The 144,179-nt window shown below is 42.9% G+C and overlaps 2 protein-coding genes, 1 long non-coding RNA gene and 3 other non-coding genes across 6 annotated transcripts in view; 1 reads left to right on the top strand and 5 right to left on the bottom strand.

The window, feature by feature from the left end:
• LOC148543045 (uncharacterized) overlaps positions 1 to 6,162 on the bottom strand; it is a 14,275-nt gene extending 8,113 nt beyond the window's left edge. The window contains exon 1 of the long non-coding RNA XR_015870297.1: positions 5,687 to 6,162. This is a non-coding gene — a long non-coding RNA (uncharacterized LOC148543045). The remainder of the gene's footprint in view (positions 1 to 5,686) is intronic.
• Positions 6,163 to 47,320: 41,158 nt separating this feature from the next.
• RPS12 (ribosomal protein S12) lies at positions 47,321 to 52,580 on the bottom strand. The gene is made up of 6 exons (XM_088451562.1): positions 52,525 to 52,580; positions 52,335 to 52,382; positions 50,309 to 50,425; positions 48,716 to 48,818; positions 48,161 to 48,262; positions 47,321 to 47,410 (listed from the first exon to the last, which is right to left on the bottom strand). The coding sequence occupies exons 2-6, from the start codon at positions 52,346 to 52,348 to the stop codon at positions 47,348 to 47,350; spliced, it is 399 nt and encodes a 132-aa protein (XP_088307688.1). The 5' UTR covers positions 52,349 to 52,382; positions 52,525 to 52,580; the 3' UTR covers positions 47,321 to 47,347.
• LOC148543044 (small nucleolar RNA SNORD100) lies at positions 48,332 to 48,417 on the bottom strand. The gene has a single exon (XR_015872893.1). It is a non-coding gene; the product is annotated as a small nucleolar RNA SNORD100 (small nucleolar RNA).
• On the bottom strand, positions 48,893 to 48,963 carry LOC148543043 (small nucleolar RNA SNORD101). The gene has a single exon (XR_015872881.1). It is a non-coding gene; the product is annotated as a small nucleolar RNA SNORD101 (small nucleolar RNA).
• LOC148543042 (small nucleolar RNA SNORD101) lies at positions 50,505 to 50,575 on the bottom strand. The gene has a single exon (XR_015872887.1). It is a non-coding gene; the product is annotated as a small nucleolar RNA SNORD101 (small nucleolar RNA).
• A 4,840-nt stretch (positions 52,581 to 57,420) lies between the features above and the next one.
• On the top strand, positions 57,421 to 126,500 carry SLC18B1 (solute carrier family 18 member B1). Its single transcript, XM_088451556.1, has 14 exons — positions 57,421 to 57,459; positions 59,496 to 59,674; positions 61,762 to 61,857; positions 63,078 to 63,151; positions 69,333 to 69,480; positions 69,743 to 69,899; positions 85,117 to 85,253; positions 87,365 to 87,466; positions 91,640 to 91,731; positions 100,377 to 100,472; positions 108,343 to 108,417; positions 113,221 to 113,314; positions 113,424 to 113,476; positions 124,996 to 126,500. The coding sequence occupies exons 2-14, from the start codon at positions 59,501 to 59,503 to the stop codon at positions 125,057 to 125,059; spliced, it is 1,362 nt and encodes a 453-aa protein (XP_088307682.1). The 5' UTR covers positions 57,421 to 57,459; positions 59,496 to 59,500; the 3' UTR covers positions 125,060 to 126,500.
• Positions 126,501 to 144,179: the final 17,679 nt, after the last annotated feature.

Here is a 144,179-nt window from a genome sequence, read left to right as displayed (position 1 = left end):
CCTCTTGAGCAAAAGTGGATAGCTCACTAGTTCATTTAAATTATGGGTCTAGAGGTCTTGTGATATTTAGTGTCCTTTATAAAATTACTTTGTGAGGCATTGAACCAGTCTGGCTAATTGTTAAAGTTAGTAGCTTAACATTTTAAATTTATATATTTCATAAACCATTGAAATTTGTTTATTTAACTACTTGTAGCAACAGTGATTTCCATTTATATGCCTACTGATCAGCGATAAAAAGGAGTATCATATTGGAAGTATTTGGTTGATAAATAAAATCTAGTCCCTTACAATAAAAGATACATCTTTGTAATCAAGAAATCAACAAATGGTGTTGAGTGTCACCCTTCATACCTAAGCAGCATGTTCTGGACAAAGGTACAACCTAATTAGCATCTGCACAAGACAGTGCGCCAGCAGATGGGGGACTGCGTTATAGCCCGTTCAGGGAAAAATACTATATCCCACAAGTGAAACATAGTACAATTCTTGGGAGACATTCCGAATTGCTCCATCTTCTTTTGTCTTCCTGCAAACAGATTCATGTTCATTTATTTACTTTTTAGTTTATAAGAAAATTATTTGCCTAAAACTATCTTTGAATGTAATTTTTATTATTTTTTTTTATATACTTTCAGCATTGTAAGTATCTTTCTCATATTAAACTTAATTTATTAAGATTGGTCTCTGTGATTCTTAGAACAGCAATACAAAATACAGTAGCACCTGTGAAAAACTATTACATTGATCATGAGCAACCACTATTTTGCATTGCTGCTCTGAGAGGCATGGATGAGAACAGCATTATGAGGGTGTGCTGGTGCTGGTTCCTGTAGTGCTAGGTCTCTGGTGTACCCTCAGGCGAGTTGGCTCTCAACTTAAATATATCTATGTATGTGCTGTTATGCAGGGGTGTATCTACCCATTGGCCAGGATGGCACTCGCCAGGGGCGCCGGCCAACGGGGGGCGCCATCTGGGGTGCCTCCCGTGGCCAGGGTTTGAATCAAGACAGGGCCGCTAGGACTGCAGTCCCAGGTACGCCCCTGGGACAGCAGCGATGAGGCGCACATGACTTCATGCGAGCCTTGTTAAAAATTTAAAAAAAAGCTTTATTTATTCTATGTACCAGGCAGCCGCCGGCAAGCGATCTAGGAGCTTCCTAGATGTCAAGGTCTGGGCAACCGCTATCGCATACCGGCGGCTGCCTGGTAGGTACATAGAATAAATAAAGGCTCGCGTGGTGTCATGACGTCAGGTGCGCCTCATCGCTGCTGCTGCACTGAGGACCCGCCGAGTCACATGCTGAAGTTGGTAAGTATTTGTGGGCTGCTGGGGGCCGGTGGCTGGATGGTGGGGGCCAGGGACTGGAGCCGGGGGCTGGATGCGTGGTGACAGGGACTGGAGCAGGGGGGATAGGGACTGGAGCCCCACATTACAGGCAGGTTAATGGCTGGGGAGACAGGAGGGGGGTGACTGGGGAGACAGAAGTGGGATGGTGGGGTTGGGGAGAGAGAAGAGGGATGGCTGGGGAGACAGGAGGGGGTTGTTGGGGCTGGGGAGACAGGATGGGGATGTTGGGGAGACAAAAAGGGGGCAGCCTGAAGAAACAGAATGGGGTGCTGGCTGATAAAACATGGGGGTTGGTTGGGGATACAGAAGGAGGATTGGCTGTAGAGACGTTATAAGTACAGAGTAATTATTCAGAAAATATGGGGGGAGGGGCGCCAGTCCATTACTTTGCCAGGGGCACTCGGACCCCTAGATACACCCCTGCTGTTATGTGGCACAGCAGTATGCAAGTATATGACCCAGAGTGAGTGCTATAATCATGTAGTGTTAGGGACGCCTGTACAGAGAAGCCATGACCTGGCCCGTCGCTTAATCATGTATTTGCAAATATATGAAACAAAGGTCTCTGAATTTCGACTTTCATTTAGTAATCAAGTCTTTATGCAGCATGATGGAGAGAATATATTTTTTTTTTTTTAGGTTTCTCTTTATTTTCTCTGTGATTCTTATCAGATTTGTTTTACCTGTGGATTCGGCTAATCCATGAAAAATATCTTTAGTACAGTTTATCATATGGGTAATTAGAACTAGTACTGAACTGTAGTTGTAGGGAGGACTTAAGGCTTCCTACTGTAGTTGGAGTGAGTAGCTCCTGAAACATCGTTAGTGATGGCAGAGAATTACTAGTGAGTGAGATAGATACTGGGAAGTGTCAGACCCACATCATACAGGCTCAAGTGAGTGCTGATCTTGACAAAGTTATGGACAGCAGTTAGAGATTGGAGTATTTTACAACTGGGTCATGTGTCATTACAGGATATAAAAATAAGTTTATATATTAAGCTGAACAGTTTTAGGTGAATAATCAAGTAAATATTGCTCTTCCTATGGCTTAATAAGGGTTTTGGTCAATTCAATCAGTGTTGAAATATAGGTAAAGTAAATTGTTGTATAAAACAAAAGCTGTCCGGCTTTGTGTATATTGTATGCAAAAGCAACTAGTATGTATACTGCATGCAATTTTTTTTTATGCATTTGCACCCCTTGCACTGTAGCATGGTTTGTTCGGGTGCAAAGTTACTGTAGTTGCATCTATTGCTTCATTCAACTCTGAATTAGCAAAACACTTATTTGCATATAGAATTCACTCTGTACATAGGAGTGTATTTCCAAGTATACCCAAATAGAGGCGAATATTAGTATGATCAATTAAAATAAATAATTTTTGCTTTATATTATGAATGGAGGCCCTCAGTAGGTGAAGAAGCTGTGCTGGCTAGCAAGGTGATACCAGAGTGGGTAATAAAAAAATAATACAGTATTTGGGAGGCTGAAATGATGAAAGTTTTGCCATATACAGTACATAGCATGGGTACAGGTATACAATTTTACGATGCTAAAAATGAGGACATTTATGAAGATATGATGAAATGGATGCATGCTTCTGATATGTGATCAAGAATTGTAGGGAAACATTTTATTTGTATGTCAATAAAGAGATCCTTGAAAGGCAATAATAATTATATCATATACGGGGGATAAACTCTTATGTATATTTAAATTGGTATAGCAAATTGCGCTCCAGGAACTAGTGCATTAATATATGCAGAAATGCTAAGATGACAAATTATGAATACAACCAATAAGTATACAAATTAACTTTACTTCTGCAATGCTGATGGAAGTATGCCCTAGACAAAGTACTAAACAAAACTAAAATAAGAGTATATAGACCATACAAAAATTATAATAAAAAATAAATAAAAACAAGAATATGAAAAAAATACGATATACCAAAAGATTACAAAAATACAAACAAACAAAGTAAGAAATTAGCAAATTCTTCTGGAAAAATTATATATATTATCAGTCTCATGTAATACCAAATTGAAAGTCATAAATCCAGGTAATTTGAAGTAATTGATGGAAATGTCTCAATAGAGGGTGGCGTCCCACACCTCTGTTCTGTGAAGTGCTTTTTATCCAGGTTTTGCAGTGGTGTCATTATACGCATCGGAGCCGGGGAGGAAGGTCCGGAGCACTTTACATTTGCCATTCAAGGCAGTACTCCTCATCTGTCTACCACTGGCCAGTGATAACCTAAGGCATCCTCCGATACATATAATTATACCACTGCAAAACCTGGATAAAAAGCACTTCAAGGCTTGTTTCTGTCGGAGCTCAAACAGGAAGCCCTGTGGATATTGAGCACACCAGCGGGGTGAGCATAAATCTAGTTGCTGTTTAGAACTGGCCAGTTCACAAACTGAGTATCATTACGGTACATTTGCAGTTTTCAATCCATCATGCATATAGGAGGATGATCAATCACCTGTTTGAATAGCAGGATAAATCCTCATTGACATTTCTATTTATGCTAGAATACGGACGGTATTAGGACATTTCAATTAAGGGATAGTGGCATTTAACATATAGAGATATATTTAATATAATTATTGTATGAGGTGCTGTGCATTATAGTAATTTAAGCAACTGCAATTAATCTTTAGGTTATCTCAACATGTATTTTACTATATGCATTATGTGATATATGTGTAATTTTTACTTTTTTTTATTTATTATGTGTACGATGAAATATACTATGTTTTATTGATTGAGTCCTGAACAATCTTTACACAATTAATGGTTGCTGTGCTTTATCTGCCATTTCACATCTTGTGGTTGATTTCTATTAGCGCAGAGGTTTTCTATATAGAGATTTCTCTATATAAATCTCACTAGGCTGTATCACTCCGCCACTCTCTGCAGCCATTTCCTCAGCAACAAAGTGGGAGAGTGGGAACCCTAGAAACTCCTCATGGCCTACAGCAGTTTATAATTAAACTAGTTCCAGCACAGCTATATTCGTGAATAAAATATCATTAGTTTAACACATACTAATAAATCAGGTTACCACTAATAAAATAATACAGTACATACATATTTTTAGTTAGTAATTACAGGGTAACAATGTTTTATTTAGGATATCTTCCCCACATGAGCTGTGGTGCTCCCCTTATCCCTTCAACTCAACTTAATAATATATACAATTCTAACCAAGGGTTACATGTAACAGACAAATAGCCACATTTGTGCACAATAAAATATTCTTCATAACTGCATCTTTTACACTTTCATAAATTACCTTTGTCACAAATCAAATCGGCTGCTTCCTGCACATTTCCCTGCTGCTTTGAGATTTTTAATTTTAACTTTTTATTATTCATGGGAAAGGGGATTGTTATTTACATGTTTCTATTTAAATACAATGTTATGCATTTGTCATTCATTCACCTTTCTAAACAGTACCAATGTATTTTTCTTTCATGCTAATTACTTGGAGCAGCAGCTGCATATACTGATCTACACTATAAGACTTCATGCCAGGTATTCCTGCTTATGGAAACCAAAGCACGATTTTATTAAATCTTTGCAAAATTGGTGATAGTTTAGCGTAAATCCTTTAATAACATAAATAGCTTTTAAGAGCTGATTGGCTGACACACATCACAGTTTCCACATGTACAGCTATTTTTCAAGTAGAAAAAAAAGAACAGATGTTTTAAAAGTTTCCACTAGTTGCATAGCAAAAAATATCTGCAGGGGTTAATATCACCTTTCAGAATAGATAAATACAAATAAAGGGATTTTATTTGGATGTTATGCAGTTACAACTGAAATAAAAACAGAGTATTGTAAAAGATAGCAAAAAGTTACAAATAGTTTTCATTTGCAATTGTTTTTGATTCTGTTGCTAATGCAGTCTGTGAAATATTGTTGGCCTACGTGCATCCTCCTATGAAGCTAGTGCTGCTTCTCAGTGGATAGACACTGTATTGCAGCAAAACACAATTGTAAGTGGGATAAGTGCTAATATAGCATTTCATTTAGGTTTTAGTGTTTGCGCAAGTGCATTATGTTTAGTAAAATGCAATGACCAGCTAAAGCAGTGGTTTGTAACATTTATAAGTGATCATATCCCTTCGGTTTTCATAATTTGTTCTGGTCTATTATTTATAAAAAAAAAATGTAACCTTATTCACAAAACACAGGCACCTTTAAGATTGCCTTTATCAAAAACAGAACTATAACAAGTTTGCAATGGACTTTGAACAATGGACAAATCTTAATTCTGAAATATATTTGAACATGCTGCAAGACACGAACATGCCATACCTGTTGAGCGAGGATGGAGAATTTCTGGCATATTTTCAGCAAAACAGGGCACCACCCTATTGTATCTGTATGCGGCGATGGATGGATCAGCAGTTTCCGGGTTCCAGTATTGGTCGCTGTTATAGCAAGGAGTGGCTTCCGAGGTCCCCAGATGTCAGCCCACTTCATTTTTACCTGTGGGGACACTTGAGAACCATGGTTTACCAGGAAAAGATATGAAGCATAAATCAACTAAAGGAATTATGAAATGCCATTTTGTGTATAACACCAGATTGACACTCACCATGAATGGGAGAACTGCTTCCATATGTTTTTTTCAAAGTAATGACAACCATATAGAGCATACTTTGTAAATAAAATTATATTTTGTTAAACAGTGTTAATTTTCAATATGTGTGGAATCTTCTTTATGTATAGACTTTTGAATCACCCTGTCATATAAACTTCAGAATTTTATTCTCATCAAAAAACGCAAACAAATATACTTACCTTAATAAGCAGAACACTCAGACAGGGACATAACTAGAAATGGGCAAGCAATTTTGCTCGGAATGATGCCCTGCAGCCTAAGGAACTGCTACCAGGAGTGTCCTTAGGACACAATGGGGTAAATGTAAGATAGAGGCACTTAACGTGCCACTATAACGCTTCCCGCTTCGCCTCTTTACCGAGGCGAAGCAGGAAGCACTACCGATGAGATGTATGAACATCTCATCGGCCGGAGAGGGGGAGCGTTAACTCCCCTCCTCCTGCGCTATCTGCTAGACAACACAGCGCATCAGCCTAATGCTGATGCACTGTGTGTCAATCTCGGCCGGCTCCACTGAGCATGCGCGGGATCTCGCAAGTATTGCGAGATCCCCGCGCACAGCCTGGAGCCGGCAGCTACCGCAGCAGAGACAGCGCTGTCCCTGCTGTGGAGATAGGGCAGCGCCAGGCTGTAGCTGTTGATAGCGACAGCTACAGCAGGTTGAACGGTCAGGCGATCTGACCATTCATACATGGCCCAGGCTATCGGCGCTATCTTGTAGATAGCAGCGCCGATAATGGCAGGGGCGCATAGCACAGAACATGTGCTGATACCGCTTCTGGGCTTCACACATCTCCCCCAATGGACGCTCAGCTTCTCTCTGGTTCTGGCTACAAGTCACTGCAGGGCCTCCCAGAACATCCCTAGGACACTCAACTTCTCTCTGGTCATGGCCGTCATTATGTTCAGGTGTGGTGCCAGCACAGGGTACATTATCGCGCTGCCACAACCCTTCATACCTACACAGTACTAGTGATACTTTTGTTGTTGTTTCTCAGCAATGGTGATGCTGAAACAAGGAGGTAGGTTTTTTTTTTTTTTTTAAGAGCCTCCACGCCTATTGTCACTTGCATCTAAATGATTTTGTTTCGATATACATGTGTTAAAAAAAACCTGCTTCGCACAAATAAGTGATCGCAAATGGCATGAGGACCTTCAGAGCTCAATCTGTTAACTGATGGAATGTTTCTAGTTGTGCACACTAGAAAGATCTTGGGATGCAACACTAGTGCTAATGCTGGAAAGGAACAAGTATTGAACATATACTGCACAAATATAAATGACAGCTATAAAACCACGCGGGGTAGCGCGTCTTATACCCCCAGCTGGAATGTTACTTACCTACAGGGGTTACAGGTACCCCTGGTTAGGAACTCCTGGGCTAAAGGGTATATTGCAGCAACAACTTAGTTTAGTATTGATGAATGAGAATCACTTCCTTCACCTCATGCAAATGCAACAACTCGGCCACTATAACCTGTAGGTGGTAAGGCCTTCTATATTAGTCTCAATGCCATAGTTCCCTACAGCCTAGATGAAGTTAGTGCACCCAGCGCAAGCTTGGGGGCCATTACTCTGCTCCAGACTTCAGTGCAAACTAGGAAGCTTCATTAAGGTATTTTAGGTGTTTGAACACCGTAGTATCCCAACTCCACAACACACCAGGGGCAGAAAAGCAGAACTAGGGGAAACAATGCAAAAATTGGGACACAGATGGGTTCTAAAGTTTGCCAAAGCCAAAAATATGCCCCATATTTTCTTTTACAAATAAGATAAAACAGTCAGTATGTTACATATTTATCAACAATTTTTGGAGACATCTTAAGAAAAATATCAACTAGTTAGTGTTCCACTAAGAATCATATGTACCATTTTGGTCTTTTCTCTCACATGAATCTGCAAAGTGTCTATAAACATAGAGCCTGATTCATACCGATCACAACTGCGATTACTGCGTTATAAGCATGCATATGCATCGCAGTGCACGAAGCGGCCACTGCTATCAGGACTGCAATCGCAGTGACTACGCAGACCCATTGCAGAGTGATTGACAGGAAGTGCCATTTGAGGGAGCTGATGCGGGGGTGGTCAGCAAAACGCAGGCGTGCCAGTGCATTTGAACGCCATTGCAGGGACGTGCATAAATTATCCACTGTGATGCCATATGCAGCCTGCGCACTCATAGCGTGCGATGTGGTTAGCAATTTCTGAGTAAGGTCAAAGCTTGTGCAAGTGTGCGTGAGGCTGCGATGGTACTCAATTGTACCAATGGTTTCGCAGTCTTGCTAAAGATTACGGATGTGTGTAAGGTAATGTGGGCGTCCTTATATTGTGCTGCTGTGGCATAGCGATCGCAATGGATTAGCATACTATCACAGCGAGACTGCGTGCGGAATTGCTATTGCAATCACAGTTGCAATCCATAATGAATCAGGCCCATAATCTATTACAATAATATATTTTAACATGCCATCAATAAAGCCATAGAATGAGTATTTTTTGTCAATATCACAGCCAGATCCCCTTTGCTCAGATCTGCTAATACAGCGACCATCTATTCCTTCCTTCCTCGTTCCTTCCATCATGCAGAATGCAATACAATAAAAGAATACAGTACCATACTCATGGAACAAAGGTTATAAAGTGTCACAGCTGCATTGTAAAGCTTTTTTGTTCTCACGAACTGCTTTGTAAGTCCCGTAAAATGTAAACATCTGACCCATTTTCGATTTTTACAAGAGGAGATCTAATACTGGAAAATATGCGTTAAAATTTATAACATTCAAGGGCATTAACTATTTTCACTTAACATTTGTTTCCTACAGTGTGCGCTATACACTACAGCACCTGCTGCAGCAGCCTCCAGCAGTTACTGCAGACATTTTGTCTTTGACAATAGTGCCATCTGTTGTTCAGACAGAGAATGCCATCACTTCAAATTACATGTTTAGAATTATTTTTTGTCATTGATTTAATAATACACAACTCTTTTATATAGCTTAAAATATTGTGTGTGGCACCAACAATGGTAGTGGACATCTATGTATACTCTCACACCTAAAAGGTCTAATTCATAAAAAATATTACACCCGATGATGTAAATATTATAGGGCTTGTAGCTCCCTTCACTTCTACATATGGTATAAAAGAGGTTTGTGTGTTGCCTACTGACATTACTGTTGTTCTCAAAAGGGGTATCATTCGTACTTTTGGCCCATCGTTCAATAAAACAAAAAGAGCCGTGAAGTCACTGCGAGTAGGATGCAGAGAATGCATATTTCAAAAGGTTTATATATGGTTATCAATGCTATGCTATTATTATCATTTATTTATATGGTGCCACAAGTGTTCCGCAGCACCTTAAAAAGTACATAAACAAATAGGTGACCAGTGACTTACAGTATAATACAATACAAGGACATGTATAACAAACATTGCTACATTAGCGACCATAACACCCACATTAGCAGCAGAGCATAAGCAACCAAGTGTTAGAGTGTTAGGTGCCCTAGTGGGGAGTAAGGATTAGATTAAAGTAAAGTAGGGAGAAGCACAAGACAGTAGAGGGCCCTGCTCGTAAGAGCTTACAATCTAAAAGGGTGGGGCAGAAAAACAGGTGTGACACATGGGGTAGACGGGGAGGAAGCAGAGCCATAACTAGACTTTTTGGTGCCCTGTGGCAGAAAGAGCATTGGCGTCCCTACCCCATTTTTCAAATAGGGACATAAGATAGTGCACCCGAAAAAGGGACATTGCCTTATGGGGAAGGGCCAGGGAAGAGATAGGAGAGGCCAGAAGATGCTGGGGTTAAAAGAAAAGGAAGCTACAAGTGAAAATCATAATAAACAGGAAAATTGACAGGCCAAATCATCGCCTCCTGCCCTGCGGTGCCCTGTGCCATGGCAAAGGTCGCACTACCCTAGTTACAGCCCTGGGAGGAAGGAACATGTACAGTAGCAGCAAGTTAGGATGAGAGCTGGCAGGCTTTAATGTAGTAGTGAGTCTTGAGAGCCCGTTTGAATGATTGTAGAGAGATGGAGAGTCTGATGAGGAGAGGGAGAGCGTTCTAAAGGTGGGGAGCAGCACGGGCAATATCTTGGAGGCAGGAGTGGAAGGAAGTAATCAGTTAGCATGAAAGGCAGCATGCATTAATTGAACGAAGAGGGCGGACAGGAGAATGAAGGGAGATGAAATCAGAGATGTAAATGGGAGAAGGTTGAGTGAGGGCTTTGCAAGCAAGGGTGAGAACAACCCTAACCCTCCCTCCCCGATGCCTAAGCCCCCTCCTAGTGCCTAAGCCTAACCTCCTCCTCCCCGCACTCTAAACCTAACACCACTTCCTTGGTGCCTATACCTAACCTCCCCCCGCCCCGCCCCCTAATCCTCACACTCCCTCTCTGGTGCCTAATCCTAACCTTCCCCCCTAATGCCTAACACTAACTCTGCCACATAACCCTAACCTCCCCCATACTTACCTTCGGGATGCCAACGGTCGGGATACTGGTACTGGGATCCTGATCCATCAGGATTTCGGAGCCGGTATTTAGACCATTGGCATCCTGCATATCGGGATGCCGACTACATCCAAGTGGAGGGATTGTAGGGGAGGGAAGGCAGATGTAGAGCGTTTGAAGAGGAAGATGAGCCAAGCAGCAGCATTGAGGACAGACTGGAGAGGAGAGAGATGGGATTTGGGGAGGCCAAATAGGAGGAGGTTATAGTAGTCCAATCTGGAGATAACCAGTGAGTGTATGAGGGTTTTAGTTGCATCCTGAGTGAGATAGGATCTGATCTTGAAAATATTTTTGAGATGGAAACAAAAGGACTGCGAGAGGTTTTGGATATGTGGTTTGAAAGAGGGATGAGTCTAGGACAACTCCAAGACAGCACAGTTTGGGGCTAGATGAGATAGTTGTGCCATCAATTGTAAAGAAATAGTGGAAAGTGAGGTTATGTGGGAGGGTGGGAAGATGATCAGCTCAGTCTTAGACATATTAAGTTTAAGAAATCACTTGGACATCTAGGAAGAGATAGCTGAGATACGAGTCAGAGAGGGAGAAAGATAGGGGAGGAAAGGTAGATCTGAGTATCACCAGCATAGTGATGATAATGGAGGACAAAAGAGCTGATTAGTTTACCTAGAGAGGACGTATAGAGGGAGAATAGGAGAGGTCCAAGAGCAGAACCTTGGGGAGAACACCTACTGTAAGAGGCTGTGGGGGGGGAAGAGGAGTCATGAGAGGAAACATAAGGATTGGTCAGAGAGGTAGGAGGACAGCCAGGAGAGGGCAGTGTCACATAGACCAAGTGAGTGAAAGATTTGCAGCAGGAGAGGGTGGTCCACAGTGTCGAAAGCAACACAGAGAGGTTAAGAAGAATGAGCTGAGAGTAAGGGCCCTTAGATTTGGCAGCAAGGAAGATGTTGCTGACTTTCGTGAGGGCAGTTTCAGTGAAGTGAAGAGAACAGAAGCCAGACTGAAAAGGGTCAAGATGGGAGTGGGAGGAAATAAGGTGGTAAGGCGGTTGTAAACAATACGCTCAAGGAGTTTGGAGGCAAAAGGGAGGAGAGAGATGGGTCAGTGGTTGGAGAGAGTGTTCGGATCAAGGGTAGGTTTTTTAAGAATGGGAGAGAGACAAGGGCATGCTTGAATGCAGCAGGGACAGTGCCAAATGAGAGGGAGAGTTTAAGGAGGTGGGCAAGATGGGAGCAGGCAGAAGGAGAGAGGTAGCGGAGGCGGAAGGGAATAGGTTCAAGGGGGGAGGTGGATGGGGGGTGTTGGACTAGATGAGGGCCATGGATTAAAGTTTACTCTTTTGTATGTAAATGTTCGGTGGGGAAGTTCTGATTTTATGGGACTGTTCCACCAACTCATGATCGGGACTATTTTCCCCAAATTGCAGGATTAGAAGTTATGCCACTGTTACACACCATATGCCATTGCTGCGTTCAGCTTTCTGTAAATAAAAATAACTGGAACGAGGAGCATGGCCACACCAATGTCCTGATTTTTGCCACCTCCAAAAGAGTTTGGAGGTTTAGATTATTACTACTGCCTGGTAGAACTGTAGTTTTTAGGTTTTGAGTCTCATAATAAGCTTATTTTTCATAAATTAATAACTGATGTAAAGGTGGAATTTAGAGATAGATTGACAAGATTTAAAAAAAATGCATTTTAATCTCAGAAAACAGCAATTTTGGATGTTTACAGCAATCTATACGTTTCCCCATATGTTTTCAAATGGTCCACAGCAGATATTGGAGATATCAACTGCGGACCTCCGGCACACCGATCCCCATAGAATTCTATGGGGCTGCGATATGCCCATATACAGCAAGCTCCGTAAAGCTTACATTGCCTACTGAAGCCTGTGGACTTTTTTCTGCAATGTATCCATGGATCCCTCTCTTTTCCCTTGTGGCTTGAGCATGTGCAAAAGGACTCCTGGGTCAAATCCAGAAATCAGTATTTCACCAGGACAGCTCTATTTTGGAAGAGCTTTCCCATAATGTATGTATTTATGCTCACCGGCTTTTATAAACGGTGGTATGCATGCGATAGAGCCTGGGATGTGCGATACTTGATATATCAAAGATGAAAATGCAAGAATATTACAATATGGGGGCAATTTACTAAGTAGTATATTTTTTTTAATGCGGTTTGTCAGACACCACACATTGCAGTTTTCAGAGACACTGCTTTGCTAACAGGCAGAGGCGTCACTAGAGTTGGTGTCACCCGGTGCTGTAATGCACGGTGACACCCCCCTCCACAAAAAAAAAGTTGGGACAAAGGTGCGCAGCTCCGCGAACTCTGCCCCCTTACCAGTCTAGCAGTCACACTGTGCTCCTCCCGGAATGCAAGGCACACCCGGCGGGCGTGATGATGCCACGCCCGATATTCTGGGTAGCAGTGCTTAAATTGGTCCTTGAGACGTGGTGGAATGACCCCCTCCCCCGACGATTTATCAAAAAAAGGACAGCGTGCGCCTAAGGCCTGTGCCACAAAAAAGGGGCGTGATCTCGAAAGAAAGGGGCATGGTCACACAATACTATCCCCAATTCAAATTATGTCACACAGTAGCACAATCGTATCCACATTACACCGCACATAGTGCTCCTGAGTCACATTACACCATCAAGTAGTGTCCCTTATTTATGTTCTGGCACACAGTATTCCCCATTTTACACAACACCCATATTATTGACACTTATACACAATGCCAACAGTAGTAGTGCCCCTTATTCAATGCCACCTGTAGTAGTGCCCCTTATTCAATGCCACCTGTAGCTGTGCCCATTATGCAGTTCCCCCTTTAGTAGTGCCCCCTATAGTTGTGCCCAATATGCAATGCCCCCTGTATTAGAGCCCATTATGCAATGCCCCCTGTATTATAGCCCTTTATGCAATGCCTCCTATATTAAAGCCCATTTTGCAATGCCTCCTGTATTAGAGCCCCTTACGCTGTGCCCCCAGTTGTGCCCCCTTATGCAGTGCCATCAGTAGTGCCCCTTATACAATACCCCCAGTAGCTACTCTTATGCAGTGCCCCTTATACAATACCCCCAGTAGTGCCCCTTATGCAGTGCCCTTATACAGTACCCCCAGTAGTGCCCCTTATGCAATACCTCCAGTAGTGCCTCCAGACAGTAGTGCCCCCTTATACAGTACCCCCAGTAGTGCCCTTATGCAATACCTCCAGTAGTGCCCCCTTATACAGTACCCCTAGTAGTGCTCTTATGCAGTGCCCCTTATACAATACTCCCAGTAGTGCCCCTTATAGACTATCCCAGGAGCTCCCCTTATGCAGTGCCCCCAGTAGTGCCCTTTTACTGTGCCCCCTTTACATTACCCCCAGTAGTGCCCCATATGATGTGCCCCCAGTAGTGCCCTTATACTGTGCCCTCTATAAAGTACCCCCAGTAGTGCCCCTATGCAGTAGCCCCAGAATGCCCCCAATAATGCCCCTTATGCTGTGCCCCCTCCACTGTGTATTACTACTTACCTTTCTTGAAGACGTCCAGGCTGGTTTGCAGTGAGGTGTCCGGGCGCGCTCCTCGTCTTCTCGGCTTGCCGCATGCTTGATGACGTCACCGCGACCGGCGTCCGGAGCCACACACAGGCACAGAGAGATACTCTGTGCTTTGTGCCTATGTGTGGCTCTGGACGCCGGCTGCAGTGAGGGAATGAAGTGATCCCCGGCAGCGGCGGCGTTCAAGGCCATGATCGGCGGTGGTGCCGGGGAAGGGGGCAGACGTCTCTGTGGATGGGGTGCGGCCCACGGGTGTGTGTGCTGCTGTTTTTGGTGTCACCCCCTTGAAGGGTGACACCCGTTGCGGGCCGCACCCCCCGCACCCCCCTTGTGACGCCACTGCTAACAGGTGGTTTGGAGGACGTAGACCACATCCTATGTGTGTCGAATTGCAAAGTCCCAATCTGCCTGCGAATTGCATGAAACTGTATGCAGTTTACAGCAAGCCAATGATTTTCAGTCCAAAACTTCTTTGTCTTCTACATATGGCTTTTCACTGTTCAGATTTCAATAGGCTCTTAAAAGCTGCAAGATTGCGACCTCAGAGCATATTTAAAAACTTTGCCAGTTCTGCATCATCTTTGTTAAGGGCCAGGGAAGAGAGCATAAGAATGATGGGCGATAGGGAAACAAATACTATGGGCCAAATGTAATAGGATGAGAGTTTAGCAGTAAACTCTTACACTTTTTAAACTCTGCCAACAAAATAGAGTCCGAGAACATGCAAGCTCGCATGTTTTTAGACTGAAAAAACTCACGATTTAAACTCTCATCCAGATGTTTCCCCATTTTGAAGATAAATCATGACCTATGTGAGAGTGTACTGCTAAACTCTCACATTATGGATTTATAATAAGGTTCAGGTTTGAGGAGTGATCAGAGAGGCAAACCCAGTAGAGGAAGTGTTCCCCTTTTCGACAGACAGAATGACAGACAAGTTTTATCGGGTACAACGCTATTATATTTTGAACAAGGATTTGCGGTATAATAAAATGCTGATTAACATTACAAAATATTTAGCAATTGTAAATAAATCAGCTAAAAAGATTATGTAGTCAGCAGTTTGCACTTTCCAACCGCAAGAAAAATAACAGAAATCTATTATCTGCTAAAATAGGTCTCTTGATGCAGTACTGAAGAATAGCTGTGCTTAAAAGGGTAAGTATACTAAAAACAGTCACCTGAGTAGCTAGTGTTAGCAAATTAGCACAAATAAGCAGATATCTAATAAATAGGCCTCTTGCAGGTAGTAGTGAAGATTTGCTATGCTTCACAGACTAAATTTACTTTAAACAGTCAACAAGTAGCAAGCTTTTTAGCAGCCCACCCACACACACCCAGCAGCCATCGAAGCTCACTTCAGCAGACACTACAGTTCTCCTCAGCCCACCCCTCCTCAGCCTGCCATATGGAGCCCACCTCCTGTAGCCCTCCTCCACATGCCCATCAGCCCACCTCAGTCTGCACACACCAACTGCAGTCCTTCACAGCCCACCAAGTAGCCACCTCCACCTATCCTGTGGCCCATCTCTGCCTGCCCTGTGTCCACGGGCGGGCTGGGCCGATGGGCAGAGTGCCATCTGGAAATCGGCTGGTCAAATTTAAAAAATTCAGGGACACTTGTTCCCCGGCCGCTCTGTGCTGTGAGTAAACCCCTGGTTCTCAGCCAGGAGAGATCTGGCTGAGCAGCAGGGGCTAAAATAAAATGGCTGCCCTCATAGTAGGCTACTTAATGGCTGCCATCAACCAAATGGGGAGCCAGGTTTAGTTTCCCAGGAACCTAAGGGGCAGGAGAGGGGAAAAAAAAAAAAAGAGGCTAGGCTTATCGTGGGAAAGAGGATGAATAGATGTGTAGGGGGAACTACAGCACTGTGTGTCTGGCATAATGTGGGTAAGTGGAACTACAGCATTGTGTGGCATAATGTGGATACTACACCACTGTGTGGCATAATGTGGATAAGGAGAACTACAGCACTGTGAGGCATATTGTGGAAAAAGGAAACTACTATGTATAAGGGCCACTACTGTGTGACAAATTGTGGATAAGGGAACCTACTGTGTGGCATAATGTAGATTTGGGGAACGTGTGGCATAACGTGAACTGTGGGCACTACTGTGGCATAACGTTAAATGTGGGCACTACTGTGTGGTGTAACGTGAATTATGGGTTCTACTGAGTTGCATAATGTGAATTTTGGCCATTACTGTGTGGCACAATGTGAACGGGGGGGGGGGAGGGGAGAACTACTGTGTGGCATATTGTGGATAAGGGGAACTACTGTGTGGCATAATGTGAATCATGGGCACTACTGTGTGGCATAATGTGAATTGTGGGCACTGTGTGGCATAATGTGAATTGTGAGCAATACTGTGTGGCGTTATGTGCACAAGGGGCACTACTGTGTAACATAATGTGAGCTGGGGACATTATTGTCCAGCTTTTGAATTTTGGCATTATGTGAATTAGGACATATATTACAGTACATATAATGCAATATGGATCTGGCTATTATAATGTAACATTTACATGGATTTTTCAATGTATTGTATGTGGATCTGGGTTTTATAGCAATTAACCAGTTTATGTATCTATATAAGATTTCTATCATGCTTTTATAGATTGATTGATTTTTTTTTTTTTGGGGGGGGGGGGGGGGGGGGGCATTTTTCAATTTGCCCTGGGCTCCAAAAACTTTAGTCTACCAACAGATGCCCGGTGTTTCAATCAGAGGCGTAACTAAGTAACAATAACCTTTTCCTTGGCTAAAAATATTCAATTACTGCGATTTAGCATAATTATTGAATTGGCAGCGACTGATGCGGAATTAAGTACCACACCACAGCTTTTGACATATTTCTTTAACAATCACATTTATGCAGTACACTAGGTTACTAGGTCAGTAAATTAAACTAACAGCATTTTATATAACATACATTTCTTGAACAGTGACAATTGGGCCACATCTAATTATCACACAGTGAAGTAAAATCAAGCACCTATAGCGCAAAATACTTTCCATGAGATATAACATTTTATCCAACAGCCTCAAGGTAGAAATCTGCCTCACTCTGAATAACAAACAAGAAGTAAACAACTACCTTAGTTAATAACCATAATCAGGTCCCTGGAAGGAAGTAGTGGAACAGGGATGTGGGCATGAGTACAGAGAGCCACACCGGGCCCAGGGAAAGGGGGAGTGACCTAATTGCAGCGCCCCAACCTCAGTTAACTAGAGGAAACTCCTAACAATCCCCACTAAAGGCTAATGGTCACAGCCAGGATTTTTTTGTAAGGAAGGGACAAAGGGCCTGAGTCAGCATGGATCGCAATTTTAACGGCGTACGCAGATTGGCCGATGGTGCATACTTCGCATGCACTGCAGTATGTGTGCGCAGCGACAGCATTGCTATCACACACATAGAAAGCCATCGCAGAATGAGTGATGGGACGTCAGCGTTTGGTGGGTGGTGACGGGGGATATCTGGAGAAACAGACACACACATTGCATGGGCGTGCATAAATTAGCCACTGTGACGACATACGCAGCTTGAGTATTCACTGTGTGCAACGAGACATACTTCAGGTCAGAGCTGCTGTAATTGTGCGTGAGGGTCTGATGTTACTGATGTGTAGTATTACGGATGTGAGAAAGCGGTAGTGGGAGTCTCTATACTGGCTGGTACTCGGAGTCTGGTGCTGGGTGCACGTAGGGGTCTGATGTCTGAGTCCTGCTTGCATGGGTAAGGCTATCAGCATCACCATGCTGCAGGTGTCTGGGCACAGACATCTTGCCTCAGATCATGTGACATAGTGGGCCTATCCTGATGCATCAGGTGATCTTTCCCAGCCACTCACGCTCTGCTGCTGGGTACTTAAGGGGGTTTGGAGCTCCCTGTAATTGCCAGTGCAACGTGTTGCACAGCTTGCTGTGAGAGTTCCCTGTGCTCCTAAGCCTTGTTCCTGCTCCGGTGCTACCTCTGCCACCTGTCAGCTAATCGGCTACCACAGATCTCCCAGCACCGCTCTGACTAGTCCCACAGCCTCCAGTCTGGTGGTGATTGTCCTGTCTCCCACAGGGTACCCACTCCTGTGTTCTGAACCGGTCGTTAACTACTCGTTCAGCCATTCATCAAGGATCTCTCATTCAAGCCATTCTACAGGATATCAGGATATCTCATTCAGCCATATTTGCATCATTTCTGGATTTCACTTTAGGCATCTCTGACACTTTTCTGGACATTGACTTTGTTCTCTCCCACTACAGGTACCTATCATCCACATAACCCGGTTCTAAGTTTATTTACATTGGGACTCTAGTTACTATCTGTATATTTTCATGTCTACTAATACCTATATAAAACAACCAACTTTCCAATTTAAATCTGTTCCTGCTTCCACTTCTGTTTCCCCAAAAATCCCAGTCCGTCACAATCGGGACCAAAACAACCCCTCTTTACATAGATACCATAGGACTCTACTCTCCAAACAACAACAGCTTTGCCATCCCCCCGGCAGGTACCTGAAAACCAGCCGACAGAAAAACAAATGAACCTAGTGATCTCAACACCACCACACTGCTTGGCTCCTCCTCTGAACAGCCACCGCTCTCCCCGGCTACTTCAGCATTCCAGCGCTGCCTGGGATGATACACCGCACTGGGCAGCACCTTCGTTTCAGGGTCCGTGCAAAGAACCAGGGTGAGATGCACCCGGCATCTATTATTCTGCTGCATAACCGCTATGAAGAGCAGCGGTGTGTGCTCCCTCTCCACAGACAACCATCGGATGGGCATCGGAAAACTGCATCAGAAGACTGGCAACCATCGAATTTCCGGTATTCTATGGGAAAAATACTACAATCGAATCAAAAACATCGATGGTTGCTGGTGGCTTACAATGTCCATCCCTACATAAACCTGCTTCTCACAAGGTACTTTGCTGGTCATTATTGCGGTTTCCTGTTTTGTCATGTGAGAAGGTTGCTGGTCCTATTCATGCTCCTTGGATTTATCAAGTCATGTTTGCAGCGTCAGCAAGAGGGAATGCTTCATGTCAGTACTGACTCACTGTGCCTGAGCCTTACATTATTATTTGCCTGTTTACTGGATGCCTGTTTCTGCATTCTTCACTGTTCTGGATTTTGTTTAAAACTCCAGTGTACTTCCATGCCTGTCTTTGCTTGAGGAATCTGCAGCTCACCCAAATTCCAGTTTGTCTGTTGTTATCCTGGTAAATCTTGGTAAGCTTACATCAAACTCCGCAGTCTGGGCCTGATTCAGACCTGCTCGCGAGCGCTGAGTGCTCGCAAGCGGGTCGATGTTGGCCCAGTGCACATGCGCATGACGGAGGCAGCTCTGTCGTGCGCGAGACCCGGATAGTGACGGGCAGTCGCTCCGGGTCTTGCTACAAAGGGGGCGTGCTGTCGATGGTGAGTGACAGCACGCCCCCTTTGGTGGGCGTGGCTGCCCCGACAGAGGCATTCCCATGGGAACGCCTACCATCTAGGGCCGGCCCCACAGACATCACAAGTGATGTCAGTGGGAGTGCTCTCGGCTCTGATAGAGGCGAAAGCACTCCAGGGCTTGCGACAACGAGACCCTACCACAAGGGTCTCGTCGCAAGCCCGATGGTCTTGGTCACCCACAGCTAAACAAGCGGCCAGGAGGCTGCTCTAAAAATCAAGAGGGACGGCCCTGATTCAGAGCGAGCGCTCTTTCAGAGCATCTGGCTCCGAATCAGGGCCTCTGTCTGCAATATTCAGTATCTGCTAATGAACTATTACACATGAATAACTGATTGTGAAGTGCTTATTTATAAAAGTGTTTCTGCATACCCAGCCACAGCTTGCCTCCATTACTAATTGCCTGCTATCCATCCACACCCAAAGCTGGAGTATTTCTGCTGCTTCTGTGTATCCTGCAATAAACACCTTCATCCATATAGTTATACCCCTTTTCCACCAAAAACCCAGATCCGGCTAGGGTTTTCAGACATGGGACCTGATTCAGACCCACTCGCAAGCGGCTGCTTGCTCATTCGCGGACGATATTTACAATGTGCGCATGCGTATGCATCCCAATGCGCGTGCGTGAACCACTGCGAGTGGTCTGGAAGAGCTTGCTCTCCCAGCATAGAGAGCCCATCTGAATGAGTGACAGGAGAGGCCGTTTGTGGGCGGTAACAGGGGCAGGGCACTACTAATGGGGGGAGTAAAGGTGTGTACGCAGGCGTGCCTGAGTTTTGGAACGCCGTTTCAGAGGCATGCATACTTAAAAGGCAGCGTCATAGTTCACGTCACTTGGTGGAATTTCACACTGAAGTGCTCGCAGTGCTTGCGGCAGGATATAGTCAACCTTATGCGCTGCGATCGCATTCGATGGTGCTTGATGTACCAATGTTTTTAGACACTTCCAGGAGATGACGTACGCAAGTGGGCGTTTTAATAATGGAGGGTGGGCGTCTACATACACGAAGTGATCGCACGCCAAGACATAGTGGGCATGCTTATGTCTTGCAGTCACTTTCCTTGCTGGGTGTGTGCCAGATTTGCATAAGCTGGAAGCGAGAGATTGCATCTAGCGAGTGGGTCTGAATCAGGTCCATGGTTCCAACCCAGGTCAGACACAGTTTACACAGCACCATCGATCTGGGTTATTCTCAGGCCAGCCCCATTCACATTGTACCGGGGTCTGCCCTGCTAAACTTGTGAGGTCATAAAAAGTGGGAGGTGACTGCTTCACAACCACCAATTAGCATGACCCAGGTCAAATAACCCGGTTTGCGCCATTTACACTGCACCATTACCCAGGTCCATCCTGGGTCCAATCCTGGTAGCTACCTGGGTTGGATTGCCAGGTCACTTGACCAGGGTTATTTTTCAGGGACCCTTTTACACTGAGCTGCGACCCGAGTAGACCCAGCAATAACTGGTGTAAAAGGGGTATTAGTGACATTGTGTTTCAGTTACACTCCAAGGTTTTTTATAACACTGCCAAAGGGGAAGAAAAAAAAAAAAAACTACAGGGACAGCAAGTTATTAAATTATGGGTTCCTAAATACAGTATTTGACAGTTGGGGGATTTCAGGTGACCCTTTCTAATAGTTGGGCTGACCCCATAACTATGGGGGTACCACAGACCTTTTAGGCAGACCTTTGAAAAAGCTGCTTGACAGCAACAAAACACGTCAGCTGATTAGACCCAGACACCCCAACTTTGCTCAGTAGAAGCTTCTCTATATGATCAACTAAGTGTCCATGTTTGGGACTACCAGCCTATGACCTTTTGGACTGTGAACTATAAATCATATTTACTTGCGCTAGACTTTGCTGTAATCCACCGCTAATTTAAGGGTCTCCATTCAACTGTTCTACAGAGTCGGTAAAAAAGCAACTGTAGCTGGACTTTCTGTTCATTACAGGACATATTTATTTGCATATTATGGTTTTGGAGCATATATTTAAGGTACATGGAGTGATGTCATGGGTCCAATAGACTTTTATGGATTACTACTGTCTATAATGAAATATATGATTTTTCTATGTTAATTCTATTCATATTAAATTTTATTTTTTTATGACTAGAGTATATATTCTGACCTATGAGCATTTTTGTTACTGTTGTTTACTTTTAGACTAACTGCCCAGTTGGTGCAAAGTTTCACCCGAGATTTCATCTTTCTTCCAAAGACAGGGGGCTTCACCAGTGGTTAGCTCTGGGCTGCCCCCAAAACCTATAGTGAATACAGGGTTAAAATTAGCACTTTGTGGGCTCCATAGCAATATTTCAAAAGGGTACCCAATGCTACCCGGGAGACATTTCTGTATTCATTGCCCAGGACTTAAACAATTACACTGATCAGGCTGCAGTCTAGGTTGCACCATGGATTAACTGTGTTAGATGGGCTCGGTACCCTTCAGGTTGCAGATGTCTTCTAGTGACACCACAATGCTGTCACAGAGTGCAGAAGTTGGAGCTACATAACCTATTTGAGAATTGATTCTTGTAAGATCACTAAACATACAAGTGCTAAATTAGTTTTGTGAGTTGACTGTCTTCAGGCTTGTAAGGTGACTTGTCATTAATAATTCAAGAGTTCAGTTCATTTTTTCAGCGTGTGTTGCCTGTTAAATTAATGCTATCAGTACAGCCGTGTCAGGAAGTTACTGGGTAATGGCCTTTTTACTTACCATACATACTGTGTGTATGTGTTAGTGTGCCTTCGGAATGCAGCTTAAACTAGTTCAGAGTTAAGATGGGGCAGCAAACTCAGAGTTCCAACCATGGTGGAATAACAAAAATATCCAAAAGGGAACCATTAGGGATTGTTAAGCCATGGAGCACCCAAAACATAGATTAAGTTTCTGCGGACCATTAAGGACATGCATCTGCTCTTATTTGGATCACAACCAGACCCGCTCAGCGAACTTCAACACACACACACCTCTTCAGCTGGTGGCTCCAGTCTTCTGTTCATCAGTTCCTGTTCAGTCCGTTTGACTCCTTTTTGGCTGGCAAAGGGAACAGTGGGAGCAGAGCTGGATTGAGACTTCAGGGTACATGGGGCTCCTATGGGTCAGATTAAAAGCATAGTTTCAAGCAAAGCAGAGTCTTAAACTTAAGTGGCAAAAATGAAAGAGGCAATAAAATTAATTCCATCATAAGGCATATTTATTTAAAATATACAAACATCACAGTGACGACCACACACTACATTGACTGTCATACAGTATATTGTCCATCCCATTGATCATCAAACAGTACAAAGAGCATCCCATCCTCGTTGTTAAGAAACCTGTAGCTGATGAAGCTGGCCTTGCTGCTGAGTTTGTGAGGGAGGGTCCAACAGGGGAGAAAGGAACTGGGAATTTCCTTGCCCCAACTTGCGCACCTTCACCCTTCGTGTGTGGTGGTGATGGCAGGAAATATTATGCAGTTAATCCGCCCTCCTTTCAGCAGTGTGTGCTGGGTGCAGAGGGAAGATGGGCCATGGAGGTGGTCCAACCCAATTGCAAGAGCTACCCAGCACCATGGGAAACAGTAGTTACGTTCCTAAACCAAACAACTCACCCAAAACTATTAATATCAAATTCATTTTAAGGCTAAATCCAAAATATTCACAACCCCTTAAAATGGAGGCTTCGTAGAAGCTAGGATCATCAGGGCAGGTGTCCTGTGGACCCTATGGACTTCAAAGAGTTAACAAAGGTAAGTTTTACCATAATGCTCCTTTTCTTCTTCAGGGTCCATAGGGCTTCACAGGGAGACAATGGAGATGTTCCAAAGCAGTTGCTCAAGGGTGGGGATGCTCTGAGCTGCTGGCAGGTGTCCCACATTCTCCTATTGCTGCATGACTCAGAGTGCCTGCTTGGTGATTTGTACTTGTTCTGGCCTGCCCTGAAGAATATCGTGAGCCAAAATTGATATTGACATTGATTGGTAACTTTGCTTTGACTGGGGTCCAGTGGCCCTGGAAGGAGTGCTGGCCGGTAACTGCGCCCCACCCTTGGAGGCTTGCGTCTGTGGTGAGGAGAGCCCATTCCGGTATCCAATAGGGGTGACCCTTGTCTAAATGGATTTTCTGTAGCCACCAGACTAAGGACAGACGAACCTCCGGGAGGAGGCCCATCGTCTGGGATTGAAGTAGATGGGGTAGGCCATTCCACCTGGAGAGGCTAAGGTATTTTAGGGGCCTGTAGTGAAATGGACAAACTCCACCATGTCAGAGGTGGACACCATGATCCCAATATCCGCATTCCAGCGTGAATTGACACTCAGTGACTGTGGAGGTTGAGGATAGGCCGATGAGACCCGTTGGGCTTCTGAACCAGGAAAAGGTAGAATAACAGCCGTTGGCACATTGTGAGGGAGAAGCCCGCCCCTTCAGGTTGTAAACTTGTGCAGGTGGACATCTAGTAGCCCAGGCTTGTTTGGCCCTAGGAATAAACCAAAAACAAAAAAAGAACTCTGGGCGCTGATCTTTTGGCAACAATACAGTACTAACTGACTTGCAGCTTTCTGAAGTGTATTGCTCCCTTTTTAAACAACAATTTTATCTTCATGAAAAACTGCCATAAAGAAAAGAAAGCGCTTTTCCTTGGTTTAAATAAAAATATTTAAATTTAAAAAAGTGATACCATTGAAAATATATATATATATATATATATAAAGTAATTATAAAATCACAGCAGCAGTCTATAGACTCCATTCCATATTGTCAAATACATCCCACAATTTACACAATGCACATATACAAATTATTTCACATCATCATATTTTGGGCATTACTAGTATAAAACTCCTGATAAATGGCAAGCTTAGAAAAAATTAATATGAAATAGTTTTATCTAGAAAGAGTACTGAAAATAATCAATTATAAAGGCCTTATTTGGGTCCCAGAAAAAATTTTTTTTTAATTTTGTTCAGTCACTACGATCACTTATTAGTAAGATCCTTTCCACAGCTTGATATTTTGTATATTATATGTATATTCATAGGACTTCAATCAGTCTCTCATATAAAGCGGTGTTCTGACAGGCTCTTTAGAATTGGCTGAGTAACCTCATGGTTCAGATCTCCAGTAGATAGAGTTTGTAAGATTGGCTGCATGATTGTGGAATATCAGCAGCAGGTAGCCTGTTTTTATAAAAGCGCTTTGTAAAAAGGTAAATACTTTCCTACTGGGTTAGCTCTCCTATGATCAGTCCAAGAACTTCCAGCCTTGTCAGAGAATGGGGGCAATTTATAACACGTTTCGCCGCCTGCGAATACAGAGTCAGCGGCTTCCGCAGATACAATCTCCATCCCCTTTGTGTCCAGTATTTATAGTGGGGAAATCCCCGCCATTAGTAACTAGACGCGCATGCGTGGACCGCGTCTTGCGTTTCAAGCCTCATTGTGAGTCCATGCTTACATGGACTCCAGCGGCCATCTTGAAATTACAGCCAAGCCTTGTTTTCAGATTGTAGTGCGTAATTAGCCACGCATGCATGGACCACACATTGCATTCCAGGCCTCATTGTGAGTCCGGTGGCCATCTTTAAATTGCTGCAAAGTCTCATTTTTAAATTGCAACAGCCATTTTTTAGTATTGTCCATATTTATATAGGCTCCGGTGGCCATCTTTCAATGGGATCGGTATGAAATACCGCCAGACACATGTGCGGCGGTTCAAATCCCAACACTGGAAGACCAGCACCAGTGAAGATCCCGACAGCAGCTAAGGTAAGTACTAACTACCCTAACTCCCCTCTAAGTGCCTAAACCTAACCCCCCTTTCCCGCAGCCTAAAACTAAGTCTCCCAGGAGGTGTGTATAACCCTAATCCCTCCCCCCATTCCCCTAGCCTATCCCTCCCGGGGTGGGGGTGCCTAACCCCAAGTCCCCCGCCCCACAGCAGCTGTCTGCACCCGACTTACCTTCGATCGGGAGGTCGGACTCCCGGCATAGGTAAAATTACAGGGGGTCGGGATTTCAACGCCTGTCATTAGACCCTTGCCGGGATTAGACAGTCGGGATGCCAATATTTCAATCCCAATATTTTTGCATGTTTTACCTTATTAGAATTTACTTTTACACCCTATTATAAAATGCTTTAGTACAGATTTTCTAGAAAACATTCATTTAGAAACTCCCAGATGAAAAATATGACCAGAACAATATTCTTTAAAGGAATATACATTTAAAGTGAAATATCGCAGACCAACAATGCCCCTATTAGGTTTATCTTGTACATTGTATTGTAAAATACCCTAATATAAACATCACGAAATATAATATATATATATATATATATATATATATAATAAATTCAAAAACTAACGGGAACCTTATTATACCAAGGCCTAGACACAAGTAAGTTTGGAGGCCTTGGTTGAGCGGGTTCTTCCTCTTCTATTTGAGAAATAGATTTCACAGCTCTCAAGAGCAGATATATTTAATTTAGAGGGTGGCTCCTAGTCTCCTGAGAGAGCCAGAGCGAGAGAGGTACGAGTCTTCTGCCTCCCCAGATGATATATCAAAATCAGATAAACACAGCAAGTTTAGTAGGTAAAGACTTTTCCTTTTGCTGAAAAACTGTAGAGATATTAGCCAAACTCAGTACTGAGGTAGAGGCATGGGGGAGGCAAAGGATTTGCAAGGAATACCTGCTGTGGCCTTCCCACAGGGACTTCTACGTGGTCCGCAATCTTTGTCAGTACCTGAGAAAAGGCAGCCCAAGGTGGGTCCTGAGGCAACACACCGGGTCTGTGCAACAATTTGTACAAAGACCATCCTGAATGAGGTCCTCTGGGGTTAAGCCTGCTGAGAGACTCACAAGACACCAGAGTAGGAGCAGCAGCATCAGCCTGCTTGTTATTCTTTCTTCTGCCAGACATAGCCACAAGTGTAATAAAACACAGTATGATACAGTGCAGTGAACACCCTGCAGTGTGTAATATGGCTTACCGGTCCCCTGGATTCCCCCCCAACCTCCGGGAGTACCTTGCCGGGGCCTGGTGTTACAGTGTTCCAGACAGGTGCTGGAGCAGCAGCGCAGACATCCAAGTGAAGTCTTTTATGCTGCTCACTAGAAATACAAAATAAAATTATACAAATAAGCTTGGTCTGCATGACGTAGCCCCACTGTTAAAAATGGTGACCCAGCTCCTGCTGGACATTAACGAAACTTTACTTCAAGCTGTGGGCATGGTATAGGGGAAGGACCGAAGCATCCTGGGACTGAAAAGCTTTGCTGTTCGGTCCACCAAAGATCCCACCTACACCCCATTGTCTCCATATATTTACTACATGAGATTCTATAAGCAAAAGATGATGATCCATTATGAGCAAGTTTTGCACTCTCAATTTGTGCAACATTTTTCCTCAAAAAAAAAAAAAAAAAAACTAATGGTAAGAACTTCCCTTTGTTATCTCTCTTTCTACAAAGTCCTTAGGGTCCACAGGGTGACCATGGAGTATAGGTGATGCAGAGTCATCCGGGCACTTATGCAGTCAATTTTTCTCCAAGGATGCATCGGGTCTCCCTCTATACCACGCCCCCATGTGCCTCAATTTCAGAACAAGCCGGAGGATAAAGAGAAGACAGTCTGGAAAACAACCAAGAATCACATTCTCACATAAAAGGAGACGGATAACCGGTGACCAGAGCGAAAGCCATCTGAAGCACAGGTGCATCAGGGTGGATCCTATGGACTTCGTAGAAAGCGATAACAAAAAGGTAAGTCTTACCCGATCTCATTTTCTACTTCAGGGTCCATAGGGGTCCACAAGGTGACCTTAGGGATGTCCCAAAGCAGTACCTTCAAGGGGGGGGGGGGGGGGGGGACGCTCCTGTGCAGAGAGGAGAATTCGCCGCCCAAAGGAAGCATCAGAGAGGCAAAAGGTATCAAAAGCGTAATACCTCAAAAAATTCTGGACAGAAGACCATGTGGCCGCCTTCCAAAGCTGCACAGCTGAGGTGCCACGGCGAGTTGCCCACGAAAGGACCCACAGACCTAGTAGAATGAGCAGTAACAAAGGGCTGCACTGGAAGGCCCTCATAAGTTTAAGCCTCACAGATCGCCATGCAAAGCCATCTTGCCAAAGTTTATTTATGGTTTCCACAAGAAGGGATGGTCAGACAATTGAGTACAAACAAGGAGTCTGACTTCCAAAAAGGGAACTGGTACAGTGCACATAAATCCTGAGGGCACGAACCACATCCAATGAAGCCTCACCTGCCGAGAGGTCTGAAGAATTAAAGGCCGGTACAATAATTCTCGTTAATGTGGAAACTAGAGATCACCTTAGGAAGGAACCCAGGCCAAGTCTGAAGCACCGCCCTATACTGATAAACAGAAATGGGGAATGGCAAGAAAGAGCCCCCAAATCTGACACTCTTCTGGCAGAAGCAATAGCCAGAAGAAAAAACGGTTTTTAGCAGTAATCCATTTTAGAGCCACTGATTCCACGGGTTCAAATGGAAGGCCCTGGAGGGCCCGAAGAACAACCACCAAATCCCAAGGCACCACAGGAGGAACAAAGGCAGGCTGTATGCGAAGAACACCCTGAAGGAAAGTGCGGATATCAGGAAGAGGGGCAATCCTTCGCTGGAACCACACTGAAAAGGGCAGAGACCTGCACCTTCAGGGAAGCAAGGCGGAGACCAAGGTCCAAACCTGCCTGCAGCATAGCCAAAACCCTGGAAATCCAAAACACTTGGGGGTTGTAACCTCTGGGATGACACCACCAGTCAAAGTAGGCATGCCACACCCTTTGGTAAAATCCTGGCAGAGGCAGGTTTTCATGCTCTGAGCATGGTGTTAAACCATAGAGCTGGAAAAACCCTTGGACCATAAGAGGAAATGTCTCAAGAGCCACGCCGTCAAAGAGAGATGGACCCAGATCTGGGTAAAGTCAAGGTCCCTGAGACAACAGGTCCGGTCGTTGAAGCAACAGCAACGGCGTGTTGATGGAGACTCTGAAGATCTGAGTACGAGTGACATCTGTGCTACGCTGGAGCCATCAGCAGGACAGTGCCTCCTTCCTGTTTGAACTTCTGTAGTACTCGAAGAGAGATTGGAGGGAACAGGTACACAAACTGGAAGGTCCACTTGACTGACAAAGCATCTACCAAGAGAGCCCCGGCGTCTCTTGTCCTGGACCCGTACAGCGGCAATTTGTGATTTTGTCGAGAGGCCATGGGGTCCACGTCCGGCAGGCACCACTTGTCCACTAGGAGCTGAAAACACTTCTTGGTGAAGAGACCATTCCCCTGACTGCTATGGAAGTCCGCTTCCCAATTTAGCACTCCTGGATGGAACACAGCCGATATGGCTGGGAGATGGCCTTCCACCCACGTCAGAATGCTGGACACCAGTCATTACCGCCAGTTCCTTCTTGATTGTTTATGTAAGCCACTGTCGTGGCGTTGTCTGACTGAGCTTGCACAGGCTTTCCCGTGAAGGAGTAACATGGCTTGCTGGAGGGCCCTGAAAACTGCCCGAAGTTCCAATATGTTTATTGGAAGAGCAGACTCCTCTGCTATCCACCGCCCCTGAAAGGAGTGTGGACCCGTCACTGTGCATCAGTCATCAGAGGAACCAGTCCGAGATCCAAAAGGGGCACCCCCTGTTGAGTTGGCCCATCTGCAGCCACCAAGTCAGATAGACGCACCATCGTTTGTGTCCTTATCAGATAGGGTAATTCATCCCACTTGGAGAGGATCAATTCTGCAGAGGCCAGGAATGAAACTGGGCATATTCCACCATATCAAATACTGACACCATGGATCCCAGCAGTAACTGCATGGATGAGTGTATTGACACTCGGCGACTGTGGAGGCATCTGCGTACCCGCATCTGCAAAATGGAGATCTTTTCCTCTGTTAGAAAGATCCTCTGCTAATGGGAGTCCAACAGAGCTCCCAGATGGAGCATCCTTTGAGATGGAATCAGGGAGAATTTCTTCCAATTGATCAGCCACCCATGCATCTGTAATACAGATATCGTCAGCTGCAAGTGGTGAAGTATCTCTGGAGACACTGTCAACAGTAAGAGGTCGTCCAGGTATGGCAACAGACGGACCCCCTGCAGCCGCAGATGGCCTGCCACTACCACCATACTTTTTTGTAAACACTCAAAGTGCAGTAGAGGAAAAACGTCAGAGCCCAAAACTTTAAATGTTGTTGTGACACAGCAAACCTGAGAAAACACTGGTGAGTTGACAATCGGAATATGCAGGTATGCATCCTAAATATCCAGTGATACCATAAAATCCCCAGGTTCCATAGCCAGTATGATAGAGTGCAGGGTTTCCTTCCTGAACTGAGGTACCCTGAGGAATATGTTCAGGGACTCGAGACTGAGGATAGGTCTGTGTGATCCATTTGGTTTTTGAACCAGAAAGAGGCTGGAATAACCCATGCCCCTCTGGGACAACAGGATCGGTACAATGACCCCCTGCCTGCAGCATGGATTGTACTGCCTCTCGAATAGCCAAGGCCTTGTCCCTATTGGACAGGAGTCCTGTACAGAAGAACTGAAATGGTCTTCTGCGGAAGGAGAGGGCGTACTCGAGAGACCACTTCTCTCCACAGTCTCTGGTAATCTGACACCAATGTTGGGCAAATTGAAGTCGGCCTCCCACCCAGAGATCCCCCAGGGGGAGGCTCACCCAATCAGGCAGAGGGCTTATAGTCAGGCTTGGCAGCCGGATGTCTCGCACTCCAAGCCAACTTCTTAGGCTTGGCAGATGACTGCCTAGGAAAGGACTGGGTTCTGCCCTTACCTGGGGACAGATCGGTCCGAACGAACGAAGTCTGAGCAGAAGGCAGACAAGTTGACTTGGCTGCTGCCAATGTATCCACAAATGTATCCAAATCAGGGCCAATCAAAACTTTACCGTTCTAAAGGTAAACACGCTAAGCCCTGCTTGGAGTCCGCATCTGCCCTCCAAGAGCAAAGCCACGGAGAGTGGCGAGCAGCAACCACCACAGTGGAAATCCTGGTATTTAATAAGCTGGCATCCAAAGCAGCCGCATTAATATAGGTAGCTGAATCTCAGGGGTTGCCCACCAGATGCACCTGCTATTTAGTAGCATCCATAGACAAGGACTTTTCCAGTGTGTTTGCCCAACATTCCATAGCCCGCACCACCCAGCAGATAGCCATGGCTGGTCTGCACACGGCACCGGAAAGGGAAGAGATTGATTTTAGGCAAACCTCCACCTTCCTATCTGTATCGTCCTTCAGGTACGACATGGAAGGCATAAGGAGAGTCATGCTATTAACCAAGCATGTCACATGGGAATCCATCACTGGTGAAGTCTCCCCACTTAGAAAAAAATTGTTCTCAGCAAAGGGATAAGCATAGGCCAGGCCCTTCTGCAGCTGGTAACGCTTTCCCAGCGTTTTCCATGCCAGCTCCAGGTGGTCAACCAGCTGGTCAGATAAGTGGAAAATAGCCGCAGTCGCCTTAATGTCCTTAAAAAAGGCATGTTTGGACTTAGGTGGTGGGGGTTCATCCTCCTCTATGACCATGGCTGTGCGGACAGCTTATACCAAACCTGGAATAGGATTTTGGTACTTACAGATAAATCCCTTTCTCGGATTTCACAGGGGACACTGGAGTCTCAATACAATGGGGTATAGGAGTGGGTTAACCGGGCACCTAAAAAAAAAAAAAAAAAAAAAAAAAAAACAGTAGCTAGCTCCTCCCCCTCTATACCCCCCCAAGCCAATCTAAAAATAACTGTGCCCGAGGAGAGCTGGAAGTAAGGAGGAGACAGAAAAGCTACAATAACTACATCCATGTACTAACACATCATGCACCGAAAGAAAAACGGCAACAGACCAAACAATCTAATGCAACAACTGTAGCATTTTGCAGAAACGAACAGCGCAGGGAGGGCGTCCAGTGTCCCCTGTGGAATCGGAGAAAGGGATTTATCGGAAAGTACCAAAATCCTATTTTCTCCTTTATCCACTAGGGGACACTGGAGTCTCAATACAATGGGGACATCCCAGAGCTTACATCCCGGGTGGGAGAGCGCTGAGAACCCTGCAGTACTGCACGACCAAACTCAGAAGCGGAGGCTGCAAAAGTATCAAATCGGTAAAACGGGCGAATCCATCTTGAAATGGTTTGTTTGGACGCCGGCCAACCTGGACGGGCCAAATCAGACCTAATAAATAATGCATCAGATTTACGGAGGGAAGCCGTCCAGTCCACGTAAATCTTAAGAGCCCTGACTACATCCAATAACTTCGAATTTGGAGAATCGTCTTTGATAACCGGAACCACTATCGGCTGATTTATATGAAAAGCAGTCACTACCTTGGGAAGAAAAGTTTTCTGCGTGCGTAACTCCGCCCTACCCTCATGAAAAATGAGGAAGGGGGGACGACAGGATAAGGCACTGAGCTCCGACACTCGCCTTACTGAGGCGAGCGCCAACAGCAGAACCACCTTCCAGGTTAAATATTTAATTTCTACCCTGTGTAAAGGCTCAAAAGGTCTCAGACTGAAGGAACGTTAAAACTAAATCCAAATCCCACGGTGCAGTGGGCGGTACAAAAGGAGGTTGAATTCTGATGACTCCTTGTAAAAAGGTCTGAACATCTGGAAGCAAGGCCAATTTCCTCTGAAAGAAAACTGACAATGCAGATATCTGTACTATTAAAGGAACCTAGACGAAGGCCCACTGTTAGACCGGCCTGCAGAAAAAGGAGGAGACGTGATATCCTAAAAACTGCTGGAGGGTAATTACGTCTCTCGCACCAAATAACATAAGCTTTCCATATGCGATAGTAATGCTGAAAGGTGACATCCTTCCTGGCCCACAGCATAGTGGGAATCACACTGGACGGGATCCCCTTGCTTCTGAGGACGGCCCTTTCAGTAGCCAAGCCGTTAAACGAAGCCGCCGCAAGTTCTGATAAACGAACGGCCCCTGCAGAAGAAGATCCTCCTGAAGGGGTAGGGGCCAAGTTTCGTCTATTAACAGATTTTGTACTTTCGAGTACCACGCTCGCCTGGGCCAATCTGGTGCTACTAGTAGTACCTTGACTCCTTCTCGCTTGATTCTCTGGAGCAAGCGTGGAATGAGAGGAAACGGAGGGAAGACGTAGATGTAATGGAAGGGCGACGGAGCTGACAGTGCGTCCACCGCTGCAGCTTGAGGATCCTTTGTCCTGGAGTAGAAGACTGGTAACTGGTGATTTACTCTTGACGCCATGAGATAGCTTGCGGACAGCCCCACCTCAGAGTCAGTTGATGGAACACCTGAGGATTGAGGGACCATTCCCCCGGATGGATGTTCTGCAGACTGAGATAGTCGGCCTCCCAGTTCTCTACTCCCTCAATATGGGCTGCGCTTTCTGAAGGGCATAAAACACTGCTCAACTCCAGCACATTTATGGATAGACTTGCTTCCCGTTGAGTCCAGAGCCCCTGAAAATACCTTCCCAGGGTCACTGCTCCCCACCCTCTTAGGCTTGCGTCCGTGGTGAGGAGTATCCAATCCCACATGGCAAATCTTCCCTCCAACAGGTGAGAGGGATTCATCCACCATATGAGGGATGTTCGTGTTTGCGGCGTAAAAAGAACCCTCTCATGGAGATACAGGTGGGACCCTGACCACTGGGAAAGATGATCTAACTGAAAGGTTCGGGCGTGAAATCTTGCGTATTGTATCGCCTCGAAAGCTGCTACCATTTTCCCGAGAAGACGGATACAGAGATGTACTGACACCCAGCGATGCGGTAAAACCATGCGCACCAGGTGCTGAATGAGGGCAACCTTGTTCTGGGGCAAAAATATTTTGTTTCCTTGTGTCTAGTATCATTCCCAGAAAAAGTAGGCGTTGGGCGGGGATCAGGGAGAATTTCTTGAAATTCAGGATCCATCCGTGCTGTAAGAGAACACTCTGCGTTAGATGAATGTGCTTTAACAGGCGGTCCCGTGACGAGGCCTTTATCGAGAGATCGTCCAGATACGGAACAATGACAATACCCTGACGATGCAGCAGGGCCATCATTTCTGCCATAATTTTTGTAAACACCCCTGGTGCTGACGAACGACCAAAAGGCAGGGCCTGAAATTGAAAATGCGAGTCTAGTATTGCAAAACGAAGAAAAACCTGATGAGGGGGCCATATCGGTATATGGAGATAAGCATCCTTTTTGTCTCGTTGGACACTAAAAACTTGTCTTTCTCCAGACTCGCAATCACTGATTGGAGAGATTCCATTTTGAATCTGAAGACACGCAGATAAGGGTTCAATTCCTTGAGATTGAGGATGGGCCTCATGGAGCTGGGGACAACGAACAAACTGGAATAAAACCCTTGACATTTCTGGTGGGATGGAACCCTATTACCTGAGACAATAACAGTTTCTCTATTGCCTCCTGAATAGCTACAGGTTTTTCCGTAACCTGAGATAAACCTATCTTGAAAAAACGAGAGGGAGGCTGTATTCTGAAATCCAGCTTTAGTCCCTGAACAATGACATCCCGAACCCAGGCGTCTTGACAAGACAGGTTCCAAATGTCCTTGAAACGTATGAGTCGAGCCCCTACTCTGAGGTCCCCCAAATGAGAAGGGAGAACGTCATGCGGTAAGCTTTGCAGCTGCTTTACCCTGCAGTGAGCTGGAAGCAGCTGAAGACAATGCTCTACCCCAGCCTCTGGCACGCCCTCTAAATCTCCCAGGGGCACGAAAGGACGGACCCGCCGAGGGTCTTTTGGTAGGAGGGGTAGCAGATAGTAAATAAGTGGACTTCCCACCTGTAGCTTCTGAGATCCACTTATCTAATTCCGAGCCACAAAGAACCTCCCCCATAAAAGGAAGAGCGACTGCTCTCTTAGACTCGGTCTGCTTGCCACTGACGAAACCATAGAGCCCTTCTAGCAGACACAGCCAATGCTGAAGATCTTGCGGATAGACTGCAAATGTCCTTTGACGCTTCCCCCAGGAATGCAGCTGATTCTGCAATCTGCTCAGCTAACTGAATGAGGTCATCGGGTTGTGCACCGGACCTAATCCCTTCCGCTAGCTGCAAAGCCCAATTCTCAATGGCTTTGTTCACCCAACAGCAGACTTGAGCCGGACGCATCAAAACCCCTGCTACAGTGTATAGAGAATTTAATGTCTGTTCCAGCTTCCTGTCCGAGGTCTCTATTAAAGCAACAGCACCCGGCACTGGAAGTACTGTCTTTTTAGAAAGACGGGCTAGTGATGGGTCTACCGCAGGAGTTTCACACAATCTCCTACTGTCCTGCGGAAAGGGGTAATAAGAGATTTCAAATGAACAAGAAGTATCTCTTATCTGGGTGTTTCCATGCAATAGAGAGAATATCATCCAGCTCCTCCGATGCTGGAAAGGTAACGGACTGCTTAACCCTTTAACCAAAAATAGAAGTTTTTGCAGTTGTTACCTCTACCTCCTCCACATGTAACACCTGTCGTATTGCTGTAATCAAGGCCTCTACCCCTTGTGATGCAGGTTCAATTTCCTCAGTAATCTGAACCTCCTCCTCCTGCACTTCCCCCTCCTCCTGGGTCCTGAACATCCTCTTCGTCTGATTCATCCCAATGTAGGGGATTATGAATCAGCCTTTTATTAAGGACCTGAGTAGATGCAGAGGGAGTCTGGAACATTGCCTTTGTAAGACCCTCTACCAATCTTGCTAGAGATCAGGCCCAATCTGGTTCAGCTGCTGTCTGATTCAGCCTCTCCCTGTCTCTGCGAGCTGCTTCCAACTCAGATGACAAGTTGGATATAACTGATGTTAATTGATCCGACCACATAGGCTGGCTCACATTAACAGAGTCCTGAGGCTGAGACATACAATTATCATACAGTAAGGAAGCATTAGGCTGTCCCTGTGTGACTTTTTCCCCACAAGTCTTGCAGGAAAAGGCCTTCTGGGCTGCCTTAGACCCATTGGTAGACATTACTGTTACCACACACAGAAAAAAACAGTAGTAATCACAATCGCACCTACAGTATGACTGACTGAGAAGGGGCACAGAGGGGGATAAGCAATGCACTGAACAGCGCTAGTTGAATAACGCTGCAATAATAATAGCAAGGGCTGATAACTGAGTACTAGCCTGACTCCAGACACAGCCTGCCTTCACTTAGTGCTCCAAAATGGCCCCTCAGCATTCTTTAGAAGTGCTGAGGCTAATGGGAGGCAGAAGAAAAAAAACTTAGCCTCTCCCCCCCCCCCCCCATGGCACCCTCTGTGCGAGCGGCAACTGTGAAATACCCGCCTATTATAAAGTCCTGACTCCTCTGCTAACCAGGGAGCCAGGGGACACTAACCTTGACCCTGCCTATGCTGCCAGCAGCGGGCATGTGCTGTGGGAACCCACTAAGAGCACTGCAACCAGCGCGTATCTGGGTTCCCCAGAGACTGAGGTCTCTGTAGCAGGAGACCTCAGCGCAAACCCTTGTGCAGCAGTGGTGAGGTCTCCCTCTCGGCAGCATCCATCGGTGTATATAGGCAGGGGCAGTGGGCTGCCTGTCCATCCTCCTGCTGATTGGAGGTCATTCTTTCTTGTTAAAATAAGCCCTAAACGGGAGATCAACATCCAGCTCCCAGGGCACACTTTTTTAGACTGGCTTGGGGGGGGTATAGAGGGGGGAGCTAGCTGTTATTTTTTTTTTTTTAAGGTGCCAGCTCCCGGTTAACCCACTCCTATACCCCATTGTATTGAGACTCCAGTGTCCCCTAGTGGATGAAGGAGAAATATTTATTTTAGACTTGGACTCCGCCTCACGTGTAGAGGACTCTGAGTCAGTCATCTGGGAGCACCACAACTACAGATGACATATCATACAGAGTAGACTGGGACAAGAGTAAAATCCTTTTTGCTGGTCCAGTTCGGGGTGTCTCCACTTGCTACACTTCAGCCACACTAATGCATTGGGAATCGTATTAACCCACGGGGGGAACAACACCTGCATTGGTGTAGCCGGCTGAAGCAGGCCCTGAGAGGGCAAAAGGTGCTGTTGTATGAAACCTAGCAGGGAAAACACAGTAGTGACAGCTAAGTGTCCGCGATCACCGTGAATGCCTGTGCAAAGCATGCCCAAGGGGGCTCCTGCGGAGTGGTTAAGACAGAGGGGCCCCAGGGAGTACAACATTTCAACATAATTCCTCCAGTACCATGTCTCCCACCCCAAGCTCCGCTGTACACTTTTTACATAGCAGCTGGACAGGAACAAAATTTGGCATATCACTCACTTCCAGACATGGTGGAAAAGGATATCCAGTAAACTGGATGTGACCCACCAAACAGACTGAGGCTGTAACCTGACAACACCTGTTATGAGGGCTCAGTGAGGGGAAAAAAATTAATAAAGACACAGGACACGTAAAATGGCTGACAGGAGAAAGTGACACTCAGACAGCACAAGCACAGTCACAAACATGCAGTATAAAATAACACTACCTAATCAACTACACAGACTATGTGCCTGGTAGGAAGATAGTGCTACATACACTGACCACACCCTGGGGAGAAGTATGTAGGGGGACCCAGGCTCCATGCTCCTCAGAGAATCTGAGACCTTGACAGGGAGAAAATTGCCACCAGAGATCCAGTAAGATGCTGCCATGTGGGAGAGCTGCTACAGTGAGGCCTGACAGCAGTGGAAGGTGTGCTGTGCAAAGGGGAGGAGCCAGATATAAACAGGGAAGACATCCTCCCCTGGCTTGGGTTTTACCTGTGGCGCTGGGCACGCAATGTTTCCCAGGTATTGAAGCCTACCTGAGGACACAAAGGGCGCAAGTGGAAGCGCAGGTGTCTATTGCCTGGTCCCACCACCGTCGTCCACTGGTCTGTCCCCACAGACCCGGGGGGGGGGGGGAAGGACTGTACAAGCAGATTTCCAGCAAGCAGTGATCCGCCCATACCTGAATGTCCCCATAAGTTTGGCTACAGACCTGGGAGCATCCGGTGTCTGGCTAGCACAGACCCTGGCTCCTGCCGCAATCCTCAGATCAGTACCGCGTTGACAAAGCGGCAGCCCCCTGGACTGTCCGCTATACAGATGTGAAGTATTCTCAAAATAATAAATCTTCAAGGCCTGTTTAAACAGCACCACTGCGTTCAGTGACCCGACTCCGGCCAGGCACCCAACAAAACTAAAGTGTGTCTGGCCCGGGAGAGGGGTAGAGGGAGACCAGATGCATCCTGGGAGAAAAATTTACTGTGTAAGGTGCCCGGATGACTCTGCATCACCTATACCCCAAGGTCACCCTGTAGTAGAAATTGTGGACAAGTTAAAAAGCTAATGCAAGACCTGTGGAGAACATTTACAGGTAAAATATGGGGTTGGGTTTAGGATGCCGGCTGACAAAACACCAACAGCGGAATCCTGATGCTCAGAATCCCAACAGCGGCTGACCAGTGGAATTCAATAAGCTATCAGTGGGACAGATGGCAGCAGCTTCTTAATAAAGGTTTGAAGTTTGCACACAAGAAAGATCTCAAGTTTGTTTAAGCCTATTTAGAGACATTCACCGATTCACGAGAAAGCTTACCCTGGCTAAATATTTCACAAAGAAATCCATGTGTGTCAGAACCAAGAGCCTAACACCACACAGTACAGACCGCAAACCTTCTACATTTTACCCTTCGCATATGAAAGGGCCATTAATAGAAACCTTTGAAAAATGTGTCTAAGGATCTAGATCAGATACAAACCAAAATACCACCTAGGAACATGAATTAAATGTGAAAAGAAAAACAAGCTTTGAAAGAATTTAAATAAAAGGGGAAAGGGAAATTGGAATGGCGGGTCGCACCAAGGCTGCTATAATTGCAGAACTGCCCTGTTAATCTATCTATATCTCAATATTTTATTATATTCAGGGGTGCAACTCAGGGATGCAATATGACACATTACAAAGAGAAAAAAAGAATCCCCATAAGAGTGGACTAATTCTTGCCACTATTAACAATTATTCTAATAAAAGTTATATTTTAAATAACCACCTTGGCGGTAAGATTAAAAAACACAACAAAATATAAATCGAAATAAAGAATAAAAAATTAGTATGTAAAATACTCATAAGTGCTCAGTCATGTGTGTCCTGACTATAAATACTCAATGGTATGCTGAATGTAAGTTGACTACAATCAATATGTACTGGTGCCTAATGATATAAAGAATAATTGATAAATAGGCCACCTTATACTGTTATGTCCCTCAATATCGCATAAATATTATCTACCTGTATGGAGTGCACAATGAATATACTGACACTCTCTCCTCTTAGAAGATCGCAGGAACTATATATTTTATAACTATTAGTGGTAGATAAATATACCTCACACAAGGTATGTACACTACCTACCACTAATAGTTATAAAATATAACTTATAAGAGGAGAGAGTGTCAGTATATTCATTGTGAACTCCATAAAGGTAGATAAATATTTATAGTCAGGACAAACATGACTGAGCACTTATGAGTATTTTACATACTAATTTTATCTTACCACCGAGGAGGTTATTTAATTATTCTAATAAAAGTTAGATTTATGTTAATAGTGGCAATAATTAGTGCACTCTTATGGGGATTCTTTGTTCTCTCTCTGTTTGTAATGAAACTTTGAAAGAACTTACTCAAAATGATAAACTCATAATTAAACCAGTGGACAAAGGGGGTGGAGTAGTGGTGTTAGACAGAAAAGATTACATAACAGAATGCACCAGAATTGTGAATGACACAAGTACATATACCACTACCAAGTGACCCAACTACCTAATACCAGGAAACTACTACATGAAGGTGTAACAAAAGGTATTCTAACACAACAGGAACACAAATACATTGATAACCCCCATCCAGTCATGTACTATCTACCAAAAATTCATAAAAACCATCAAAGCCACCAGGATGCCCCATAATATCTGGAATAAACTCACTTATTTCAAACCTTTCACAATATATTAACACTTTTCTACAGCCATATGTACAAATCCAAAAATCATATATCCTTGACAGACATTCTTCAAACATTACACAAGCTTGACTGGTCTAGAGATTATTGGCTCTGCACTAACGACAACTTCACTATACACAACCATTAACCACAAACAAGGGACAGAATCAGTTAAACATTTCTTAGAAGACAAGAACATGACTAATATACAAACCAACTTCATAGCTGACTGTATAGTTTTACAGCACAATTCTTTTTGGTTTTGTCGAAGCTGAATAATTGGCTGAGACAAGTTCAGTTTAAAATTTAATCGCGGCGACGCCATCTTGCGAATGGCCGCAAGACTCCATTTTGGAAATGAGATCGCGAGACACCATTTTTGTGGTCAGCATCAATTCAAGTTATAACTCAGGAGCTATGAACAGATGGCAATGTTTTTGTTAACCTACCAAGGGCAACTGGAAAAGCAAGCTTTCTGAGTAAAAGTAAATAAGACGAGACAATGGGTATTTTTACATACAAATTGGGAATCGATGGATGCAGATAAAGTATAGTTGTGGCAATTGTAATATAATATCTACACAATTGGATTTGTCTGAATCCTAGATAGGATGGCCCCAAATTCCCCAGCTTGAGGTGGTAATACATTTGCACTTCACACAAGAGTCTGTGAGAACAAAAGTTTTGTTTTCCTTTGAACACACAACAGGTGGGGGCCTGCTGACAGAGGGCATGTAGAACTACAACCCTCAGCCATCCACACTGCTGGATGTTCACTTCGTGTATGAGAAATTATGCACTTAAATCTCACCCATTAATAACTAGCGTCCTTATATCAAACCCCGAATACTCACACACTACATATTCGCACACAAGGTTCCATTAGCATCAAATTGTATGATTCAAGTTGGTTAAGTTAGTTTGAATGCTGAGAAAGTTTTTTTTATATCCAAGGTAATTATACATGATAAGCAAGGTGTGTTTGGTTTCGTTCTGATGCGTACGCTTTTTACAGAATGCCGGTGTTATGGGTGGAGAGATCGCATCATGCAAACTCAAGTTACGGATCGCAGAACTTACAAGCAACAAAATGTTTAGTTGATGGAATGTTACAGGAGGCGTTACCAGAAAGACTCCGGCTGTTAGAGGTAGGGAAAGTCTATTTGAAACAACCTGTTAAATGTGTCGTTACATAGTGTTCACTCTAGCTCCGGCGGCAGGCAGGGTGCCGGAGCTAGAGAGGGCAACTTTGTGCGCGCAGGCAAAAGGGGCATGGCCATAAAAGGGGACGTGTCTATAAGACCCGTCCCCTTTCATCATACTTGGGGGCATGCCCGGCACTTACGGACATGCCGGGCAGCCCCCAAGCGCTGCAGACAGGGAGAACAGATGCCAGGCACATGCGCCCGGCGTCTATTCTCCGGCGGTGACCGGGTCACCACACATTTCTCCACCCGCGGGACACTGCGTCCCGCGGGTGAAGACTGCACCCGCAGCCTGTGAGGGCAGGGTGCTTTTTGCCCTCCTTCTGGAGGGCAGGGTGCTTTTTGCCCTCCAGAAGGAGGGCAGGGTGCCGCACCCTGCTAAAACAGCCTAGCGGGAACGCTAGTTACACATGCTTCTCCTCTGGGAACCAATGAGATCAGCAGGAAGTTCCCCCTTTGTCCTGTTTCAGTCTGGGGGGGGGGGAATAAATACATGTGTCCGAACACTGGTTTGCCAGTTCATGCTGAATTTTGGGTGAACTGAGGATATCTAGTCAGAAGTCTATCTCTGGGTCCAGAGGCGCAGCGCATGTATAACCGTACTTGGGTCTGTATTATTTCCTTTTACGCCTAACTTGTGTATGTATAGATTGCGTGTAACTGACTGTACTTTTACCTGAATAATACTTGTGCGTTGGAAACAGATTCCACTCCTCTTTATTTGCGGTTAAACTGCGTACGCAATTAGCGTTCTGTTTAGAGGTTTTAGGCAGGTGAATCTTAGAGGTTTATAGGAAGGAATATATTAAAAGGTTTATTTACAAATTCTACATTTTGAGGGCAGCCACTACAGACAAGACACTGGGACAGCAATGGGGACCAGGTTTGCCCCAACCTATGCTAACCTTTTTATGAGCGTACCATCTGGTCAGAGCATAGATTCAGGACAAACCTGGTCCTCTGGAGAAGTTTTATAGATGTCATGTTTATCTGGCATGGGTACGAACAAAAATTACTTGAGTTCTTGGATATATCAAGAACATAACCTCATCTTTACGACAAACTATAGCAAAACACAAGTCAATTTTCTGGATAACTATATATTGAAATCAAATTTGCACCAAAACATACAATAAGCCGGTCGATGTAAACAATTATATATACAGTGGGCATCACCCAAATTGGTTAGAAAATATCCAGATAGGTCAATTTACAAGAATCAGGAGAAATTGTAGCAACCTGGCCAATTACCTAACACAATGGAAGGCATTAGAACAATTTATCAACAAAGGCTATGACAAAGCAAGGGTTCATAGAGCTTTTGAAAAAAAATTTAGACCACTGATAGAAACATGTTATTGACATACAAGACTAAAACAAAAAAAAAACAAAAAAACCTTCTGACCTCGTTTATAACACAATATAACAGCAATTACAAACAATTCAATAAGACACTACAAAAAAAAAATGGCACATATTGCTAGGGGATGAAACCCTTAGTGATATTCTTCCTGCAAAACCAAAGATTGTGTACTAGCTTTTGTTTAAGGTTCGGGGCTCTTCTATATACAGTCATCTGCCATTAAAAAAGCAAACAAAAAACATTGAGAGGGCAACAACTCACCCCAGAGTTCTTCTATTGCGGAAGGTGCCGACCATGTAAACTCTCAAGGAACGCCACCACCAAAAAGACCGGTACATTTACCTCCAACCAGACAAACATAGAATTCAAAAGACCATATAACATGTGACCACGAAGGAGTCTTCTACCTAATCACCTGTCCTTGTGGTCAACAATATATTGGAAGAACCAGGAAATTAAAAAGACGTATTTCGGAACATAAGAAACATTCAGAGAGGTTTGGATACACAATCTATCCAACCACTCCAAACTGCATCACAAATAAAGACCCAACAGGCATACTTTTCCTAGGCAGTCAAAAAGAATTGGAGGGGATGTGATCATAATCAAAAAATAAATAAGGAAGAACTCAAATGGATGGGGACCTTAAAAACCACTAGCCCCATTTGGACTAAACCCTGATGAGGTAAAAGCAGTTATCACTGGGAAAAATGGGTCAAGAAGGAAACAGAATTCATTAAAAATTTTGGAATATCGTTCTTGTCAGATCATTTATTCACTGATCCATGCAAGACAATTTATTAGTAGAATTTACCAACTAGAGATGATTTTATTAGGATTATTATCTTTCTGTATTAACATCTATTGTTAATCTTATCAGAGCTTTACAAGATTACTACACTTCATTATGTAATGAACATATTTAATTTATACCATTACACAAAGTACATATTTACTCAAAACATCCTAAATAATCCCATTTATCCAATTTTTATTTTAATTTATTGCACTTTAAATTTTCTATCCTCAATAGTTTATTAATACCCATTTTTATTAGTTTATTATTCCCTTTAATCAAGGAGAATAAAACTAAATAAAACTAAGGTCCTGATTCAGACCCCGACGCTATTTGCGGCCGCTCGCTGGCTAAAAGGGGCCGGCTATTTAAATCATGCTCTCGCACTGAGTCACATAAAGCCGCCCACTAAGTATTAGCGAGCAGCCGCACTATGCGCTCGCACCTGTATAAAGACGGCCCTTTGCCACTCTCCACACACGTCATCTCCAGCAGTTGAAGGATTAATCAGGAACATCGAGAGCCATCGGAGTGGCTGGCAGTGCTTGTGGTAGCCTTTTCCCTCCATAACATTGCGAGCAGTTCAGGCTAAAATACAACCCAGTCACGTGTGTAAGGACGCTACTTTGCTAATTATGCACACCCATTACATTCAGTTATGACGGTCAGGCACGCCTGTGTTCGCACATCCACACCCCCGTTTTACAAGCAGCTTCCAGTTACCACCCACAAACTGCACTCTGTCACTCAAAATAGCGGCCAGTCTGCGGGCTACTGGCGAGCACTTTCCCATTGCATTGACCGGTTCACTCACTGTGGCTTATAGGCGTGCGGCCGCTGCTTTGCGACCGGGTCTGAATCAGGCCCCAAGTTCTAAATGATAGTAATTCTAGGAATCATTCTTGCCTGATGAACAAGCTCGTTAATTAAGAGCATACTCCAATTAACCTATTAAAACCACCAACTTTATATTACCAACATTATTATTCACTACTACTGCCCCTGAAAGGATTAATCTCTAACTTAAAACATATATAGGGGTATTCAATATGGAGCGAAAACTTCGTTTTTGCGATGTTTTTGCACCAATGACATTTTCGGAGGTTTTGGTTTTACACCGTATTCAATTTCAAAGACTTTTCACAGGTTAAAAAAAAAAAAAAAAAAAAGGGGATAACTTTTCACCACTGAATAGGTGGCGAAAAAAAGTGCAGAATTGGGGTTTAGTGGTGCAGGCTCAAAACAAATAGCCTGCACCCCTGGCAATGACATTTTAAAAATAACTGTCAAAAAAAGTAAAAAAAAAATAAATAGGGACACCCCAAAACGTTTAAAAATTGGGGTGAAAAAAAAAAAGTGTTTGAAATTAGGGAAATAGGTTCAGGGCTATTCTGCAAGTATGCGGCAGGTGTTTTCTAGAATAGGCTATTAGCGGCAGGTGCATAGTTGCAGAATTTTAAAAACTTACTTTAGGGACATAAAAATATGCTAATACCCATTTTCATGTACCCCAAATTTGATGGAACCACTTAAAAAAAAAAAACCTAAGTGCTCTTCTGCAACACTTCATCAAAGTCGGAAAAAAACACCCGCTGCGGCTATTTAAATCACCGACTTTCATTTGCAGGCCAAAACTGGGTACCCATAGTGATCATGTTTTTACAACTTCAGGGGGGGGGGGGGTCCTGCAATTTTTTCCAGATAGATGCCTATCTGTAGTAGAGTTGGGATTCCGGACGCCGGTAAATAAACTGCATCAGCAGTTCATGATGCTTCGCATTTGGCACCTGCAAGAGATGTAGGGCCTGATGAAGAGTAACAACTGCATGCCAAACTGCAGTTATAACTTGTCTTCACTAGGCCAAAAAAAAAAAAAAAAAAAATCAGCATATGAATAGCATTATACAAGCTGGAATTAAAAAAAAAAAAACCATAGGCAGACTAGCTGGATTCGCCCCTCACAGGCTACTAGATTTCCCTTAGTGTCGACCACTATAGTTGATCTCTAATTATTTATAACACTATACTATTACAAGGTATGCCATCAGCAACAGCAGAAAAAGTACTTCATTTAAGCAAGGGAAGCACATCAAATTTGAAACCATGTTTTTAATCATTTGTAAGACATTTGCTATCGGATATCAATAAAACTGCTCCAATACAGCAGAAAATGCCTGCTTTGGAAACAGGATTTAAACATAAGCCTACAAAAGCATTTTATATGCCAGTGATTAAGGAACCACTAATCAGTGGAACATTCACAATTTTGCAAAAGCTAGTGCCAGGGACCACCCTCGGAGTGCACACAAGTCTCTGTACTGGTCAGCATGTTGGCAACTGCATAAACACGCTATTACAGTAATCAGTCTACATTAGAACACCCCATCATTCATGACTACCACAACAATCTAACGTGCACATGCCTTTGTTTATGCAAAAGTAGCTGATGCTCGTTGAAGTATTTGCAACACATGAAAGTGCCATTTGGACCATCTCAAAAGTCACAATAGACTGGCCTGCCGTGCTCCTGTGCGCAACATTCTCAGTGTTTTTAAATAGATGAAATGTCAATAAGTCTCTGGTGGTCTAGCAGTGACTTATCTAGTACAGCAGTTCCAGTAGCTTCATTGAGGTCCTCCAGGTGTGGTGGTCATGTGATGTACAGTGAATCTAGCAGTAGTGAATATGCCTAACCCCCTGTTGGCGACATAACCAATGTTGACATTGTAAGTTAATTTTTTTCTGGGCCTTCCACCATTTCATTTAGTATGACAGATATTTCTAAGCAATGTCTGATCTGTCACTTAGGAATGAAAGCGTCAATTTTCTATATGCAATACTGCCATATCTAGACTTAGTTATGAAACCTCTATGCATGCAGTAACTGTTTACTAATCTGAATAGAGTAAATGGGCACAGTATAACAAACTATTAATACTATTGTTATAGCAAGCATAGTGTTCTACTGTGAACAGAATAATTAAGACTGGTGTACTAGGGCATTAAGACTTAAAATTATAAAAAAAAAAAAAACGCAAGCACATTTTAATTAGATTCATGATTAATAGAGCAGGTCCTGTAGTATGAGACCCCTTGGTAGAGAGCTTGATCAGTACTATTAATGCCTACTTCCATTTTTGAAATTGAAAACTTAATGCTGCATCAAACCCATTTTCATCTACACCCGTCTTAGACTAATGCGGCCGTAAAAATATCTCTCCACACATGCCATGCTATAGGTGTCCACATACATCTACCCTCAGTGCGCTAAGTCACATTACACAACACAGGAGCTCCGTGTGACCTGTAGCACAGAGCACGTTTTTGTGCAACTTCACATTGAAGTGAGTTTTATTCCTATGATGCGAATAGGACGCACAAACAGCTTCTGCTGATTAAAATGATATGCAGCTTGTCTATATTATGTGTGACTGCGGGTGTATCTGCATGCAAACGCAGACACTAACATAGCATTGTAAGCAGGTGTACCTGTGCGAATAAGACATTTGAAGGTAAAAAATAAATACAGAGACGCTCTGCGCTACCACAACACAACTAGAAGGGTTGTGTAATGCAAAAGGACGCTAGATGTAAGAGGACACAGCTGTAGGTTTAGCTTTTACTAAAAATTTACCTGTAGTTTTATTTCTACAGGAAAGAACAGCATGAGTGGCCTCAATATCACGACAGCCTGCAATTCATAAAGCCACATTAGACAGCACCATTGTAAAGTGCTGTGACAGTACTCTCCTCCAATAAGACCAGATATGCATCACAGAATTTGGGTGACTGGCAGATCTCTTCAGCCATTTCAGAAGAGGAGCCAAATGTCTCAAGTTGCGCCAGACGCGTATTAGAAAGATACAAGTGAATGATCAAAATTTTGCCAACTTATCAAACCCTCAACTGCTCATCTCTTGATATAGGCTTACAAGTAAGGCTCTTCTCTCGTTAGGTCTTAAGGTGCATACACACACGATTTTTTGAACGATTATCGTTAAAAAAATCGTTCACTTTCTGAGTCAAATGATGAACGATTATTGTTCATGCGCGTTCACATTTGTAGTTTGTAGTTCAGTCAGACTTGTCAATTCAACGATTTTCATTAAGTTAATATGCAAAAATCGTTTGTAGTTCATAAAAATCGTTCATTACATTTAAATGAACAACTTTAGTAAACAATTTTAGTAAATTTTTTTCAAGGTAGAAAATAGTTTACTAAAATGGTTCATTAACTAAAACGTTGTGTATGCACCTTTACTACGGTTTCATGTTGTAGATTGCAGGCAATCTACAAATTAATACCTCAACTCAGGCATAGAAGACACAAGAAAGGACGTCCAGCCAGTATTTGGATGTACAGGGTGTTTAGTAGAGAATGATGATCATTGAGGTGTAACCCTCCGCCCCCCAAAAAAATATATTTTTTTTTGGGGGGTGGAGGGTTACACATTTTGTTTTTTGAAATAAAACAAGACCAGATAATCACGTTCAACACTTTTATTCAGATGTTCATTTCTTGCACTTGAAATATTCTTCAATAACATCTTTGGCCTGAGACTCCTTGCCATAGTCCTAGAACAAACAGATAAACACATAGGTCACTTTGAAGAGCACCAACACAAGCAACATGGAAAAAAGGGACCAGGGCGTAGCTAGCCTCCAACAAATTGCAATGTTGCCATTTTCAGGGACCTTAAATGCCACATGAAGGCCCCAAGGCTCGTACGATGGCCTCATTCTTGCCACAAAGCCGGAGCAAGGTCTGCAAGACATTCAGTTTTGCAGCAGCTCAATAGTGGCATAAGTCATTGTCTAGCTCAGAAGGGTAGGTTTGTCACTGTCAAAACCACCAGCCTTTGTAAGTGACCCTGTCCTACTTAAAGCTAAGCTACCGCTGTCTTTCCTATGTGTATCATAGCACTGTTGTACCACTAGACAATTTGAATCACTTTCCCTTCTCAGTAAAAGGTAGAGGAAAGTTTTACGTTTGAAATAAAATAAATAAAAAAAAGTTTGCTTTTTGCCATTGGTAACGAGGGCAACTCATCCTTAAAATACATTGTTTTGGTGGTTATCCGTTAAGTGGAGATCGGCCACAAAAACATGCACCACCATTTCAGAACAAGCTAAGCAGGTGTTGATTCACCTGCCCAATGTCCTTTTCATTTAGCAGCAATTTATAGACTAGGAACACTGGCAGCTCTGATAAATAGTGGTTCCTGGTCAAGAATATCTCACCAACTATGTATACTCGTCACTTTACTTGTGAATGGAACACCTAAAAAGCAATTAAACAGCCCAAAGCCTTTGCAAGTACCTTACCTTGACAACTACACAACTGCAGCCAACCACCTTGCGGGGTTTGCCTTCTCTGTCAATCTTACAGAGACCAACCCACTCGCCAAGCTTTTTGCTGTCATCAACCTGAAATTCAAAAACCAAGTGAACCTTCATTTCACGACATATACAATAAGAGACCTTCAAACAATGAGAGCTGTGATCAGAAAATTTTGGGTAACAATTAGGCGTTTCTCCTCATAATATTCAGTAGAGGGAGCCAAATCATCATCATGTACAGCTCAGTATGGAATATATATTTTACAATATTCAAATGCTAAATTATGTACTTATACAAGCAATACCGGTTTTATTTTTCAACTCACATTAAGTCAAATAAATTATGGTTTAATTTATATTATTTACAAGGTCAATACAATATATTCAGGAAGCATGTGTATGCATATGTGAAGTTGACCAGGTAGTCTGTATATAGAATTTCACACATGGTCAATGGGAAACCTATGGTATCACACACAATTTATTCCATCCTTCAGTCCAGCCAAGAATGGTGCCATGCAAGCTCAAGCAACAACTCACCTTTATTAGATTGATCTGATGCTCCGCACAAAGTGCTTCCACCAATTTCACATACATTGGTTCATCACAGTTGGAAGCGAGGACACACAGATGGGCTTGGCGTCTGTAGAACACATTTATAAAATAAGGGCAAGTCTAGAGATTTAAGGAAACACTTATTACATCATTTCAAATCAGGCTTGTCAGTTATACTTTCTCACTCATGCAGAGTGAAGGGGTATCCGACTTATTGAAATCATCATCCAAGCACTGCAACAAACTATACAAGTCCATTCATTTTTAAAGTGGTTATAACAGCTTGAATTTTTGTACAAGGTATAAAAGGTACTTTATGAGGCACACTGGAAGCTAAATTAATCTCCCAAATTTAGAAACCACTTTTACAATTTACCAAGTGAATGAAGGCAGTGGTAATATACTTCTATATTAAAATCTAGAACAAATATTACACCAATAGGCTCTATTCCTAGGAGATGCTTCATAAACAAATTAAGCCCCTTAAAAGACATTTAGCTTAATCACAAAGTAATATCCACAATATCCTAAATTTAGAGACTTTGTTTAATACATTATAAATTAAGTATAAAGGATCGCTGCCAGGCAGTTTAGCAAATTAGAAACGTTTACTAACAATGGTTCATGGTTTTGCCATCGATGACAAAGTGGAACCCAATTTTTTTTTCTGGTCCAGATAGTGCTTAGGACCGCCTCCTGGCAGCCCGCTAAGTCCCACGTCTTGCCAAGTACATGGTAGCCACGGCCATCGAGTGGTGCAAGCCATCTATGGTTCAGCCATCCCTAGTCTATAACCCTATACGACCTTTACTTGCTAAATAGCATGTATTTGGTCTGGTATAGGTTGTATTTCAACTACTAATTGATTCTGTATGAGTTATAGAATACATTGAATAAGTTGGTCTCCTTAATATACGTCTATCTAGATTAACTTACAAAATTCTCAACTGCACCCTATGCCATGACTAAAAATAGTACTCTAGGCAATATTCGACTCTCCACAACATTTAAACATGCCAAGGAAAAAGCAATCAGTGTTAGATATCCCATTCCCAATTTGTTTTTTTTTTGGGTGCATCCTACGAAGTTGTGGAAGACCGCTTAGAACCAGATTGAGCACCACTTCCAAGACAGGGATCATTTTACTTATGGTAAAATACAGCATGCAGCTGCAGCCTCCATGCACATTCCCAACTGCTGCCATTTTAAAACAGCAGACCACATTTCAGGATGGGGTAAAAAGTTTCACTACATTTGATCAGACAAGAATTTAAGGGTTTGTACATAGAGCTACACATGGATTTGCACTACATTTACAAAGCTAAACACAAATTTTCCATACCTCAACAGACATCTAGCCGCTACCACCTATCCAGCATGCAAAGCCAAAAGTGAGCTTATATTTGAAGATGCTGCACATACATGGTACATGAGGAGCTGTAAAGCTACTAGTCAGTACATATGGCAAATGCATTTTATCTATACATTAGAAGTGTGCCATATAGAATATGAACCTGCACATTGATCACTACATGGCTCCAGATCAACTGGCAAATACCATTTAAGGCACAAACTTACTTGTCAAGGGCCTTGGCAGCTTCACGAATTCCACGAGCTAGGCCATCATGTATAAGTGCGGTCTTTAGCACTTCTTGAAGAGCTGTGTTAATATCCATTGCACCTCCAGCAGAAATGCTACAAACCAAATAAAATAGACATTTTAATCATTAAATTTAGCAGGGCCACTGAACTAATCAATACAGCATTGCTACAGGCTTGTCAGATTCTGTTTATCACTCAGAACGAGTGAAGGGGTATCCGACTTGATAGTAACATCATTCAAACACTGTAGCAAGTTATGTTTACATATACACATCACACAAAGCATGTCTAAGCACAAAACGGGAATAGGTCATCTTCAATTGCCTGAATAAAAAAAAAAAAAGTAATTGCAGCAACAGACTTTACAGCAGGCCAAACTTGCACAAAAAATTTGTTCAAATTCAGGCTTAGAGCGAGTCACAAGGAGGGCGAAATGAGGTGCCATTGCCAACGTTTTAACATCATGGCAACTCACCCTGTGAAAGTTAATTGGATTGACCCCTTCATGTCAATGGCCTCAAATGTTTTATGTACTTTTTTTTTACTATATGCTTACAGCCAGTTGGATTGCCTGAGTAAACTAATTCTCCAAAAGCCTCACCAAGACAATCGCAGTGCCATCCCCTAGTGCACGGGTGGGGAACCTTTTTTCTGCTGAGGAGAATATATATATGAAAATACACACACACACACACATATATATATACACACACACACACACATAATGTGTGTATATGTATATATATTCTCTATCATACACACTTTTTTTATTATTTTTTGCAGGCCACACCCCCTCCATGTGATGTCACACAGGCAGGGCCACAATCACCAGTGATTGCAAAAACACCCTGAGTATCCTGAGGATGCTTAGGGGAGCTGTAAGGGTAGTGGTGTGACTGAAGTGCCCTAAGGACACTGCAGGTGGCACTGCTGCATAGAATCTGGCTACAGAGTGCCATTCTAGACACCCTGCTAGCCAATTGTGGCTAGTAGAAAAATGCTCTAGGGACCAGACCAAATGATTCCGGGGAGCCTTATACAGCCCCATCCCTGCCCTAGTGCCTAAAGCTATCCTCCGCACACCATAAACCTACCCTCCCCAGGGTCAGGATGCAGACACCAGGATTCTGACAAGCATCAGGAATCAAGCACCAGCATTCTGAGCGCCAGAATCCCCAGTGTCAGGATATAGACCGCATCCAGTGAGATGCACACCTGGATTAGACAGTGTCCGCTTTACATTCTACATAGCTAGCTACCAACTCATGGAACAAACAAGTACACAAAGGGGCAATGCATCAAACCTTTGAGAGGGGTAAAGTAGAGAAGTTGCCAATATCAACCAAACAGGATGTAGTTACGAGACCGGTGGCCTCTCAACACCAACAAGGGAGTTAAGCTACGCATCGAAATACAGATGCCTATCTTAATCCCAACACCAGAATCCGGGACATGTGCCAGAATGAATGTAAGCCAGAGAACCCTTAACCGCAAGAGGTGGATAGGCAAGATAATTGGGTTAGAGCCAGGTTTGTTTGTTTTTTGGGAGGGGGGGGGGGGGGTTGGGCGTTAGGCATTAATGTGGAGAGTTAGGCTACAAGAAGGGAGGGTTAGTGTACTTGCCCGACCCCTATTGGGATAACCATGGGGATGCCACTGTCTTGTGACAGGTGGCATCCCAACAGCAGGCATTACATACCGATCCCTAACCAAACAGCTTCTGATTAAATAGCTACTTAATTGGCAGCTAGAAGCCGATTGGTTGTGTGCAAATAATCTACTCTTCCCTCTCTCGAAGGTTTGATACATCTCACCCTGAATCACACTCCGCGATCATGAGCGGGAGTTGCACGTTGTGCACTATGAAGCTGTGTGTATGCGATGTGTGTAAGCACTAGGAGTACAGTATGCACAGGAGTGCAGAGTAACCCGCCAGCAATAGTGGAGCAGGTGTGTCCCCCCTCCCCGCTGGAGCCCTCATAGAGCGACATCTGCTACTCACCCTTCCTCGGCCATCCTTGATGTCTAATGGATGTTCGGTGACAGCGCGCTGTAATACAGACAGAAAGGAGAAGCGTTAGCTGCACCCATCACGCCGCCGCAGCTCCCGGGCTCAGGGAGGACGGGATGCCAAATATCTCGCACAGATGATACCGGTCACCGTGCTGTCCGGCAGCTCCGCCATCACTTACCCAACTAACTTCACTGCATCCAGGAAAGAGAAAGAAACGTGCTGACGTCACTTATTTATATCTCGCTTGACGGGGAGGCGCCATGAAACGTGAGGGCAGAGGCGAGCAGTACGTAACGTGCGTATCAGGTCACGTTGTCCGTTACCCACCATGTTTGTTGATGGCATTTGGTAAAAGTCTAGTATTTATTTATTTTTTTTAAACTAAACTTAGTTTTTCTATAAGCGTTATACATGAGACTAGTGAAAGTGCTACGTAAATTTGTACAGTATTCTCATTATCAGTGCCACAGTTCAATAACCATATTGTTTCTGAGCTAATTCACTTTGCATGATAATTAATATATATTGGGGCAGATGTATGAAGCTCTGGGAAGTGATAAAGTGGTGAGTGATTAACGACCAACCAATCAGCTCCCAACTGTCATGTTACAAGTGTGTTTGAAAAATGACAGTTGGGAGCTGATTGGTTGGTCGTTAACCACTCTCCACTTTATCACTTCCCAGAGCTTCATACATCTGCCCACTGTAATTTAGTAACTCAAAGTCTAAAAGTAAAATTTGTGTTATTGAGATTACTACTGTATGTCTGTATCTGTAGTGTCTAAAGTGAGCTCCTGCAGTTTTTTGACCTATGTTATAAAATTAATCACTGCCCTGATGCATCTTATATTTTATACTTCTAACACATTTTGTACATTGGTCACAAAACACACTGATTCCATCCTCATATCCCACTTTTCCCATCTTATGCAGTCAATAATCTTCCATTGACTATCTGCTATGGCATACGGAGCAGCTATTACATTAATGGCCTTATGATTTAAAGTAGTCATTCTTCTCCTCCTTGGTCCCTTTAGAAAACGTATAGGAAATACATGGGTGAGAGGGGATGTGCGGTAGAAAAACTGCAAATGCTATCCCACTTGATAAAGAGCACACCACAAGTGATGTAGGCATGGAGATCGGAAGCCGAAGTTACATTGATAGGACAGAGATGCAATAGTTTGGAAACAGCAGAAATTCATGCGGTCGGTGTAAATAGGGCTGCAGGTTATGTACAATACAATGCGCAGCCTTTTGTCAAAATCTTAAACTTTTCAATTCTGTGTCCTGTTAAGGACCCGTGGGCCTTTCTAACCTACTACTCACCGCCAGACACCGGTAAACATTCTGCAAAACTGACCTCCCATATTCTGGTCGCAGCTAAATGCCTCATTACCAAGAAAAAAATTACATACCAGCTACATGACCAAAGAACACACCGTTACTCAATTCTGGCTATTTCAACAATGCCAAACCTCTTGCCTTCTATCCTATGTAGGCATGACCCTGAGCCCTGCCTTTGTAACTTTTTGTTACCAGGAGAAATGTACCTGGGACCAGACTATTTGGAGGCTTCTTCTAAATTCCCCATTTTAAGCAAATGCTTAATTATTGCAGTGTCTTCCACCACATCCCCACTCTTTGTCCTCCAGACTTCTTTCCTGGTTTTCTTCTCATGTATTGCTGTTGTTCTTAGAAGTATACTGTAAAATCTCAAATCTTGTTTCTTCAAAATACACAATTTATAATTGCCTGATTCTTAATAAAAAAAACAAACGTTATTTAACCACTTCACTGCGGAGAACGAGTGGGACTCTTCCTCTGTATATACATAAGGATTGTTGTGATGAGCCCCACTTGTTCTCTATTTGATGGACGGGCTTAATTTTTTAAGGGGAGGGGTTGTTCTACCTCCTTTTTGTATTCACATATTAAACGCTCAATTATAATAAATAAGCTGCAGGATGGTATTGCCAAATGGGCAATTGATTTTCCTACCACACCCCTCCAAACCATACTCACTGCCCTTACATGCCTCAATAAAACTGTAATTTCTGCCTCCTATGCGGAGATGCATTACAAGTTACTACACCGTGCTTATATCACCCCTAAATTGCATTGTCTGATGAGTGCATCGTCCGACTTTAATTGTTTTAAGTGTCAGACACCTGAGGCAGATCTTTATCATTGTATGTGGAGTTGCCCAGAGGTCACCAAATTTTGGACTCTTGTTCACAAATATATAAAAAAATACCCTGGGCCTCACTTTTGCTATCTCCCCTGAATGGGCCCTTTGGGACATCTATCCGACTCTCCCACATTCGGGACTTTCCATGGGGCATCGCATTTTTTTGGCCAAAATTACTGCGGTAGGAAAGAAAACAGTCCTTTCCCAATGGGTCTCCTCAGCAACTTTAACCCTAACATTGTTAATGCCACGAATTTCCTACTTATTCCATATGGATTGGCTGGAAATGTCGATTAATAAAGAAAATAGAGAGGAGAATTTTTTTTCCGTCTGGCTACCATATGTACGTACTTTATCTTCATCTGTGAAGGAAACCCTCCGTAATGCTGTAGTATTAACCTCATGGTACAGTCTAGAAACACTTTTCTTGGGCTGTCCTCCGTTCTAAATTATTTATACCCCTTTTCCACCAAAATTCCGGGTCTGACCCGGAGTTGGAACAGAGTTCCTATCCGGATCAGACCCGGAATTTAGCCGGCGCCGACTCATCGTGACCCGGAATACGCTGTTCTCACAGCAGGGTTTCACGGGCTACGCGCGTGTTAAACCATGCTATTTACCTGGGTTGGATTGCCGGGTCACTCGACCCGGTGATTCAACACTCTCCCCTTTTACATCAGGGAGCTGCCCGGGTTAACCCTGCAATAACCCGGGTTTTAGCTCTGGTGTAAAAGGGGTATTACTTTTCATCTCTCTAAATATCGTCTAATGGAGAACATATTTCTCCTTTAGACCATATATACTCCTACATGATTGGTCAAGTTATGTGCAGCTCTCTCACTCTTTTTGTTTGTTTATTCTGTCACATATGTGAATGTATTTATTTTTCTGTATATGTAAGTAATATGTTGTTCTCCAATAATATAAAAAAAAATAGTAAGAAAGGAACTTGATGAGCAGCCGGTGAGCTGGTGGAGGAGGACGCTGTGGAAGCTGGAGAAGAGACTGACTTCAGCATTTTGGGGTGGCGGAGGAGGACAGGGCTGCCAGAAGATAATGTAATTATTGGACTAATTAAGATAATTGGAAGCTTCCAGTAGCATAATTAATCATTTTTTTTTAAATTCCCACCTGCAATTGCATATGCCCCAAAGTCACTGATTATGTCCTCCAAATCTATATTCTCCACCACCTTTTTTTTCTGACCCTAATCTTCATCCTAACCCTCTCCTTGGTGCCTAACCCTAATCCTCCCTCCTGGGGCTAACCCTAACCATCAGGTTAAGTGCCTAACCCTAACCTTCCCTTCTAGTGCCTGACCCTACCCCTCCGGTAAGTGCCTAATCCTAAAAACACACATAAAAATTGTCAACCACATTTATGTCTACTATTTTTGGGTCAACCTTTTGTACCTGTCAACCTTTACCCTCATCGACATTTTCTGTGTTGACCTTTTGTTCCTGTCGACCTATTTCTTTTCTAATATCTGTTGTCTATATAGACATTGTCAACCTTTTTACTGTCTATCTATTGACTGGAACCTATATTATTCCAGGCGGCACTGATACTTACATCTGTACCAGCAACATCTTACCTATGAGAACGAGACTCACCTCAAAACGGTAATAAAGAAACCGGATCAGAAGAAATTTGCCTCATCACTAAACAATACCTGGTGTGGAAAATGAGGGTTCAGTTGAAGTTGCTGTGTTACCCTGAGTGCAAACTCCACCCAACGGTCTGGGTCATCCTCAGTCAGGTGTTGCAACATCTGAATCTTGTAGGGGTGCCATTTATGTGTAGACAAAATTCTTAGAATGGCCGTACAACTAATCCCACATTCACGAGACAGGCGGCGAGTGCTACGTTGTGGGCTCTTTGAAAATGATGCCAGCACAGCGGTTGTTGTTGCTTCATCTGTAACAGTTTTTGGTCGTCCACTTTTTGGTTTATCTGCAACGGATCCGTTTTTTTTAAATTTGGCAAGGAGTTTGGCAACTGCACTGTGAGTAATGGGTGGCCTATTTAGGGGACGTTGGTTGAAATCATTTGCAATAGCACTTGTGCTTCGTTCTCCAGATATCGAGACAATGTCAACACGTTCTGTTTGTGTTAGTGCCATTGTCATTAATGTCACTACCTTCAAAAGAAAACTCAGTTAAAATTTAAGAATGAATAAAAAATAAGTTAAAACGGAGAACACCATTGTTTTTTCTTATGATATTCTCCATCTCTTTGATATGTCACATGACTACCTTCCCAATTCCAAGATGGCTGACTTCAAGATGGCCACCATACTTGTGACATCCCTAAAAAGGTTTCCTCCACTCTCATATCATATGTGTAGACACTGGATTAATATTTCCTTACTGATTTCCTTTTTATAAGGGTATTTGCACACTTATAGACCACCCTGTAGTTCGAATGCATTGCTGGAGGCTGAGCAGCAGATACAATATAGACAGGTACTGAAATGGCTTATCTTTATACCGAAGTTAAACTAGTCCTGTAATTTTTATTTTTATCTTTTTTTAATCAAATTATATATCTATACTGTAACAATGCAAGCAACACTTTTATGATTTATGCAAGTTCATGAGTAAACACTACAGTGATTACTGTCATTAATGCTGCTGAGGCAATATATTCCTTTGCTCACACTTTACTACTGTATGAATTACAAAATGTCATACAAGTAGGTGCACATGGTGCAATATTTGAATACTAGTGGCTGATAGTATCACCAATCATTAATAGACATTAGATACACTAGAAGTAAGTGAGAGGTGGTGAAATTAAAGAATGAGCTCCTGCTCCATGTGACTGGAGGATGATGAGATCACAAGGGAGGGCCGTGTGGAGGAGGCTTTGTTGCTGCTCACATTACTGCTGCTGAGCACGAAGAGTCAGAACGCAGGAAAAGTAAGTGTGATAAGTGGGGAAGGAGACAGATTACCAGCTAGGTGAATGCATCTACATGACAGCTGCACCTCTCACCATGATAGCAGTCTGTGTGAGTGTGTGTAGGGGTCACTGACATTTTAGTAACGGAAAGAGACAGCAGTCTCCTGTACACCAGTAACATGTCTGAGACTGTTACAGAGTCTCTGTTACAGAAAGTGACTGGGGCCAGACTGTACAGACCGATCAGCAACCAATGTCTCCTGTTCCTGTCTTGTGCTCCATCACTCACTCCTCAGATTAGCGGCGGGGCAAACAGGGACAGGAACAGATGTTAAAGCCCAGCCCATCTCACTATGGGAAACTATGTTTGTTCTGGCAATAGAATAGTCTTTATCTGTTTGCCTAGTTATAGATCCAGCAGGAACACTGTGCATGCTTTATCTGCCTCTCTGTCACTTTGCGTCACTTTCATGGTGCATACACACGGTCAGATCTGTCAGATGAACGATTTTTACCAATGATTTTACAAATGATTTGAACGATTGAACGATTTCAGACAGTAAAATGAATGAAATCGTTCAAATCTGACTGCAAACACATCAGATGTCAGATATCGTTATCTAACATCAGATATGAACGATTTTTAAAATCGTTATCGTTCAGATCTGACAGAAAATCTGACTGTTTGTATGCACCATCAGGCGTTGCTGCTTTTATTGTGTTATTCTCTGAGCTCAGTCATTACTGGAAACTATTTGATTCAGCTGTCAGAACATCTCCCTAATACCCCTTTCACACAGAAAAGCAAATTTCTGGGTCAAGCATTTGGTCCTCTTTCTGTGCGAAACGACTCGGGTTGACCCTTCACACAGAAAAAGGACCTGTGTTGATCCGCAAATTACCAGAGACCGCTACATTGCTACCGGGTTGGGGTACAATACAGAAATCCATTCTGCACATGTGTAGAGCGTCATTCCTCTTTAAACACCAGGACAGAGCAGGAGGAACGTTTGCATGGGATGGGACCATGGGGTCTATTTATCAAGCAGTGAAAAGTGTGGAGAAGTGAACCAGTGAAGAAGTTGCCCATAGCAACCAATCAGCTTTTAAGTAGCATTTATCAAATACAGTCTATAAAATAATAGGTAGGAGCTGATTGGTTGCTATGGGCAACTTCTCTACTGGTTCACTTCTCCACGCTTTTCACTGCTTGATAAATAGACCCCCATGTAAAAGCCCAGCAGGTTGCAGTCGACTGTTTTTTTTTTTATAGTCATTGCCATAAACCCCAGAAGTCTTCATATTCATTGATTTTTCTAGTAATTTAGTTTTATTTTGTAAGATTGTCTCATGCATGGTAAAGACGTTTCTGAACAGAAAAATTGCAAGCAGCAAGAGATACTTTCTGTAATTTAATACAATCAAATAGACAAAATATGGAATCGGTATGAAATACTGACGGCTGAATAGCCGGCGGTTCTCATAACGATGCCGAAAGCTAGATCAGCTACAATAACAACTGGGGCTGGTGTAAGTAACTTAACCCTCCCCTGTCCCCCTCCCCTTAACCCTCCATTGGTGGTGCCTAACCCTAAATCCCTCCTGGGGTACCTAAACCAAACCCCTCCTCCCCACATCCTAAACCTAACCCCTCCTCCCCACATCCTAAACCTAACCCCCCAGAGGGGGTACCTAACCCTAACCGCCCCCTGGTGGTGCCTGTTCCTAACCCACACTTCCCGCAGCCTAACAGCCACGGGGAGGGGGTGCCTAACCCCAAATCACCCCAAGGGTGCCTAAATCTAACCCTCCCTGCGGCTAACGCTAATCTGTACCCTGCTTACTTTTGCATTTGGGATGCTGGCTGTTGGGATTGCAGTGTGGGGCTAAAGAGAGGCGTCGGATTTCGACACCTATCTTTAGTCTCGGGATGGGTTTCTATTGTCTGAATACAGACTGCCGGCATCCCAGCCGCCGGTAAACTAACTGAATCCCACAAAATATATTCTGTGCTTATTTTTCTAGTGTTTACTGTACTTGTGTTTTATTTTCAGATAACATGTCCGAAAATTGTACCAAGATGCCTGAAAATGCTGACAACCTGCCTGAAAATAATACGGGCAGTGCCAGAAAACTATCCCGAAACCAGATCTTAACACTAATTTCGACTGCTACACTTAACTTTAGCTCCATGATCTGTTATTCCATTTTGGGACCCTTCTTTCCTCAAGAGGTATTTTGTATAATTTGATCTATGGGCCTGATTCTGAGAGTTACACTGATGCAGTCGCAACTGCAGTCTCTTATAGTTCGCATTTGCAAAAAAATATGGTAATGCCTTCCAAAGCTTACCCAAGCACAGGGACGCCCATTGCTGCCTTCTCATATCCGTCCTAAGCAGTACAAAAGCGCAAACATCGGTAACACATGCATGCCTACCCTCCCGGTTTTCGCGGGAGGCTTTCGATTTTTCGGGTAACCCCCCGCACCCCCGGAAGGGTAGGCATTTCTCCCGCATTCTGCCCACTTCCTAGTGAAGTGGGCAGAAAGAGGAGAATACCCGCGGCGATCGCGGGTCTCCGTGAAGGGGGCAGGGCTTAAGATGTGATTCTGCATGAATCACAGCATTGGCCCCGCCCCTATGTAAATTTTACCCAATCGCAGCAGTTTTACAGTACGACTTTCATGCATATGCAATGGCTAAAAATCGCTTGATCTTTGTAAATATCAACATTGTGTAAATATATATATCAGGACCTATGTGTGTAGCATGGGTCATGGGGGTATTGTTCTATTGTACCAATCAGGGGAGAGCTGGGGATTTTTTTTTTTATATTTGAATATGAGATATCATACAATAGGGATTGTATACAATGGTGTTCATAAACAATTCTAGTTAGACATTACCCAACACCCCCAGTAGCAATAGATCCCCCAACAGTGAAATTATCTTCTCTGCTGCAGCTGATAGATCATCCTAGCAGTTCCCTACCTAGAAGTGGGAGAACTGAAGTCCTCTTCGTGAATATTTGTTATCGCACATGGGACCTGATTCAGACCCGGTCGCTAAGGGGCGATCGCTTGCTCTGAGCGATTTTCGCCCATCTGCGCATGCGTATAATTTGCAGTGCGCGTGCGCAAGACAGTCTTTGCGATCTGTTTTTGATTGCTTGTAAGCCACTATCAGGTCGCTACTTTGAGTGACAGATAGTGCCGTTTGTGGGTGGTAACTGGGGAAGGTGCTTGTAAACGAGGGAATGGTGTTGCGGACGCAGGCGTGTCAGGCCGCCAAAATGCCGTTTAAAGGATGTGCATAATTAGCAAAGTAGTGTCATTGGTCACGTCACCTGCTTTTATTTCAGGCCGCACTGATCGCTGTGCTTGCGGCGGGTTAAGGCAACCTCAAGGGCTGCGAGCAGCTCCGATGGCTCTCGATGGTCCCGATTCATCCTACATTTCCCGGAGATGACGTATGTTACGAGTGGCAAGGGGGCGTCTATATACACTTGCGAGCGCACTTTGCCGTAGCTCGCTAAAACAGTGGGCGTCCTTACGCGACGCAGTGCGAGCCCTTCATTTAAATATCTGGCCCCTTTTTGCCAGCGAGCGGCCGCAACTTGCGAGCGGGTCTGAATGAGTTCCATGGGTTCCAGAATGCTGCATACATGGCATTCTTGGGAGTAGAATTTGCAGTAATGTCAGCAGTCAGAGAGAAATCCATTCTGCACATTTGTGGAGCATCTTTATCTTTACTCTTTAAACAAGGAGACAGAGCAGGGGGTGCATGGGATGCGACCATGTTAGTAAAAGCCCAGCAGTCACCAGTTAAATTTTGAATGGAATGTTGAATCCGCATTCATGTACAGTATTCATCTCAAGGCATCCCTGAAGAACAGTATGCTGTGTATTTACTGAGCATACCCATATAAGTATATTGTGTGTTTTACCAAGGTTGTGAATCCTGCAGGCAACATGGAAATGGATGTTCAGACAAGTTGGTTAAATGAAACAGCTTTAGCCAACTTGTCTGAGCAACTCTGAAACTTGTGTTTGCTTACATACATTACCAGTACCAGATTTTAGATGTATGGCCAGCTTTAGTATTAGTCACACTTCGTGCAGTGAACCACTGTCTATTTTCAGAGATTAGTAGCAGTTTGCATTGACTAAAGATCTGTGCACGGTGCAAATATAAATTACTAATGTGTACAAGTGTTCACATATTGGTAGCAGTAAAAACAAATTAGGTGATAAATCCAAATATATTTTCCCAAAATGTATCAATCCTCTGTTTTTTTTTCTTCTTTCTATTTTTAATAGGCTGTGAAGAAAGGCGTTAGTAACACCGTGATTGGCCTCATATTTGGGTGTTTTGCCGTGTTTAATTTTTTAACTAGTTTAGTACTAGGAAAATATGTAAGTATGGCTGTCATTTTCTACTTGCAATTTAAAAAAATTATTTTAATCCACAATGTTCTTTTGTTTTCTTTTACAATTTTACCAGCTTTACACAGAAGTAAGTTATACCTCTCAATTAAGGGCCTGATTCAGAGATGGATGCAAATGGCATCGCTGCTGCAATCTTAAATCCTGCGGCTGTTCGGAAAATTTCAAATGTCACAGCTTCGGGGATTTGTATTGAGATGCCCGCTTGCAGCATCTCAAATCCGCCACTTGTGTACAAAGGTGCAACCATCGGATGCACATCGGTCGATCATTAAACTTCTGAGTTGAATGGCCGTGCAGAATGTCAATCAGAACTATGGCCCTCATTCAGAGCCGGACGCTCTGAGCAGAGCGCTCGCTCTGAATGAGGGCCGTCCTCCATAAAAATGGAGCGTCCTCCTGGACACTCGTATAGCTGTGGGTCACCACCCACAGCACATACGAGCGTGCAGGATGATGGTCGCGATGGTCTTGACCATCGCGACCATCGCCAGTGCGACCAGAAGCCTGTGGTCGGGGTTTTCGACCACAAGCCCTGGAGTGATTTTGGCTCTATCAGAGCCAAAATCACTCCCACTGACATCACTAGTGATGTCAGTGGGGCCGGCTTCAGACGGTAGGCGTTCCCTTGGGAACGCCTCCGTCTGGCAGGCACGCCCCTGGCACGCCCACCAAAGGGGGCGTGCTGTCAATCAACATCGACAGCATGCCCCCTTTGATCAGACACAACGAGCGAAGGAAAGTCCTTCGCTCGTCGCGTCTGGCGCATGCACACGACGGAGCTCCCTCCGTCGTGCGCATGCGCAGTGCACACCATCGACCCACTTGCGAGCGGACAGCCGCTTGCGAGTGGGTCTGAATGAGGCCCTAAGATCCCGGAGCTTTAACAACTGCATACAGGATTGCAGTCGCAGGCTGAGACATGTCCCCTAAACGGTTGTGACGCGCCTGCGATTGAGTCCCCATTGCGGTCCCTGACTGTCAATCACTTTGCAAATAAATCTTCTCTGCGACCACCACTGTAAGACCATTGTGATATTTCCATGAAAGTCGGTAAAAAAAAGATGCGTGCTCATAGACATGTGTACATAAGAAGACTAGATAGTAACAGCTACATGACTGTACTCCATACTCAATTAGTACTATATTTTTGAGGAATTGTACCAATAATGTGTTTTTAAACATTACAGCTTGTGCAGTTAGGAGCAAAGTTTTTGTTCGTATCTGGTCTGTTCATATCAGGAGTTGCCACAATTCTTTTTGGGTGAGTTTCCAATTTACCTGGATATTTTTGTTACAAACACTTCTAAAACTCTCTTTTCTCTGCCTTGAATATAGAGGTCCTTCATGTTGCAGAATATGCTTCTTTGATCAGTCATCAAACACAGGGAAAAATTACATAGAATAACTTTAGTATGAACAGTGCAGGTACATACAGACCTAACTTGTACAAAACATGGAGAGTAGGGATGGCCATCAGTAAATGAAAGTTCGCATCAATCAATGTTTTCAGCACAATGACGATGGTTTTCCCATTCTATAGTAGGATTGCAGGTGGTGCTGACACTTTAGTAACAGCATCACCTGCAGTCCTTCCAGTGTAACTTTTCAAGCAATTGTAAGGCTGGCCACATATCAAAAGATTATCTGTCCAACCAGCCAACTAGTTGATTGGTTGGAATGAAAATCTGGTAAGGTATGAAAGCAAATGACAATCAACAATTTGCTCCCAAATGACGGAAAATGGACAAGAACTGTTGTTTGAACAAATTGTTTAGATCAAACATTTAACAAACTTGTCTGAACGTCCATTTTCATCTGTTTTCTGGCATTTAGGAGCAAATTGCTGATCATCATTTACTCCTATATGTTACCAGATTTTCTTTCCAACCAATCAACTAGTTGGCTGGTTGGACAGATAATCTTCAGATGTGTGGCCAGCTTTAGACCAAGGGTTCCCAAACGCTCTTGGTTCATGGCCATAGTGTCTGTTTTTTTTTGTGGCACCCCTTTGCTTTGTTTTTTTTTAGTATGGTACACATGGGTCAGACCGTAGTCCCCATTGATAACTCTCCTGCACTAGGCTGCATTAGGATGTTAGCACATAGCAACAATTCATAAAATTATGCAGAAACTAATATTTCTACATAATTTTGAGAAAAATGCTAGTTACATAGAAGAGATACATGCAAATGAGGAAAAAGAAAGGTCAAACACACATAAAGATGATAAGACACACACATGTGCCTGGGCCTACATGGATACATATATTGGGGGCTGGATGGACATGGTGATATACATACTGGGGATGGACAGACATATACACTGGGGCTTGGAGGGACATGGTGACACACACACATACTGGGTCCTGGAGGGGGACATGGTGACACGCATACTAGGGCCTGGGGGACATGGTGACACACTAGGGCTTGGTGGGGGGGGCACCTGGTGACATGTACACTTGAGCCTGAGGGGACAGGGGACATGATGACACATACTTTAGCCTGTGGAGGAATGGGGGACAGCTGTACAGGGAGGTACAGTACTATAGGAAGCTGAGGAGCTCAGCATAGGGAGGGCAGCATCTGCAGAGGAAGCGTTTCACACTTATGAAAACAGAGATCAGGGTTTCATCATAGTGCAGAATGCGGGCAGGGGAATCCATCACTGTCAAAGCCCGCCCCCATTCTTCGTCAGCACTAGCAGCTCCCGCTCCACCCAATACCATGCCGCCACACACAGGCACTGATCACCAAGCCCCCTACGGACCAGACTGGACCTCCCAGATCACGGCGCACAGTTTAAGAAACACCATCTTAGACTATTGATTTCCAACACACCTTCTCTCCTTCGGAGGCTTACTCCATTAAACCCATCTTTCTAAAAAAGTGATGTCTTTCTCCAAAAGGTCTGTTGTCCTGCACAGAAAAATTACTTCCCAGTATGTAGCAGGTTGATATAGGTCAATTGTTCTTGCTGTGCTTTTCCTTTCTTTTCTCTGGTTGAAGGCCTTACATCTTCTGTGCATAACTGTATGTTTTTATCTGCGATACCTGTCTTTTCACGGAATTCAGTTACTCATTCAGCAGGTGTATTAGTTGTCTCTTTGGAGCTCCAGTTCTACTCTGCATGGAATGCAGTCAATAGGTCGACAGTCATTTTATCACCACTGGACTTTCCCATCGCCATTATGACTACAATATTTAAATGGTATTTCATGCATTGTAATGGTGTTTCTAGTATAACTGTAATCATCCAGGAAGTAGCATTTAAACCCTTTTGGCATAGTGGTGCCAGGAATGTGCCGACAACATGAGCAGTGTCGACAATTTCAACCTGCCATATCTATTCCTTCTGCACTTATGATTATGAAGGCCAGAACACAATTTCTTTGTTCTTCAACAAAAGTCATGCTCTTGCTTATGGTCATCGTCTGTGTTTGGATTTTTCATTCTGTATCCTCTGGAACTGCCACTGTATACAACCAGTATTCTATCCACTGCCCAGTTCTGCAGATTGCTGCTTATTTCCTGAGGAATTTAAACAAACTCTTTACATCCGAAATCTGTGATGTGTTTCATGCTAGGTTTTTTACCATGATAAAGTTCACATGGAGTTTTCTCCACTGTCCTGGATAATAATCTGTAACTGTCATGGCGGTTTCACACCAGTACTTATCAGATATTTCCAAAATCTGATTACATGCACCTGATCATTTCAGTCAGGGTTCTCTTTGTTTCAGATACCCTAATTTGGTCTGGTGTATATGGTCCTATGATTCTCAATACTGAGCTGTCTTAAGGTGCCCATACACTGTGCAATTTTTTTTTTTACACGATTTGGTTGTCGATTGTTATGACCAACTGCGTAAAAAGTGCGTTTTCCGGGGACGATTATGACACACGTCCCCGGCGTCGTGTATCGGCATCGTAGATAAACTGAACCTGCATAAGATTTGACATATCGCGCACACAGAACGATGTCATGCACGATAGAGATGCATGTAGCATGGACCAGGGAGATCAGACACACAGCACAGACGGGATCAGAAAGACCCGTCTGTGCTGCTGCAGTAAAAAAATAAATAGAAAACTTATGTAAAAAAAAAAAAAAAGATGTGACCCCCTCCCCAAAAGAGCAACCAGCCCAGGGCTTTTAGCGACCCAGTGCTGGTTGTGCTTAAATACAGGGGACAAACGACGTAGGGGTCCCCTGTACTTAAGCACAACCAGCACCCGGGCTAGGCAGAACCCACCCTGGTTACCAAAATACGGGGGATAAACGACGTAGGGGTGCCCCGTGCTTTGCTCAGCCAGCACTGGGCTCTGATCCGGTCCTGGTTCAGGAAATACAGCTTTTTGCTATGCTAATTCAGCCTGAGTATGTACACGCACAGTGTTTGAATTTGTTTCAGCAATTATAATTGCCATATGACAACCTGCATTAGCTATTTAGTTTTATAAAACTGCATCCTTATTTTTATTTTGTATTCTTTTTAATATATGTATAGGCTAGCATGTGTTTGTACTAATAAAATAATGTGTTAAGTATACTCTCCAGCGCAGAATTTTTTGGCTTTTTGTTCATTATTTTCATGCAAGTAGCAACACCTCATATTATTCTGCTGCAGGAGGGTATTGAGAGTTTCCCAGCAAGTGAGGATCAGGTGCTGAGAGTCATTAATTAGATAACGACAGATTGGCCATGTTCGGGGATGAGGGAGGGTGCCTGCACTGAACGACATATCCTTCAGTGTAGGCACTACAGGGGCTGAGGAACGACTGTACAATTACAATGTTGTAATCCTACTATCGTTCCACTATCTACTAGTGGATATGCAACTTAAGACTGTAGGCACTCCCTTACATGGTGTATTTGCTCATTGAGTGCCACACTGCCTCCCCCTCCCTGGGACTTATCTCCGCTAGCCCTCCAAGATAGTGAGTTGCGCTATGCTGACACCGTACCCTGTTCAATTTGCACTGTATTGTACTTATGAATTGTCATTTACACTGTTAATGTGTATATTCCTTGTACAGTGCTGCATAAACTTTGTGGTGCCCTAAAAATAAAATATAATAATTATAATATATTGAACCACAAGCGTTGCTGTGTATGAGATCAAGTGACCTCAATGTTGTGTTTTCAGTTTTTGAATTGCTACACCAATGACATCTCATTGTTGTTGGGAAATCTGATAGTGTGAAATATTTTGTCAAGTCCCCCCCTTTTTTTAAACCGTTTTATTGACAGATTGACAAAGAAATCCAAATACAATGTCAGTTACAAAATATCCAATAGCCTATGAACAGTGATATACAAAATACATACCAACAAAATATAGACAAAAATGTCAAGTCCCTTTTTAGCAGTTATACTGTCTATGTGTCTGTGCCCTAGGAATCTGTGACACACATGAAGACAGTCATTGTATCTGTGTGACTCGCCTGTTGCTTGGCTGTATTGAGACAATACAGGTCTTCCTCCGGTTTTGCTACTGATTTTTTTGAATAAAAATGAAAAAGTATAATATAACAAAATTAATGTGTACAATTTTTTTAGAGCCATGTAGTTTCTTCAAATTTACAATAAAACATATATTTGACATTATATGCAGAAAACATAGCGGATTAAATTTTTAGGAACATTAGTAGACTGGCACTAACTGCATAAAAGTTACAAGAAGCATTGTCATGAAAGTGTTTTTGGGGAAAAACTTACTATAGGTTAATAGTAATAGATTTTAAATCGATCTAAATTAATGTTGTGTTTCAGGGGCTAAATCGCTCATTTACTAACAGACAATTTTTTATATTGATTTTTAAATGATAGTAAATGTGTGATTTAGACCCTGAAACACAACATCAATTTTGAGCGATTTCGATCGATTTAAAATCGATCAAAATCGGCCTTAAGTTCCTTTTCTACTCATGTTGCCTATTTTCCCTACATATATAACGTTCAAAGAAAATATTTATGCCATATGCTATCCATACTTTCTGTCAGGAATCGTCCTCACTCTCGGTGCTGCGCCATGCTGCTCAGTCCTGAAGGGGGATCCCAACCTTGAGGGGCTCAGGGAAGTGCGCTGTTGGCAGACTTCAGGCATGGTGGTGGTCTCAGGAGCCCAGAGATCCGGCGGCGTTCCTGCTGGCTACGGACACTGGACGCTGCCATGTTGTCCTGGTCAGCTGATCGCTATCCCCAATGGCAGCCAGGCTAAGGTCCAACTGACTGCACCAGCCAATCACCACATGACCCAGGGTATAAATATTCTTCTCTGACAGCATTTTGTGCCTGAGGTTCAACGCTACTAGACGCCCGAGGCTCCAGCTCCTTGGCTAGATGTTTGCGGTTCACCTGCCGATTCCTGCTGTGGTTCCAATTAGGCTCCAGTTTGTGCTATTGTCCGGTCCCAATACGGCACCACTTTGTGCTATAGTCTGGTCCCAGTCGGGCTCCAGTCTGTGCTACAGTCCAGTTCCAGTCCCAGCGTTTATTTCCAGTGCACCTTTCTGCCAGTATTGTCCTGCAACATAACATCAAATACATCCCTCATCCATGAGGAAGAGCTACATATGCCCTTCCCTTCTCTAAACCTCCCAAGCTATCAGCGACCAGGTATCAAGGTCTCTCCCGGAAAGTCCAGAACATCTAGTCCTGACACTTTCCTACTCTCCCGCAATGGCTGGGAGACTCCCGAATCTCTGGTGACTCTCCCAGATGCCTGGAAAAGTAGGCAAGTCTCCTGAAAGCCGCTTGATGCAGCCCATTTATCTAGTGAAGTAAGCAGTTTGGGCGGCTTGATGATGCTATTCACTCTGACTCGCGTCATCATGGCCTTGCCCCTGCTTTACAATGTGGGACATTATATAGCGGGGTGAGGTGATGATGGTGGGGGTGGAGCCACAATGACACGATTGTGACATCACTGCCTATATAGCTGTGCCACACCCCCACACTGCGGACCTGGCTGCCAACAAAAAGTCAGCAAGTATGATACTATCAAAGGAAGTTCCATCATGCTTGAGAAAAAAACTAGGTAAACTTTTTCTTCTGGCTTGGCTTGATCATGCGAATGGGGAGAGGGGATTCTCATCTGTGTGCTTACTTGAGGAAAGGGTTATAAAACTCTAGCAACTGTGAGAGATAAGAAGGCTGCCATCTGTATTATCACTTTAGTCAGCAGAATAATTATATCTACCCAGGTGTATGCAAATATTGCATAATTCTGTTTCTTTGCTTTTTATGTCCACTGCAATTCAGCCTCAGATGTTCAAACTTTAAGGATTAGCAATCAATCTTTTACAAACATGAACATAATAACTTATTAAATAGGAATTTCTGTGCATTTGTTGTATTCCTCGGCTTTGAATTATATAATATTGCCTTGCAATATTTTTAGTACCATTTTATATTCTTATTTTATGATCTCTGTTTTCCAGATTGCTAGACAAAGCTCCTGATGGAATAATATTCATAGTTATGTGTTTTCTGGTGAGAGCGGTGGATGCAATTGGGTTTGGTGCTTCAATTACAGCATCATTTTCTATATTGGCAAAGGCTTTCCCCAACAATATAGCCACTGCAATGGTGAGTCAGTTATATCGTGTTTCAAAGGTGAATGTCTTGAATGACACTTATTACAAAATAGAATGGCAATAATGGGAGACAAATACAGTTTGTAACAAATTTTCTGAATTGTTTATTCAACATGTTTTTGTGTAAATTATTACTACTGTATATCTCTGACTCATTAACACATTAAATGTTTACTACGTTTTTTAATTTGCTATTAATTTACCTATTGTCCTAGTTAATTTATGATGATGATTTTCTTGCGTTTAATATACAGGGATGTCTTGAAATTTTCACTGGACTAGGAATTGTCTTGGGTCCTCCAATAGGGGGAGTTCTGTATCAAACATTTGGCTATGAAGTGCCTTTTATTTCACTTGGCTGTTTCGTCCTATTAATGGTGCCACTTAATATTGTTATCTTGCCACAATATGGTATGTATATTTTTTTTGTAACTAATTGTATTTGTATGTCCTAGTTTTCAATATCAAATATCAATATTGCTGGTTTGGACATCGATTAATATAATCATTGTTATCGCAGCATATAGTGATCCTACAGTATTTGAAGGATAATTAAAGAATAAAATATTGGTTAGATATAGTTACTATTAGTATATCTAACAACTCTATTCCCATCTTCATTTATAAATAGTTTAAATATAAACTTGCATACAGTAACTGTCACCGCAGCTTAAAACACACAATAGGAGCAGAAGTTTAAATATCATACTGCAACTCCATTACAATTATTATAAGACACACATAGCCCGTGTCTCACTGTCACAAATATTGTGTGCCTTCGGAAAAGCCATGGAAACTATGGCCCTCATTCAGAGCCGTACGCTCTGAGCAGAGCGCACGCTCTGAATGAGGGCCGCCCTCCATGAAAATGGAGCGTCCTCCTGGACGCTCGTATAGCTGTGGGTCACCACCCACAGCCTATACGAGCGTGCATTGTGATGGCCGCGATGGTCGTGACCATCGCGACCATCGAAACTGCGAGCCGGAGCCTGCGGTTGAGGTTTTCAACCGCAAGCTCCGGAGTGATTTTGGCTCTATCAGAGCCAAAATCACTCCCACTGACATCACTAGTGATGTCAGTGGGCCGGCTTCTGACGGGAGGCGTTCCCGTGGGAACGCCCCCGACAGGGAGGCACGCCCCCGGCACGCCCACCAAAGGGGGCGTGCTGTCAATCAACATCGACAGCATGCCCCCTTTGATCAGACACAACGAGCGAAGGACTTTCCTTCGCTCGTCGCGTCTGGCGCATGCGCACGACGGAGCTCCCTCCGTCGTGCGCATGTTCAGTGCATAACATCGACCCACTTGCGAGCGGACAGCCGCTCGCGAGTGGGTCTGAATCAGGCCCTATATGTCTATCTTCCCCTCTCTAGTGCACACATAGGGCAGTGTGAATGCCAGGTTCCTGTTACACTAACAGGCTCTTGTCAGTGCATGTGGGGGGGTTCTCCCACTGATCAATGATTATAAATATTTATGTCTGTCTAGAAGATTGATCATTTCATGCATTTAAGTACATAGGTGATTATCATCATTATTTATTTGTAAGGTGTTACAAAACTCTGTAGCATCAGTCCAAGTTGCAAATCATAAACAATCGCACATTAAAACATAACTAGTGCATGACAGTATTATGTTTGTAATTTGAAAGAGGAAGTCTGATGGTCTGGTGCTCTTTTGCTGTTTCCCAAGTTGGTGACTTGAGTGATTGGCACCCTGAACCCCCTGGTGTTGTTGGTCAAGGGTACATCTTACATCAAGATGACTAAAAACATATCTCCAGGCTATGTGCCTTATTCAGATCTGTATGCAAATTGCGATGTTTACGCAGATTGAGCGATTATTAGCCATTGTGCATGCGCGAAAGATGCACGTGCAGCGATTTATTTGCTATTACGCTCTCACAGAGGATTCACTCACAAAGTGAGTGACCGGTAGTCAGCGCTTGGGGGAGTTAACGGGATGGCTGTTACTTACTCCGCACACTATGTCGTGGATAGGTAGCATGCTGCCACAACCAAACGCCTACATCGGCACTTGCAACCGCTCCTCTACTGCTGGGTATGCGTGGACATGCTGCTACCACATCTCCTGATGGGTGTCAGCTGATTTCCACTGGTCTCTCAACGGGAAGCAGTCGGGAAGCCGACGGAAATATTCCCGACTGCCGGCTTCCCAACTGCTTAATCTCAGCAAGGCACTAATGACAATCGTCGAAATCTCGATGCCTGTCATTAGACCTACGCCGGGAGCCCGACACCCGGCGAACCGATCGAAGGTAAGGGGGGGGGGGGTGAGGGTTATTTTTAGAGCTCCTGGGGGGGACTTAGGGTTAGGCACCCCCCCGGGAGGATAGGGTTAGGCAAGGGGGAGGGAGGGTTAGAAGTTGGGCACCCCCCAGGGGACTTAGGTTTAGGCAGCGGGGAAGTGGGGGTTAGGTTTAGGCACTTAGAGGGGGGATTAGGGTTAGGCACTGGGGGGGAGGTTAGGGTTAGGCACCCCTAAGAGAGGGTTAGGGGGGGGGGGATTAGGTTACCTTAGGGACAATCGGGATTTCCTCCTGTGTCGGGCAGCCCCTGTCGGGATTTGAACCGCCGGCCATGTGGGGTAAATCATACTGATTCCCTCTCACCAGGCTCTGCACTGTAGCTGGCAGAAGGCTTGAGTTTGGAGACACTGGGCTCAATTCCAGAACAGTCAGGGAACGGAATAGCATTTGGCACAATTCTGTTTTCACAGGATACCGTTGCAGTCATCTTTAAAGAAATCTTTAAAAATACTCTTCCCCTTTGCAAGTATTGCTTGGGGAGTACAGCAAACAGATGTTCACAGCAGTACAACTCTTCTTGATTTCACGGAAGGTATACATTTTTATAGCACACAGGCTTGACTTTTATCTTAATTCAAAACACAATACCACAAGGGGTATATCTGCCCTGTGGTTATTACACAATCAAGTTAAGTGCATGTGTCTGGCATGCACCAGGCATGCTTATCTTTGATATTGTTCTTAATGGACAGTGGGGAGTGGTCACTCCTATGTGCCTGAGCCCACCTGCCGTGATAGTTGATGCCGAGGTGCCAGCATGTCTGGTGTGGGGACAACGTTCCCTCCAAAACTTACTTCCAAGATTCTGCTAGGGAGACTTAGTTACCATGTCTACCTGAATCTGGGCTCCAGGACAAGGCAGACAAGATCCCCAGTCAGCAGTCTCCTGATCACTGAGGGGAAGCTCTTTAGAGCTCCCTGAAAATAATTAGCTGGCTGCATTGGTCAGCTCCCAATACACCTCCTCATACCACTTTCAGGCATGAGGCCACATGAGAGGACAGCCTGATTTCCTGGAAGGGGACAAGGGGATCCAACAGTCCACATAGCGCTCCGGATCCCCTTAGACCTCCAGGGAAACGTAAGGGAATTTTACTTTAAATATACATTTAAAATGCATACAGTTTAAATATATTTTACACAATGTAAAAATAGATACTCTGAGCCTGTGTCCTGCAATTGACTATCACAGCCTGCAGCTCAGGACTGCTCTCTTGACTCAGTACTGCTCACACTTCCTATAATACATTTATACATTTTATTTTTAAAACCATTTATTGAGTCACTGAGTGTGTCGTCATGGGATGTAGTTAGGATACTGGTGGGCTCTATCCCGCCCGCTGATATCCTGACACTGAACGGGGACTAAAGATAGGCATCGAAATCCTGAGGCATATCTTTAGCCCCACTACAGAATCCTGACACCCGGCTTACCGATCGTAGGTAAGCCGGACGTCGAGAGCAGACAGCCGCGGGGGTTAGGTTTAGGGCTCCTGGGGGGTATTTAGGATTAGGAACCCCCCGGGAGACTTAGGTTTAGGCTACGAGAAGGGGGGTTAGGGTTAGGCACCCCCGGGGGGGGTTAGGGTTATGCACCCCTAGCGAGGGTTAGGTTTAGGCAGCGGGGAGGGGGCTTAGGGTTAAGCACTTACGGGGGAGGTTAGGGTTAGGCACTCCGGGGGGAGGTTAGGGTTAAGCACCACTAAAGGAGGGTTAGGGGGGAGAGCGGGATAGGTATAGTTAAAAACTTACCTGTCGGGATCTTCACTCCTGCCGGTCTTCCGGCGTCGGGATTTGGGTCAATCAATCCCATTCCTGTTGGCATACCCGGTGAGTAGACATTCTAATTTACGTACTAATTGGTGTCTATTAGAGTGATGGCTATCAGAGTGTCTGGTAGTGATCACACACTGATTGGTGAATTGCTGGAACTATACATCAATCACAGCTGGTGAATTGCTGGAACTATACATTAAAGAGCCATTTACTGGGTATGACAGCACCCCAATATAGTCGGAATCTGTATAATTTTCCACCGGCCGACAGCGGAAGCCCGACGGGGATGAAAATCCTGAAGCTACAAAAGGTAAGTATCGCTAAGCTCTTTTTACACCCTTTTGAGAATGGCAAACATGGCACTCGCATAAAACAGAGACGACACGCCTCAGTATTGTGGCGCACCTTTCCCCCCATACAACCGAAGACTGTCAATCAGGCAGGGGTCACTGCAAGCGCGATCGCAGGACCTGTTGTGCACATGTGCAGACGCCCCACCATCGGATTTGTACGTAAACCATCTGTATTGCTTACAAATCTGAATCGGGCCAATTGTTTATTAAGGTGCACACTATATTATATCTGATTTGCATTAACATAGCTAGCATGCTCTTTATATTGTGTAGAGGTCACTATATTGCTTATTAGAGTGTTCCTTGTATTGTATAGTGGTCCATTGAATGCAATGGCGTAACTACATATTTGAAGGTTCTATAGCAAAAGCTTGAAAGGGTCCCTATGTACCACCCAATGAAAAATGTATATAATACATGTAACTTTGACAAGAAAGAAGGGTCCCCCTAAGCTCTGGGACCCATACCCGCTGCACCCCTTACAGCTATGGTAGTTATGCCCATGCTAGAATGCTATATATGTATATATTTGTATAGAAATTAGAATTCTGTTCGTGTAATATATGTCACAAAGAAAATTTATGTATATTGCACATTGGTCTCTAGGATGCTTGCTGTATAATATATTAATCGGGATGTAGTCAGCATGCCTCCAAATGGAATGCCGACGGACTATATTCCGGTGCCGGGATCCAGACAGCAAGAAATAGAGGACAGGCAGCCAGAGAGTCATGAGACAGATATGAGGAGAGAGGAGATGAGGAAAAAAAGCAATAAGGAAGGTTTAGGAGTATTGGGTATTGGTCCAAAAGGCTGGTGTAGAGGGCCACAATGTTGGTTGCTGTGTAGTATACTGGAAAATTTTAGAGACTTTTTTATATTTTGGAAAATTTTAAAGGCTGTGTAATATGTTGAAGCTGTTTTCTATTTGTGTACTTTTGTTTATTTACCATTAATTTGATTTTATATTATATTCCAACCAATTAAAGGATTGCAATATGTATTCTGGTTTTTTATGTTATTGCTCTTTTATGGTGGTCATTATCAAATGTCTCATAAGCCTGCAGTGGCATAGATACAACAAAGTACTTGACTATTGTACCCAATCATAGGTCAGTTTAGCTTCAGATTCAATATCCAGCTGATACTGGTTATTAATGTTTATCCACCTGCTCTAAAACAAGGATTGTGTGCCAAATGTATGCGGGATAGTTCTAAATTCCACTTGGTCCACCCTCCTCATGATAAGCCAATTATTGTATCGAATCTGATGGCTTATAAGAGGCATGATGGCAAATAAAGGACATATGGGGAAAGTCTGATGGCATATAAAGGACATATGGGGAATATCTGATGGAATATAGACAAATATGGGGAATATCTAATGGCATATAAAGGACTTATGGGGGATATCTGATGGCATATAAAGGAGATATGGGAAATATCTGATTGCATATAAAGGGTTGGGTACAGGATGCAGGTGCTCGGGATCCCGGCGGTCAGAATCCCGACGCCGTCATCCTGACATGGTTAAAATACCGACAACGGACGGTAAGTACTAACCTAACCTAACCACTACTCCTACCCCTAAACCTAACACTCCTCCCCTAGTGCCTAACCCTCCCCACTAGTGCCTAACCCTCGCCCTAGTGCCTAATCCTAACCCCTAACCCTTCCCCTAGCCCCACTAATTACCGTTGGGATGCCGGCTCTGGGATTCTGACTGGTATATACAGAAATTGCCCTTTAATTGATAAGCTGTTTTGTATAATGGCCTGGAGATTCTGAGTGCTTGGTGGCTTGATGAAGAAAATTTATGACAATATGGTTGCACTGGATACATGACAAGAAGATCAGACAATGGGCAGAATTTATGAAGCAGCAGCTTCTGTATGTCGCTGCTTCCCTGCGGGTTGCAAGTGAATATTTTAAACGGGACTCAATGTCAGTGTAAAGTACGCCGGGCTTCACACTGACTCTGGGTGCCATTTTAAATATGTACCTGCAACCGGCTTACAGAAACCGCTGCTTCCTAAATTCTGCTTAAGGAGAGGTTTTGTACGGAGTTATAGTGAGTGGTCGAAGTGGAAATTTTGAAGTGGGGGTATAAAAGAAAAAAAATATATAGACATCACATGAAAACTAAACACATACATTGGCCCCTAAAGGAAAAAAATAAAACACAAAGGGCGGGATGTACCAACATTGTGTGGTACATCCCGACCGACATCACATACCGACTGATCGCATATGTACTAATATATGCGATCATTACTGCAAAGAATATCTCTTCCGATAAGAGCTGTCCTTTGCGATCAGCGTTGCACCCTGGACTTCCGGGTTTATGACCCATAGTCCATTTGCACATGCACAGAGTGAGGCGGTGGCCATGTGGCATAATAGGAGGGATCCAATCGGATCCATCATACCAGCGCAATGTGGTAGAAGCCCATAGGCTTCTATAGGGCTTCTATAGGGTAATGCCAGCAAAAGTTGGTGTTACCCTCTGCATAGGAGCCCTGGCGGCCACCCAATAGTGCATATGGAAAATGCAGTAAAACCCAGAAAACTGTTTTTTTTCGCATGTTCTAGTTAGTACATCCTGGCCAAAGGCTTCACATGCATAAAAAAACAAACACATAATGGCCTCCAAAGTACTTAAAAAATAATAAAACCACATAGGCTTCATTTGAAAAAAAAATTAAAAACACCACACTAAGAAAATAGTAAACTCAATGGGATGTAGTCAAGATACAGGCGGCCGCTATCCCACTCGCCGATATCCTGACATGGATAGCCCGACATGGGACTAAAGATAGGCATCGAAATCCCAACGCCTATCATTAGCCCGATTATGAAATCCCGACACCCGGCATACCGAACAAAAGTAAGCTGGGTGTTTTAGGTTCTAGCCGCGGGGGGGAGGGTTAAGTTTAGGGACCCCCCGGGGAGACTTTCGGTTAGGCACCCCCCCAGGAGGGTTAGAGTATGGAAAGGGGGTAGGGATAGGCATCACTAGGGGGGTTGGGGGCTAGGCACCCCAGAGGGAATGTTAGGTTTAGAGTGCGGGGAGGGGGAGTTAGGGTTAGGTACTAACGGGGGGGAGATTAGGGTTAGGCACTAGGGGGGAGGTTAGGGTTATGCACAGGGGTGAGGAACTGTGTGGAGGAGGAGAGGCAGCTGCTGGGCAGTGCTGTAGACATGGGGGTGAGGGACTGTGCGGAGGAGGAGAGGCAGCTGCTGGGCAGTGCTGGGAGACAGACATGGGGGTGAGGAACTGTGTGGTGGAGGAGAGTCAGCTGCTAGGCAGAGCTGGGAGATACGAGGGTGAGGGACTGTGAGGAGGAGGAGAGGCAGCTGCTGGGCAGTGCTGGGAGACATGGGGGTGAGGAACTGTGTGGTGGAGGAGAGTCAGCTGCTGGGCAGAGTTGGGAGACACAGGGGTGAGGGACTGTGGGGTGGAGCAGAGGCAGCTGCCGGGCAGAGCTGGGAGACACGGTGGTGAGGGACTGTGAGGAGGAGGAGAGGCAGCTGCTGGGCAGAGCTGGGAGATACAGGGGTGGAGCACAAGAGGACATTGACTACTCGGAGGAGAGGCAGCTTATTGGCAGGGTAGGTGGACATAGGGGGTGAGGGACTAAAAGACAGGGACTACGCAGAGGGGAGACAGCTGCCGGGCAGTGCAAGGAGATGCGGGGTGAGGCACAAGAGAGTAGTTATTGTGAGGAGGGAAGGCACCAGTGGGCAGTGCAGGGAGACACTGGGCCACGGATGAGGCACTGTGGAACAGAGACTATGCAGAGATGTGTACAGGAAATAGACACAGTAGGCACTCTGGCAAAAAATGGCTCATCCATGCCCTCAAGCGAGAGCTTCTGCCTTCGGGAGGCAGAGCAGTGACAAGCCTCCTTTGCTCTGAACAGCGCGCTGTCAGAGTGAAGAATCAGTGTCCAAGGTTTCTCAGTGTTGTATGTCTGGCTGAGACTACACTGTAGATATTTGTTCCGGTATGTCATACCGCCACTTCGAGCACTGGTCATAGTTATATTTTGAGGAATACTTGTAGATAATAGAAGATACACAGGTCCCTGACTGCCGGGTTGAGTTTACAAGCCAGCCTTCCGTGGATGCGGCTATCCATACCACTACAGCTGGACTACTTCTAGCTCAAGACGGGCCGTTTTCTCTTTGACCTGCAGGTAATAACTACGCTGCTACATAGTGACCCTAACAACAGGTACATCTGCCAAAATAGCAGACAGTCTGCATTCTAGTATTCACTGACTTATTAAATAACAGATTGGAAATTTTCCTTACTGGAACATTCACTTGCTGCTATTATTCTAGTGCAGCAGTTTTCAACCACTTTGCAAGTGTGTCGCGAGGTCAGAGTTGACTTTACTTACTGCTGGCCTGGGCAGTGCTGTGCTCTTCTGGGTTCTCAGGAGCACTTGGGCCATGACCTATGGAGATGCGGCAGTGTGACTAAGCAACCCCATCTGATGAGGGACAGAACAGGGACAACAGTGAGGTTATTTTATTTTTTTCTGTGGGGTGCAATGTGTTTTTTTCCTGTGGGGAGCAATGTGATTTTTTTTTCTGTAGGGGCCAATGTGTGTGTTTATTTTCTTTCTGTTGGGACCATATCGTTTTATTTTTATTTTTTTCTGTGGGGCCATTGTGTTTTTATTTCTATGGGGCCTAATGTGTTTGTTTTTGTTCTGTGGGGGTCATTGTGTTTTTATTTCTGTGGGGGGCAATGTGTGTGTTTGTTTTTCTGTGGGGCTAATGTCTGTTCTTTGTCATGTGCGGTGCCAGTTTGTGAGTGTTTTTCCTATGGGGCCAATGTGTGTGTTTTTTCCCATGGGGGACTGATGGTGCCTTAGCAATTTTAAAATATTGTTCAGTGTGCCGTGAGTTGTAAAAGGTTGAAACTCACTGTTCTAGTGGTTCTATTTCGGGACATTGTAATATATATGCTATATTCAATATACGCACTCTGGTATATTTAACCTGGAGCTGCATAATTATACAGCTGATATTGGATATTTCCATACTTTTTACTTGTTTCTTGTTAAATATTTTTTATAATTGTAACTGATTTGAGTGAATTTATTTGATACTTTCAGACTCTGCAGTTGGTACTTCTATTTATTTATGTTTTAGTGAGAGTGACTTCCTCACACAATCTGCATTGAGCCTGAAAGTTTTTAACTCCTCAGCGCCTGGACTATTTATTTGTTCTGTACTTGAGAAGTATGAAGGAAAGTGGAGTCTTAGGGTAAATTTACTAAGATGGGAGTTCTATTAAGAAGTGATGTTGCCCATAGCAACCAACCAATCAGATTCTACTTCTCATTTATCTAGCACCTTCTAGAAGATAATACCTGGAATCTGATTGGTTGCTATGGGCAACATCACTTCTTAATAGAACTCCCATCTTAGTAAATTTACCCCTTACTGTAGAGTGTAGAGTATACAGTATATTGGAAGATAAACTGTTCACAGTGGAAGAAGTTTCAAAAGAACAAGTATTTTAGTTATATCATGTGTAAAAAACTCCCTATAGAATGTAAGCATGCAAGCAGGGTCTTCTTACCTCTTTGTCTGTTTTGCATTACCCAGTCTCAGTCTTAACTATTTTTTGTTCACAATTGTAAAGCATAAAGGAATATGTTGGCATTATATACATATTTCATAATAATAATAATAATAATAATAATAATAATAATAATAATAATAATAATAGTTTGCAAGAGACGGAAGAGCAGGACTGAATGTTGGGTGATCAGATATGCAAAATCCAGATAGTGATGTTGTTTTTAACCAGATAGCTAATATTGTTTTAAGAAATTGTTATTTTTTTATTTATTTTTTTAATTTATTTAACATCTGTTTAAAACCATATTTAAATATTTTAGGGGGAAATAAATATCCTCCCCAGTGCACTTTTGTAGCCATTCAAGCACTACCCCTCCTCCTACCAATAAACTCCCATGGTAATAGAACCACCCCTCCACCCTCCTATCTAGTGGTAATAAATCCCCATGAACATTAACTCCCACCCCACCAGTAGATATAGATACCACTCCTCAATGCAGAGCCGGATGAGTCACAAGTGAGACTGATTATCAGTTCCCCAGCTGATTTCTGCACTCAGAGAGAAGAGAATGGCAATAGTGCTCTTTGCACTTCATTTTAACTTTACTGCCACACAACATTCTGGGGCCCAAAATCATCTTTTTTTTGGAGAAATCAGTCTGTACACCATTAAAAGCTTCAGTGGGAATCAATATAGAATTGTAGTAGTAGCCCTAATAAAGGTATTTAGTGAACTTATTTTGAGGCAAAGGGCTGTTATAAGCATATCATATGTGTGTAAAAATTATAGAAAACAATGGGGGTTTTTTTCAGTAAGTACAGAGGTTAAATTTGGGGTACCTGAAAATGGGTACTAGTATATTTTGATGTCTCTAAATTAAGATTTAAAAAATCTCAAAGACCCACCGACTGCAGCCTCCTGCAATCTCAAAAACACCTAGGGGTAAATTTACCAAAGTGAGAGTTTTTAGAAGTGAGTTTTAGAAGTGATGTTGCCCATAGCAACCATTCGGATTATACTTAACATTTAACTAGCACCTTCTAGAAGATAATAGGTAGAATCTGATTGGTTGGTATGGGCAACTGAATCAGGCTCAGTGTATAATAACAATGAATTGGCTGAGTGCATTTTGATCCAAAGAATGGATGGATCAAGATGCACTCAGCCAATTGGCTGCCAATTATCCTGATCAGTGCAGGGGTCGAGCACCCGCAAACCTGTTGTCATGCCCATAAGCTTCTTTGTTGTGGTCTGTATGAGACTCATTTAAGTTAAAACAGGTCAACAATTGCACATCTCCATTGTTCATTATGCCCCTCTAAGCATAAGGCGGTGTAACCGCACAATGCCTCCTGATCTACAGATGTGTCCTCATACACCTAGCCTCAATATGATGCCTATGAGCCATGCGGCATGAGACACCTGGCACAAGTGAGCTGTGCCAAGCAGTGTAGTATCTTTTTCTCTTGAATGTGTCTCTTAGCTGCAACGCAATGCGCCAAAACCACACTGATTAATTTGACATGCAACACTTGTATATCTGTGTGCGACTGAGTCTGAATCTGTACAACGGAACTTGACAAGAATAAAAGAAGTGACTTTTGAATCATCGCACTTCGTATAGAAGGCTTGATGTACTAAATGGAAAATCTGGCCAAAAATCTGAAAACTGCCATTTTCCGAGTTTTGGACGCATTTTTAAAAATTTGCGTTTTATCAACAGACTCAGCGAAACATCACCCACTCTGTATCAGAGACGCCAGGCTGCAAGTTTAACTGCACAAGAAGTAGTTTTAAATATGTACAAAGTTGCATAAGAAGCACATGGAACTTATATGAAAAAAAGCATCATACTGCTTCGTATACAGATTCAGACTTATTTGCACACAGATGTATAATTGTAGCATATCAAATGAATCAGTTTTATCACATTGCGATGAAGAAGCACATTCAAGCTAAAAAGATGCAGAAAAGGTGGGAAAAATATTCTTCTGTAATCGGAGTCACAAGGGATCTGGTGCTCCGAGAAGGACTGTTTGGAGTGTCTGTGGCAATAGTTTATGAGTACACTGTACACATCTGTAGTAACTCCTCGCTGACATCACATATATCGCTTTACTATTAGTCCACACCCCCAATAGATTCTTTTGGGAGAGGATTATCTCACCTGAATGTGATTTATAGCACTGCCCAGGAGGATATGTAGGGTCACTGGACAGAAGAAAGTAAAATCGTGGATCTGTAACATGCTGCATCTGCACACTGTCTTATTAGCACCATTATAGCAGTTAAACCTATAACAAGGATATTTTTAAGGAAAAAAAATAGGGCACCTAAAATTTGTCATGCGTTTCAGGCATGGAATAGGTCATATGTGTCACAGGGCCGGAAGACAGCACTAGGAAGCACATGCTGACTTGTGATTATAAAGGGATGAATGAAGCTCTTCTCTGACCTCAACACTTTCAGGAAAGTGGAAATCAATTTCTGTAAATGTTTGTTTTAGAATATAAGAGCCAAATGTTTCATAAACAGACCATGTGAAATGTATTTTTTTTTTTGCATGAATTATTTTTAAACCATATTTTATTAGTCTAATTTCTTCCATTAACACATTCCAGGCAAGTTACAACTATATATTGTGGTATGATGCCTTAAGTTGCTATAATGTTCTGTTCCATATAGTCTGCTGCATTTTTATACAAGAAACATGAAAAAATATCTTAATAAAAGGTAATTTATTGCTGCTAACATTGTATGATAATAAGGGGCAAATTTACTAAGAATTTTGACAGAATTGGGACTGGTTCGAGTTTAAACATGCACATCTTCACAGGAACAGGGGTGACTTGTCAGCTCAAACACTCAAATTTACCAATAATCGTGTTTTGCTGAATCGTGTTTATTGATGGTGTATATGATTCCTACCCGTGTTCCCTGTGATCCCCGCAGTCAAACACTCCCGAACATGCAGCCTGCACATATCAGTGAGGTACGTTGAGGCTGCATGTTTGTATCTTGTTAAGCTAAGAAAGTATTAAAATAAAAAATAGCATCCCCCCCAGCATAACCAGCACTGGGCTATTTTAGCCAGCGCTGGTTCACAAAATACGGGGGGCAAAAAACTTAGGGGTCCCCTATTTCATGAACCAGCACAAGGCTCAGTGCTGGTTGTAAAAATACAGGAAAAAATGGCAAGGGATCCCCTGTATTTTTACAACCAGCAACGAGTTCCACTAGCTAGGGTGTAATGCCGCTTCATGGGTGGGTCCCCTGGCCAAAGCATTCTCACCCCACACTAGCAGTGGCATAACTAAGGGGGGCACTAGTGCGGCTCGTGCCCTGGGCACCGTCTGCACGGGGGAGGGGGTGGGGTGCCGCCGACCGTGGTCCAGCTCAGTGGTTTCAGTAAGTGTAGTGCAGACCACACATAATTGCGGTCCACACTGCACAGTAAAACAAACACACTGCAACTGCCACCGGGTAGTACACTCGTACTACCCAGTGGCGGAGTGTTTATTATAGTAGCCAATGAGAGTCAAACAGACTCTCATTGGCTGCTACACCCATGGCCAGAGCCGGGCTGGAGCTCACTCCGCCTTACAGATCCCACAGTGGGCGAAGGGAGAGACGTCATGACATCTCTCCCATAATGCAAGTGGGATGACAGAGGAGAAGGTGGTAGCAGGAGTGGGGATTCAGTTAAGTGTTGTTTGTGTGTGTGTATGTCTGTATGTTATATTATAAGGAGCACTACTGGCTAGGGGCACTGTACAGGGGGCAGTGTATAAGGGGCGCTACTAGCCGGGAGCACTATATAAGGGGCACTACTGGCCAGAGGCACTGTATAAGGGGGACCACTACTGGGGGCACTGTATAATGAGCATTACTGGGGGCACTGCATAGGGGGGACCACTACTGGGGGCACTACTGGTGGCAGTGTATAAGGGGGACCACTACTGGGGGCACTGTATAATGAGCATTACTGGGGGCACTGCATAGGGGGGACCACTACTGGTGGCACTACATAGCGGGGACCACTACTAGTGGCACTTTATAAGGGGCACTACTGGTAGCACTGTCTGGGGGCACTGCATAGGGGGACCACTACTGGGGGCACTGTATAAAGGGCACTACTGATGGCACTGCATAAGGGGCACTACAACAGGGGGCATTGCATAAGGGGCACTACTACAGTGGGCATTGCAAGAGGGGCACTACTACTGGGGTCATTAAGGTGCATATTGGATGGAAAGGAATGTTCCTAGAGTGACGAGCAATGGTGGTGTTTCATGTTGACACTACCCATTTTTCAGTGGCCACGCCCCTATTGTAATGTGATCACGCCCACTTTTTAAGTGCGCATATACTTAGGGTGGGCTCCATTTTTTAACTTGCCCTGGGCTCCAAATACCCTAGTTACGCCACTGCACACCAGTCAGCCCAGGCTGGGGATCCCAGGGGAGGTGTGGTCCCCCCTCTCCTCGGTACCCAATGCCTGGGCTGAAGCCTGTGGCTATGTTCCGCACCCCTGGCTGGTAAGTGCTGAGTTCATGAGGTTAATAATGTTGTACAAACTATTATTGTCTTTTACATGGGGACTATAGGTCTCAGCAAGCCTCCCCCGCATGCTGGTACTTGTGGGACTATAAGTACCAGCATACGTGGCATTAAGGGCCTGCTGGTGCCTGTAGTGTTCCTGTAAAATACATATGATTGGCCTGTCTGTTAGTCAATTCTGGTTGCATTTTATTCCCTTATTTTTAAATCAGTGCCAAAGTTGGGGGGACCCTTGCATTTTTTGTCCCCTGTATTTTTAGGCCCAAGTTTTACGTCTTTACACCCATGATTATAATCACAATTCTTGGTAAATTCCGGTTTTATATTCTTATATTCTGTCGAAAGTACTTGCGAGTTTGGCCGATTGTGTATTTTTTTCTATTTGTGAGTTCACCAGTGTTTTGCAGATAGAATCAGGAAATCACACTCATGTTTGCCTTTAGTAAATCTTTGTGTTTGTAAAAATGGCAAAACACACCCGTGAATGCAACTAGGGCAAACGCTGAGCTTAGTAAATTTAGTCCATAGACATACAGTACCCATTGAAAGCGAAATGCATACCATTGCACACAAGTTCTAAATAGCCAGTAATGTGGCGCTTTCGACAAAAATACTTCGCAGGGAGGCCATGCATTTGCGACGGGTGCGTTCAGGGCCTACTCAACCTTCTTCTGTGTCACAGTTGGTCACTGTACTTAAGGTGGAATGGTAAAACATTCCACCTGCTGTTGTCCAGGAACTTGTGGACAGTTTGCCAAGAAGGGTGTCTGCAGTAATCACTGCATGTGGTTTACCTACAAAGTGCTAACATCAATAAAATCTCATTAATCTGTTTGCTGTCAGTGTCCAATCACTTTTGTCTACATAGTGTATATGTGTCTTGAAGTGATGTATAAATGTCTATGTGCTTTGGTTTGCTAAAGAACATTTTAAAAGTCAATATAATTGTCAAAAGACAAAAATGAAATGCTTATTGAATAACAATCCTATTTTATAATTCTCTGCAGATTCTGTACCTGGAAAAGACAGCTTTTGGACATTAGTCAAGCTGCCAAAGATTATGCTAATGTGTTTTACTATATTTTCATTGAGCTCATGTTTAGGATTTTTGGACCCAACCATGTCACTGTTTGTTATAGAAAAAGTAAGTATTTTGTACTGACTGCTACATTGGTGTATAATGAGATTACCTACTGTACCTTTTTGTCTTTTCATTTTTTTTTAATTTCATTAAAACTTTATACACATAAACACTGCAAAGCAGGGCCGGCTCGAGGCACATTCGTCCAGAGCGGTCGAACAAAGGTGCCACCCCATAGAGGGCGCACCCCTCCAACATCCCGATTTCAGCGGGACAGTCCCACATTTCTGGCACTGTTTCGATGTTCTAGCCATGGGCCTAAGTGTCCCGCTGGTGGTCGGGAGGTTGGGCACCTGGAGAAGCTGAATAAATGCTTTAGTTAAATTAGGGATGAATAAAAATGTCTGTAATGTGATTTTGAGTCATTTAAAAGCCACTTTTAAAAATGTATTAAAAAACACCTGTAACTGCCACCTGCAATGTTAAAACATCCGCCCCATCTATACAACACGCCCATATACCTGTCCCACATCTTTCAACCCATTATTCTGCACTTTGCAGATTATCACCCCATTATTAGCCAAATGAAACTAATTAAACACTTTTGATTGCCTAATTACTAATTAGAGGTGGTGTCCCAGGAGTTCAAAATGAAGTTCCAACATTTTACCTTAAAATAAGGTAAAATGTTGCAGATCTCGCAACTCTGGGGCTGTGAGAAAATAGCCGCCTTAAATCCTATTGTGCGCCTGATTGAATACCTAAAACCTAGCACGGCCACGTTAACTCGCAAATCAGGGAAACACGGCTAATTGGATATGCCCCTTTGTGAACTTCCATTGTGTTTTAACAATGCTCTGGTACAGGATCTTTGGATCAGTCCTGTGTATTTATTATCTCCCAGGACATATGAGGAATCAGAGGTTTTTGTTCACATTTTTAGCTGTATTCTGTATATACTCATATGGTAAATAAGACTACCTAAGAGAACATGATCAATAATTCCCTGCGGCTGTGCAATCCCATACAACTCTGAATCAGGTCCATAATGTAGACAATTAGGGGTAAATTTACTAAAGTGAGAGTTTTTAGAAGTGAGTTTTAGAAGTGATGCTGCCCATAGCAACCAATCAGATTCTACTTAACATTTAACTAGCACATTCTAGAAGATAATAGCTAGAATTTGATCGGTTGCTATGGGCAACATCACTTCTAAAACTCCCTTCTAAAAACTCTCACTTTAGTAAATTTACCCCTTAATATAATTGGCCTCTTTTATCAACGAGTTTTATCATTCACAATGAGTGATAAAACTCATTGCATATGATAATTGTGCTCCAGCCAATCAGCTCCCAACTGTAATCTGTTTGAAAAATGAGAGTTAAGAGCTGATTGGCTGGAGCACCATTTATCATACGCGACGAGTTTTATCACTCGTTGTGAATGATAAAACTCGATAAATGAGGCCGATAGACAGGATGAAATGTCGGCAGGGTCAAAATGTTGATTGTTAAAATGTAGACACAGTCAAAATATTAAATGTTGACAGGATCAAAGATATATAATATTTACTAAGGTGCGGGTTTTTAGTAGTGGAGATGTTGCCCATAACAACCAATCAGATTATAGCTATTATCTTCTAGAAGGTGCCAGATACACGTTAAGAAGAATCTGATTGGTTGCTATGGGCAACATCAGCAATTCTAAAACCCTGCACTTTAGTAAATATACCCCAAAATGTCTAAAAAAAGACAGCAAAAATTTTTTACAAAAGAAATATTGCAAATACTTTGTGATAAAATGATTTGGTGGTAACATGCATCAGAATAACTCCGCTTCAGTAACTGCTGTATTTGGAAGTTGTTCTTGCACTTGGATATTGGTAGACACTAATTAAACTAAATGTTCACCAGTGCCCTGGAGCACATGATGTCCCATAAGCACTGGAAGGAGGAAGGTAGGTGCCGGTGAAATATTCGGACATACCCTGTAACTTTCTATGTAGCGGAGTGCATCTCCTGACACCTGTAAGATTGAAAAGGGTTGTCTGGGCAGCGTCTGAGAAGCCATATCACCTTGCACACTGGTTAAGGGCCTGCAAATGCTTATTGATGATGAAGACAGATATCAAATAATAATTTCATTATGTTTTGTTTTTAACCACGTGATTCCAGTTTCATTTAAAAGTTGGATATGTTGGATTAGTATTTCTTGGACTCGCATTGGCATATTCTCTTAGTTCACCACTTCTTGGAGTGATAAGTGACAAGTTACCTGTAAGTAAAAATTCTACTAAAGATGTTTATGTAGCATTCATTACTTATGTATGTCTACGGTAGGTGTTTTAAAAATATATGCTTTTCTGATTTTCTTAATATTGTTATTTTTATAATTGACATAAATAAATTATCTTGTTGAAGGGAGGGCTGCATTTGACATGCAGTGTCATGATGTACGGAGGGTAATCACAGGAAGCTACAAAGTGAGATTTTGGTCATGAAAGAGGCACCGGCCACCTGAGTAAAAATTAAGTTAATATAACAGGGCCATTGTTTGAAAATAAACTTGAATAAAACTGAAACCTTTGTTCATTCACCAATTTAATGTAAAATAAAATCTGTTCTCCTTTTTCATTTGCAGTTAAATGGAGAATTATTTTTTTATGTAATGCAATGGGAAAAATAAATCAATCCATATTAGGTAATGTTTGATTTCTAGCTAGGACCTACCTGTCATTAAATATTTCTTACCTGAACTGACTAGGTCAATTTCCCATCACAAGTGATTCTCATGCTGTCTGCATGTTGTAGATTGTAGCATATTGTGGATGTTGATATTGTTAGTGAGTGTGCCAGAGTAGTGTAGGTTGTTCCATAAGGCCTCATTTAGAGGAGACTGTAAGCTTGCAGACTGAATGTAAACCCTCACATTTGACCACTAAATTGTGCATTAAAATATGCCAGCCATCATCAACTTGATGGCTAGTGTTTAAGTGAAAGTAACATAAACATATAGGTCCCTCCACCCCTTCAGAATGTCTTATTCCTTGTGTGCCACACTAGGTATAGGTTGTAACATACTTTTGTATTGAGTGGACAACAGTGTATATGATAGCAATGCATATAGCAGTGGCGCCCCTCCCGTGGTGTCACCTGGTGCGGGGAGGGACTCTGTGCGCGCGACAATGCCGCATGCCGCTGAAAAGGGGCGTGGCCTCATGGGACGGGGGCGTGGCCTCAATGCCACTGGAGGGTGGGTGCAGGAGGTGCCTTATTGCAGTGCCGTCTCCCTTACAGTGTCAGGAGCAGAGTGCTGCACTTAATGCTACAGTGCAGCACTCGGCTCCTGTCACTGAAGGAGAGTCTGCACCTTGGTGACACCCGGGTGCGGGCCGCACCCCCGCACTCCCCTTGTGACGCCACTGGCGTATAGATCAATGGTGATGGGGCCATCTCTCTTTGGTTGCAAGGCTCTGTTGATAAGTTCCAATCTGCATTGTCCGCACAAATACTGTTTGTTAGGAGCTTCGTGGATTGGGCTTCCATGGCTGATCAACTGCACACAAGCTTCAGCTCACCATGTGCAGTGCCAGTCTTGTTGAATACTGACTTTGACCTCATCAAACACCATTGAATGAATTGTAAAACCAGCTGTTAGCCTTTGTGGCAGAATGGATGCGGATTCCTGCTACCATATTCCAAGAGTGGAGGCTGTTATAGGAGCAATGGGGGACCAACTGAATATTAATGTCAGTGGTTATAGAGTGACATGTTCAACAAGTACATTCAGGTGTGATGTTGGGTGCTTACATACATTGTCCAAGTAGTGTTTTATACCCTATAAAAATATGTTCTCACCGACAAACAATCTGCCTTATACAGTACATACATACAGACACACATCCATACATTGTATTATACCCACATGCATTATATGTACATTTTTATTAGTATGGAGCTGTAGCACCCTGGGCCAACACCTCCTGGCCCTGGAGCACATGATGTCCCATAAGCACTGGAAGGAGGAAGGTTGGTGCCGGTGAAATATTCGGACATACCCTGTAACTTTCTATGTAGCGGAGTGCATCTCCTGACACCTGTAAGAGTGAAAAGGGTTGTCTGGGCAGCGTCTGAGAAGCCATATCACCTTGCACACTGGTTAAGGGCCTGCAAATGCTTATTGATGATGAAGACAGACATCAAAGTGATTAGGGGGTGGGCAGCTTCTAGTTATGCATACAATTCTGTTTATGGGCGAAGATACACATTTTTTACATGCGCAGAAAGTGGGAGCATCTGCAGTTCAGTTGCTTTGAACTACTGTACAATCAGGCTCAACACAAAATATGTTATACACATACATGAATTCACCTAACCTTATATATTCTCTTTGCTTATCAATGGAGAGGTCCAGCCAAGATCCATCAGACTCTGAATCGAACTGGAAATACACAAAACATTGTAAATTCTCCTCTGCGCATGCGCAGTCTGCTAAAATGTGCTATTTGCGGCCGTTTATGGAGCTGCGTGTGACTGATTATCAGGCTCAATATCAGCCTCCTTGTGACTCAGTATTAGGCCCCTTTTGTTTTGCTTAAAAATGGACAGAAAAGTATAATATATCTCTAAACAATGAAACACAATCACCAATTCGCATCAGAAGCACATTTACAAAGAGACAATCACAAGCAGTTTACAAGTACAAGTACAAGGGATCATCATCCTCTGTTTGAACCTGCCCCTATCCACCAGCAAATAATACAGCTTACTCAGGTTCATATACTACTTTCACCCGATTTACAATTGCATGAAAACACACTGACTGTACTCAGCCTATGTTAGAACAGCCCTGTCCCACCTATCTAAACATAAGCCTGTGTGTATCAGAATTATTAAATTCTGCATGATGTCATGAAAGATACGCTACCCTAGCTGAGACATTTGGATTCTATCGCAAGGTGAACAAAGCTGAATACTGTAGTGCAGTGGGTAGAGTGGAGCTTGATTTCCACCATTTGAGCACTAGGTCTTGTAGACATATGGAGAAGATAAAAACTGACAACAATCAGCAATCTATTAAGTCAACAAAAATTGCTACAACTTTAGCATCCCAGTTGTGGGACATAATAACCAGCTTGTTTCCTGTGAGTTTTTGGCTTAAATTAAAGCCGCACATAGCAAACCCAGAACAGAATACTTGCAATTGGTAGCATCAAGTCAGAAAGGTTTTTTTAATGAGTGTACTCTTATATTCTTTGTGCTGCTGAGGTTGGGGTGTTGGTTATGGGGAGAGTGTAACTCTGGGTGCTGTTGTGCTTGGGGTTTGGCCAAGGCGGGATGTAACTATGGGTCCTGGTGGCTCTCGCACACAGAATATTGGTATGCCGCATATCATTTTAATCAGCAGAAAATGTTTATGCATCCTATTCACATTGCTTTGCGAATAAGATACATTTGAAGGTAAAAAGTAGCATGTAAACATGCTCGGTGCTACCAAGTCGCGCAGTCCTCATGCGTTATGTTTAATGCCACTTGCAGTGCACAAAGGTAAGATGTATGTGGACACATCTGTATTATGTTTCTGCCTAGACTGGAGTTGGAAGAAATCAGGGTGTCAAAGAGTGTGGGTTCCTCCTGATTTTTCCATAACCAGTATAAGCATGGCACTATAGCTAGGTGGTAGCATGAGGTAATATTAATCCTTTTTTTACAAAAAAATGATAAACCCCAAACCCACTGCCCAGTTGGGGTGTTGGTCAGGGGTGAGTGTAACTCTGTGTACTGCTTAGTCAGAGTTGAGAGTAACTCTGAGTGCTGCTGATGTTTGAGTGTTGAGGGGAAATGTATATCTGGGTGCTGCTGAGGTTGGGGTGTTGATGGTGAGGGTATGTGTCTCTATGTGCTGCGTGGGGGTAAGCTTATTGGTAGGGGGAAAACACTATCTTGACTCCAGACATCTAGTATAAACTTACGCCGCTGTTCCCATGACTGTGGTATATTCACTACAGTGAATTGCTGTTATCAATCTGGTACATTATCATGCATGCACTATCAATATTTACTATATATGTTAATAAGGAGGCCCAGACCATGCACTATAGTAGTTATCTTCTCTGTGTCCTCTCTAATGATTAGCCAAGCCTTTGTGGTGGCTGGCCACACCCCCTCCTGTGAGTGATCACACCCCTTAAGCATGGGCCCCTACTATTGCATTCCCATGATGTGTCCTTCATGCCCTAGTCCAACACTAATTGTGTATTTTGCTTTGCCAGATTTGCAAAATGATTCTATATTATATTTCTCCCATGTGCCTACTGTGCTTATTGGTAAAGCCATTATCATGCAGAAATAAAAGGGTATACCGAATGTTATGTACAGTAATGCATTTGGAGAATTAACACAATGTAGAGATCATGCTTTTATAATGAGATCTGTTTTCTTTTTATCTAGGGGTTGAGAAAGTGGCTTCTTATCATTGGCAATCTAGGAACAGCAATGTGCTTTATTATGTTAGGACCAGTTCCTATATTTCACATTGAAAGGTACTATTATGTTTATAATATAGATCACATATATAATTTTTCTGTAGCTGCCCCAATTGGCAAACAAAAGTTTGAAAGGATAAACCCATCCTTAAATAATACTGTATATGCTATAAACCAAATATGTTCCAAAAAAGTGATTGTATTTGTGTTTTATTATTGTGATATCCATAAATACCTTTTGTAGACGCTTCTGTGTGTCCTATTAACAGTTTTCTGGCTTTGTATCTGTAACCCTTTGTATATTTTTATGATCCTATGCCAAACAGTAAATATACTCTGAGACTCAGTATTATGTTAAATTTCAGAAATACAATTTATTGGAGCATAATTGACAACAACAAAACAGAATGCATGTCAAAAGAATCAATTATAAGTGAATACTCAGCTTTTAAATGTGAAGAACTTTAAATATGTCCTTCATATCTGCAAATTATCCATCAATTCGTCTTGCAGAAGAATAGAGCACAAAAGAGACAAATTGTATTGCACAGGACAATACAATTCAGAAAATATATATTCAGTATTGACCGCACACATTAACAATTCTCTATCCGGATCATACGTGGGGGGTGCTACCACAGATTCAAAGAATGTACAAATGAGGAAAATAAATAAATAATCGGTATATGGTGCACAAAAAATAAAATATAACTTTTATTTTGTTATTTTAAAATAATTATTTGAATAATTCACAAAGTAGAGTGAAATTAAATGTAGTGTTAAAGTATAGTAAGAAATGTGTCAATAGTGTGAAAAGCATGTGATTAAAAATAAAAGAATATAAAACTCTTATGTAAACAAGTGTCTGTCAAGTAACTTTAATAATCGGATAGTCTCCAACTAATTGAAGTTGCTGTGCAAATCTCTCATCAGTGTATCATATTATAGCAACTATTTGTTGCATGTATCGAATTGTAGCTAATTGTAACAAATATAGCCAAGCCCATTGACATGAGTACCATTGACATGAGTACAATGGATTACAGCAAGTGCATTTTGCATTCCTCAATGCTTAAATATATTACAAGTGTTTTCTCAACAGATTTATAACCGCATATCTGGTGTTTAATACACTTACATCAAATCTGTTAAATAATATAGATCTCATAAGGTGTGTTGTCTTTATTTAATTTTATGAGGACCCACTACTGTAATCACAGACTTATTTAAAAGTAGATGGATTTATTATAGGTAGCAAAATTGCATTCAATGATCATCACCATGTATCTGATATGATAAATAGCCTGTGTCACTTGAATGGAGAGGATAGTAATTTTATTCCCTCCCCTCAACGTACAGTACATATATACTCTAGATTATCATTGTGTGCCTATTTAATATCCATGATTACGATTGTTACACATCTAGATGGATCAATAATATTTATTATATAAAACAAATCACTTTCTGAAATTCAAAATTACACTTCCACGATCACTTCTGACATGTATAATGGCTCAGATGTATATATACTTATTACACCACTGCAAGTTCATATGATTCTTACTCCATCCCCACTCCTCTATTGAGTACAAGTGAGGGCAGTAGTAACAACATGGAATAATGATCGTAGTAAATGAGACCAGTGATCCAGCTTATACCGAATATATCATACAACAAATATATCTAAGATCACACCAACATAAAAGACTTCATCAAATTAGATCAATAATGAGATGAGAATTCCAAATTAGGGAATTGATTTAACCCTTTATTATTAAAGTTACTTGACAGACACTTGTTTACATAAAAGAGTTTTATATTCTTTTATCTTATAATCACTTGCTTTTTCACTCTATTGACACATTTCTTACTATATTTTTAACAATATATTTAGCTCTGCTTTGTGCATTACTCAAATCATTATTTTAAAATAACAAAATAAAAGTTATATTTTATTATTTGTGCACCATATACAGATTCCTCTTTTTCTATCCACATTGCAGAAGAACTAAACTAAGATGTTCATGTCTCCCTGCCTTAGCTGAATTCCTATTAAACACAGCGAAGACCCCGTCATATATACTAAAGATTCTGCTTACAAAATTACTGTTTTCTGCTGATCTTGTTCTACAGATGTGTCCACATACTGTACATCTTTCCTCTGTGCATTACAAGTTGCGCTAAACATAATGTGTGAGCTAGGTGTGACTCAGTAGCACCGAGCATCTTTTCGGGCGACTTTTTACCTTCAAATGTGTCTTATTCACAAAGCAATGTGAATAGTACACACAAGCAGCTTCTGCTTATTAAAATGATATGTGGTGTGCCTATATTATTTGTGCAACTGCGGGTGTATCTGCATGAGAAATGCTACGTTACACTGTCAGTGTGCTTGTGCGTCCTATTTGCATCGATTTGTGAATAAGACACATTCAAATGTAAAAAGTTGCGCGAATAGATGTTTATCACTACCAAGTTACGTTGCGGCATTGCATGACTAGAAGAGCTGTTTAACGTGCAAGGAAGTAAATGGCATTTGGCTCATAATGCTTAGTGGGCCTTATTCATTACGAATTGCTATTGTGATTGCAGCTGCGAATATGCATGCAGGTCTGCTGCGAAAATATGCTACTGACTGCATTCACAAAGCTATTATTTAGACGCCCAAAGCCAGCATAGAGTAGCCCACTTCCGCTTTCGCACATTGGGAACATCGAGTAACATTGGCCCCTCACACACAATTACAACAGGTCTGACCGTACTCAGAAATTGCTAACCTCATCACACACAGTGAGTACTCAAGCTGCATATGCCGTCACAGTGACTAATTTATGCAAGCTCATGCAACGGCATTCAAACAAACTGGCATGCCTGCATTTCTCCGAACCACTCCTCCATCACTACCCCCCAACGCTGACATCCCATCCCTCTATCTGCAATGGCATTGTATCTATGTAGGTCTAATGCACAGCAATCGCAATGCTAACTTGCACACGCGCAATGCGATGCATGCACAGTACACGATAATCTGACATCTGAGTATGTTATCGCAATAGCGATCCATGCTGAATCAGTCCCAGTGTGCCCACTCTGTTATAGACAACACCTGTCTTATCTTCAAGGTTTGTTTGACGATCTGTTACACATATAAGGACTCTGTACAGACTCATACAAGTCGATGTAGAAATGATCAGTTACCATTTAACCTACTGGTGACAGTATTTCTTCAAAATACATTTCTAGTAGGACAGCCTGCAATGACAGAACTACTCTGGGGCTGATTCAGACCCGCTCGCGAGCGCAGGATGCTCGCAAGCGGGTCGATGGTGCCCGAATGCGCATGCGCACGACGGAGGGAGCTCTGCTGTCGATGGTGAGTGACAGCACGCCGCCTTTGGTGGGCGTGCCGGGGGCGTGGCTGCCAGACGGAGGCGTTCCCATGGGAACGCCTACCGTCTGAGTCCGGCCCCACTGACATCAGTAGTGATGTCAGTGGGAGTGATTTTGGCTCTGATAGAGCCAAAATCACTCCGGGGCTTGCGGCAGCGAGACCCTGACCATCGCGATCATCATCATGGACGCTCGCTATAGCTGTGGGTGGTAACCCACAGCTATGCGAGCGTCCAAGAGGCCGCTCCATTTTTAGGTTGGAGGGCACTGATTCAGAGCGAGCGCTCTGGTCTGAGCGTCCGGCTCTGAATCAGGCCCTCTGTGTGTCCTGCTATAATTGTAGTATAGGACTTTAAACTTGAATCAAAGGTAAAAGTGGCTTTGTCCACTCATGCCTCTGTTGCTGGAGTCATGGCTGTGACAATTTGCAAATGCTAGTTTTAGTGTTCCCTTGGTGTAGTAGCCTGCATCTGAATAAGCAAACACTGAAACACCCACTTTTAGCATCTCTATTTGCTGTAACATCCTTGACATGCCACCATTATCACACCATTGCATGCACCATCGACACTTGCACCAGCATCGGCACTGCACAGGTGCAGTTTCTCCATCTGAACATGGTCAGTTACATTGCAGAAGAACTAGGCTAAGATGTTCATGTCTCCCTGCATTAGCCGAATTCCGATTAAACGCAACTACTGTTTTCTGTTGATCTTATTCTACAGATGTGTCCACATACATCTTTCCTCCGTACACTACAAATTGCACTAAACATAACGTGTGAGCTCCGTGTCTTTTCATGCTACTTTTTACCTTTAAATGCATTGTATTCGCAAAGCGATGTGGCTACCGCCCTCCGTCTGAGAACACAATCACTTTCACTGACACTCCCGTGACACTCCCGTAATGAGACAAATTGTATTTTGCATTCTCTTCAGGTCACCTCCCAGTCAACGCCCACCACTTTGCCGTCCCATTTTTGATACCACCTGCCACGATCTCAACACCTTCTTTGTGTGTATGCTCTGTGTAACGCATGCATTGTAGGGTTTTTCAGGACCTTTTGCACACGCGCAGAAGCAAATAATTGGACGGCATTGTGTTTGAATTCTGTGCACCTATGAATCACGGCCTGCATGTACAAATATGCATAAAGTCCATAAGAAGCCAGCATACTTTAGCCCTCATTCAGAGCTGGACGCTCTGAGCAGAGCGCTCGCTCTGAATGAGGGCCGTCCTCCATAAAAATGGAGCGTCCTCCTGGACGCTCGTATAGCTGTGGATCACCACCCACAGCCTATACGAGCGTGCAGGTTGATGGTCGCGATGGTCTTGACCATCGCGACCATCGCCACTGCGAGCCGGAGCCTGCGGTTGAGTTTCTCAACCGCAAGGCCAGGAGTGATTTTGGCTCTGTCAGAGCCAAAATCACTCCCACTGACATCACTAGTGATGTCAGTGGGCCGGCTTCTGACGGTAGGCGTTGCCTTGGGAACGCCCCCGTCTGGGAGGCACGCCCACCAAAGGGGGCGTGCTGTCAATCAACATCGACAGCACGCCCCCTTTGATCAGACACGACGAGCGAAGGAAAGTCCTTCGCTCGTCGCGTCTGGCGCATGCGCACGATGGAGCTCCCTCCGTCGTGTGCATGCTCAGTGCACACCATCGACCCACTTGCGAGCGGACAGCCGCTCGCGAGTGGGTCTGAATCAGGCCCTTTGTCTATTCTTTGTGACAAATCTTGTCTCATTGATTGGACTCCAGGTTAACTAACTCCAGACGCCAGTTACATTTTATTTAGCCGTCATTGGCCTAGGTTTCCAACCTTTTTCTTTGAATGTTAAGTATATGTGTTCGATATATACAAGAAAAGTACTGTAATTTCTGTGCTATATAGTTTAAGCAGACCATGTTTGTTTTTGTGACTTGGATAAAAATCAAATCACATTTTATGACCAATTTATGTAGAAATCTAGGTAATTCTAAAGGGTTCACATACTTTTTCTTACCATTGTATTTAAAGTTTAGTCCATAAATAGCCAAATATAGGCATAAACAGAATTTGTTATTCATAAAAAGTCCTAATGAGGAGTAAATTGTGATTCATGTGTCATTTCTAATTTGTTGGTACAGTAGTCAAACAATATTGATACAAGTTAAGATGAGTTAAGATGAGAGTTTATTCCAGTAATGTAAAAATTATCTTGATCACTTTCATAAAGTTACCAAATGAGGTTTTAAAAAAGCTGTATAAGTATTTTCAGTATAAGTATAATCCGTTGTACAATTAATGCAGAAGCAGATTATATCAAAGAGTCATGATATCATCAGCTGATTTGGGGCCTATTGTCACTTTAACATACTACAGTATACTGAAGTACCAAAATCGTGGGATAGATGCCTAGTAACATGTAGAACCACCTTTAGCCCGGAGAAGTGCAGCTACTCAACATGGCATCCATTCCACAAGTGGATGGAAGACCTCTGGAGAGATGTTGACCCATGCCCTCTGAATAGCTTCCCACAGCTTCCTCATATTTGTAGGTTCAGGATCTTGGGTGCAAATGGACCGTTTCACCACATTCCATAAATGCTCGATTGGGTTCATGGCGGTTGAACTTATAAAGGGAAGGAGTATAGTTTGCAAAAGGGCTGTCAGGGTTCAGCCTAAGATCGGCCTCTCTCATCTCCTTGCCAGCTTCCCCTGACTTCCTTGCGGTCAGACGTCTGGTGCAGTGATGGATGTGGGGCTGAGTATTCTGCCTTAGGTGCTTTTTGTGAACGTCCATGGTCGGCTGTGTGTGCTGGGGATCGGAGTTTCCATCATGGGCGCCACCATGACAGTTCCTCTCATGTGACAGTACTCCTAACCTATGGTAGCATGATTTCAGTCAGCTGATGCTGTGCTCCAGTAATCTGCTACCCCTGGGTATAAATCCGCCTCCAGAACTCCAGGAAGTTGCTGTTCAACTTCTTCTTCTCTGTTCCAGTGATACCAGCGTTGCTCTGTGCTAATCTTTCAGAGAGTTACTTCAGCCTGTTCACAGTTCTCCAGTTTCCAGTATTAGCTTCCAAGCTATTCTTAGTCTGAGAGTAGTTCTCTCCCAGTATCCAGACTGTTTTGTTTTCTATGTCTGTGTGTCTTTGTATATGTGCTGCTAGTATTGCAGCTTCCTTGTGTCACTGAGGTGTCAGATTATCTGCTGGTATTAATTAGCCCACAGCTGGACCTCCCAGCATATATCTGTGTCAATCTGCCCTGTGTCTTGTCAGTGCAAATCTGCACTTGCATTTAGCACTCTCCTAGGGTATGCCTGACTTCTCTTTGTGTCTTGTCTCTGCCAATCATTTCCAGCATTCCCATATATTCCCTGAGTCCACTCTGCTCTTGTCTGTGCAATCTCCAGTATATGTCTGTGTTCTTTGCTCAGTGTCTTGTCTCTGGTAATCAGCTCCAATCATTTCCAGCATTTCCATATATTCCCTGAGTCCACTCTGCTCTTGTCTGTGCAATCTCCAGTATATGTCTGTGTTCTTTGCTCAGTGTCTTGTCTCTGGTAATCAGCTCTAATCATTTCTAGCATTCCCATATATTCCCTGAGTCCACTCTGCTCTTGCCTTTGGAATCCCCAGTATATGTCTGTGTTTTTCTGCATACTTAAGTGTTTCCAGTCCATGCCTGTGTTATAGCATTCAGTTCCATTTCCAGAGTTCATTCATTCCATTCACCTCCAGTGCTATTGCATTCATTATAGTTTATGGTCTTCTGCCATTCCCAGGTACCTGTCCAGAGGGCCGCGACCTGCTCACTTGGTGCAGCTGAAAACCAAATCCCAATTGGAGGGGTCACTGGAGAAAACCAACAAGTGAGTTAGACTCCGCGCCTCTGGGCAGGTATAGCCAAACCTGGGTTTGGCTGCAACTAGGAGACCTAGTCTAGTCACTCCCCTAGTCACCCGAACCCCTCGGCTCACCGTCCTCCACAGAGGAATTCTTGCACTGGATTGTGACAAGGGCAACATGTTTTTGTGGAGTCCTGGATTGTATGATGAAAATAGAAATGTTCTACCAGAAATATAGCGTCCACATCAGTTCTAGTCTTTGGCACTGGATGTTTTTTGATCTCCATCCACATCAGTACTCCTGCAATGTCATGGAGTTTATCAGTCTATCATATCCACATGTTTCCTGTAACATTCACTAATGCTTATAGCTCAGATTTTAAGTACAGATGTGAAATGTTATCCGAGCATTGTGTCCTGACTTCATGGGATATAATGTAGAGTTCTGGAGCCATAACCTAAGTAACAATTCCTCATTGACTGTAACTAGAAATTGATAACCCACGCCCCTTTGCCATGTGTTGTACAAAGCTCGGTGCATTTTCATTTGCTGATTTTTTTAAAATTCAGTCTCCTGATTTCCCTGAATTCCGAATTCATCATGAAGGACATATTCATTGCAATTGTCTTAGAAAATGTAACGTGTGACATTTTATATACTGAGAAATTCCAAATAAAAATTCCTATATATGTAATATGTCTCCTGAAACCAATTCAATCGGTTTCAGGCAAATTGTTGGATTTGCGAGTTCAAGCAAAAAACAAACAAACACCAATATGACTGCATTCCAAAACATTTTCCACTTATTCCTATTGCTCCTGGGTCCTTTCATTCAGATGGTGGAATCCAAAATAGAGAAAGCTTTACCCAATCACAACAAAATACCCTGTTTCTGCAATGTGCAAGTCACAGACAGTTATGCAGCTGTGTTTGTTTCCTTTTAGAAGCATCATGTTTAAGGCTAGACGAATATAAAACCTTTCCACATCCAAACACGATACTGATTTTGCGATTCGAGGTGGAATTTGCCAAACAGGATTCTTAGTAAATCCATGATTTGTATCTGTGTCAATGTTAAGGGTTCAAGGTTTTGTCCGATGGTGCATTGTGTCGATTTGAGTAATGGTTGAGGTGTGATTTGTGGTTTAGTAAATTCCCTATTTGCAAAAGCGCACCGAAATCTCCAAAAAATACCAAATCGACCAAACACGGTTCATAGTAAATTTACCCCAAGGCCGACAGTTTTCTAAACTCACAGTTCACCTGTTATCAGCTGCTAACTACTAGTAAGTTACTACTATGTCAAGAGTTAATTAATTATTTATAGCCAAAATAAGTCAGTAAAAACTAACTATTCAACATGTGGGAATAATAAATTGCGGAGTAATAAACAAGATAGTATTGTATTTGTATGGAATGCAAATCATCTGTATTTTGTGACTCAGCAACATCTTTTTGTTTTGCAGTAAGCTCTGGCTGTTTATTCTGGTTCTGCTTTTGGATGGACTTTGTATTGGACTAACCGCTATGCCAGTGTATCCAGAAATGCTTAGCTGTGCATAGTAAGTATGTGGTCTGTTATTCATCATGTTTTTATATATAATGTTCAGTTTGTAATAATAAACATTTGTTACAGAAAGATAACATCATAAGGGATATCCAGTTTTATATATTAACAAGTACTGCACCCTCTAATCAGATCTGTTGACATTTCTTCCCCTTTTCTTAGGACGAGGACATACTGTAGTATAGTAGTAGGGGCTTTGCAGACAGAAACTCAGACAATCTGTTGGTTAAAGTGGGAGATGATTATTAAAAACTGTATAATAATGGGCAAACTTATTTAGTTGTTATTTAGATCGTCAGATAATAATTGTGTGCGATCATAACCAATTATATGACTTTGACAGTCCACCCTTTGATAGCAAACATAAACTATCACTTTCTATTCCTAACCTACTTAGCCATGCATAATAAATTATTATTCAATGTTCTAGACGGTGTGACACAATTTGGTCACTAAACCATCAATAATGTGTTTCAAGAAAAGGATAAAGCAACCCTTATATGCACTCAGCGGATCTATAGGGGACCATTGGTAAGATGTGGGACCTCATCGAACCTATAAAGAAAGTTTTTACAATATTTTATCCTACATGACCAAGCCTGTTCATATGTTCTTTATCTGATGGCACATTCAATTTCAGGATTGTAATACAGTTCTTCAGTAACCTTAGTACCCATATCACCACCACTCACCACCATCATGATCTAATTTTCACGATTAACCTTGGTGTTACATTTTCCACATTTTACCACAGTAAGAACACATCTGACACATAAGCCAATTACTAAGATGACAACAAGTATGAGAATAAGAAGCTTACCTACACTAGCAACCATGTCCTGTACCCACTCTCCCAGACCGGCGAACCATTTGACATTGTTTAACCATGAGAACCATTTCTCTACCTTCACCTCAGTCCCATACAAGGAAGTATTATGGTCCTTCCGATATTCCCACTTCAGTTGTAGGATTTCATCCATTTTCCGGTCTATCACCTCTTTGGGGTCATCAGTATTATTGGTGATATATGTGCAACACTTGACACCAAATTGGGTGGCCAAAGTCACACAATATCCACCAGTAACAGCTGTCAGGTAATTCAACAATAACCTATGTTGTACCAATTCCTTTTTATAAGCCTGTAGCTCCCTACCCGCATACTTGAAAGTGTCATCTTACATCTCGGTGATGTTGTCTATTAATTTAGTCAGGTCTTGGATGTATCTATAATTTTAAGTTCCCCGAGTGATCCTGGTGGGATCTAATGCTACCATAATTTGGAAGCCGTTTGTTTCACTAATCATCTGTGTGGCTATATGTTCTTCACCAGGGATCATACTTCTTTTGTCACGATGTTCATAGTGTGTGTGTATGTATGGAGGTGGTGCAGTTTTATGGACACCAATCATTTCATCATGTGTAAGGGTCATGATTTCTGGTAATACCCTTCCAAGATAACATAAACTTTCAGAGCTTGGAGAGAGCCACTTGTACGCTTTCCTTCCGCATATAAAATACACATCATCTGGGAGAATTTAAGGAATAGAATGCATCATTATCATCGAACACATTATTCTTACAAAGAATCCTGCTCCCAGTTCTGCCATTTGACTGGTACACATTTCTGTTTGTATAACATTTGCACAGTACCCTAGTGATACTCTGCCAACCATTACTGTCTCGTATCTATGTGTGTACCTATACCAGAAGTATCTCCCACTTGCAATAATACTGCGTACAAGTTCCGAATTGATAGACTCCCAATTTCCTGGTTTGTTAAAATTTGTGATATTAAAGCATACCAGGGATCTATCTACCTGGTACAGGTGGAGCCTAAGACTAGGGGGTTTGGATACATTAAATTTCTTGTCCGCCGTTCTTCCCCCATGTAATTGAAGTACCTCTGCTAACTTCAATGGGTATGGCACTAATCCTGATTTACTCTGTCGTTGAGATTACTCTTGGACTGGCATTGTTGGATGCATTTATCATCAACTAGGGGCCCACAGTACTCACAAATACAATATTCATCAGACAATAACCCCTCACACTGTCTCCGAGTTTCATGACTAACAGATCTCTTAACCATTCCTGTACTGAGTTCGACCATATACCGCCCTGATTGTTTTATCGTTCTCTCTCTAAGACACCAAAGAGCCCCAAAATCATGTACTACCCCGAAGGCATACCTAGAGTCAGTGTAGATATTAGCGGATTTACCTTCTGCCAGCTCACGTGCTCCTAAATGCCACCAGTTCAGCCACCTGTGCTGAGTGAGGTGAACCAAGTGGTTCAGCTTCTACAACATGCTCGTCATTTACAACAGCATAACCTGTGAATAATTCTCCTGTGTCCGCCTGCCTGTGACAACTCCCATCTGTGTAAAATGTCAAATCTACATTTTCTAATGGTGTATCACGTATGTCTGGTCTTGCAGTAAAAGTCTGATTCAAATACTCCATACAATCATGTGTGTCAGTATACCTGCAAAACTCACCTTCAGCCAGAGACTCACCTTCCTAAGTATGTTGCTGGATTTACCTTGCTGAAGAGACATGTCTGGTTTGGGCAGAATTCAACAAAGCAGATACTACATGTGGTGTATAGACAGTTGTATCATGCCCTAATACTACTTCCTCGCTCTTATTTACCAGAAGAGCAGTTGCAGCTACACTTCTTAAACACGTTGGGAGTGTTTTTGCTACAGTGTCCAATTGTGCACTGTAGTATGCTACAGGTCTGCTAGCATCACCATGTTTCTGTCTGAGGACACCTGCTTCGCAGCCATCAGCTTCCGTACAAAATAACTCAAAGGGTTTTTCATAATCTGGTATTCCCAGGGCAGGTGCTCTTGTTAGACTATCCTTAAGGTTAAGGAAAGCCTGCTCTGTGTCCTCAGTGTGTATGACACGGTCGGGTTTTGAGGATGAAACTAATTCCTGCAATGGTAATGCTAAAATAGAAAAACCTGGGATCCACGCCCTGCAGTATCCACACATGCCCAAGAAGGTACGGATTTGCTGTTGGTTTTGTGGCAGTGTCATGGTCTGTATGGCCTGTATTCTGTCAGTTGTCAAATGTCATAGCCCCTGGGTTAGACAGTGTCCCACGTATTTAACCTTAGTCTGGCATGGCTGTAATTTGTCCTTTGCAACCTTGTGCCCTGTTTATGACAGATGAAGCAACAACAGTTTAGTATCATTTAAACATGACATAAACGAATCAGAGCACAACAGCAAATCATCTACATATTGAATGAGGACAGACCCATTGCTTGGTTGAAAAGATTGCAAACAGTCATGTAAAGCCTGAGAGAAAATACTGAGGATATCTATGAAACCCTGGGACAATCGTGTCCATGTATATTGTACCCCTCTGTAGGAAAATGCAAACAGATGTTGACAGTCAGGGTGAAGAGGAACAGAGAAGAAAGCAGAACTTAAATAATGACAGTAAAATAAGTTCTTGACCCCTAGCACTGACTATCATCCTCCAGCAAAGCATTTTCTGTCACTGTGTGAGAGGGTAACTGTTGGAAATTTCCTGAATCTTGTGAGTGCCCTCTCTGAGTGTATCTATGTTCTCTTCTTATGTGGCCCCTGATTTCTCGATCTACAGTACCTTTTTATGTGTCCGTTTTAATTACAATTATAACTCTTTACTGTTTTATGTGTATTGTAAGTTTGTGTCCGTGTATATGCTTCCTGTAGAGCCTGAATGCTCGCTGCCATTAACTTCTCACTCTGTGCCTCTTTCTTCCTGTTAATGTTCTTATCATGTTCTATGGCAGACTCTGTAAGTGCCGCTACAGTAATTCCTCTCCAGTTAGGTAGAGAGGTTTGCACCCTGGTCTTTAGATTATCATTGAGACCATCCATTAGTACCGTAACAACTACTTCCTTGTGCTGTACATTATTTTTAATATCTGCTATCCCAGTGTACTGGGTTATTGCTAGCAGTGCTCGGGCAAAATAATCTGATGCCAATTCACTATCCTTTTGTTTAATAGTGAAGATTTTACTCCAGTTCACTACCACTGGAAAATATATAGCCAACTGCATGATTATACGTTTTACCACTACCTGGTTATCCTCATCCGTTACGGATTCATCCTCCTCCAATACACAATCCTTAATAAACTTTTGTACATCAGTATTGGAAGGGAGACAGCCTCCTAACACCACTCGCCGAGCTTTATTAGTTGGCTCATGTGCATTACCTAAATCTTTAATACATTTCTGGCATTTGGATAACTCTTTCCTAGGGTCTGGAAAATCTGACATTATTGAATGTAATTCTGCTCTCGTCCATGGACAGTGCATTACTACATTCCTTATGGGAACTATGCCATCTTTATCCAGTTTCCCTTTGGGAACTGCAATTGTACGGACAGGATGTGCACCTACCACATCACTTTGTTCAGGATTACCTCTCCTAGTACGGTCTCCACTAGTCTCACCAATTTCAGCTGCTGGCCTTGCTGGTTGGATCGCTGCCTTTCCTCTCTGTGGAACATCTAATATATTAACAGCATGTGTAATGACTGAAATGACAGGAGCTTCATCATCTTCTACCAAAACATTTTCCTGGAGGGGACTTAAATCAGGATCCAAGTTACTTATTACGATTTTTTTATTATTTTTGGTATCGGCTGTACTTTCACCCGTGGTCGCATATGGCAGCCGAGGTGCGCTTGCGCTGTTTCCTTTATGCACGGTGATGCTACCTTGCAGCCTGGGTATGCTACAAGGGTGGTGTCTTGCTTTGCGGCATGAGTACGCTATTTTGCAGCGTGCTACTGTGCCTCATGTATACGCTATTTTGTGTCGTGAACACGCTGTTTTGCAGCGTGTGCATGATGTCTAGCGGTGTGAGTACGCTGCTTTGCGACGCACATACACCACCATGCCATGTGTTCCCCTCGTGCTGCCATAACTTTAAACAATCATTATACTTTACTCTCTTTTTCAAAGATTTGACTAAACATATGTTATCACTAACATTACTCAGTACCTCTGAATCGAAACTGCCAACTTTAGGAAAGGGTTTCACACATCCTTTGGTCATTTTGACCCATATGTCACAGTACTCAGTTGAATACTCACCATACTTCTCATTCATTATATACCTTGCCGATCCAATCGGCCCATTCATAAGCAGCTCTCCCTCTACCGTCCCTAGCGACTGCTTAGTACCCATCTGCGACAACGCTTTTGCTTCTTTCACTAGGGACTTCGGCGGTGGACGAACTACTGCGTCCACTCACTTCCACCCGTTGTGCACCACTGAACGCTAAGCATTTTACTGTTAGCGTGCACAACGAGGAAACAGAAAGCCTATGCAATTATTCTGCTTTCCGTACAACTTCAACTTAGCTATCAAGCTACTTACTTTACCACTGGCAGAATATAAGTATTCCTATAACACTTACCTTTCCAGGGATTTCCTCCCATGACCCTCAAGTCACAATCACGGTTTACACTACCATGCGGTCCAATCGCATTCCCGGAGACACTACCTCTTATCATTGGACTTTGCGATTACTATTGGGGGTTCGGCCGAGAAACGCCTTCATTCTCGCTCAGTATACCGCTGTGTATACCTACTCTGTAGTAGTTGTGCCTCGTCAGACACCTACCGGGTCTCTCCTGTCTCTCTCTCCGACAGTGAAGAAAAGGCCTTCTTTTTCTCTTTTTCACATTACAAGCATACGTTCACATTCATATACCTTTGTTTTCTGGCCAGAAAAATGCTTTCCCTAGTGGCAATATCTATTCAGAGGTTTTAACAAGGGATACAAGACTATCTATCAAAAATGATTGCTTAAACATGTGGCAGTATTGCAGGGAAGACGCATACGCTATTTGTGAATCGCCTTTTGCTGCCTAAAAGTGACAATAAAAGAAACTGACTTTTCTCTCTTGTCCCTGGATTCTAATCAGCGCTCCTCAGGTCACCCAAAGAATGGATATTTGATTTTACAACTCTGAGTACAAAAGAGGTTTAAAATACATTGTGTTCTTACCCGTATGCGACGCGTCCACCCTTTGTTGAGGAGTCGAAATCCGGTCGTCGCTTTGAGTAATTTCCGGTAGCGTGACCTCAAGGCCGAGCCCCCATCTATTGATTCCTAATAGTCGCTAGTCGCTATTTAGCGCTGCAAGTCGCTTAAGAAAGAATTGCTTTCTAGTCCAATCGTGTGGTTCCAAAGCACAAAAAGTTATTTATGTAATGAAAAAGTAACACGGTGAAAGATTTAACAATTAGAGCAAAAAGCAATCAATAATAGTACAAGCCGATACATACGCATGTGCACTGGTCCCAGTATACAGTCATCAATTCAGAAGTCTGTGATCATCAAAGAGGATGTCTGTACACTGAAATCGGGATGCAGTTTATACAACTTACAGAGTTCTACGTTAACAAAGGAAGTAGTTTACAGGTTTCCATTGGTTGTTGCTTCTGGATTATATGGTCATTGGTTGATTCATACTGTGTCATCAGAGGCATGTCTCAGTTCTCCAATGGTCTCTTTGTGTAGTTTCCCGCCGAACAACTGGTTAATACTAGCTACAACACTGCATATAGATACTAACATTCAATGCAATAACTCCCTAACATCCTTAACTAGCAGACGCAAGATGCGACGCCTTTGCCGATAGGAACGGGAGTCTGCAAATAAACAGGGATTTAGTATGATACCAAACATGACATGTCCACTATGCTCTAAACCTTAGATCTCATTTAAGTACATATTACATCATAATTATTATTAAAAATACCTTTAATAACTCTGGTTAGTAACTATTGTGAATGGGAACCATCTTGCACATATGCGTCCGCATATATGCATCTGTGTGTTGAAATAGCAAAGATGTGTCGGTATGCATGTGACATATATACAAGTGAGCGTCCACGTGTAAGTATGTGCATACGCATATGAGCGTCTGTGTTTATAAGTATATATACATTTATATGTGTGTCCATTATGTGCATCAGTGTAAGTGTGTTGTCAATATGCAGTTTAGCACATCGGATTGCGCAACGCAAAGTAGCGTCGTGGAAACACATCGTCAGACCATAGACGATTAGATCGTCAGATAATAATTGTGTGCGATCATAACCAATTATTTGACTTTGACACAGCCCCGAAAAAGTCCAGTTTGAGCTCTCAAATGGGTTACATTTCGGTAATTTCTGCTCGTCAGTTTGGGGGCTGCGAATAGAAATGTCAAAGATTTGTTGTTCCCAGCATAATTATGCTAATTAAGCTGATTATTTTATGGATTTTTTTCGTAGATTCACCCTTTAATGACAGCTAGCGACAGTTTAGTGTATGTTTTATTTCAGTTATAGTGTCAATCTTACAATGCAGATACTGTATTCAATTTAACTTTACTTCTCATATACCATATGCTTATTTTCTTAACATACATACAGGGAACTAGTTCCACTAGTCCTCCACAGGGTAGAGCATCTTAGAAAAAAAAATCAAAATTACATGTCCCCCACTGGACCACATTGTGTCCTATTTCTCCGATACTGTCACAAACACACATGCCGCACCCTTTTTTGAAAGAGGGGAGTCCTCTCTTTCAAATCATCTGCCCCCTTTATAGTTATTGTATGTCAATTGTTTGAATTTATGATAAATTAGATGGAGATTTAATAAAGCTTAGAGAGAGATACACTTGGAGATAAATAACACCAACCAATCAGCTCCTAACTGTCATTTTTCAAACACAGCCTGTAAAGTGACAGTTAGGAGCTGATTGGTTGGTGCTATTTATCTCCAATTTTATCTCTCTCCAAGCTTTATTAAATATCCCCCTTGATCTTATAACACTGGTATGTTTTGTTTTCAGTGAGAATGGCTTTGAAGAAGGCCTTAGTAGTTTGGGACTCATATCTGGATTGTTCAATGCAATGTGGTCTGTAGGGTAAGTCTGACAGAAGTAATGCAAATGATTGCTGATGGTTTGAACTGGAAATTACTTACTGTATCGTACTGTGCATTCTAACATTTTAGCTGGCCAAGGGAATAAATGTACATTTGCTTATGTTCCACCTACCTACACATGATATATGATATACAGACTTCTGAAAGCACAAAATATAATACAGGTTAAGTCTCCCATATCCGTAATTCTATTAACCGATATATTCCAAAAACCAAAGTATTTTGTGGCAGCCGTGACATCATGACGTGACCGGGCATCATGACATCACAGATCAATGACCAATCACTAGCGGCGTGGGCGTGGTCTATATGCTGCGCTCCCCCCACTGCAGCGCATGCCAGGCACTTGGTGACACCCGCCAGACTCCCCCGCAGCACCTGACGGATCCTATTGCAGGACCCACCCCCGCCGCACATGCCGGGCGTCACGTCATACCTGCCGGACTTCTCCCGACACCCACCGGACACCCCCGCAGCACGTGCCAGGCCTCCTGTGACACCTGCCAGACCCCCCACAGCACACGCCAGGCCTCCGGTAACACCTGCCGGACTCCTCCGCTGCACACGCCAGGCCTCCTGTGACATCTCCCGGACCCCCCCCCCCCCGCAAAGTATTCTGAAAACCAAAATTATCCAAAATCTGAAATGCTCCTGGTCCCGAGCATTTCGGATATAGGAGACTGAACCTGTACCACAATAATTTTTGTTTATAATGAAGTAAGTAATCTATCAGATGCAAGTGAAGGAAATCTACATACAATAAAGATCTAGCTAAGAGACCTAAAATTTATTATTATTATTATTAATAATAATAATAATAATAATAATAATAATATACTTATATAATTATTCTCTATTTATATAGTGTCTTTCTTGAAATACACAAATGTCCATTTTGTAATACATCAATAAACTTACCAGTATTTTTTGATTAAAGCAAAAATTAATTAAAAGGGAACCAAATTAATATCAAATCTCCAAGCCGTTTTTTTTTCCTGTAGTGGTAAACAGCAGGGGCAATAGCAAAATATTTACTGGGAGTCCAATGATTTAACCATGTAGATTTAAAAAGTAAAATGTATTTATAGAATTGTTTATTTCATCACATTTTAATGTTGATACAAGAACTTTGCATTGTTACAGAAATAGTGAGCTCATATTTATATTGCCATTTGTCAGTTTCACTTTAATATGTAAAATATGAAAATGTTTTAAAAAATAAGGGGCCTGATTCAGAGCCGCTCATTAGCGGCTGCTCGTTCGCTCCGAGCGATGTTTGCACAACTGCGCATGCGTACAGATAGTAATACGCATGCGCGAACCAGTCTGTGCGGCGGAAAATTGTTTGTTCGCTAGATAACGAGTGCCTGCTATTTTGAGTGACAGAATTAGGCGTATGTGGGTGGTAACAGGGGAAGGTGCTTGAAAACGGGGAGTGGAAATCAGAACGCAGGCGTGCTTAAAGGTCAAAACTGGCGTTTTATGGGTGTGCATAATTAAAACAGCAGCGTCATTGACCACGTCACTGGGTTATTTTATAGCCAGAACTGCTCGCAAGATTGTGGTAGCAAAAACCAACCACAAGAATAGCGAGCAGTTCATACGCTGGTCGATGTACTCGATTAATCTAATAAATAGCGGACATGACGTAGGATGCGAGCGGCCAGGGGGCGTATTTTTCAAAATTACAACCGCAAGTTTTGCTCGCTCGTTCAGACTTAGAGGCGTGAACAGACCGCAATTAGCGAATGGTTCATTTGAATAGCCACCGCTTGTTTTAGAACGAGCGACCGCAAATAGCGAGCGGCTCTGAATGAGGGCCAAGGTGTGCTGGAGTATTTCCCCTTTTTATGTTACAATTGATAAATGAGTGCTGATGCTGGACAAAAGGCTTCAAAGGTGTATTTGCTATGATATCATGAAGCCCCCATTGCACTGTGGAGGAATGTATGAACGTTTGAAAAGATTACTTTAAACTGCAGAATTACACTTATTTGTGGTCTAATCATGCTGAGGTCATAGAAGTCAAAGAACCAAATATGTAGCTGCCAACTTGCTTTCCCTATGCAACGCTTGTTTTTACATAAAACAAACAGGGTGTTTCATACGCCCAAAATGTAATTAAATACAAATGCCTAGGCAACTGTCACGTGCATTGTGTGGTCGGGACATAGTTAGTATCCCGAAGCTTAGAATGCCAGGTTTGGAATCCCAACCAGGGTCCAGTAATTCATACTACTTTCCTGGGATCTCTTCTGTTTGAAAACTGTACCAGTTCTATATATTTATAAAGCGAGTCCTGCTTTATTACTGAAACTGCATATATATAGTTCCTTCCTAATAAACTGGAAAAATATATATTTTTTTCTATATTTGAAAAAAAATGGAATAAAAAAGGGATGATTCTGGCAAGCTTTGATTAATGATGCACAAAATAAAGGTAACTGTTAATCTATTTCAGATGCATATGGAAAAGTTCTAGGAATTATCTAGCTGTTTCAGATAAATAGGGGTATTCAATATGGAGCGAAAACTCAGTTTCTGCGATGTTTTCGCTGAGATGACTTCATTTTTGCCGCTTTCACTTTTACACCGTATTCAATTTGAAAACTTTTAGCCGGTGCAAAAAGTATATTGCATTCGACCCTGCGAAAAAGTATCACCAAGGAATGGGTGGCGAAAAAAAGTGCAGAATTGGGGATTTGGGGTGCAACATTTCGGAAACCATCCTGCAACCTTCAGACAGTCCCACAAAGGTAAACTGTGTCAACATTTTTTTTAAAAATACCTCGGAAGACCCCAAAAAAAGAACTTTCATTTTGGGGGCGAAAAAAAAAATTGGGGGTACAAAGTTAAAAACTAGCGAACTACAATCTAGGGGGGTCCCCAAATATGCCCCAGGTGTTTGTTTTCATTGCAGGTGTTTGTGGCAGGTGGATTTTTCACGTTTTTTAATACTTCACTTTGGCAACTTTTAAATATGCTCACCCCCATTTTCAAGTACCCAAAACTTGCTGGGTCTACTTATTTTCTGCAAAAAATACTTCTAAATACTATTCTTCACCACCTTCCCAAATCCCCAAAATAGCAGCTATCGTGCCCGTTTAAAGACCCCAAAAACCTTCAGCAGGGCTAATTGGGGGTATCCAGAGTGATCCCCCATGTCAGAGCATCTTTTTGGGAGTGTTAGGGTGATTTCCCCAAAAATCAGCGAAGTTTTCTCTGATTTCACTTTCGCGGGTGCCGTTTTCGACGATTTCATATTGAATACGGTATAAGCGGGGGCGTGCACGATACTTTTTCGCTGGCAAAAGCTCAGATGTGCGATGAAAACTTCGACGTGAAGTTTACGTTTCAAATTGAATACCCCTCAAAGTTTCTTTCCCCGTATGTAATGCACCCTTTTGAGTCTGATATCTGTCTGACTGCAAATGATTGTCCTTTGTTGTCAGTCACTGAAAGTTACCAACTGTAAATAACAATGAGAGCATTGTGCAAAGACAGAAAATGCCAGTATGCAGCACTACAGTAAATCCATTACACATAATCGGTGGCATCTTTCATGCATTGTCCTCTTTTTACAGAAGCGAGTACAGTTACCACATATAAAAGTTATGTCAGTTTAGACATCAGCATATTTCAGTGATGGGTTCCTATCGCTTAAAATGGGCGATTTGGTGCATTAAACATACAATCAGGATGTCTGCAAAACTACATCTGTTTTTAGGTTCAGATTCTAAAATTACAGTATATTTCATTTTATTGTGCTCTGAGCAGGTGGCAATATGTATTAGGCCACTGCTCTCTGTGGGACAACTTTTATGCTGTATTGTCAGCATGGTGAAATGTAGGGAGCAATAAAGTAAAATATTGTGATGAATGGAATGTCCTCTTACTGTGGTAAGAATATAGGGCCTGATTCAGAGCCACTCGTAAGCGGCAGCTCGTTCGCTCCGAGCGATGTTTGGCCAACTGCGCATGTGTACGGATCGTTATACGCATGCGCGAACCAGTCAGTGCGGTCGAAATTCATGCGCTCGCAAAATAGCGAATGCCTGCTAATTTGAGTGACAGAATGAGGCGTATGTGGGTGGTAACAGGGGAAGGTGCTTGAAAACGGGGAGTGGAAATCAGAACGCAGGCGTGCTTAAAGGTCAAAACGGGCGTTTTATGGGTGTGCATAATTAAAACAGTAGCGTCATTAACCACGTCACTGGGTTATTTTATAGCCAGAACTGCTCGCAAAATTGTGGTAGCAAAAAATGACCACAAGAATAGCGAGCAGTTCATACCCTGTTCGATGTACTCGATTAATCTAATAAATAGCGGACATGACGTAGGATGCGAGCGGCCAGGGGGCGTAGTTTCCCAAAAAACGACCGCAAGTTTTGTTCGCTCGTTCAGACCTAGAGGCGTGAACAGACCGCAAACAGCGAACGGTTCATTTGAATAGCCACCCCTATTTTCAGGACGAGCGAGCGCTAATTGCGTCCGGCTCTGAATGAGGGCCATAGAATGAAGATGTTTGTACAGACTTAATAGCAGGCAGGACTTAGAGGTGACTTTTTACTTTTGCAGATATTTATATTGTAGTTGTATAACAGCCATCTACAAAAAGTTCATACCCTCCCCTGTCATCTGTACTTTCACAAAGTTTGCAAATATTTTTCTGCTACTGAAATTGATTATTTTGTAGATTACGCATATGTTCTTTCAATTTATTGTGGTGTTTATAAATTGGTAATTTTCCCTATTCAATGAAAATAATTTCATATAATTTTAGATCATTTTTGGGCCCTACACTTGGCGGATTTCTGAATGAAAAGTTTAATTTTCAATGGGCAGCTGCCATTCAAGCACTTTTACCGCTGCTGGCGGTAAGTGACCTAGAAGTCTATATTATGCTAAATTTAAACAATACAGGATATTATTATTATTGTTATTATTATTATTTTCACCAAGTTTCTCTTTTTATTACCTTGTTAGGGTGTGATGAGTTTAATATTTTACATCTGGGAAGCAAATAAAAGAGAAAGAAGGTAAGAACATTTACAATTTGTCAAAAACATTTTATTTATCAATAACACAAATAAATACTCATGACAACACAACTAATGCTGGTCATACACTACCAGATAAAATGTCTGTCAGACTGACAGACATTTTATCTGGCCGGCTGCCAGCCGCAGAAGTCGCCGGCATACACTGTGAGCTTTCTCTCACAGTGTATTCGGCAGACATCTGCGCTCCGCCCCTGGGGGAGGAGACATTTCCCTGTTCCTTCCGTAGGAAGTAACACAGGAAATGTCTGTCTGTCGGCCGCGGCTGGGCATACACTGCCCGATGCGGCCGACAGTTTACCGGGAAATATCGCATCGGACGGGCATGCTGGACAATCCAGCATGCCCGACCGAGCAATATTTAACCCTCGGTCGCCCCCCCCACGCGCTACAATTATCGCTGCGATCCGCCGATATTGGGCAGATCGTCCCGATAATTGTAGCGTGTATGGCCAGCATAAGTAATACCGGATCAGATAGTATAGCACTATACATGTAACCCAGGCAGGGCCGAAACTAGGAATTTTGTCACCCACAGCAAGGCCATAATTTGCCGCCCCCCCAAAAAAAATACAACATAGAAGATGAAAAGGGTGTGTGGTTTTGTGATACAGTAATGCCCCTTATAACAAATTATGCCACACATTAATGACCCTTATAACACATTATGCCACACAGTAATGTCCCTTACAACACATTCTGCTACAGTAATGCCCCTTACAACACATTATGCCACAGTAATGCCCCTTATACATTAAGCCACAGTAATGCCCCTTCAGCGCCGTAGCTGGACGGCAGTGTGCCCTGTGTAGCACTGCCACCCTTCTCGCTCATTCTCCGCCCCCCTCCTCCCCCCCTGAGTGCTTACCTTTCCTTCTGAGGGGAGGAGAGAGGGCGGGATCCTACGCCGACTTTCACTGTGCGGCGCGTTCCACTGCTGGAGGTCTCTTCCTGCAGACCTCTGGTGCAGAGAAGTGTGTGGTCGGTGCCGCTGGAGGATTCCACCCTGTGTGCAGAGGCACCGGCTGCACCACCCTCCCTATGGCCCCGTGCCCCTGCACATTATGCCACAGTAAGAACCCCTTTACATTATGCCACAGTAAGGCTTCTTACACATTAAGCCACAGTAAGGCCTCTTTTACATTAAGGCACAGTAAGGCCCTGCCTCCCTTCTCTTACATGCTATGGCCGTGCAGTGGGTGAGCTCGGGGTGGTGTGGGACGGGGCTGCCACACGCTGGGGAACCTTTCAGTACTGTCATCATTGTAATGTGGCGCAGCTCGCGAACCAATTGGAGCTCACAGACCAGCAGCCTCTGCTGATTGGCTGCCAGTCCGAGAGCACTGATTGGCTTGCGACCGGCACCGCATTAGACTGACGGTTTCTCTGTGCCTCTCAAGGCTGGGATGCGACTCCAAACCCACAAGAGCAGCAACCTAACCTCCCGGCAGCCTCTTCCTGCAACCCCTTCAAGTACAGCACTCTGGTCACATGCCCCCTTAGGACCCCCCCCTTCCCAGTTGCAGCCCTGACCCAGGTGCTTCTTTTTGTCTGTAGACTATTATATGTTTTCCATCCTTACAGGGCTATATATAGCATACAGATCTTTGGCAAATGCTTTTTGGTTCAGAGCTGTTTTATTTTACATTGTATTTGTTATATACAGAATATTAGATTATGATAACCTTTTCCAACTCAAGGCACACTACGCAAGATTTTAAAATTGCCAAGGCACACCATCCGGCTATACAGCGTACACGAGCTATGAAAAAAACATACATATTGGCTCCCACATAAAAAAACACACACATGGGCCGCCACAGGAATAAAACACACTATATAGGCCTCCACAGGAATAAAATGCACATACATTGGCCCCCACAGAAAAACAAAACACATAGCTCCCTACAGAAAAAAAATCACATTGGCTGGCCCCTTGCAGTAGGCAAGGAATGTACAACAAAGTAAAAATGCCACAGAAGACATAAAAGATCAGAATTGAGAAACAAAAATCATAATAAAAGTGGTTGCCTGAAACTCAGTGCTGTCAACATAGCATTATATAGGTACGCAGAGTAGAGCCCCCAGATAGAAGTAAGGAAATGGGGAGAGCGAAAAGGTGGGGATAAGAAATGACTACAGCAAAGGGAGATTCCAATAAAAGATCAACATCAGGCAGATTAATCAGACACCTCTAAAAGCTATTCATGTACAACATGAAGTGGCTACTAAAATATATCACTATATATTGCATCACATCGATGCAATATATAGTGATGTTTAGTAGCCATTCATGTAGACTTACCTGTCCGATGTCTTCAGGCGGTGTCCAGCCACTCGGTGAGAATACAGACATATCGGGACGTAGTGAGAATACAGACATATCGGGAGCACGATATGTCTGATTTCTTACTGCGCATGTGCCAGGGAAATAGGTAGCTTCCCTGCTCTGTTCGGCTTGCGGTACAATGTGTCAAACACATTTTAAACACATCCCCAGATGACGAATCTGTACCGCAGGAGAGGAACGGAAAGCTGAGCTTTACATTCCTTCATGAATCGCACTCACCATACAATAGTATGGTGATGCGATGCAAGCATGGAGCAGGGTGCCACTGGAGAAGTAATACACATCTCAACGGTAAACTTGCTCCATGAATAGCACGAAGCAGAGAAGAGCCCTGATTTCAGCTAAACAGGGCTCTTCTCTGCTTCATAAATAGATCCCAAAGTACTAGCCTTCCTGCGGGAGGGTCAGCCGACTGCCACGATCTTGCAAGAATAGCCTTACCTAGTGTTGGTAAATTGGACAAACAGCGATACATGGGATTATTAATGGATTCCTTTAGGGTGATCTCGAATAAACAAATCTTAGATCGCAGGGCTGGAAGTACAGGCAAAGTAAGGCAAATGCACTCACACACCTACACCCAAAGTCGGTACACTGCAGCACAATCCCACAGCAAATGCCAAAAAGTATAGTGTAGAGCTTTACATGCAGTAGGGTAGCATGCATCAGATAAGGCCGCCATAAGAAACAAACTCTCAGAAGATTAATATAACCTATGCAGAATATATAAATCTTAAAGTGGATGTTGCATCTCGGGTGTTAGCCAACATGTGTTGCCAGTGTTCACCAGAGAGTGTAACGGTCAACCTCCGACCTATCCCACAGAAGCGGTAAATCAATAAGGGAAACCAGAGGATTAAGCATAGGATATAATGTAGAGACCAGTTTACACTGTTCTAGCTTCAGTAGCAACTATTTTATGGAGGAGACCTGAATTATAGACCAGTAATCCCAGAACTGGGCAGCAAGAGCATGCCAAAATTGTAAAAACCCGTAGAAGGCAGAAGATTAATTCAGAAGACTTGAGTTGCTTGAAGTCTTTGAGGGCATCGGATAGATACACTTGACCCAGAGTATAAAAGATTATAGTATAGGTTCCAGACAGAGAGGCCCGTATTCAATTTGAGCGGACCCACGATGCTTTTCCGCTTCCCGGACTTTTCGCCTCCATCGCTTGTTTTGCAGGCGGAAAAGTATCGCGCACGTGCCCGTGTATCCCCGTATTCAATTTGAAAGTAGACGAAAACGGGACCCGGCAAAACTTAAACAAGCGGAAAGTCCTGTCAGTTTTGGGGAAATCAGCCTGACACCCCCCAAAAGATGCTCTGACATGGGGGTTAGCTATGGTTACCCCCGATTTGGATTGCTGAAGGTATTTGGTGTTTTTAAACGGGCTCAATGGCTGCTAAATAGCGTTTTTGTATAAGTGGTGCAGAATAGTATTCTGGAGTTTTTTTTGCAGAAAATATCTTATCCCAGCAAATTTGGGGTACTTGAAAATGGGGACCAGCATATTCTAAAGTTAAGTAAAAAAAAGCATGAAAAATCCACCTGCCGCAAGCCCCTGCAATGAAAAAACACATGGGGCATACTTGGGGACCCCCCCAGAGTCTAGTTTGCTAGTTTTTAACTTTGTCACCCAACATGTTTTATTTTTAGCCCCCAAATTCAAGTGATTTTTTGGGGTGTTCTTAAATGTTTTTTTTTTTAAATTGTTGACACAGTTTACCTTTGGGGGACTGTCTGAAGGCTGCACGGGGGTTCCCGCAACGTTGCACCCCAAAACACCAATTCTGCACTTTTTTCCACCTGCTAATCATAGACGAAACTTTTCCGCCTATTACATTGCATTGACTTTTCCGCCTAGGTGGAAAGTCTTTCAAATTGAATACGGTGATACTTTTCCGCCTGGCGAAATGTCGTCATTGGCTAAACTTTTCCCCGGATTCCGGCTTTTCGCCTCAAATTGAATACGGGCCAGAGTGTCTGCTGTAGGGTAGGAGCAAGAGCCGTAGAGCTTTTGTATGTAAGGAGAAATTGTAAAGTGGTCTAGGCCTGCTCACCTGGAAGGCCCAATAGAGAACCAGATAGGGAGTCCCTTATCCAATCAACAAAGTCTGACAGCTATGCCATCAAATAATAAATTCTCAAATTGGGAAGAGCCAGACCAACTGAGACTCAGGATTAAACTGCATACCCTATTCCTATCTGTTTTGCAACCCTAACTAAAAGAAGCGAATAAGCTATTTATAAATTTAAAACACAATTAGGAAGATAAAGTCTCTATGTCCTCCAAATCCATATTCACCACTACCTTTTGCTCAATTAAAAGTATGGCAAGATCCTCTAACCTCTCCCTTCCTAACTGCCACATGGTGCTGTTGCTCTTCACCATCACCTGACTCATTCCTACACAGACCTACACATAGGGGGGAATTTAATTAACCATATTTAGTATATATTAGATTTTACCGTTTGTCAATTTAAACGCATATATTGTGATCTACAGATGTGTCCTCATACATCATTGCTGCAGTCGTGCCAAACAGTCCTTTTCGGCATGCCGGTCCCATGCGACTCTGATAGCGCTGGAATCTCTTTTACTATCCGACTAGGACACACCAGGAGACTGCGCTGTCTAATTTGATATGTCACATTTCAATATCTGTGTGCAAAAGAGTATCTATCTATATACGAAGTGCCACAATGTAGTGCTTTTTTTCACATCAAGTTCCATTGTGTTTTGTGTACAGACTCCATCGCACATAGATATGCAAGTGTCCCATATCAAATTAACCAGCACAGTCTCCCATTGAGACTCCCATGAATTTAAAACATATTCTCTCATTTAATAACAAAATTGTGATTTCCAAAGTGAGTTGGAAATTTGAAGGAAATGGCTGGGGATCTGCAGATCGCCTAGGCCACCAGATGTTGGAGGTGATTCAGAGCTGGATGCAGGGAAGCCATCGGGCGCAAGTGTCTGGCGGATTCTTTCTGTACATGTGTCCTGGCCGCACTACGCATGTGCCATGGGCAAAATTGCTTGGAGATCCGTGCAAATCGAATAGGTGTTTCTGGGTGGTAAATATGGGGGGTGATTACCACTTGTGAGGCGTATCGGTTTCAGTGACTGTCTCTACAGACGCAGTTGCACTGACACCAGCGGCTATGACCAGTCAGACACTCTGCTCCTGCCATTGAGTCACGCTGCAGCCACTGGGCTTCTCAGTAAGATGCCCATCGTCCACGGCATTACCATATAGACGCTGTAGCAGCTGCGCCAAAAGACGCATCTGCTACTAAACTTCAGTCACCTCTGAATCACCCCCTTAATTAGTGACTTTGATATTGTAAAATATATTTTAAATGTTCTTTTAACACTTCTGTCCAAGCCCTGGGATGCCCACTTTTAATGGCCGTGGGCACCTCCGCCAGTGGTTCTGAACACTGTACCATCGGCGCACCAACGCGAGCACCAGCAAACCTTGCACCAGGCTATGGCTGGTATGGTATCTCCTGAAATTTGTTGGAACATGGCCTTTGTGGGTGTGGTTCTGCTTTTGGGAGTGCAACAGCGTTCACTGACACACCCTTGACACTTCCATAACATGCCCATGAGACTGCCTTTTTTTGCGCAGACTTCAAGCCACCTCCCAGGAATGCCCATGGTTTTGCGTTGCCAGTTCTAATGCCAGCTACTCCATATGATGCCGGGCGCCGCGAGTGGACAGCCACTCCGGGGGAGTGTTAGGTTTAGGGCTTCCGGGGGGGACTTAGGGTTAGGCACCCCCCGGGAGGGTTAGGGCAGTGGCGTAATTAGGGCAGGGCAAGCGGGGTTCGTGCCCTGGGCGCCGTTGAACCGGCGGCGCGGGGGGGGGCGCCGCCGGCCACGGTACTGGCCCGCCCGCCCTAGATAGCCAGTGTAGCGCCGACCGCAATGAGTGCGGTCAGCGCTACACATTTGCACAGGACCGGCGCTAGGCTTCCAGCGCCGGTCCTGTGCTGCACGCCTGAGCCCATTCCCTCCCCCTGAGCACTTGCCCAATAGCGCTAGGTGGCGGGCTCAGGCTGTGCATAACACACGCATTGCCGCCAGCGCTGGCGGCGATGCGTGTGTTAAACAGCAGCCAATGAGAGTCAGATAGACTCTCATTGACTGCTGCAGCACCCACTGCAAGAGCCGGACTTCCGTCCGGCTCCTGCAGTGGGTAATGGGACTGACGTCATGACGTCAGTCCCATAATGCTGAGCGCGCCAGCCCAGGCGGACTGGCGGGCGGGAGCGGCATCGCGGACAGGAGCAGGAGCAGCGTGGAATCAGGTAAGTATATTTTTATATATATTTATTTATTTTTAAACCTATCTGCACAACGGGGGAGGGGTTGGCTACTACTGGGGGGACCTCTACTGGGGGAGGTGTGGCTACTACTGTGGGTGCCATTGGGAGGACCTCTACTGGGGGGGGGCTACTCTACTGGGGACTACTACTTGGGGGGGGGGACTACCACTGGGGGCATTTTAAAAGGGGCCTATTACTAGAGGCACTGCACTCGGGGGACCACTGCTGGGGGCAATAATAGGAAGGGCCACTACAGGGACCACTGGATAGGGGGGGGTCACTACTGGGAGCCTGCATCAGGGGGACCACTACTGGGGGCACTGCATGGGAGGGGGGGACACTACTGCTGGGGGCACTATATAAGGGGCTTACTGCTAGGGGCACTGCGGGGACCACTACAGGGGGCACTAAATAGGGGGGATCACTACAGGGTGCCTGCATAAGGGGACCACTACTGGGAAAACTGCATGGGGGGGACTACTGCTGGGGGCACTATATAAAAGGGCACTGCATAGGGGGGGACTACTACTGGGGGCACCATATAAAGGGCACTGCATAAGGGGATACCGCTACTGGGTGCACTGCATTGTGGGGACTGCTACTGGGGGCACTGCATAAGGGGGAACACTACGTGGGGCACTGCATTTGGGGGGGCCACTACTGGGGGTACTGAGTAAGGGGAACTAATTGGGGGCTGTATAAGAGGGACCACTACTGGGGATACTGTATAAGGGGCACTACTATGGGCCTGCATGAGAGGGACCACAACTGCATACTGGGGGTACTGTATAAGGGGTACTACTGGGGTTAAAGTGCATATGGATAGGAATGTTCAGTTTGAAAATAAAGGGGTGTGTCATGTTGACACGCCCCATTTTTAAGTGACCACGCCCAATTTTTGCAGCGCGCGCCTTCGCCGCGCGCACATAGGGGGGGGGGCTCCCTTTTCAAATTTTACTTAGGTTTAGGCAGCAGAGAAGGGGGGGTTAGGTTTAGGCACTTAGAGGGGGGATTAGGGTTAGACACAGGGGGGGGTTTAGAGTTAGGCACCCCTAAGGAGGGTTAGGTTAGGTTAGTTTGTACTTACCTAGGGATGATCGGGATTTCCAGCGCTGTCGGGCTGCCGCTGCCAGGATCTATGCATCTGTCGGACTGACGCTGCCGGGAATCGAACTGCCGGCCATGCGTCAACCAATTCCCTGTGAATACCCCAATTCACATTATATGCCACACTGTGTGTGCCCCTAGTTTACATTATCTGTCACGCTGTGAATGATCAAATGTACATTATGTGCCACACTGTTGTGCTCCTAGGTTACATTATATGCCACGCTGTGAATGATCGAATATGTCCGACTGTGCATGCTCCCAATTCACATTACATGCCACACTGCGCATGCTTACCTGCAGTAAACCCCTTATAAAAGTATAAGAGACAATAAGAATCCATTGGTATACAGTCTATGAAAGTGAATTTTAAATTTGCTATTACAACTAGACCAGTAAGGGCAGACCGAAAGGGGTGAAAGCTGTCTTGAGCTTTTTGGTGATTACCTTTTTGGACTAAACATTATTATGGACACTATTTTCCTCCATCACTGGTGCTGTTTTATTTTGGTATTTAAATATTACACAATGATCCCATTTTTTCTTTTTTTAATATACTGATGGATACAAGAGCAATTTGATGTGAATACGAAGTTGTGAACTGAATCAAAGAAGAATCTGTTACTCTTCGCTCCTTTGCAAAGTTAAATGCAAAACTCTTCAAATGTACAGTAGATTGACAGATGTGTAATGATGACTATAAATAACAAAACAATGCTGGGAATGCTTCACTTCACCCACCAGTCTTTCTTCACTGAAATAACTACAGCAGTACTGTATATAGATGTGGCTCAAAATCCTTTCATGTACTTTTTTCTAACTTTTGTTCTAATTATTGGGTCCATGTACTAAGAACCCACTTTCCGTGGAGATAATGCTGCTCTTCTTTGCCTGTTATCAGTGAGAAGCAGGAGTCAGCTACTGCAATTTTTACTAAGAATGGTCCTGCTATAGAGGTAGAACGAAAAGTCACGTCCTCGGCCTTGACTGCATAGACACATTCCGTCTCTGCACTGTGAGCTCTCACCTGGCTGTCACGCACCTCTGTGGTCTCCCGAGTCCCATGCAGCTGCAGCAGAGAGAAAGTTTATGTTTTTTTGTAACCAACTTTACTGACATTCTGCCAAAGTGACAGAGAGCTTCCTGCTTCTTCACGTGAGGAGATGCAGATACCGACAGCTGGAGGTGACGAAGCCGTCACTGGAGAAGGCATAGGCAGTGCAATATTCTAACCTGCTCTTAGTGCTTGCAGGCTAAAGGCAGAGAAAACCCTTTAATACATACTGAGAAGCGATATGTACAGGGATTTTCTCTGCCTTTTTAATTTGTCCCACTTAACTCCATTTAGTACATGGACCCCTATGACACGAAATTGACTTTGAATATCTTTGACTTGTAAAAAATAAATCAATTGGAAATACTGTATAAATAGCAAAAGCTGAGAATAATGCTGGCAGACACCCTATTCACATTTGTTACACTAGGGGGAATATTTACTAAATTTCAGTTTAAAAAACCCACCAGATTTTCTGCACTTTTGCCAAGGGATTGAAAGCAGAGATTTTTGTAAAGACACATGTGTATTGCCATAAAATATTTTGTAGATGAAAACTCTGCATCAAAACTGCCATAACATGGAGATTTCTCAAACCAGCATTTAGTAAATATACCGAAAGATGGTTGAGGGTTAGGAAAGTTGTCTGGACGGGGCTTTCTGTAGGAAATAATGTTTTAACAGGCAATTTGTCAAAATGTATTTGCAGAATCCTGATTTATGTTTAATTGAATCATACCTGCCAACTCTCAGTGAATGTCAGGGAGACTCCCTGAAATAGTAACTGTCTCCCTGATGAGTCTAGCAATCTCCCTGATTGCAGCTTACCCCCATTATGAAGCTGTTATATAACAAAAAAGAGGGTCTGATTCAGCTTTGGGAATAGAGAAAGAGCAAGTGATTGTGCACCTTGGTAAACTATGATGCACTGCAGGTGGGGCAGATGTATAATGTGCAGGAAGAGTTAGATTTAGGAGGGGTGAGTCCTAACCGAAATCTAAATTGCAGTGTAAAAATTAAGACACCCAGCATTTGTGGGCTACACACAAAAGCAGCCAGTATTTACTCTGCATGCCAAAAAATGTATGTATTTGCACCATAGTTGCCTACCTTTAATACTCTCTTCCCGGGAGAAGCCCGGGTAAGAGAAGCAGCAGGGGGTCGACGGGGGCGGGGCTTGACAATTCGCGTCATTAAGCCCCGCCCCCTCGCTGTAAAATTACCGCGATTGGGTACAATTTACATAGGGGCGGGGCCAAATGCTGTGATTCATGCAGAATCATGGCTTAAGCCCCGCCCCCTTCACGGAGACCCGCGATCGCCGCGGGTATTCTCCTCATTCTGCCCACTTCACTAGGAAGTGGGCAAAATGTGGGAGAAATGCCTACCCTTCCGGGGGTGCGGGGGGTTACCCGAAAAATCGGGAGTCTCCCACGAAAACCGGAAGGGTAGGCATGTATGATTTGCACCCTTTGCATTGCAACTTGGGTTGTCCGGGATGCGGTCTGTATCCCGACCACGGGGATTCTAGCGCTCAGAATGCTGGCACCAGAATCCCCTGAAATGCTTTTTCAAAAGTAGGCAAGTTTGTGCTGAATGTATGAATTCATTTTTTAAAAGTGTACTTTTTGACAAACCTATGAAAAGGCTATGAGACCTGATTCAATTTTTTCAAATGGTTTTATTTTTGGTAATTATCTAAATAGTCCTGTAAAGCTACTATTTACAGTAGGTTTTATTTACTGTAAACAATCTTTAAAATTGCATAGACATATATATATATATACAGTAAGCATGGGACCAAGATTGTGAGGTGGCAGTGTGGAAACAATGAATGCTTCCTTTACTATGTGATGCTACAAGTCTCAACAAGCCCTGGCAGCCTTTAACTGTGCGAATATGCTGTTCCTGTACTTGCAGACCTGTACATTTATCAGCTTTCCCATGCCTGCCAGAACATGTTGGTGTTTGTAGAACTACAATTCATAAGACTGAAATAGTGAATGTATAGAAATGGTTAGTGGTAGCAGCACAAATATATAGGGAGTTCAAGCACTCACAGGGATTGCCTCTGTGGTACCCAATATGTTAAGAAGTACTGGGTTATAGGTAAATAAAAATTCTGGAAGAAAAAAAACTAGGTTTCTGTAAATGTATCCAATGAGGCATTTGTACACTTTCTATTCAAATCAAATACTGTACAATGACTTTTGATGTTCTAGAAGTCTATAGATCTCTTAAATATAATCTGTTCTATTTAATATCTATTTAATATCACAATGCTCCCTTCTCCTCCAGTTGTATTCTTGTTTTATTACCATGTCTTATTTTTTTTAATGCTTTCTGTTGTTATGATGAAATTATGCTATTATTCTTGGCAGGTTTACAGTTAGTATTTAATGTACTATTCACATATGGTTTGGCTCCCCTTTTCTTCTCTTTGTTTTAGATTTTGCACAAAGCCATCAGGTACCTAATAATAAAGGAGGCTATACGTACTGCATGTGCCAGATTTATTTTTATGTTTCGCTATATTTCACTCATCACGTTTATCTTATATTATTGCTAAGTGCCGTAAGACTGTCTCTTTTTGACATATATGAAAACATAATAAATATTAACACAGAGATTACTTTCACTCAACAGGTCTAGTGCTATGTCCACGAGCAATAACGTTCAAGAAAGAGAGCCTTTGCTGCAAGGAGAATGATTAGACCCACTGGAACTTTCAATTTTTAACATTTGTTTGGCTGACATTAATGTTTTATTTTGTCCAAATTACCTTTCTGTAAAGTTATATATTGATTTGTACAGATTGATTAACTTGGAGAGTGTCTGAAGAAACTGTTGAATCAGTTTTTAATATGCAAAATGCATAGACAACACAGGCCAATCTACATTATATTCGTACTTGACTACTCTTCCGGAATGGCCTGGAGTCTCTCAAAAATTGGGTGGTGCTCCCGGCCGGCCCCAGGCCCCTCTACACACAGAACCCTGCAGCGGCGGGGAATGAAGCGATTCATACTGAAGCGTGTCAATATGGCCCCACCCCATTCTTCACAATGCCAATAATCTCAACATTGTGTGGTACCATGATGGCGTGGCCGCACTGTCACACTCCTGCTCCGCCCCCAATTTTGCTCCATGTCCCCTGTCATCGCCCTATACACCGCGCCATATCTCCCCTCTATGCTGACCTAGCTTCCCACTCCCAGGTAGTGCTATTATCATAAAGTCGCACATACTACTCCAGCAAAAGACGCACACACAGGTAGCAGCAGAATCAGTCGCAAAGTGTGCAGGTTTGTTGCTTACTACTATAGAATATTCACTTTAAATGCATGTTAATCCTTTTCAAATAGCAGTTAATTTAATATCTCCCATAGACCTAAAAAGTGTAAAACATATAAAGCCATACACACAGATAAAGGGGGAAATGTAATGGTGCATTTTTGGAGCATAGATCAAAATTGGCATTGGTTTTGTCCTGCAAACTGTCAAAATCACTATCCAGCTATTTTGGAGGGCTAAAATGTAAATCGATTTGAGACAGGTTTGTAAATCCACAATTGGCAGCAGTTTGAGTCAGGAAGTGGCTCAGACCAATGAGTTTGCTCAGTTTGCATGCAATTTGAGCTATCTGTCCAACCACAATAAAAAGGCACATTAACCAGAAGAATTAAGTTGACACTAATTAACACTAAAGAGTTCAAACAATTAATAAATATATTTATGGGAGCACAGTTATGTTATTAATGTATTAATGAGTCAATTTAATAAATGATAAAAAATAACATTTTATTTATGCAAATTATATATATTTATTAAATATTAAGGGGCTATAGCATTATTTGTAAATTACATAATAGGGCTAATAATACTATTATATTATTTGGGTACCCCTTAATTAATGATAGAGGCACCAATTATATTGGATACTGGTGGCACTACAAGTGCCTGCCTATATAATTAATTAATGAATATGGCCCTAATTAATATATACATGTTATTGGCCCTGCTATTCAATTTATTAAGAATACTGGCCACTTAATATTTCCTAAATATTATAATGTCTGCATAATTAAAATGTTATTTTATTAAATTGGCCGCAATACTAAATTAATTAAATATTTGTGTCCTCACAGACATGTTTATTAACTGTTTGAGACCCTTAATTGTTAATTAGTATCAACATAATAAATATGTTTCAAGAAGTCTTTTATTATGTTCTCGGTGGGAAGACAGCTTAAACTGCATGTAATTTGAGCTGTCCCGCGGCCAGAGGCAACTCTATTGTTTAGTGATGTTTCCAGCTTTTTGCATGGGATAATTTGTATTTAGAACACTGGAAAAAAATCGCTATGTCGAGCTCTGGTGGTTCATGTTTGAAACTATTTTTTGGCGAGTTTGCGTTAACACGTCCAGCGTTTTGTTACTCGTCCAATAAATTTGCAGAAAACCGATGAGTTCAGCATACAGTATGTGATGCATTGTACTGCAGGCATTACTTTGTAGCTCATGCCCATGGCTGGCACTACTGTAAGTGAAAAGTGGACTAAACCAGTATTCATTAGAAGGTCATGGGCTATATTTTTGTTGATGTCTTATTGATGTCACTGGTTTTTGATATTCTGTAGTTTTTATAAATACTGTGTTACCCAGCCCAATGCCTGCCTACATTGCCTGTGGGTGACAGGTCCGTAATAAGGTAACCATATACTAAACTATTCAGGTAACTGTAATAAAGCTTTTATTATGTGTTTCTGAATGGTGTATAATGTTATATAGGGATATGTATCGACAGTTCTTTGCCTTTAAAAAAGTGATAAAAATGATTTTCGAGTATTTTTCGCTTGAGATAAGTCTCAAGGAAATGTATCAATGTTTTTCGCAGAATTTTTTAATTTTTTTTTGTCAAAGTACAGTGTAGTTTTTGTCATTTTATATTGTTATTTTTGTTGTAATTTAAATCAATGAGAGCCTTATGTATCATCATTTTATTGTGTTTTTTAAACGAAAATTATCGTGATTTTTTTTGACACACCTTGGCTGGTGTTAATTGTATTCCAGCACCACTGATGTTGAAATAAGCTATGTTAATTATTGCTATTAGATGAAACTAATTCAATTTAAATAATCAGTATTACTTGTAATATTATATATATATATATATATATATATAATTACACATATTTATGGGTGTGTATAATTATATGCTTCATAAATATTTTTATAAAAAATTGTAATACTATTATATATATGTTAATTGTATTTATTATGAGTGTTTATTATGGGTATTATGGAAGTAATTATTATGAGTCTGAGGAAGACTACAGTGAGAGGTCAGCAATGCAGAGAAGTTATACTTGCACTGAGAAAAGTCCCATAGGTGCAGGAGCCCCCCCTAGTTTCTGCCCTGCCCTATGCTGTGCACGTGTCCCCAAAAGTATTTTTTACTGTATTCTGCAGTCACGTGCTAGGGCCAGGGAAACGTACCCCGTCCGTAGTTCACCCTACTTCAAAGAAGCAATCAAATAACACCAACTGCTAAAAAGTAATTTAAAAAAAGCCTACTAAAAAAATTCTCCCCACCAAAATAATAAAAAACGGGGCCTATGTATATCCTTCACTAACCTTCTTTTGACGCCATAGTTCATGAGGGAGCAAAAGGTCTTGTCGGCTCGTCACCCATGCTCGAAATGGTCTTGCTGGCCTACGTGCACCGCACATGAATCTAAGACCGAGCATGCACAGTTGCTATTAATTCCAAAAACGAAAAAACCTACTACGCATTTCTTTTTCACATCGCCGAAGAGCTTCAGATTTCAGGTAGATTATCGTTTCTGCTTTAACTGTCAAAAACTTTTCATACATGTGGAAAAAACACACGATGTCTGTCTAAAAAATTACGGGAATTTTTCGCAAAAATTATACATATCCCCCATAATCTCTTAACGTGCTAAAAAATAGACTGGATATAGTGATTTGCTTGCTTTTTTTTTAATGTTAAAGTGCCACAATTAGCAATCCAATTAGAATAGGGAATTCAAAGATAAACTGTGAAGCTGGTATAGCAAAAACACCAGCTTAAAGCAATTTTTATTCACAAATAGAATATAAATGCAAGGATTTTAGGCAAAAGTACTGTATGCAACTCCTAAACACAAACACACAAGGAGCATTGTAGTGATCCATGTGCCACCGTCTATATACTGTATATCAAACAACTTAATAATCAATAAATTGTCAACTATCCACAGAATAAAAAGTAATAAAAATTAAAATTATGTGAAATATATTAATATCAATTCTTAAAAAAAGTAGATAATTTCTGTTTTATACTGTTGGCAAAACATTGCACAATTTGCTTCAGATAAATTTAATATAAAATAACTCATATAACAAATTATAGAGCTGCATAGATTCAAATATTCAATCTTAAAAGCAGACTAAGGGCGGTATTCAATTAGAGGCGATATCGGCTGTTTTCACTGGCGCAGACCGTTTTTTAAAACTGCTACAAAAATGCCTGCGCCAGCCGCGTGCAATGTTTAAAACACTTGGCGCATCTTTATGGCCCTCCGAAATACCAGCGTTAATATATTAAACAAATTTTTCTCAAAAAAAGAAAAATATTTTTACCAAAATTTCAGCGCCCGTTTTTTGCCAAAGTACACAATTTACGATTTGTCCCCCTAAAATATCATTAGGGGGCTGCCCAATGGGTTTTGTAAGAAATCCCCAATTTTTTACCCAAAAATAGGGATTTTGCACATCTTCCCCCTTTTTTAAAATGGAGAAAAGTTTTCTCCATTTGCACATGAAAAATCGGCGTTAAATTAGATAAATTATCGCCGATGCAATAATATTGCTGAAAAGTCAGCGATACTATTGCGTGTGTGATAATATTGCCGCTAATTGAATACGGCTATAAGAATAAAAGTAACTTCAAAGAGCTTATTATTAACATTGAATCAATGTTACATGGGCTGGAGTCAATTACCGGTGATATTATCGCCGATTTTTCATTGAAAAATTGAGAAAACTTTTCTCTGTTTTGAGAAATGGGTAAAAGTGTGGGGATTTCTTTTAGAACCCTTTGCACAGCCCCACTAATGATACTTTAGCAAAAAAAAAATGTGTAAGTTGCGTACTTTGGTGAAAAACTTTTTTTTTTTCTTGACAAATGCATTAAATGTATTGGGTCTGGAATTTCGGAGGGCCATAAGGATGTATCAAATGTTTTATACATCGCACGTGGCTGGTGCAGGCGATTTTTTTAGCGGCTTTAAAAAAACTACCTGCGCCAGCCACGTGTGATGAATAAAACACTTGATGCATCCTCCTTACAGCCCTCCGAAATACCAGACCCAATACGTTAAACGCATTTTTCACAAAAAAAAAAAATCCCCACATTTTTACCCTAAAATAGGGTTTTTCAAAAAAATTTCAAGAAAAGTTTTCTCCACTTTTTAGGCAAAAAATCGCCCATTTTTTCGCCAGCATTGGCTAAATCGGCCGATATCGGACACAAAATCGGCAGATCGGTAGGTGATCGATTTCACCTCTAATTGAAGCTCCCCCGAATTGTGCAAAAATGTAATTGATACATACATAATCAATGATAACACCAGCTCATATCTTGGCGGAAACAAATGGTCAGCATTACTGCTTCACAGCACTAAGAGGAGTTTGTATATTCTCCCTGTGCTTGCATGGATTTCTTCCGGGTACTCCGGTTTCCTCGCACTTCAAAAATATACTGGTAGGTTAATTGGCTCCCAATGAAAAATTAACCCTAGTGTGTATGTGTGAGCATGTAATAGGGAACATAGATTATTATTTATTTTATTTATTTATTACCAGTTATTTATATAGCGCACACATATTCCGCAGCGCTTTACAGAGAGTATTTGGCCATTCACATCCGTCCTTACAATCTATATTCCCTATCACATGTACACACACTAGGGTTAATTTTGTTTTTGGGAGCAAATTAACCTACCAGTATATTTTTGGAGTGTGGGAGGAAACCGGAGTACCCAGAGGAAACCCACGCAAGCACAGGTAGGGCCGTACAAACTCTGCACAGGTAGGGCCGTAGTGGGAATCGAACCCACAACCTCAGTGCTGTGAGGCAGTAATGCTAACCATTACACCATCTGTGCTGCCCCAATTATAAGCTCCACTGGGGCAGGGACTGATGTGAATAGCCAAATAGTCTCTGTAAAGCGCTGCGGAATTTGTGTGCGCTATATAAATAACTGGTAATAAATAAATAGGGACTAATTCTGGGTCACACGATGCTGTGTCTGCATTAGTGTCTTTTACCACATTCGCTTTATGCTAATGTTAGTAAAAGCCCTTCCCAAGGGGTACAAGCATGCGTTTGGATGCGCAAGGGTTGGGACACCCACTTTGTGCGTCTGCAGTTGCAACCATTGGAAGCACCATTGAGACTTGCATCAGTCCCATGCTCTGTGCAGATCACCATCAGAGTATAGCCTCCAATGTGAATAAGCATCTGAATTTGCAATTACTCCTTTGATACACTAACGACACTCCAATAACACACCCACGCCACAGAATATCTTTGTGCGTTTGTTTAGCCACCCCCAGGAACACCCAATACATTCCAGAATCAGTGTGGCTCAATCGATCCTGCAAATCTGTATGCAGACACAGTAGGACATGTGCCGTGCGACTTTTTACAGATTTAGATGCATGCGTGGTCGCAAAAAACTGTTAATTTACATGAACATCGGCATTGCGTGTGACTCAGAATCAGCTCCATAGTGACTTAAAATCCAAGGGAGAATATGATTATATCAGTCGACATATTACTTTGCATCCATATATATGCATATTCAAGGATTATATCAATATATGTCTCATTGGCAATTTGCCTGATAAACCTGCTGTTGTCATGGGCAACAATATAGCACTATGCTGGAGATGTATTAAGCCAATCAGCTTCTAACTATCATTTATCTTACACAGTATTTGAAATGACAGAAGCTGATTGGTTGCTTTGGGCAACTTCTCCACTTTATCTCTCTCCAAGGCTTTATACATCTCCCCCTATAAGACCAAGGAAATAGAGGTACTTACTTTTGTCACTTGTATTAGTTTCTAAGGGGTCTATTTACTAAGCCTTGGATGGAGATAAAGTGAATGGAGATAAGGTACCAGCCAATCAGCTCCTAGCTGCCATGTCACAGGCTGTTTTTGCAAATGTTTTTGCAAATGACAGAGCTGATTGGCTGGTACTTTAGCTCCGTCGACTTTATCTCCATCCAAGGCTTAGTAAATAGAGCACATTGTATCCAAAGTAAATACTGATATTGCAGCTTATTATAATCCATGGACTATCAGCAGGACTTAAAATGGTAGTTTTGCTGCAGCTTGTGCTCTGTGCTTACATACAGTAATACAATGAAATCTGTCTTCCATCAGCAATGTTAGTGTAACTACCTCTAAATAAATCACGAACATATGTGAAGAAACACCTCAGGTTGACTATTTATTTTTAGGATACTGCTGACTTTTATCAAACCTTCTAAAGAGGACATATGGGAGGTGTTGCCCATAGCAACTAGTCAGATTGCAGCCATAATTTAGCTAGTACATTCTAGCAATCTCCCTGATTTCACATTTGCCCCATTATGTAGTATATAAAAAGAGATACATACATTTAGATTGGATCATTAGTATAATATCCCTGCATTAGATATAAAGCACAGTGATCCTTATGGTTAAATGCAGTTTCAGAAAAGCATCAGTGTGTTTTTATCAACAAATATATCTTTCTTAATGCTTTGTTGCTCATTTATATTTGGATGTAAACCAATTTATGGCACTCCTCTCAGATGTAGCAGTACATGTCCACTTTACCGCCGTGCTCATAAGTAGGCAAGTATGATCTGAATACACGCACGCACACATAAACACATCAAAAAGTGGGTTAGGGTTAGGGATGTGCAGGCTCAGATAGGTTCGAGTTTGCACGCCGAGTTCGGATTTTTCCCTCCAAAAAAACGGAACTCAGAAAGAGGCTAAACGTCATCTTGCATGGACAAACATCATCATTCCTGGACAAAAGTCCATGTTTGTCCATGCAAGATGACGTTTAGCCTCTTTCTGAGTTCCGTTTTTTTGGAGGGAAAAATCCGAACTCGGCGTGCAAACTCGAACCTATCCGAGCCTGCACATCTCTAGTTAGGGTAGGTGTCACTTACGCGTTTCGCTACATCAAAGTGCAGCTTTATCAAAGATGCAGCGAAATGCATCAGAAACACCTACCCTCACCCACTTTTTCTTATTGTATCCTTCTGGATTAACCACAGAAAGGCCTGAATCAGCCCACGGGACCAAAGAGGACAAATCAAACTGGGAGCCGGCATGCGTTTAGACTAAGACTATTTATGGACACAGTGTGATCTGAGGATATATCTCCAATTGATTACTAACATCTATAAGATACACTCCTCTATCAGTGACAGGAATTACCATCCAGTGGACAGCCCTCATTATCTGTGCCATTTGGTTCTCCCAGTGTCCACCACAAAGGTGCTGTGCATCAACAGGCATTTATTGGACTTAATGGACTTTTAGTGATGTGGGTGAGATCATTTGCTCATTTAATGGTTATACAAGTACTGTGACTTTTTATATTTGGTTTTCAAATGAATTCAATCTTTATTTAAATTAATTGCCATGCATATACTGTTTTAAAATTGTTACTAGTAATAAGTAATTAGCACTACTACTTTCTTTGTGATTGTTTTACTGTATGCACTAGGGACTGACTATCCCTTGTTTTCTAGTAGCTGCTTGGTTTAACTACTCATTTCAGCGCCTGTTTAGTACCGAATTGGTATCTGTTTTGTTGTTCATATGGAATTCAAGTACAAGAAAACTTTTCAAGTCAAGCAATGTTGAATTTAAAAAGACAATACAAGTCGAAGAGAAGCTGGACTTGCAGAGCAAAATTGTGTTATTAGCCAAATTTGAACCAGAGACTACCAAAGTGGAAGTTCAACCGCAATAAACATTCTTTTAGATCAAATATCGACAAACCACCCAGAAGATATGATGAACAATGTGCAAATATTGCATTTAGTAAACCTTTATGTATTTATGAGGCAATGTCTAGAAGCAACTGGAGTGAGTTAAAGTCTGTCATAGACAAAGAAATGGAATCAGTGATAATGACACATGGATTATGGTCCAAAGGCCAAGTCATTGAAAGACTGTTAAAAGCAAGTGGGTATTTTGTAGAAAAGTAAGGGCTGCTGGAAACATTGCAAGTTACAAGGCCTGGCTGGTTGCAAAAGGTTATACCCAGAGGTTGGGGATCCATTGCAGTGAAACCTACTCTCCAATATCAAAATATAGCACTCTGTGTTTGGTGATATCCGCTCTACAAAACATCTTATTATACCAGTTAGATTTTGACTCAGTATTCCGTAATGGCGACCTAAGTGAGGAGATCTACTGTATATGGAACCACCAGAACATTATGTTGAAGGAATGTTCAAAGAAGGAGAGGTCTGTCTTAAGTAAGTGCTATGTGGCCAGAAACAAAGTGGTCAGTGCTGGTATATAAGGTTACATACCGTATTACATGAGATGGGATTTGAAAGATCAGATAGGTAATTTCCTACTATCATAAACATCTACAAAAACAACTATTTATTATTGTGGTATGTCCTGTGAGAATCTGCGAAAGCCGGGTGTTTTTTTGCATTTTTTTTTTTTTTTGCTGAAAATGTGTCTGTTGCAATGCAATGCAACTACTGTAGGACACACCAGGAGACTGTTGATTGATCTGATATGCAACACTTGTATGTGTGCAACTGAGTTCCTGAATCAGCATGCGGAGTGCTACAATGCAACGGCCGCAGCTTTTTTCATACCAAGTTCCATTTACAGACTTGGTTGCATACAGATATACAAATGTTGCATATCAAATTATTCCGCACAGTCTCCTGGTGCGTCCTTGTCACATTTGGCGCTGCATGGCGTATTGAGACTAGATGTAGGAAGACATCTGTAGTTGAAAAATATGGAATGTCCGATGCAAAACCAATAGGCACTCCATCAATAATAGTACAAAACTGAAAAGAGAGATGTGTCCCAAGGATGACAGGGAAGTTGAAGATATAAAGAATGTCCCATACCAAAATGCTATTGCTTAATGTACACACGTATTAGGACACGTCCTGATATTACTGATAATGTAAGTAAGGTAAGCCAATTTGCCACTAACCCAGGGAGGCAACATTGGATGGCATTGAACAGTATTCTACAGTATTTGAAGGGAACACCTTGTTCCAAATTGGTGGTCAAGCTATCTTAAAATAAAAAATTAGAGTCATTCTATGATGCTGAATGGGGGGCAGATGAGGATGACCACCACTCCTATACTGTTCCTACTGCGGGCGCACTGGTAAGTTGGACAAGTAGGAAACAGCCCACAGTGGCACTATCCACCACAGAGACATTATATATGGCCCTGACCAAATCAGCTAATGAAGCTCTGTAACCCTTTTAGAGTTGCAAGTTACAGATATGGAAGAAGAGACCAACATAGAGTGTGACAGTAAAGGTGCAGTTGATATCTTGCATAGTACCAAACGCCACAGAAGATCAAATCAGACACCATTTTATTTGAAAACTCATTGAAAGAGGGTCTATTGACGTAATTCACATTGCTAGTGAAGAAAACCATGTGGACATGCTCATGAAAAGGGTCACGTCTTGTTCTCTTGCCAAGTTTCTGAAGAGAAGTGGACTTAAGGTTAGGAGTCAAGAACATAAAAGGCATCAAGATTTGTGACAGTGACAACAATTAAAAAGGTGTATGTCAAGAAACTGTTGCTGAGGCCTGTGTAGTAAGTTAGATGGACTTTGCTAAAGTTCCAGCCAAGAAGGCCAAACCAAGATTACTTAATATGTTTATATGTCTAAACTCACCTTTTTTACAGGTTGCTTTGTGAAAGCTTCATGTGTAAGTTTGAGTAACATGGAGAAGCTTGAGGCAAGGGGGGTTGTTAGACGTAGAGTGCGCTACTGTGCAGTCACCAACAATATGGCTCCTCAATGGATACTTAATTTCCCTTACCAAGATGGCTGCCGATACTATAAATGTGCATGCACTGCTGTTCTCACCTCAGCTCCTGAGACCTGTATATGACCGCTGTTCTAGAACATGCTGTTACTGCAATACCTGAGACAGTCACCAACTGGTGAGCTGCCTAACCCCGCTTCACTTTATGCTCTGGACATCCAGTGTAACAGTGAGTACAGCTGTACAAACCTCCTATTCAATAAAGCACACAACCTGGTTAAGTTTCACTGGACTAGTGGCCTGGATTAATTACATATCCACTAATGTGTACAGAACTCTGCTAAACTACCAAGTTGTACCCACATTTCCATCAATATGATGGTTACTAAGAGGCTCTCTGTATTGGATTTCAGGCCCTAAAATGCTGTCTGTAGTGTATGGCATCACTGGGATGGTCTCTGTATTGTATGATAGCCACTGGGATGTTCTCTGTATTCTATGATGGTCACTGTAATGCTCTTTGTATTGTATGACATTCACAAGGATGCTTTCTGTAATTTTTATGGCATATGCTCTCCATACAGTATTTTATGGTGCTAACTAGGATGCTCTCTATTTTGAGTAGTAATCCCAGACTCCTAGTGCATCTATGGTCATTGATTGCTGCGATAAAAGTTCAGCAGGGGCTACTTAAGGTTAGAGATTCCTGACAAATGTAAACAGTGTGACAGGCAATATGTTTGTATTAGACAACGGCTGCCAGAACCCTTGATGAGGCCCTGGAGACAGGGCAAACAGGCAGCACTGTGTGACAAAAATGTAAACTGAGGACACTACTGTATGTAGCAATAACGTGAACTCAGGACACTGTGTAGCAATAATATGAACTAGGGTACTGTATAGCAATAATGGGAACTGGAGGTGCTCTGTGGCAATGATGTAAAATTTGGGCACACATTTTGTAGGGCTAAGAATAATTACACACTATACTTTTTTAAACATCGACAATAGATAATTTTGACAATTTTATTGGTCATTTGCTGACTGCTTTTCAAGTATAGTGAGACATGCATGGAGGAACTGGGCGATGCATGGGTGCACTGCAGGTAGTGACTGAGCACCTGTTTGTATGTGTACTCATTGGTGTTGGTATACTATGGCAAAACTGGTATAAATTGTATAGAGGACCATGTTAGTATTCTGAGGGTGACATTGTTGCTGGTCTATTTGACTAACCATACACGTTACTCTTATTATTTTTTGTTGGCATACTGTGCAAAATTAAATATTTACTTTTAAAATTCCTTGTTTCTGACATTTGGCCAAGGCTACTAGCTGTCTGAGAAATTTGTCCAAGCCAACATTGAAATATGCATAAAAAGCCACTCCTTGTTGACAGTTGTAAGACACTAGTTTCTCACTGTGGGCCTGATTTTTTCTGAGTACCTGAACCCACACCCTGCACCCATAATATACTTACCTGTCTGGAGTCTCACGTCGGCGTGGGGGTCCAGTGCTGTAAAAATGTCTGGAAAATGGCCACAGCGGCCATTTTCCCATCGTTTGCGCATGCGCAATACAGGGAAAATGGCCGCCGTGGCCATTTTCCTGGTGACCTGTGCTTGCACTAAAGACTCTGGGCACACTAGTGCCTAGACTCTATAACTCCGGCGCTGGCCGCCCACAGCTCAGAACGCTGCCGGCTGCAGAACGGAGAGAAGGGGGCCTGTGACGGAGAAAGCACATGGGCCCCCTCTCTAGAAATGCCCCTGCCTGAACCTTTTTTCATAGGAAAAAAAGTACATTATATTTGTATATTGTATGTAATTTTTAAGCATAAGTAATTAGTAGACAGGTTCCTTGACCTCAGCACTGTAGGCTTAGGGATCTTTAGGACTTGTAACTTCTTCTGCTATTTTCCCCTCAGATATAATCTGCTCTTTCACTCCCTTACTGTAGCTCTCATTTCTTACCTCTTTGCTAGGCATTTATATAAATGAATGCTATGCAATGGGGAACACTTAAATAAAGAGGTGACGCACTAGCTTATATTAAAATCACCAAGCATTTGTCTATTTATGTTGCGAAGTGGATACTTACATTATGTCTTGACCACTTTTTCTTGTAGTACTGCATGTACAAATGACTTCCTTCTTCATCTTCAAGCTAGATATACTCACACTATTCTATACTGCAAGAATACTTTCTATAAATACTTTAGGCAGTTTGTGTTAGGGTTTGAAACCGACGTATGTCCCAGCTATCCTGCCAATCAGTAGATAAAGAGGTATAATAACATTTTTATGTTGGCAATGATCAGGGGTGGGGAACCTTTTTCTGCCGAGGGCCATTTTGAAATATATAACATTATTTGAGGGCCTAGTACAGGCCACGCCCCCTCCACGTGACATCACATGGGGACAGGACCAGAATCGCCAGTGATTACAGCAATGCACGGAGCATCCTGAGGATACTCCGGGGAGCTGTAAGGACAGCGGTGTGACCGTCTGAAGTGTCCTAAGGATGCTCTAGGTGGCACTGTTGCATAGATTCTGGCTGCAGGGTGCCATTCTAGGCACCCTGCTAGCCAGATGAAGCTATCAGAAAAAATCTCAGAGGGCCATACCAAATGATTCCGGGGGCCTTATACAGGCCCCCGGGCCTGAGGTTCCCTATCCCTGGATTTTGTATTGATTAATATGGAAAAGAGTACCAATTATTTTATGGGGGCATTATTATTTAATAAATATATTAGAGGGTCAGATTAATACGTAATTAGATTAATAGACCAATATTACCTATTACCTGTTATGTTGCCAATATTAAATTATTGTTAATAAAGCCAATACAAATGTATACATGACAGGTTAAACAATTGATATTTGAAGTCACTATAAATGGTACTCATCTCATAAAATGATGAATGAAAAATTATGGATGAAACAATATTTTACGACATTGTGAATATCGACATTAACCTTGACAATCTGATTACATACCCACAAATATAACAGTCTAATAATAAGACAGAGTGTGAAAAGCAGAGCCACAACTAGGGTACTGCAGTCAGGGCACTCTAACAGAGTGCACCTGCCCTGTGAGCAAAACCGGCCGTCTCCACCCACTCCCGCCACTGACGGGATGTAGTCATAAGACTGGCGGCCATGCCTGACAGCGTAATTCCCAGCAAGGGATTTAACATACAGTTTTTCCGTACAGTGGAGGTGCTTTGCAAACCAGCATGCCTGCAGCCTGGTGAAACCCTCTCCCAGTCAAAATGTAATGAGTTTGCAAAATTCTTTGCAGATAAAGTATCATCCATCCGGGCTGGAATTCCCACAGTGCCGTAAGCCACCTGTCTTCATGGAACAGCTTTGACATAATGGATGTAAAAGACATTGCTAAAATTACCCGAATGTTGCAACCCACCACCTGTGATCTGTGACCCTGGCTCAACTAAGCTTCTAATAGGGTATATTGACATGATTGGCCCTGTATTTGAAAAATAATTCAATGCTCTATGCTAACAGGTTTTTTTCCTGCACCACTAAAGGAAGCAATTGTTAGACCACTTAAAGAAAAAAGAAAACAAAGAAAACAAATTTAGACCCCAACTGCATGAGCAACTACAGACCGGTATCAAACCTTCCTTTTCTAGGAAAGGTTATTGAGAAAGGGTGGTGGCAACTCAGCTAGAAACCTGCCTGTCAACCAGGGCCGGACTGGCCATCTGGCAGTTCTGGCAAATGCCAGAAGGGCCGATGCCAAGATGGGCCGGTCCGCCTGCTGACATGCCTGGCGAGTATGTCTCCCTCCACACCACACAGAAAAATCCCCCCCAAAATGGCCGCCGCCACATAGTGCAAATGTAAAAAAATGGCAAGAGGCAGAGATGGGCTCTAGTGTCTGTAAATCATGGTCGACTGGAGGCGGAGCTACTGCTCCTCTGCGCTCTGCACATGATCACAGGTGCCCCCTCTGTGATCACAAGAGCACCAACTCCCCTCCCCTGCGATCACAAGAGGACCCCCCGCGGTGCCCTCCCCATCACAACAGCCACCCCCCCACACGGGTGCCCCCCTCCCCCCGTGGGTGCCCCCCGTGACTATAACAGCCCCCCCCACGGGTGCCCCCCCTCCTGATCACACCAGCGCTTCCCCATGATCACAGGAGCATCCCCGTCCGATGATCATAGAAGCACCAACCTGCAGGTAGGTGCTGAGGTTGGAACCCCCTTGCAAGTGCTTAGTTATGTGTATATATATATATATATATATATATATATGTGTATCTGTTTGTGTATATTTATCTAAAATATGTGTATGTATATATATATATATATATATATGTATATATACATATATATATATATACACAGTATATGTATATATACTATATGTGTATATCTATATATACATATATATACACAGTATATGTATATATACTATATGTGTATATATATATATACATATATATACACAGTATATGTATATATACTATATGTGTATATATATATATATATTATATATATATATATATATGTATGTACAGTATATATATGTATGTATATATATACATATATATATGTATATATGTCTGCATGTGTATATATATATATATATATATATATATATATATACATACACAGTATATATATATATATACTATATGTGTGTATATATATATTATATATATATATATATATATATATATATGTACAGTTTATATGTATGTATATATATATATATATATATATATATATATTGTGTGTATGAATATGTATATATTTATTTTATTGGAAGAGACACAGCTAAATATATTGTTGTATTTACCTTACACATTCTAAATTTGTCTATTATCAATTATTATCTTAATTACTTGTAAAAATAAAAATTGTATTCACTTAGCATGATACTTCTGCATTTTATATACAGAGTGTAAAACCGCATACACACTGGATGATATGCTCCATGAGCGATATCGTCTAGTGTTTCCCCTGCACTGCTGGGCTCAATGTCGTTAACGACATTGAGCACACACACTGAACGATATCGTTAACGATATCGTTTAGTGAGGGTAGCCTCCCTCATCCCCAAACATGCACAACCTGACGATATCGTCAAGTTGCCCTGCATATTCGGGCGATGAAAGACATCGTTAATGATCTGTAGGAGTGCGCAACGTTAACGATATCTTGCATACACACTGGACGATATTGAAGCCGATGAACGATAACGTTATTATTGTTCATATCGTCCAGTGAGTACGTGACTTTACTTGCAGATTTTCAGGTCCTCAGCTATAGAGGAGGTGATCACACATTAGGTTATGGTCCACTGAAAGCTGAACAATAATGGACTTTTTTAATTACACCCATCCCTATTAGAAATGCTTTGCTGTAAAGCCACACATCCACTAGGCGACTAGGGAAAGATAGTATGATTACGACATCGTAATTGTACCGTCATTCCCCATCCCCTGCAGTGCCTACACCGAACGATAGGTCGTTCAGTGTAGGCACCCTCCCCCATCCCCGAACATGGTCAATCTGTCATTATCAGCAGATTGACCACAGGGCAGGCCCTAGCCCAAATTTTTTGGTGAGTATATTTTTTGGCGCCCCCTTATGCAGTGCCCCTTTTACAGTGCCCCAGGTAGTGGTCCCCCCTGTGCAGTGCCCCTTGTGTCCCCAGTAGTAAGCCCCTTATATTGTGCCCCTAGTAGTAGTCTCCCCATGCAGTGCCCCCCAATAGTGGTACCCTTTATGCAGTGCCCTTTAAACAGTGACCCCAGTTGTAGTTCCCACCCCCTATGCAGTACCCCCAGTATTGCCCTTTATATAGTGCCCCCAGTAGTGGTCCCCCCCTTGTAGTGCCCCCAGTAGTAATCCCCCTTGTAGTGCCCCCAGTAGTAATCCCCCCTTGTAGTGCCCCCAGTAGTAATCCCCCCTTGCAGTGTTCCCAGTAGTAGCCCCCCCCCCCCCCGCAGTAGAGACACACGTTTGAATCATGTTTGAATCCTCTGCAGGATGAGCTCTGTTGTGTGTATTTTAATACAGAGAATGATGTATACTTGTATGTTGTTCTAATATTAATTATATGTGTAAGAGCATAGACTAATGCTGGCCATCCACTAGGCGATTAAATTGAGTGATTGAACGATAACTATATCGTTATCGTTCAATCGTTCATTAATCGTTTGCAAATCGTTCACTAAAATGTGTAAAACGACCAGCGATGCACGCTCCCGCTGGTAATTTTAGACATCTATCATCAGGCAAACATGCTGGACAACCTGATGATAATGTCAGGTTGAGCATGTTAGCAGATGATTGATGTGCCTACACTGAATGACTGAACGTTCAGTGTAGGCACAGCACAGACTGACAAATGACTGCACGATTACAATGTCGTAATCGTGCAGTCTTTTGCCTATCTTCTAGTGGATGGGCAGCATAAGAAGTGGGAGGAGTCAGGAATACAAAGGGGAGGAGTCTATGCCAGGAACCAGACGCTGACGCCAATGTGGGCCTCTGGCCCTCATTCAGAGCCACTCGCAAACAGCAGTACGCTCGTTGCGTTCCGATGTTGAATAACCACGCATGCGTCGGTGTAACACTGTGCATGTGCGTACGGCAGATTGCGAGTTTTTTGGGTCTCGTTCATCAAATAGCGTACAGGAAGTGACATGTCAAATGTGATTGACAGAACAGGGCGTTTTTGGGTGTTGACGGGGGTGGAGATGGAAAAACGCAGGCGTGGCGAGGCGTTTTTGGGGCGTACATACATTAGCAAATGCGAGCGTAAAATGTGTTCGGACCGACTCATACGTCACTGGATGATCCTCTTTCCCTTCAAAATGCTCGCACAGCTTAGGGTCTGGATTACTCGACCACATTGGCGATGGCCTTCTCCTCCGTCCCGGGACTCCATGATGTTGTTGTGATTAATCGCGGGAGGGCTGAAAAGCAATTAGTGTTGGATTGAAAACCGGCTTGGTATGTGTTTTGAAATCAGTTTTTTGGGATAGCACAAAACCGTACGCAGGTGGAACTCAGAGCTGCTAATGTCAGGATGACACAATCAATTTGCGTACATTTGTGGGGGTTTATTTTGCCCTCAATTTGGTGGTTAGGGCCTATTGTAACAATAATGTCATCATGTTTTAATTTTCGCACCATTTTATTTTTACCTCTTGAATTTGCCTCGTTATATGATTTTTTAAACGTTCCTTAAAGAGCCCATTTTTTTTTTTTTAATTTTTCTTGTTTTTTGCCAGTTTTTGCCTTTTGGTCCAGGATTAAATGTAACCCATTTGTACAATAATTTCACAATCCAATGTCAGATTTTTTGTTTCAATTTATTGCTCAAACAAAAAAATAAAAAATTAAAATAATGGGGACATCTTTTTTTGCCAAAGATATGTCCCAAAATCAAACAAATTGGCCCAACATAACTGTTGACATAAACATACATCCAAAATTTTAAAACATTTCACAAGAAAGGAGAGGGAAGTTTTGACCAGAAAGGAATATGAGCCAAGCACAGAAGGATTGTGGGAAAAGTCACCATTGCTGTCACCGTTTTTTCACCCGTTTGGATGGGGGAGGGAGGGCGCCAGACCGGGTCCGGGATGTCATCGGGCTGGCCTGTCCAGAGGCAGATGTTGTGGCCTCTGGACTAGGCACAGGGCTAGGCACATTTGGAGGATTGGCTGATGTTGTGCCAGAGGTGGAGGATCCTGATGTTCCGGCAGGAAGGGAGGTCGGCTCCACCATGTGCTGGCGAACGAGCTGCTCCAGGGCATTGGCGATGCGGATGTTGGCCCTGGCATTTTCCGCCAGGGCCTGACCAATGGTCACGTTGGCCGCAGCATTTTGCTCCAGGGCCTCAGCCACCCGTACCAGACTGGCGTCCATCCTCTGCAGAATCTCCGTATGGAAATCCGATTTGAAATTGAGTTCTGTGAGGAGGGACACTGCCTGCGAAGGGGATTGCCCTGGACTGGCTTCTGCAGGGTCCTCAGCCGGATGTACTGGTTCCTCCCCTGCCGAGCCAGCAGAAATTCGGCGGCCAAGGCTCCCCTCTGGAGCAGACTCATCCGCCTGTGTCTCTGTTAGGAAAAAAGAGAAAAGCCTCACATTAGAATCTACATATTGGCACAATAACATTTCAGAGTTGATGACATCAAAAGATTTACCTGGGACAACATGAGGCGCCGCAAAGTCTGGCATGTCCGTATCCATGTTGGACATGCCAAACACCTCCACAGGCTGCACACACCCCTGTGCCAGCTCTTCTAAATCCGTCAACTCCAATGACACAGGGGTGGGACCCCCACCTGTCCCCCTTGCATGCCTAGCCCTGTCCGCGAGTTTTTGCTTTAGGCGATATTTGAAGTCGCCCCATCTGTGGGAAAAAATGGAAGCCATTATCCTTTTGTTTAAAATGGTGTTTGTTTTTAGGGGGGGCAAGTGTTTACTTACCGCCGTTTGACATCCCGGGCTAGACGGACATAATCACCCATCCTATTGACAGCAACGGCTACCTCTTCCCACATTCTCCCCTTCTGGCTTAGACTCATATTCCTGTCTGCCTGTGGCAGGATGTCCACACACTTCTGTATCAAAACCTCCATCTCCTTTCTTGTGAAATGTGGCTGTCTTTTTTTTTGGCAGCTTTGGCCGGAATACTGGGCCCAGCAGCCTCTTCCATGTCATCCTCCTCACCTATTTGTGTAAATATTCAGATTTCAC

The sequence above is a fragment of the Taudactylus pleione genome, unplaced genomic scaffold (genome assembly GCF_031769625.1).
Source record: "Taudactylus pleione unplaced genomic scaffold, aTauple2 ptg000006l, whole genome shotgun sequence".
Classification (NCBI taxonomy): domain Eukaryota; kingdom Metazoa; phylum Chordata; class Amphibia; order Anura; family Myobatrachidae; genus Taudactylus; species Taudactylus pleione.
The sequence above is the reverse complement of the archived record's forward strand: the minus strand, read 5'-3'. Positions and strand labels throughout refer to the sequence as shown.

Coding starts and splice junctions, on each gene's coding strand:
- RPS12 (XM_088451562.1), bottom strand. Junction 48,263..48,715: donor ATCAGATCAATCTAATAAAG/GTGAGTTGTTGC, acceptor TTTGAATTTCAG/GTTGATGACAGCAAAAAGCT. Junction 47,411..48,160: donor GCAGTTGTGTAGTTGTCAAG/GTAAGGTACTTG, acceptor TGTTTGTTCTAG/GACTATGGCAAGGAGTCTCA.
- SLC18B1 (XM_088451556.1), top strand. CDS start 59,501: ATGTCCGAAAATTGTACCAAGATGCCTGAAAATGCTGACAACCTGCCT. Junction 63,152..69,332: donor GTTGCCACAATTCTTTTTGG/GTGAGTTTCCAA, acceptor TCTGTTTTCCAG/ATTGCTAGACAAAGCTCCTG. Junction 87,467..91,639: donor TGATAAGTGACAAGTTACCT/GTAAGTAAAAAT, acceptor CTTTTTATCTAG/GGGTTGAGAAAGTGGCTTCT.